General features: G+C 41.8%; 1 protein-coding gene across 1 annotated transcript; it reads right to left on the reverse strand.

Annotated features, from left to right (window-relative positions):
- Positions 1–3,506: 3,506 nt before the first annotated feature.
- Positions 3,507–99,566, reverse strand: USP31 (ubiquitin specific peptidase 31). The gene is made up of 16 exons (XM_030925555.1): positions 98,862–99,566; positions 48,830–48,967; positions 47,199–47,287; positions 47,013–47,105; positions 46,244–46,379; positions 42,819–42,963; positions 27,051–27,231; positions 24,169–24,280; positions 23,540–23,634; positions 22,009–22,086; positions 21,287–21,416; positions 18,876–18,995; positions 16,387–16,612; positions 9,526–9,684; positions 7,850–8,002; positions 3,507–5,729 (listed from the first exon to the last, which is right to left on the reverse strand). The coding sequence occupies exons 1-16, from the start codon at positions 99,483–99,485 to the stop codon at positions 4,153–4,155; spliced, it is 4,056 nt and encodes a 1,351-aa protein (XP_030781415.1). The 5' UTR covers positions 99,486–99,566; the 3' UTR covers positions 3,507–4,152.
- Between the last annotated feature and the right edge of the window lie 27,683 nt (positions 99,567–127,249).

Consider the following 127,249-nt stretch of genomic DNA (forward strand, 5'->3'; position numbering starts at 1 on the left):
ATTATAATAACCTACATAGGAAACAATCACTTCAGCTGTTCAGTAATTTGTCGGAATGAAATGTAACATCTGATGCCCCTCTATGTGAAATAAAGCAAGTTTATTTCAAATAAAAGAACTTTGTTCGCAGCTCTTCTCTACTCCATTTTCCCTAAAGGCTGCCACTCTTGGTCCCTTTACATACTGTTGCTATTTTTCTCATGATAAGTTATTTTAGAGGAATGACAATGTTACCCTCAAATCCCACATCCATCTCATACAAACATAGATGACCCAATGTTAACGTAAAGTGACTGTGTAATGGATTTGCAACCCCTAAATAGTAGAGACAGCTCAGTCTGAAAAAGTGGATGGAAGAGTAAAATGTCTCCAAAGATGAAGGGCACTTTTGGTTTCCAGACGGAACAGACTTGCTCAAGAGAACCACAAGCCTTAGGTGATTTGACCAGAATCCACGTGATCTCTTTTTCCAGGAGAACTGTCACTCCATTTAGGATACCATCACATCCCCTGCTTGATGGGCTGTGCTCCCAGGGCTCCTCAGCTACAGCAAATCCCTGAAGCTTTCAGTTTTGCCTCTGTGCTCAAAGCAGGCCCTCCATAAATGTTTGCAGAATGAATGATGAAAACAAGATTGCAAAAGGGTGTCAGGCAGCCTCACAGATAATTACAATATTTTAGCACACCACAAATACTCCCACATCCGTTTCCACTGGTCCAGCATATTATTACTTACTTTCAGTTCAGCTGCTTTCAGGATGAGAAAATACAAAATGGATGGGAAATGGTCTAAGATGACTGGAGCCTAATGGTTTGAGTTTCCACATTTTCTAAGGGATTACCAAGACAAGGTGTAGGGCTGTCTTAAGGAATGATACGGCCTCAATGCCATGGATGTTTACAAGAAATCAAGAATAAAACTTTTTTTAAAAAGCAAACAAACATTACAGATACAACGTTACTGTTGGTGATTATTTTGTGCCTACCAGGAAATGACTGCTCTAATCAGGCCCATCTAGTTGTCAACCAGAAACCCAGGCCTATCATCCTTAGCGGATAATTTTAACCCCAAAGCAAATACATGTTCATTGTGCTAAATATCACTGGGAAAATTTAAAAAAAAAAACAAAAAAACACCAAGTCTCCAACCCTACCAATGATCTAAATTGAATCAAGTAACTATTTTCCCACAAGATACTTCTCACCTCAAGGAGCACCTCCAAACTTTTGGGTCAAATAACCTTTCCTGTGGCCTAAAGTTGTACCTAGCAGTTGCAGATAATGACATTTTCAGTTTACCAACCACGAAATAAAATAGTTTCAAGATGTCTAGACATTGCCATGATACTTCCTGATTTTTTCTATTAAACCTGAAACAAGGACTAAACTCCACAGACATACAGACACTGAAATTTTATTCTAGATCCCATGGAAAACCAAAGGGATTTGTAGAAACTTTTTCCTTTTTTTAAGTCACTAGACATTGTGGAAAATCCATTCCTAGGTAACTCAAGAATAAAAATATTTACCACTGTGAACATTAAACTAGTTTCTATTAATGTTTAATTGACTACAGCAAAAAAGAAGTGTTATTAAAAACCTTTGTCTAATCAAACTATAATTGTTTCAGAGATTCAGATAGGAGACTTCAAATGAAATCTACCTATTAAACAAATATAAGAGATTTGAGTTAGACATTCAATTCCTGATATGGATGATCTCATAGTTGGTGCATCTTTTTCAGGCGATAAAAGCGATACAGAAAAACGAGAGCGGTGGCTAAACACTGATGGGGCTGTGATGTGCTGGGCTGAAAGCAATGATAGCATCGGAGGCAGCCAGTTGCCACAGTTGTACTGAGCAGAAGCGAGTGGTGCTGCTTTGAGAACCCACCAAAATCTGAACAGTAAAACGAGGACAGCGAGTGAAGAGGCGAGTACAGGGCTGTGTGCAATGGACAACAGGCTCACGGTCAATGAATCATGTGGAGCACTGTGGTAACTTTCACAAGGCTGAATATCTAAATCTTAAATACTGCCAAGGGTCTAAAATTCCAGCTACCCTCAACATAAGTGGCCTCCAGACTTGCAAGTTACCAGCTAATGCTCAAATTAGCAGCAAAATAAAGTTAAGTAACCTACTAAAAACTTTTCCCAAGAGATATTCCTGGGGGAAAAAAAGAAAAAAAAAAAAAAAAGGCAGTGCAGAATTCATAGCTATGCATGCATATGTCTTGTAGTTACTTCACACACAGCAACACTGAAAAGGGAGGTTATACATGGATCTGTGCACCAAGGGTTCAAAAAGAACTTGAAGAGTCTGACAAAAAACGCTAATACAGGCCAGGCGCGGTGGCTCAAGCCTGTAATCCCAGCACTTTGGGAGGCCGAGACGGGCGGATCACGAGGTCAGGAGATCGAGACCATCCTGGCGAACATGGTGAAACCTTGTCTCTACTAAAAAAATACAAAAAACTAGCCGGGCGAGGTGGGGGGCGCCTGTAGTCCCAGCTACTCGGGAGGCTGAGGCGGGAGAATGGCACAAACCCGGGAGACGGAGCTTGCAGTGAGCTGAGATCCGGCCACTGCACTCCAGCCCGGGCGACAGAGCAAGACTCCGTCTCAAAAAAAAAAAAAAAAAAAAAAAAAAAAAAAAAAACGCTAATACTTAAAAGCACATAAAGTTAGCATGCTGTATTTAGTGGCAAAGTGACAAATGCTATTCAGAGAGAATCAAGACCCTCACACTCTTGACATTTTTTTAAAAAAAAGAAAAGCTAAAAATTAAGCAGGAAAGTATTGCCAGAAGACCTCGAAAAAGCTCGCAAAACTACATATTTTGTTTATCTGTGAGCTTTTTGTGAGGTTCTCCTTCTTCTTAGTAAGAAATGCAATTTGCACTGACACGGCCAGATGGAACACACTCCAAAGCCTGCTTGTGAGTTCTGGGCATGAGATGAAATCTTAAGAACAAAGAAGAAATAATAAATGACTTACTGAAAAGCAGCCCTAACAGAGATTGACAGACAGGATCCGAAGTGCATATGTAATACTTGATCACACATCGCTTCAACAAACCACCATTGGCTTTTGGCAGAAGGCAACTTCTTTCCTCTCCAAGCTACAAGATGGGGGAACATGAGCCCGCAGACACAGGGCATCGTGGAGCTTCCCACCTCTAACGGAAAAAAGCAACACCTGACAAGGAACATGATGTCCAGTCTTTCACCCAGTTTAGAATCCAGAAGTTTTTTCCAGGAATCTGTCAAAGGTGTTAACTGCTCTACTACAGTGCAAAATTCCAACGGCCTTAGCTAGTAATTTTAGAAGAAAAAAAATTAAACAAGTGACTAGCTTTCTGGCTATGTGATCTGCCACCTCTTAGGACCTATCCCAAGACAGGTTTTGGTGCACACGTCGCTGCAGATATGAAGGTGGTGAAAGGCTTCATTTCTACCTCGAAAATGTCTATCTGTGGCAGTAGGAGAAATGACACAGTCACCCACATGGCACCTTCCTCTTTAATCCATTTACTGGTGTGCATCCATCCTAGACTAGCTGAGTATATACCTGAGAAACATTAGTGTTAAAATATTGCCCTTTACAAAGACTGGTAGATGGGGCGAAAGTGCAGAAAGCAACAGTTTTTCCCTCGATTTGTTTTGTTGTTAGAGTCACAGTTTTTAGAGCTCCTGGTGCCACCCACAATCCACAGCAAGGACAAGTCCTGCTCAGAAGAAACACAAGTCAGCTCCTTCGTCCTTCCACGCACTAATGGTAGCTTTACTGGTTCCCAGGTTTCAAAACCCTCATATCCAAAGAAAGTCATTAGAGTTCTCTAGAAAGAAATATGTACAATTGCTAAAGGGACCGTCCTGGGTATCGTCTACAATTATTCCAGTTAGCTTGGTGTCAATGTTTTGCCTATGGCTGTTATTTGGTTCAATGGCAGAATAAGGCGACGCTTTGAACAATTTGCAATTGAATTACACACACACACACACACACACACACATACACTCACACACACACATAGAGTTGGGCATGTGACTCAAAAAAATACAAAATAAAAGCACACGGGGCTTTGGTGGTAGAGGAGGGGTTCTAAATAAATAAACATCTTTACAGATAAAACACTTCGATTGCAGAAATATCACTGAGGTTTTTGAGAAGACCGTGCAGAGGTTTGCATGCTAGAAGACAACTTTTTTGAGGATTTCTCCACAGACTGCCTGCTACCAGGAGACGAGGGAACTCCAGAGTCCAGTTGGGACGACTTGGATTTGCGAGCGGACAGCAGGGAATGTTTGGCAGAAGCAGGGTCCTTGGAGACAAGCTGCTCTTTTCCCGTTGCATTTGCATTTGGCTGCTGGGAAGCTGAAGGCTGGTGGCCTTTCTCCCCCTTGTCGTCCCCGGTGTTCTTACAGACAGACTTAACAGAACTCCCACTAGCCTTTTTAGAGAGCAAGGCTGTCTTGCCAAGATCCGTCGAGCGCCGGGTTTCCTTCTGTCTCAAGGCTGACTTGAAGAAGGACAGCCCCTTGTCCTCAGATTTGCTGTCCCTCTTCAAACCAGACTTGATGCTTGCACTGGGGGAGCGCAGGCTGGCCATGGAGGAGCTCCGCACGTGCTTCCCGGCCCCCCTGCCCTCCCCTGCTCGGGCCTGGCTCACCCGAGGGGAGTTGGGTTTGGAGGCAGAGGTGGCGCTGGGTCTGTCGGAACCCAAGCTTTGTCTGGAGCCCTCTCTACTCAAGCTCCGGTCTGAAGTCCTGCTCTTCCCAGGCGGGAAGGGGCTCCTTGTGGCAGGGCCCGGGGCCTTTTTGGCAGAGGTGGAGGAAGCAGCGTAGGTGAGGGCCGAGGCTGACTTCTGCTTCTGTGGCGAAGGAGATGACACGGAGTCCTGAGATTTCGGAGATGACTCCTTTCTGGGTTGGGCAGGGGCAGGGGCAGGGGATGAATGCCGTCCACTGCCCCTGGAAGAAGAATCTGCTTTGCTGCGGGAGCGGGAGGGCTTTAGAGAGACTTTTACAGGAAGAGGAGAAGAAGGGGATGTACTTGAAAGGGATGACTCCTGGCTTGCCAAGGCCGGTCTCCCCTTCCGCAAGCTTTTCTCTGGCTCAGAAGTGCCTTTGGAACTGGGGGATCTCTTGGTTGTGCTCTCTGGTTTCTTCGTGAGTGAGCCTGGGTGGCTGGGGGGTTTCACCTCTTTAACTGGAGAGCTGTCTACAGAGTCGCTCTGATCCACATAAGCAATCTGATTATTGTTATCAAATGGATCAGAGACCGGGGGCAGGCGGTCCCCTTGTACTGAATGTTTGCTCTGTGTATCTATGACACTGGAGTTCAATCTGCGGGTATCCGATTCGTCTTTGAACACACCTTCCATGACAGCCAGAGGGGCCCGGCCCACAGCCTTGTGCTCACGGCGACTATGACTGTCGCTTGGTTCCTGGTAACTGTTAGAAAGGTTCCGCAAGCTACCAAAGCAAGAGATGGAGACCTTGTCATCTGCTGCCTCCCCAATCTTCTCCAAGGTGGAGGCAGAACTGTGAATTGGCGAGTCCCCTGAAAATCGGGATGGAGAATTGGAGCGCATCTGCAGCTTAGCAGACAGGGACCATGAAGGTCTCATGCAATTTTCATTGACGGCCAAGGGGCTGGTGACAGAAGATCTAGATGACAAACTCTGACGCTGGACACTTCTCACAAATGGTCGAGTTGAAAAGCCTCCTGAACACAGCAAAGATAATACTGTTAAGCTAAGCCAATGAAGATGTTCTAGCAACACTGTAAGACACGGAAGGTAAGCCTCATGGGATAAAAGGAGCATGACCTTCAGAGCCAGCCCATCTGGGATCAGTGAGTCCCAGTGTGGCTTTGACTTCTCTGAGCCCAGTTTCCTTATGTATAAAATAGGGACATTCTAACTCAGGATCATTCTAACACAGCAAACTTCTATTCGCCTCCTTGCCCTACATCAGGGCTTGCCATATCTTTTCCTTTGAAGGCCTAGACAGCAGATGTTAGGCTTTACAGGCCAAACATTCAACTCTGCCACTGCCACATGAAAGCAGCGACAGGTAACACAAAAGCAAATGTGTCAGACTGTGTTCCAAAAATCTTTACAAAGAAAGGCAATGGGCTGTATTTGGCCTATGGGGCTAGAGTTTGCTGACCTCTGGTCTAACTCACAGGGCAACTATGAGAATTAAATACAATCTTAGAAGTCCTGTGCCCAACAGAGCACCTGGCACTCCATACATGCTGTGAGCTACTGACCCAACTTCATTACCTTCCTGAAGGTGATCTAGGGCTCACAGAAATGAAGTCCTTGACCAAGATTACACAACTCATTAAAGGAAGTGCTAATATCAGAACCCAGAACCCCTTGACTCCCCCACCTGCCGCCGGCACCACTCAGTTCCACATGTAAGCTGGCCTGTAACTGTTGACTACAGATGTGTATCGATGCAAAGAACTAAAAAGACTTGGATATCATATACTCCTATTTCCAGTGACTTAAAACTTCCAAAAAAATATTCATAATCAGAACCACATATTCCTATTTGGTGTGGCTCTAAACTTCCTAAGAAAATATTCTAAATTAAATTTTATACACAATGATACTACAGTTGTGATATTTACAAAATTCTGTCTTTATAGAGCCTAAGAAATACGCTCTATTCTGTGGGTACCACCCAGCACCATTACACAGTGATGATGCTTAAAAGGATATTGATTTCACCAACTGCACTGCTTAAAAATAGATCGAGGCAAACCTTATTGAGGCTTATTGTTAAAATGCTAGTGAATTCTAAGTTTAAAGGCAGTAATGAAAATAACCTCTGCCTAAACAAGCAAAGGTTCACTAGTCCATTTTCCATGATATGTGAGAAGCCGGAAGGAGTTTAGGAATTGCAGTCCAGTGTTTTTATTTTACAAATAAAGAGGAAGAGGCAACAAGCCAGAAGAGGTGGCAGAGCTAGAGCTATGGTGCAGCTCTCTTCGCCTGGCATTCTTCTTCCAGACTCCTGCAATTTTAACTCAATTTCATTTTCTTAGAATTATCCATCACCACTAGAAGCAGATTACAGTGATCGAAATGCTGGCTGCAGACTGAGACTTGTTGGCAGATTGAGTCACTGTGCTCATTATAGAAGCTGCACTCACTCCTCCTTCCAGTTCCCGGTACTGTGGCTGCCCGGTCCTTCCCACACCACCTGGGTCCCTGTCGGAATTAAGGTCTACCCTGCCGTTACCCAAGCAGAAAGTGAAAGTTTAAAAAGAAAAAAAAAAAAGAATTCAATTTTTATCAGACTTTTTACTATCTCTACGCAAAGGCAACAACAGTTTTTGTTTTAGATGCTTCTGTACTAAAAAGAACATTCCACAGCTTCCTCCCTGGGGAGCAGCATGGTGGAAAGGTGAGGCACTCCTGGGGCCAAGACAGCAAGGGGCCACCATGCCAAGCCTGGAGCCGACTCCCCACCAGGTGGCCTGGGCAAAGCAAAACGTCTGAGCCTCTTCCAGCTATTCTGCTTTTTAAAACACTTTGAAAAAAAAAAAAGTATACATTGGTATATAAAGCTCCAGCTTCCACAAGAGACCTTGAAAGTGGAAAATAATGAAGTGGAAGGAAAAAGTACTGGGACACAGGAAAAGCAAATGACTCTGTTAATACAAAATGCTTCTTAGGATCATAACCCATAGCTACACAGCTCCACTCCCTGTAGCTGCCTTTGGGTTCTCCTACCACCTCCTTGGGACTTAGCTCCTAGGAAAAACACGAGGGACTCTGCTGTGACTATGAGTTACCATTCTGGAAATCTGTCACCAAAACCCACACCCACCATCATCTTCACTCCTTTCTCCAGTCATCTCCACAGACTCAGAGAGCGAGGCCAGGGAGGTGCGTCTGGAGGAAGCTGCAGAGGTCACGCTGGCTGGCTTGCTGCCCGGGAGCCGGCTCACCCAGTGTTCGCACAGGGAAGAACTCGTGGAGCCTGCAGAGAAGAAAACAGGCATGGAGGTCAGGTTGGGGTCCCTCGGCCAGCCTGAGCCACACACACCCTCATGAAGGTGCTACGAGCTGAGCTGGGTGGTGCTGATGTCCTCACCCCGAGGTCAGCATCAATTACCAGACCCTGTGTCATGTCGTGCCTGCCCGAATATCCCCAGTTAAGATGAAAAGATGGAAGGCAGACTTCCGGACACATGAAATTTGTAGTAATAAAATGCAAGGATAGGGATGAATACTTTATAATGTAAGTCTGAGTCTTAAGAATTGGCAAGAGAATGGAAGAGACAAGCATTCATACATTCACTCTACAAATATTTATTAAGCATCCACATGCCAGGCACTGTTCTAAGCAATTGCAGTAATATTTTTTGCACAAAGAAAAGAGAGTAAGCAGCAGTGTACTCTTTTTCTCTCAGCCTCATTGTTTTATGGAAATTTGTAACCATTTCATAATATTAATAATATACACACACACAGCTATACGTCAATCTGCGCTGTCTGTTCCAGGGATGCCCTTAAATATTTATTAGGGCAAGAGAAATCGCTCTTGAAATGGAGTACATGAAGCAGCATGACTGTCTCAAGTAGACCTCAAGAAGGTGTCATTTCTGAGCACATCTGAGACTGGTGAAAGAGCACTGGAGATCCCGCTCTGTTAAGTGAGTGAGTGGCTGTACACTGGGTGGGCTTGGCCCCCAGCAGTGGGTCACTCTGCTTGGGAGATGCCTTGTTTTCGATGCTTTGAACTCACCCCCTGCAACCTTCAAGAGAAGCAAGGATTCATAGCCCCTAACCTGACTGCACATCACCACATTCCAATCCTCTGTCACGCTCTCTTGAAGTCAAACTCAGCATTCAGGAACGTGTGTCCACTTGCTTGGATTATGTGTGGCTGCATTCATATTGTGTGTGGGTACTGGTCCCTGTGTTTATTAAACACAACAGGCTGGACGTCATCCGGCTAAACCCAAACTATCTAATATTATCACAGCCATTAATCCTTCTCCTAACAGAATAGGCCAATCTTCTCACTGGAAAAGCAGACTATTTGTAATGGTCCTTTACCCTTTACAAAATGTTTTAACACACATTTACCTAACTGGATGCTACCATGAGGTAGGCATTATTATTACACCTGTATTACAGATGACTGCTATGTGGCCCAGATGTGGGACAGGCTCCAGGATAACCCCAGGACAGAGAGGGTAGTATGCCACGCTGCTTTTTAGCTCATCCATGCATTTATCCACAAGTACACATCATGAACTTTCTTTGCACCAGGTCCAACCCACTGCCCCTGGTGAACTCCGCTGGGCCACAGCTGCTGTTACATTCCTCCCCAACTTCCTTAACTGCAATCATTTTAGTTTCCAGATTAAATGGAAATGTAAGGATTCATCTGATCAAACTAACAGAGTCATTAGACCCTCCAGAGAGGTCCTCTAGACCATTCATTACAATCTTTTGCTCTGGAAAAAACTGCCCAAGAACAAGAGTGGACCTCACCTGCCACTGAGCTGTTGGCTGACCATGACGGGATGGCTGTCCGCCTCTGGTAGAAGAGGATGTATGCTGTCTGCGTGCAGACCTCATCTTCTGATAGCTGCTGCACATCGCTGTCGTCGAAGCAGTACCAGAGGCCATCCACAGAGTTCTTACAGTACGCTGCCAAAGAGAGCCCGCCATCAGCACCAGGGGAGGCTACACCAGCCACTTCATTCGACCCACAGACACCATCTCTTTGGCTCATCTAATTAACTCAAGAACGTTTTAAGGCTGCATGTAGCAACACAGAAAGAGGTTAAAAAAAATTCTAAATTCTGTATCACACTCGAGCAAACTGCCTTGAGAAATTCCAAACTATTCCAAGTAGATGCAGTTGTAGTTCATCTTAGAAAACACACACTTATTTAAACCAATGGGTCTGAACCAGGGACCTGTGTGTGTGGTGGGGGGAGTGGGATTTGGCAATGAATGGAGACATTTTTGATTGTCACAACTCAAGGGAGAGGTGCTACTGGCATCTAGTGGGTAGAGGCCATGAATGCTGCTAAACATTCTATAATGCACAGGACAGCCCCCCGCAACACAAAATTGTCTGGTCAAAATGTTAACGATGCCAGGGTGAAGAAACCCTGAGTTCAGTGTGTTGCAACATTTTAGTGTCTATTACAAATAGAAAATAATATGAATAGAAATAACAATATAATGATATGACAGCAGATAATAATTAACACTTATGTGCCAAGCATCTCATTTAATCCTAAGATTTGTTCTCTTATTACTCCCAATTTCCAGAGGTTGAAAAAGATTAACCTGCTTGCCCAAGGTCGTGTAGCTGGTGAAAGGCAGGAGCCCAGCTCATTTCAGGTTTATCAAGTCCTTGGCTCGCACTTAAAGCCCTACCCTGCCCTGCTTCCCTCAGGGAGGAGCCCAAACCATGCTCCATCGAAGTTCCTTGGCAGACTAAGAACACACGAGCTCGTGAATGCAGGAGGACTTCTTTCCAGTCCAAATTCTAAGCCTGAGCTGGAAATAAACAACATTCAAGTAACAGCAAGAACAGACAAAAACTTAAGAGTTCACAAAGCCACTCATCCTGCAAGGAGATATCAAAGGGTTGGATCAAGCTTATATTGATATATATTGATATATAAGCTTGATCTAGAAAAGTACATTATGATCACATTTTCCAAAAATATGCATTTATTTGGGGTGAGAATAAATGAGTGCTACAGTATTTAGCTAAATGCTGGAACAGACTCAGGATGGCCCCAGGGATGGGGCAGATAAGGTCCTGAGAGGTACCAGGAGTGACTCCCTCAATAGGCCATAACAATTTCCACAAATACGGAGCCTTAAGAGCTAAAAGGGACTCAGGTGAGAAAGGGCTACACCAAACAAGTCCCCCAAAAGGAGAGCAGAGTAAGAATCTATGAATGGAGGGAGGGAAGTTATTTGCAGCTGAGAACTTGCCAGAACCGGAAGGGAGAGAAATTAAAATGTAAGCAGCAAATGGAGCTCTAAGAAAACAGCAATTGTTTGGCCAACGGTGTCTGGTCAGGCTTGATGCACACATGACCCAACGGGGGAGCAGCTGCTCTTCTGGAGTGGTGAGTGGGAGCAGAGCTGTGAGGGACATGCCCAGGAAGAGGACATAGAACAGCCTTGTACTCCTTTCAGTCTGCTCCTCTTCAGGATGGTCTCTTCTCAGTAACAGTGTGGAAACTGAGGCAGCACAGCAAACTCATTAATTACAAAATAATTCTACTTGCTTTTCTTCCTAGAACTATTTTCTGAAATATTTTCTAGGCCAGTGCTACTAGAATTATGGCTCAGGGACTGACACAAGCCCACATGAGAGAAGCACCAAAAAGGAGAAAAGCATTTAAAAACTTTTATAGCAATCTGATACTGCTGTGATGATTTTATTGTATTTTTACAAATGCACTAGTTCATAAAGGATTGGAAATTTTAAAGTAGAAAAAGACCAAGTTCTTCATCACAGATGGTGTGAGAGGCACTGTTCTAGAATCCTTATACAATCGTTTATATCATTATACCATCGATTATAGCTAGAACCAGTGCAAAATAAAGATTACATCAAAATAAACATTCCAGGCTGGGCATGGTGGCTCATGCCTATAATCCCAACGCTTTGGGAGGCTGAGGCAGAGGACTGCTTGAGATCTGGAGTTCAAGACCTGCCTTGACAACATAGTATGCCATGACTCTACAAAAAAATTTAAAAATTAGGCAGGCGTGGTGGCACACACCTGTAGTCCCAGCTACTTGGGAAGCTGAGGTGGGAGGATCTTGAGCCCAGGAGGTCGGGGCTGCAGTGAGCCATGATCACACTACTGCACTCCAGCCTGGGTGACAAAGTGAGACCCTGTCTCAAAAAATAAAATAAAATAAACATTTCAAATGGAAACTTAAAAATGGGGGTGGGGGTGGGACAGCATCAGGAAGAATAGCTTAATGGATGCTGGGCTTAATACCTAGGTGATGGGATGATCTGTGAAGCAAACCACCATGGCACACGTTTACCTAAGTAACCAACCTGCACATCCTGCACACGTACACCTGAACTTAAAAGTTGATGTTAAAAAAAAAAAGAAAAAACTGAAAAACAGAGTATCTTTAACTCAACAAAACTAAGAATATTTAAAATGTTCTCTAAACTAAGACTCTAAACATCTCATATATTAGAAAAGTGGTGGTATGGCCTCAGCATGAGAAAGGGGAAAGAATACAGAAAACATCTGAGCACATCCTGGGTAATGGGTCCCCTGAGGTCAGCATGACCACTTACTGGCTCACTAACGTGGTACCCAAGTTAGTGGACAGTTACCTGCCTCAGGACACAGAGCTAGAAAGATGTGTCTGGCTTTTAACCCAAGTTCCTTCCACCAAATTGTACTGCCTCTAAGGTAGTTGGGGGTTTCCAGGCATCTTCCCAAGGTCTGTTCTATTATATAAAGAGCAACATGATGCTAAAGTCTAGCCTGTCTTATTCTTCCCAACAATTTCTTCCTAGAAACTATGTAACAAGTCAGTCCCTATTTTCTTGAGAAACAGTGTTATAAATGGAAAATGCATTCTTTACCAAAGCTGAGCTGGGTGAATGTCAATCCAGGATGCTGGCAAAGGTGTTAAAACACCCGGTGAGTTGTGAAGTTAAATGACCTCCATGTCCCTTTCCATTCTACGAGTCCACAGGTATAGAATTCCATCACTCAGTACCAAAGAACACAGACATGACTGGTAATGCCACAAAAGCAAAAATCCAACGAGACACAGTATTTGTACACATGGCCCCCATAAAATAGAAACCTAAAATATGTAAGATGCCAAATATACTATTATCATCATTGAAATATGGCTTAAACCAAAGTACAAGGCAAAATATATCTAAACATTTAATTCATATTAACTTGTGTCTTCTATGAAGTGAGAGCATCTTTTAAACTTCTCTAGCTTCTTTCTCCCCTTGAAAGTGCTTTCTAGAGCAGGCAGAGACAATCCAAGCCATTCCATTAGGAGATGCACTCAAAGTTGGGATCATTCCTCTCACCAACAATTGCTGCCTGCAACATTTAAATATTTAAAGAACTTCTGGCAGTAAAATGAGTTTGAAAAAAAGAAAAATACCTATTTAAAGAACTTGAACTAAAAGGGTTTCAAAAATAAAAGATAATGTGTCCAGTAATCTTCCCAACCCCTGCCCTCTTGGAAGGGAACAGAGCAGACTGAAAGAGTGAGTGTGAAAGATAGCAAGGCCAATGGACTCCTCTGCCTTGGCTGATGGGGAGGGAGGTTCACGGCTAAATACTAGAGAAAAGAGTCCCAGAGATTTAATAGTACCCAGGACTGGGCAGACCCCACCCCTCCTCCACCTCTCCCTAGCTTTATAAATCAATGGTCAGCACTAGCACTCGGGGTCTTGTTGCAGAAACCACTGAATTAATAAAGAAAGTCCTTGAGCAGTATGTGTGTATAACACATTGAGTGTGAAGGATGCAGAAATCCAAATCCTAGCCACTCACATGGAAAATCAAATTAATCACATCAACCCTCACATCAACAAATAAAGCCCTGAAATCTGCCTGGCTCCCAAAAGGCTCATGCAGGCCCGTAGCCCAATGATTCCATTTCTGAGACTCAATCTCAAGGAAATCCAGAATTAAAATTCAGAAAAAGTGAAAGAGCATAAAGATATTCATCAGTGTTACATGAAAAGTTAAAAACCAGAAACAATATAGATGTTCAGCAATGGGTAAGGGTTACATAACATTAGAGGTCTATCAACAGAACATTCTGTGGTCATTAAAAAGTATTTAAGGCGGCCGGGCGCGGTGGCTCAAGCCTGTAATCCCAGCACTTTGGGAGGCCGAGACGGGCGGATCACGAGGTCAGGAGATCGAGACCATCCTGGCTAACACGGTGAAACCCCGTCTCTACTAAAAATACAAAAACTAGCCGGGCGAGGTGGCGGGCGCCTGTAGTCCCAGCTACTCGGGAGGCTGAGGCAGGAGAATGGCGTAAACCCGGGAGGCGGAGCTTGCAGTGAGCTGAGATCTGGCCACTGCACTCCAGCCCGGGCGACAGAGCGAGACTCCGCCTCAAAAAAAAAAAAAAAAAAAAAAAAAAAGTATTTAAGGCCAGGCGTGGTGGCTCACGCCTGTAATCCTAGCACTTTGGGAGGCTGAGGCGGGCGGATCACGAGGTCAGGAGATGGAGACCATACTGGCTAACATGGTGAAACCCCATCTCTGCTAAAAATACAAAAAATTAGCCGGGCGTGGTGGCAGGCGCCTGTAGTCCCAGCTACTTGGGAGGCTGAGGCAGGAGAATAGCATGAACCTGGGAGGCGGAGCTCGCAGTGAGCCGACATGGCGCCACTGCACTCCAGCCTGGGCGACAAAGCAAGACTCCGTCTTAAAAATAAAAAGTATTTATAGGCCGGGCACGGTGGCTCACGCCTGTAATCCCAGCATGTTAGGAGGCCAAGGCGGGCAGATCACCAGGTCAGGAGATCAAGACCATCCTGGCCAACATGGTGAAACTCTGTCTCTACTAAAAATACAAAAATTAGCTGGGTGTGGTGGTGGGTGCCTGTAGTCCCAGCTACTCTGGAGGCTGAGGCAGGAGAACTGCTTGAACCTGGGAGGCGGAGCTTGCAGTGAGCCGAGGTCGTGCCACTGCACTCCAGCCTGGTGAGAGAGCGACACTCTGTCGCAAAAAAAAAAAAAAAAGTATTTATAAAAAATTAAGTGTCCACATCAAGCTACTTCTGTTACAAAACTAGGCATGAAGATGAGGATGTAGAAGCACATGTGCCACTCACCCCTCACTGTGCTGCTGTGCTTCTGAATTTGTGACCTGTCTATCCACCCCGCTGGCCCATAAGGTAAGGCAGCAGGTTCCTTTCCCCAACAGCTGACCCTGCCCCTCCAGCACACTCTGACCAGTCTATCCCCTGGCTCCGACCTCTGCCCACTGCTCACACCTCCACCACAGAACCCATGATGTGGGACTCCTCTTTTTAAATCATATCTGTACCTACGTTTCCCCCTACATGATTACACTCTCGGAAAACAGAGGCTGGGGACCTACTGATTTCTGCTGTGATAGAGCCCAGGGCAAGCAGGATGTAAGGGGCTCAATAAATGTTCACTTGAACAACATTAAGAAAATGCCAGTATAATCCCAACAGTGGAAAATATGGCAAAAACGTAGAGAAAAACATGTCAAGTATATCTACATACCAAAATATTACCTACATACAGTGGAACATTATTCAGCCCTAAAAAGGCAGGAAATTCTGATACCTGCTACAACGTGGATGAACCTTACAGACATTATGCTACATGAAATAAGCCAGTCACAAAAGAACAAATATTGAATGATTCCATTTAAAAGGAGGTACCAAGAGTAGTCAAATTCATAGACACAGAAAGTATAGTGCTTGTCACGGCTGAGGGGAGAGAAAACAGGAATTAGTGTTTATTAGGTACAGAGTTTAAGTTTGGGAAGATTAAAAAACTTGTAGAGATGGATAGTGATAATGGTTACACAACAACGTGAGTGTACTTAATGTCACTGAACTGTACACTTAAAAATGTTTAAAATGGTACATTTTGTTATGTATATTTTATCTCAATTAAAAAAAAAACAGTGGTTATCTCAGTGATAAGCCCATGGATGATGGTATTCTTTCCACCTCTAGCCTCTAAATTTCATGATGAACATAGTTGCTTTTATAAATGACAAGGTCAATTTAACCTTAAAAAGAAAAACCCTTCTAAGTCACTTTAAAGACACTATAAAAGTGTCACACACTTGTATCCCAGCTACTCTGGAGAATGAGGCAGGAGAATTGCTTGAGCCCTGAAGTTCAAGGCTGTAGCGTATGATAATCACATCTGCGAATAGCTACTGTACTCCAGCCTGGGCAACACAGCAACAGCTCATCTTTAATTAAAAAAAAAAAAAAAAAGTAGTTCACAATCATTTAAAATAAGAGAGAAGCTAGAACCTCAAGGAACTCTTATCTGGCAAAACCTTAAATGGGGAGTGCAGGTTAGGTAAACAAAGAGCAAATCCTCAGTTCACCAGACTGCTATCTGCACATACCACTCCCCAGTCAGTCAGCTACCTACTGGATGACCCCACTCAGGAAGAGGAGGAAGAATGTTCATTTATTTGCTCTTGGGCAGAGAGCCGGAGGATGGAAACTGCCCTCACAGTTGGCACACTGCCTACCGGAGGGGAAATGAGGCTCTCAAGTCAAGTCACCCCGTCACAAGCAAACCCGTCTGAAGGACTCGCCAGCACAGACACGCGGCCTCTCACACTGCAGACCTGTGTAGTGCCCCCCTTGCATGGTGCCATGGTGATTGCACACAGCATACAGGTCATAGATGTAGTCCTCAGGGTCCCTCCCGAGTCCATAGGGCCGTCTCCACGGGGACCAATGGGATGGCAAACTCCAGCTGCTCTGGCTCCTCTTAACCACATGAGGTGTCATGTCCAGGCCAGTCAAAGGGAACTTGACCATGTTCTGAAGTTTCATGCGCCTGTCTCCTTCCTGTTGTAAGAAGAAAAACAAGTTCTGGTGATATTTTAATGCAAGCAGATGGCAGATCACTTTAGGGGAGCAATGTGGATCCTATCAGATAAAGCAGTGTGAGTTACCTATCTGACGTTTCCCAAGACATACAAAACAGGGAAACAGATGATAGTTTTAGCTGTCTAGAGGAACAGGTTTTAGTATCAGCTAAGGTGGAACCAGTGAGGATCCATATGGGGGGGTAAATGAGTCTTCTTCTATGAGTCTTCCTTTCCTTATCTGTTAAAGGGCTTTAAAGCGTTTGACTTAGAAAAAAATGACAATATCAGGTGGCTCTTCCTGATACCTCTGTCAAAGAGGTATGAAAACTAATGATGTGATGGCTCCGTGAAGGGCAAACCACAGTGCCTGGCGTAGAAGAGCCTCTCGATAAGCAGCACCTATTCCCCTCCACCTCCTCCAACAGGCACATCACAAGGCAACACTGACTCAGCTTAACATATTCACTCAGTGGCAATCTTTGGTAATCTGTATTTTCCATTAAACCTATAAGGAAATGCTTTGAAATCCATCCATGAGTTGAATAGATATTCACTGCGTGTTTCCTGTGTCTATGGGAACTTTAAAAAATTAATCAATAATAGATATGCCCACCCTAAGGAGCTACGTAAGGGTCTGTGAAGGGAAGAAAAATGTTCATGACAGGAAGGGATGACGGGTCCTGGGTGGTCAGGAAGGCCAGCCTGAAGAATCTGGATCGTATCCTCTCAGGCTTTTATGGAAAAGGTGATGTCACCAGAGTTGTGGGTGAAGAACTGTATGAGCAGTGCACAGAACATGTTAGAAATAGGAGTAGTGGAGGTGAAGAAATCACTTAAAAGTCATTGCAACAGTGACCAGCTGAAAAGCAACAAAATGTCTGAATCAGCACAGTGACAGCAAGAATGGGGAGGGGACACACAGGAGTCAATGAAGAGGCATGGCCATGCCTAGATGAGAGGGACAAGAAAGAAGAGTCAAAGAGGACACTGCAGGTTTACGCCTGGGTTGCTGGAAGGGTGGTGACATGCCTTCAAAAGAAAACAGAAAGCCCAGGAAATTACTCTATCTATGTCTGGGGAAGGAGACACAGCAGGCTGGGATCCAAACCCTCAGTCAGTTTTCCACCTGCAAATCCCAACAGAATACATACTGGGTGCCAAATGCCCACTCTTCACTCCCATAGGAGCTGAACCTCGAACCTCTGTGTGAAAGCCCCAGACCTGGGGACCATGTGTGTGTCGCCCGATACCTCCACCTCCTCAGACAGTCCTGAACATCTCTCCATCTGCCACAACCTATCCCAGCTACTAGCAGCCCACCCTGGATGACGGCAAGGGCCTCCTTCAGGTCTCCCCATCTTCATTCTTGTAGCCTCTAATCTGTTATCTACAAAATAGCCAGAATAATATTTTCAAAATACAGATTTGGTAAGGTTGCTTCTCTGCTTATAACCCTTCATCAGAATCCTACTCCGCCCACAAAGGGTTCCTTGGACAGCCAGCATCCACCCACGTCTTCCATAAACTCCCACCACTGCCCACCCCTCTAGAGTGCCTGCCCACCTGGCCTGCTGCAGGCTGTGCTTTCTCTACTGCTGGGCTTTGCACACACTGCTCCCTCTGCCCCCGTGTGGGAGATCCCTGCTTCCACCTCACCTAGTAAAAGCTTGCTCATCTTTCAGATACAAACTTAGAGCCAGGCCTCGTGGAGTCCGTTAATGTTCACTTCCCATTTACCTCTTATACTGAGACTGTCTAGACAATCCTAACCTCAGGGAATAGACAGCCTTTTTGGAAAAACTGACTCACAAAGCAATACAATTCAAAGCAGATTTTCTTTGTATTTATTTATGACTCATCTCCCCAGCCATACAACAGCTCCTCAGGAGCAGAACACCCATTATTATATTAGGTAGAAATAGAATTCTACCTCCCCCAGAAAGGATCTCTACTTAGTTCTTTTTAAATCCCAGAGTACACTTAACAAAATTTAAGCACAACATTTACAAGTCAAGAACAAAGTAAAATATCTGCAATATGAACTAAAATCAAATTTTGCCTTGGGAAAGAACAAAACATTACCCTAAATACAGGGGCAAAAAAAGTGTGTCTATAACATACACAGACAGGACTCACTGGATCAAACAGGTATACCAAAGAGCCCTCATAGAGCCCATCAGCAGGAGGCATAAGAAATTTGTCACAACTTGTTTGTTCCTGAGGACAGACGATTTCCGTACCTGTCGAAATCTCTTCAGATGTATAATAAGCACATCAGGCAGAGTCCAGAGGCTTAATGTAATGCTTCCCTGCTGCAGCTGCTTACAGTGTGGGCAACGCCAGGCATCATCAGGGGCAAGCTGAAAACAGAAGCATGACTCCCATTAAGCACCACTTAATGCAAGACTGTGTTACGGCTGGACTAAGGCCTTAGCCAGGGCATGGGGCAACTCAAAATCTCTCTGGAAACTGCAGATGCTGGGCATCAATGGAATAACATAATCAAAAGTGGCCAGAGCTGGCACCCAAACTCTAAACAGATTCTGGTTTGTTGAATAGATTATCCCTCAAAGAGGAACGACTAAATCAGTAAATACTGTATAAATGTTAAATATGTTACTTACTTACTTTCTTTCTGTTTTTGAAACAGAGTCTCACTCTATCACCCAGGTTGGAGTACACTGGCGTGATCTTGGCTCACTGTAACCTCCATCCCTCAGGCTCAAGTGATTCTTCCACCTCAGCCTCTTGAGTAGCTGAGACCACAGGCACGCACCACCACGTCCAGCTAATTTTTGTATTTTTGGTAGAGATCGGGTTTTGCCACGTTGCCCAGGTGCTATTGAACTCCTGGGCTCAGGCGATCCATCCACCTCAGCCTCCCAAAGTGCTGGGATTACAAGCGTGAGCCACTGCGCCCGGCCAGATGTCCCTTTCTATGTGCCATGTACTGCTCTGGATACTGGAATTATTTAGTGATCAAGACAGATGGAGTACCTGCTCTCATGGAACACATACTGTGTCAATTCTGTCCCTCACCTCCTGTCCTCCAGCCATACTGGCTTCATTTCTGTTTGACAGTCTTGCCCAAGGGCCTTTGCTTCCTATTCCAGGACCTTGGCTTCCTTTATTTACTTGTTCCAGTACACTATAAACAGCATGAAGGCACAAACGTTGTTTATGTTGGCCCCTGCTACTTCTCTAGTACCAGTATGATACCTAACATGGTATGTACTCAGCAAACACCTACTGAATGAATAAGCCCGTTAAAAGGTATCTTGCTAGCATTCTAGATCAGCGAGATGTTTCCTGGAATACCAGTGATGCCATCTAGTCGATCTGCTCATCCATTATCTTTGTGCCATTATCAAACATCTCCAAAGTCATTAAAAAAAAAAAAAAAAAGCTAAACAGGGCAAGGTGCCATAGAGAACCTATAGTCAACCAATTCCAAAGCCAACTATTTCATAATTGAGTGCAAAACTGGGAGAAACAAAAAAAAAAAAAAAAAAAGGGAAAAAAAACAAACATGTCTTATGAAAAACTACTATTAAAGGAACTAGCTAAAAACAGTGTGGGGGAGAGAAGACTCAGTGGAAATACAAAAGCTATTTTCAAATATTCAAGTAACAGACAAAAATAAAATTAGGACTTCTGAGTCATAACGAATTTAAGAGACAGAACAATTATTAGCTGTAGTAACCAGCAGACATATTTCAGGTTCATTTCAGTTACCATCAGAGCTATCCAGAGAATACACAGTTTATCTGTCTCAAGGAGGCAAACACCTCATAACAAAAGATATTTAAACTCAGGCTAAGCAATCACCTATTTGAAATTAAGTAGAAGAAGAACCCAATCACTAGAATAAAGGAGTTTTAAAGTTCCCTTCAATCCTGAAATTGCATGACTCCCTCTATTTAAGAGTGAAGAGTTACAACTAGTAGTCACAATTATGATCCTAAATATCAATGCAAGGTTAGATGAACTCCAAGTACTCTGATCAATGTTTATAAGGTGCATAAAAATCACACAGGCCTGGGCCCCACCCACAGAGGCTTATTTATCCATCTCTCTGTCCATCCATTCATTTAAATACTTACTGGGTCCCTACTACCTGCAAAGCCTTGCTGTCTACTTTCTGGTCTATATCGACACGGTTCAATATGGGAGCTACTAACCACCATGTGTCTGCTGAGCACTTGAAACATGACTAATGCAATGAAGGAACTGAATTATTTATTATTTACTTCACTTAATTTTAATTAATTTAAATTTAAATAGGTCCTGGCACCTATGTTCTTAGTATCAAAAAGTCAAGAATCACTGTTTAAGTTGCTAAGGAAAAGATCTTAAAACTTCTAAATTGAGAAAGAAAATCATCAAAACTTGATCATTAACCATGAAAAAGAACTAACTACGAAGGTTCATTTCCAGAGTATTTCAATTAATCAAGGTTTTCTAGAAACGTACGACTTTTTGTTAAAGTCCTAAAAGCAACAGCACTAAGATGCTCATTACATGTGCAGACTTACATATATGCAAAATCCTGCAGCGACTTCTGGGGCATGATTTGTTTCTCCACTGTCATCTTGCCATGCCCCACTCCCCACCGCCCTGAGCAACCAAGAAATGCTGCCCAGCCTCTTACCCGCTCCTCTTTGGTGTAGAGTTGGAAACACTGGGACAAAGTACAGGTTTGAGGCTGATGATGACGCTCCCTTTGCAGACGAACACTTTCTGCATCAGGGATATACTCATCTTCAGTATTTACAAACAAGCTGCAATTAGGGGGAGAAGCATCTATCAGATAATGTATTGCAAAACAGAAGGAAAAATACAATTATGGCTTTGTGAAGTGACTACAAACTCATAACCAAAGGGAAAAAAAAATCAATGTGTAAGAAAACAAAAGTAGTGACCGAATTTTTCTATATTCCAAAATGTTCTTGAAAAGTTCTCTGTATACAAAGTTATTTCCAGAACTAACTTGATTTTTCTGGGTCTGGCCATGAACTGTACTGGTTAAATCACATATTCCTGTCCTTTACATCTAAGAACATGCATCTAACATCGCTTCCTAGAATTAATGGGCCTGTAATAAAAAATCAAAGTAAACTGAACCTATATAGTAATGAGTATACAGTTTCTCTTTCAGCAGTGAACAAATGTTCTAAGGTTCTGGGATTGAGAAGAGAGAATGTACAGGAAAGAAATAATAAACTGCTTAAATAAAGGGTTAACAACACATCTGGATACTTAGCTAAAGAGAAGAGAGATTTAGGTTTTGGCTCACTTAACATATCAAAAGTGTGCTATAAAAATGATAATTAAAACAATGTTTCTATAAACACTAACTTTAAAAATACTCACAAATCTCTTGTCTCCTTGTCCCACTCGACTACTAATTTCACATGAGCAGTGCCACCTGGTCCACAAGATTTTAATGCCCTGTAGAACCGGGGAAGTGAAGAGGGAAGCCACATATTATTTTCTAAACAAATGATTTTACTTAATATGATTATGTTCTACCTGAAATCATAATGTGATTAATGAAAATCTTCATCATAGTTCCCCATCAGAAAAAAGTTTTTGGCAAGACCACTATAACCACTGATTTAGTAACTACATGACAACTAAACTGAAAAACGCTTAAATTAAAAAGCCCAATATAGTATTAATAATAAAGAGGTGGAAGAAATTTAGTGTCATTTATAAGGCTGCTGATGATCACACTCAGATAGTCATTATGACCTTCCCAACTTCTTGCCCAATTTTTCACCCACCCAAATAGACACTGGATGGTAGTCCCCTGGGAACAAAGTCACCCCTTGCACCTTTCCACATCTCCACCAACATGCCACGCCTGCTCTAGACTGCACCCTTCTTCCTCCTTCCTCCAAATCTACCCCCCTCCCAAGTTCACTGGCTCCTTGCCATCTCCTGGGAAACCCAGAACTCAGTTAATATTACCCATCTCATCTTGTTTATGTTGTGCAATATTTTGGATTGTTGTCTAATCTATTAACTCTCATCTCTAAACCCAAACAGTGAGCTTTCAAGCAGGACTATGTTGTATGCTTTTTTAGAATCCTGAAATACAGGCACTACAATATTTGTTGAAAAAATCATTTTATTATAATAATTTTTATTATAAAAAATGTGAGTTTTCATATGTATATTATATATTCATAGACACACAGTGTGTATAGATGTATATTATTTTATTAATACAATAGAGTATTATAAATATAACAGATTTAGCCAGCACAGAGGTAGCAGAGTAGAGTGACTAATTCTGCGGGGCAGGTTGTGGGGGGTGAGAGGAGGAAGAGTATAAAAAAGGGCTCAAAGGAAAGGGATTACAGAGAGAAGAAACCACACATGCAAAGCAGGCGTATAAAATAGTATCGCCTGTTCAAACAATCATCAGTACTTTAATGCTGCTGAAAGTTTGGGATAGTGGAGAGAGGAAGAGCAAGGCCTGACAAAAGTGAAGTAAGCAGAATTCAAACTGTGAAGAACTTCTTACATTGTGGAACATGGGGTTTATCTTTTATGCCACAAGTTGCCATATAAGGGTTTTAAGGAAGAATGTAGCCTGATTAGAACGTTACTTTACAAAACTTCATTCCTGGTGAATATGAAAGTGTCATTTATCTGCAGTCCTAGGACATACGTTAATTTGCTTTCCTAACGCAAGTCCTCCAGGGCTTTTCTTATTTCAAGAAAGATCATTAAACATATACCCAAGCACGAATCAAAAGTAAAATAAGTACTTAATTTTGAAATGAGCCTAAAGAACCTTCCACACTTATGTGGAAATTATATCAGACATCACTTGAAATCACACATGAACATGTGTGAGATTCTAAAAGGTAATTAAAAAAATTTTTTTTTTTACCTTTCTACTGTCGGGTGGCACAAGGGTTGCTCCTCCTGGGGCAGCAAGTATGTTATTCCAACAACACTGACCACACGCAAGCTGAATGGACACACCTGCATCAGATGTTAGATGAGAATTAAGCCAAATTTTTCTTCAAGGGCATCTGTTTCACAGTGGCATTTCCAAAACAGATTAGAGTTTCAGTAAACTGTTTATTCTGCAAAATGCTTCTCTATAAGATTCTATAAGGTTGTTGAGCCACTCTAATACACTTTAAATATGATTTACCCAAATGCGATTTACATATCAAATAAGTCACGCACGACAAGTAACACATCGCTTTTACTAAACATCAGCTTAATGGTCTTCCATGGATACCTTAACATAGTAATAATTTTAAAATATACAGATAGACATTCTACTAAACCCTTCCAAGCTGATCATGTATCAACGTTTTTAGATAAATATTATAAAGGAATACGCGGCAGTTCAAGGAAAACCTTGCAGTGGCTAGCTCTTTCATAAAATAAGGGATAAATTCTCAGTCCTGGAAATCCAAACACAAGAAACTCAAATTTCATTGTAATGCTTGTTTCTTCACCGAGTATACACCCATGCTATGCTGGAATATCAAAATGCTTACAAACCTGAATGCAAACCGTGGGCCTCAAGAAATACTTCATCTTCTCCAAGATTTCCTTCTGCAGAAGGTCCCAAGCTATTGTCTTCTCTAAGTGCAGCACAAAAGGCAGTCCAAATCTAACATACATCAACAATGTAATCACCTTAAAAGTACAGTAATTCCTTTAACACTGTTATCTTTTGTTCTTGATCTCTTAAAATGGAATCACAATATAATTGGCTTTAGGACAGTTCTCAAAATAAAACAAACAGGAAATTTAATGGTAACTCTTCATAAGGAGATGAACAGCTTAGATTTCTAAATTAAATTTAATAGCCAATACACCAAAATGGCTTCTAGGGGTGTATGGTACTAGGACAGCAGGTGGCAATGGGGCAGGATCAGTGAAGATGGGGAGCAGAGGGAATGGGAGTGGACATGAGCCTGGCAAACAGCACACGTCAAACCCATAAGGGGTTGGGTGCCAGAGGACTAGATAGGGCTGGAAGGTCTCACAGACAGGCAGCCACATTCTTGAGTCTCTGACAACAAGGGAGGCACTGGCAAGCAAGTGACAGTGAAAGTCAGTTCCAGAGCTGTCTATGTCCCACAGAGTCCAAGCAGTACTGTGGTTCTTGGCCTCAGCTGCATAGACCGAAGACCAAAATCACCAGAGGAGCTTTAGAAAATAATGATGCCCAAGTCCAGCCCCCAGAGATTCTGAGGAAATCAGTTCGGAATGTGATCTGAACACTGAGATGTTTTTAGGGACTCCCTGGGTGGTTCCAATATGCACCCCATGTTGAGGACCACTAGCCTACCCTCAACTCTCATCCATGCCCAGTCATTCAAACCCGAATTCCCTGAATGTGTCCTACTCTCACACATGCATGTCTTTTTGTCAGGGAACTACCTCTGCTTGGAATACCCTCCCCATCCGTCTGAGTCTAGGCTGTCGCCTGCTCACTCGTGTGAAGACCCAGTGGAGGTATTCTTTTCCAGGAGGCACCCTGTTGGCTTGTTTCCTGTGTATACTGTGCTATAAACAATGCCTGCTTATTGTTCTGCCTCCACCAATAGGCTGTGAGTTATTTGATAGCAAGCACTGTGATGTATTTATCTTAGTAGCACAGACAGACAATGTCTACAAAATAGAAGATGAATGAATGAATGAACAAATGATCTAACAGATTAACTCCGACTCAGGCCCAGAGGGAAGTAGAGGTGCTAAGATCATCAAGAAACCAGTTTCCAAGAACTATCAAACTGTTCGCTTGTTGTGGTGCTTAACAGTGAACCAATCTGCCTAAAAACTACTGTGATGTGAAATGAGTTACAAGCACATGTAAATCACCCAACCATATTTTTTTAAAATAATGACTTCACTCTTTGAGAGACTAGCATCATGAAGGGAATTTCACAGGTTCTTTACTTCATTCCTTCTGTGCCTGACACACACCAACCTACTCCTAGTCTTGTGTGCATGTACTGGGTGTTCCCTCTGCATGGGATCCTTTCTCCTCATGTTCACACAGCTCACTGGGGCTCAGCTTGGCTGCAGTCTCTACAGGGACGCCTTCCCTGACCTCCCTTCCTAATGTAGTCTTGCCAGCCTCCCATCACACTCTATCATTCTAGTCTGTTTTAATGCCTTCAGCGTGGTACAGACTGTCTGAAGTTAAAGACATCTGCTTGTTTATAGCCGGTCTGTCCTAGCTAGGATGGAAGCTCCATGAGGACACAGACCCTGCCTGTCTTGTTCCCTGCTGAATCCCCAGTGTTTAGAACCATGCCCAACACACTGTAAACACTAAAATATCTGTCAATGAATAGCATAAATATGCATATCAACACATTTTACATTTATGTTATTTACTATGCAAGGAACTTATTTCAAAGCAAAAATGTCAAAGGCTAACATAAAGGTTACCCTAACAAATGTTAAGAAACACTGAGTCATTTCTCCTTGAAACATATCTGTCTTGTTAATACTCAGGTTACATTCCTACTGTGACACAGTTACTTTAAAAGATAGTCTAAAACACCCATACACTCTTACAGAGGGCATTAGACAAATTTGAGAGAGATTTCTGACTCCCAAATTTCTGACTTACAAAGCTGAATGAATGTGTGGGTGCCATTTCCCAAGATGGGAAATACTGGAGAGCCAGTTTTAAAAGGAAAGAAAATGAGTTCAATTTGGGACATAAGACTGAGGGACATGCACCATCCAAGGAGACATGTTAAGAATTAAAAAATAAAAATGAAAAAGCTGTCAGGAAAGCACCTGGAAATGGGTCTAGAGTCCCAAGAGGAGCCTGAACTGAAAATACACATATGAAATGGACCTTTAAAAACTAGATTCCTGGCCAGATGCAGTGGCTCACGCCCATAATCCTAGCACTTTGGGAGGCCAAGGCAGGTGGATCGTCTGAGGTCAGGAGTTTGAGATCAGCCTGACCAACACGGTGAAACCTCGTTTCCACTAAAAATATAAAAAATCTGCTGGGTGTCATGGCTGGCGCCTATAATCCCAGCTACTCAGGAGGCTGAGGCAAGAGAATCGCTTGAACCTAGGAGGCGGAGGTTGCAGTGAACCGAGATCATACAACTGCGCTCCAGCCTGGGTGACAGAGCGAAACTCTGTATCAAAAAAAAAAAAAAAAAAAAAAAACCCCAAAAAAAACACACACACAAACAACAACAAAAAGAAATCCAGATTCCTAATTTTACTCTCCCCCAATCAACACCCCAAATCAGGTCAACTTGTACATGTATTTTTTCTAAATATCAGAATAAAAAATTAAGTACTAAAAGTAAGAACTTTTTGCCCATGCTTTTTAAAATGTTTGAAAATACTGAACTTTTACAGTCTAGCTACTTACTGGGAAATAATCTGGTTCTCACCTTTTCCCTTGTTGCCCAGTGCAGGCTCGGTTACACACCAACAGGACAATCTTGTCGCTGCCTGCTCTTGAGGTGGACGAATCCATTTTCCCTTGCTTTGCTGCTGTTTGTGTAGGAGAAGACAGTCTATGATAATCCAAGCCAAATTTCAAGTGGTTTAGGTTGTTGTTTAAATGAATTCCTGAAATAGAATAAAAACAACCCATTTCATCTCTTCAAAATTATTTTTATTCACTCATTATGAAGAAATTTACCCAACAGAGAAAATTTTTTAAAAAATTGTCATTATGTAAATTAAACTGCAATCAAAAAAAGAAACATCCTACTTAGATTACTCATCTAGCTGTGAGAGAATTTCTTTAGCATCCATTATTATTTCCTTTAAACTAGTCTTACCTACCCTAAAAACTGAAAACTAAAACTGCACTTCATTGAATGTTAGATAGTTTTAGAAGCGCATGTGTGCTGAGATGACTCATCAAGAAAATTTAGTGAGGTCATGCAACCAGTAATCAAATAAATTTTTAAAAAATAAAGATGAGAATATGTGGAATGCTCTTCAATATTCAATAGCAGTTTCTTCTCCCTGATTAAAGAGCCAGACTTATAAGAAATGAAAGGTAAATTACACACTACACCTACTAGACTCAGAGCCATCAGGAGAATCTTCCAACTTGGAATACAATCTACTAGACTGGATCAATCCACATTAAAGTTACCAAAAATATATGTTTGACAGGCACAGTACTGATCCTCCCAAATGCCCCAAAGCAGGGCCCTGTCAATCAAAGTACCCAGCAATTCAGCACCCAGCACAACCTCAATAAATGCCTGACTAAATACCTGTTCCTTCCTTTAATCCTTTGGAAGTACAGCCTAGGGAAATGACGCCCCAGCTGGAGAATAAAAGAAACCCCTCCTACCACCACCATAAATAATAACACCACCAGAAAGAGAATAAAATACAAATGGCCTACACAAAAGTATTTATAGCAGAATGCTGGCAATAACCTCAATACTCAGCAATCTAAGACTCACTGAACCTATTACGATACCTCAACATTGTAACAATTTAAAATGACAAGTACACAGATAATACCAATATAAATTCCAGATAGAGTTTAAAAAAACAACACACACAAACTAGAAATGAGAAAAAAGCTGACTCTTTGTCAAGCCATTAGAGGGAAGAAAACTTTTTAAGCTTAAACACCATAAAGAAATCAAAAGGAACAGGAGTAGATCTCACTTCATAACCATTTTAAACTCTGGTATGAGAAAATAAAAATAATAGATATCTGAAGTTGAGATAATAAATAAACTCGTTTCCCAGGTTCTTGGCAGAGGTAAGGGTGGGAAGACCTGTTCTCCTAGAATTGATGAGGACTCCTGAGAAGATGAGGGGATGCCACATTGTCAACTGCACAGAAATCAAGCTCTGTGTTCAAATTGTGGACCTGTTTACTGCCAGCTGTGCGAGCTGGGAGTGGTTACTTCATCTCCAAGTCTCAGCTTCCTCGCTGGTAATGTGGGGAAAGCAGTAACCTCATTATGTATTGAACAAAACATCTGTTAAGGCCTTAGGACAGAGGCTAAGGCACACTCAATAAGGCAGTCTCTGGCTAGAATACAATAACCTTTGAATTCACCAAATTCACTTATAAATAGAAGCTCAGTGTTAACCCTAAGCAACTAGGGTGGGAACAGGATTTTGAGAAATTTTCAGTTGAACAAACACTACCTGCATAGTAAGAACTATACTGCACTGCTTGGTATAGTAAGATAAAGCAAAATGTGGTCCCAGCTCCAGAGAACTTCACAGTGTGGTGGGAAGGACAGAAAGGAAAACAGATCATTTCCACATTACATGCTGGTGTGAGAGGTTAACAGAAGTTACTATAATTGAAGCCCAGAAGAGCAGGAGTTCCCCAGCCAACCTGCAGGTAAAGGGAGTGAGGAAAGGCTCTCTGGACAAGATAATTTAGGTATTTTTTACTATAATGCAATAAAATTAGGAAACAATCCAAACAAAAACACATACAGGGAAATGCAACAACTGGAAAAGAAAGAAAAACAAGCACCTGGGTCAAAGAAGAATAAGTGAAATAATAGACTATCTAGAAAATATTGTAAATATCAGTAGACCAGAGAAAACTGAATTGTAAGCTGGCATTGTAGAAAGCCGGCCAACCCAATATACAGGATCACCAAAAGAATCAGAAACTGGAGGCGCTAGAGGCCTCTGGAAGTAAAGGGTGAAGTAAAAGAGGAATTAAAATAAGGATTTTCAACAAGAGCACCAACATCATTCAAGGAGGACAGTACAATCTCTTCATCAAATGGTGCTGGGACAAGTAAATATTTACTTGCCCCAGAATGGAGTTTGGTCCCTACCTCATACAATTTATAAAAATTAACTTAAAATGTATCAACAACCTAAATGTAAGAGCTAAAACTACAAAACTCAGAAGAAAACACAAGGGTAAATCTTTATGACCTTGGATGTGGTGACGGATTCTTAGATATGACAACAAAATTATGAGCAACAAAAGAAAAAATAGACTTCATCAAAATGAAGAACTTTTGAACATCAAAAAACACTATCAAGAAAGAGAAAAAAACCCAGAGAATGGAATAAAATACTTGCAAGTCATATATCCCATAAGGGTCTAGTATTATACAACCTTACAAAGAATTCTTAAACTCAACAGAAAGTGCAATTTAAAATGGGAAAAAGTCTTGAATAGACATTTCTCCAGAATATATAAATGGCCAACAAGCACAGGACAAGATGTTCATCATCATTTACTATTAGAGAAATGCAAGCCAAAACCTTAATGAAGTAACACTTCACATCCACCAGGATGACTAAAATCAAAAAGATGAAAAATAAATGTTGGCAAAGATGTGGAGAAATTAGAACTCTCATCTATTGCTGGTGGAAATGTAAAACAATCCAGCTCCTGTGGAAAACAGTTTGGTAATTCCCAAAAAAGATAACCATAGAATTATGATATGATCCATCAACTCCATATACCCAAAAGAACTGAAAACAGGTATTCAAACAAATACTTGTACATAAATGTTCATAGTAGGACTATTCACAATAGACAAAAGGTAGGAAAAAAACAAAAGCCCATCAATGGATTAATGGATAAAGAAAATGTGGTACATGCATATGTATGTATGGAATAATGTTCAGCCATTAAAAAGGAATGAAGTGGATCCATTCCAAGATGGTCGAACAGGAACAGCTCTGGTCTGCAGCTCCCGGCATGATGGATGCAGAAGATGGGTGATTTCTGCATTTCCAACCGAGGTACCTGGTTCATCTCACTGGGACAGCTGCACAGTGGGTACAACCCACGGAGGGTGAGCTGAAGCAGGGCAGGGCGTTGCCTCACCCGGGAAGCTCAAGGGGTTGGGGGATTTCCCTTTCCTAGCCAAGGGAAGCTGTGACAGACCCTACCTGGAAAAACAGGACACTTCCACCCAAATACTGCACTTTTCCCAAGGTCTCAGCAACCAGCAGACAAGGAGATTCGGGTCCCACGCCCATGGAGCCTTGCTCGCTGCTAGCGCAGCAGTCTGACAACGAACTGTGCAGCGGCAGCCTGGCTAGGGGAGGGGCATCCACCATTGCTGAGGCTTGAGTAGGTAAACAAAGCGGCCAGGAAGCTCGAACTGGGCAGAGCTCCCCGCAGCTCAGTAAGGTCTGCTGCCTCTATAGACTCCACTTCTGTGGGTAGGGCATAGCTGAACAAAAGGCAGCAGACAGTTTCTGCAGACTTAAATGTCCTTGTCTGACAGCTCTGAAGAGAGCAGTGGTTCTCCATCCACAGCATTTGAGCTCTGAGAACGGACAGATAGCCTCCTCAAGTGGGTCCCTGACTCCCATGTAGCCTAACTGGGAGACACCTCCCAGGAGGAGGCAACAGACACCTCATGCAGGTGGGTGCCCGTCTGGGACGAAGGTTCCAGAGGAAGGATCAGGCTGCAATATCTGCTGTTCTGCAGCCTCTGCTGGTGATACCAGGCAAACAGGGTCTGGAGTGGACCTCCAGCAAACTTCAACAAACCTGCAGCTGAGGGACCTGACTGTTAGAAGGAAAACTAACAAACAGAAAGGAATAGCACAAACATCAACAAAAAGGACATCTACACCAAAACCCCATCTGTAGGTCACCAACATCAAACACCAAAGGCAGACAAAACCACAAAGAGGGGGAGAAATCAGAGCAGAAAGACTGAAAATTCTAAAAACCACAGCGCCTCTTCTCCTCCAAAGGATCACAGCTCCTCACCAGCAATGGAACAAAGCTGGATGGAGAATGACTTTGATGAGTTGACAGAAGTAGGCTTCAGAAGGTTGGTAATAACAAACTTCTCTGAGCTAAAGGAGCATGTTCGAATGCATCGCAAGGAAGCTAAAACCCTTGAGAAAAAGGTTAGACAAATGGCTAACTAGAATAAACAGTGTAGAGAAGAGCTTAAATGACCTGATGGAGCTGAAAACCATGGCATGAAAACTTTGTGATGCATGCACAAACTTCAACAGCCAATTCGATCAAATAGAAGAAAGGGTATCAGTGATTGAAGTAAAGCAAGAAGACAAGGTTAGAGAGAAAAGAGTAAAAAGAAATGAACAAAGCCTCCAAGAAATATGGGGCTATGTGAAAAGACCAAATCTACATTTGATTGGTGTACCTGAAAGCGATGGGAAGAATGGAACCAAGCTGGAAAATACTCTTAAGGATATTATCCAGGAGAACTTCCCCAACCTAGCAAGGCAGGCCAACATTCAAATTCAGGAAATACAGAGAACACCACAAAGATATTCCTCAAGAAGAGCAACCCCAAGACACATAATTGTCAGATTCAGCAAGGTTGAAATGAAGGAAAAATGTTAAGGGCAGCCAGAGAGAAAGGTCAGGTTACCCACAAAGGGAAGTCCATCAGACTAACAGCGGATCTCTCGGCAGAAACCTTACAAGCCAGAAGAGAGTGGGGGCCAATATTCAGCATTCTTAAAGAAAAGAATTTTCAGCCCAGAATTTATATCCAGCCAAACTAAGCTTCATAAGTAAAGGAGAAATAAAATCCTTTACAAACAAGCAAATGCTTGTCACCACCAGGCTGCCTTATAAGAGGTCCTGAAGGAAGCACTAAACATGGAAAGAAACAACTGGTACCAGCCACTGCAAAAACATGCCAAATTATAAAGACCATCGATGCTAGGAAGAAACTGCATCAATTAACGGGCAGAATAACCAACTAACATCATAATGACAGGATCAAATTCACACATAACAATATTAACCTTAAATGTAAATGGGTTAAATGCCCCATTTAAAAGACACAGACTGGCAAATTGGATAAAGAGCCAAGACCCATCAGTGTGCTGTATTCAGGAGACCCATTTCACGTGCAGACACACACATAGGCTCAAAATAAAGGGATGGAAGATCTACCAAGCAAATGGAAAGCAAAAAAAAGCAGGGGCTGCAATCCTAGTCTCTGATAAAACAGACTTTAAACCAACAAAGATCAAAAGAGACAAAGAAGGCCATTACACAATGGTATAGGGACCAATTCAACACGAAGAGCTAACTATCCTAAATATATATGCACCCAATACAGGAGCACCCAGATTCATAAAGCAAGTCCTTAGAGACCTACAAAGACACTTAAACTCCCACACAATAATAATGGGAGACAGTAACACCCCACTGTCAATATTAGACAGATCAACGAGACAGAAGGTTAACAAGGATATCCAGGACTTGAACTCAGCTCTGCACCAAGCAGACGTAATAGACATCTACAGAACTCTCCACCCACAATCAACAGTATATACATTCTTTTCAGCACCACATTGCACTTATTCTAAAATTGACCACATAATTCGAAGCACTCTTCAGCAAATGTAAAAGAACAGAAATCACAACAAACTGTCTCTCAGACCACAGTGCAATCAAATTAGAACTCAGGATTAAGAAACTCACTCAAAATTGCACAACTACATGGAAACTGAAGAACCTGCTCCTGAATGACTACTGGGTAAATAACGAAATGAAGGCAGAAATAAAGATGTTCTTTGAAACCAATGAGAACAAAAACACAATGTACCAGAATCTCTGGGACACATTTAAAGCAGTGTGCAGAGGGAAATTTATAGCACTAAATGCCCACAAGAGAAAGCAGGAAAGATCTAAAATTGACACCCTAACATCACAATTAAAAGAACTAGAGAAGCAAGAGCAAACAAATTCAAAAGCTAGCAGAAGGCAAGAAATAACTAAAATCAGAGCAGAACTGAAAGAGATAGAGACACAAAAAAACCTTCAAAAAAATAAAAGAATCCAGGGGCTCGTTTTTTGAAAAGATCAACAAAATTGATAGACTGCTAGCAAGACTAATGAAGAAAAGAGAGAAGAATCAAATAGATGCAATAAAAAATGATAAAGGAGATATCACCACTGATGCCACAGAAATACAAACTACCATCAGAGAATACTATAAACGCCTCTACACAAATAAACGAGAAAATCTAGAAGAAATGGATAAATTCCTAGACACATACACCTTCCCAAGACTAAATCAGGAAGAAGTTGAATCTCTGAATAGACCAATAACAGGCTCTGAAATGGAGGCAATAATTAATAGCCTACTAACCAAAAAGAGTCCAGGACCAGATGGATTCACAGTCGAATTCTAGGAGCTGGTACCATTCCTCTGAAACCATCCCAATCAATAGAAAAAGAGGGAATCCTCCCTAAGTCATTTTATGAGGCCAGCATCACCCTGATACCAAAGCCTGGCAGAGACACAACAAATAAAAGAATTTTAGACCAATATCCCTGGTGAACATCGACGTGAAAATCCTCAATAAAATACTGGCAAACCGAATCCAGCAGCACATCAAAAAGCTTATCCACCATGATCAAGTGGGCTTCATCCCTAGGATGCAAGGCTGGTTCAACATACGCAAATCAATAAACGTAATCCATCACAAAAACAGAACCAACGACAAAAACCATATGATTATCTCAATAGATGCAGAAAAGGCCTTTGACAAAATTCAACAGCCCTTCATGCTAAAACCTCTCAATAAACTAGGTAATGAAGGGACATAACTCTAAATAATAAGAGCTATTTATGACAAACCCACAGCAATATCATACTGAATGGGCAAAACATGGAAGCATTCCCTTTGAAAACCAGCACAAGACAAGGATGCCCTCTCTCACCACTCCTATTAAATATAGTGTTGGAAGTTCTGGCTAGGGCAATCAGACAAGAGAAAGAAATAAAGGGTATTCAATTAGGAAAAGAGGAAATCAAATTGACTCTGTTTGCAGATGACATGATTGTATATTTAGAAAACTCCATCATCTCAGTCCAAAATCTCCTTAAGCTGATAAGTGACTTCAGCAAAGTCTCAGGATACAAAATCAATGTGCAAAAATCACAAGCATTCCTATACACCAATAACAGACAAACAGCCAAATCATGAGTGAACTCCCATTCACAACTGCTTCAAATAGAATAAAATACCTAGGAATTCAACTTACAAGGGATGTGAAGGACCTCTTCAAGGAGAACTACAAACCATTGCTCAATGAAATAAAAGAGGACACAAACAAATGGAACATTCCATGCTCATGGATAGGAAGAATCAGTATCGTGAAAATGGCCATACTGCCCAGGGTAATTTACAGATTCAATGTTATCCCCATCAAGCTACCAATGACTTTCTTCACAGAATTGGAAAAAATGACTTTAAAGTTCAGATGGAACCAAAAAAGAGCCCACACTGCCAAGACAATCCTAAGCAAAAAGAACAAAGCTGGAGGCATCACACTACCTAACTTCAAACTATACTACAAGGCTACAGTAACCAAAACAGCATGGTACTGGTACCAAAACAGATATATAGACCAATGGAACAGAATAGAGGCCTCAGAAATAACACTAGACATCTACAACCACTGATCTTTGACAAACCTGACAAAAGCAAGAAATGGGGAAAGGATTCCCTAATTTAATAAATGGTACTGGGAAAACTGGCTAGCTATATGTAGAAAGCTGAAAGTAGATACCTTCCTTACACCTTATTCAAAAATTAATTCAAGGTGGATTAAAGACTTATATCTTAGACCTACAAACATAAAAACCCTAGAAGAAAACCTAAGCAATACCCTTAGGGACATAGGCATGAGCAAGGACTTCACGACTAAAACACCAAAAGCAAAGGCAACAAAAGCCAAAATTGACAAATGGGATCTAATTAAACTAAAGAGCTTCTGCATGGCAAAAGAAATACCATCAGAGTGAACAGCAACCTACAGAATGGGAGAAAATTTTTGCAATCTACCCACCTGACAAAGGGCTAATACCCAGAATCTACAAAGAACTCAAACAAATTTACAAGAAAAAAACAAACAACCCCATCAAAAAGTGGGCAAAGGATATGAACAGACATTTCTCAAAAGAAGACATTTATGCAGCCAACAGACACATGAAAAAATGCTCATCATCGCTGGTCATCAGAGAAATGCAAATCAAAACCACAATGAGATACCATCTCACACCAATTAGAATGGCAATCATTAAAAAGTCAGGAAACAACAGATGCTGGAGAGGCTGTGGGGAAACAGGAACACTTTTACACTGTTGGTGGGAGTGTACATTAGTTTAACCATTGTGGAAGACAGTGTAGCAATTCCTCAAGGATCTAGAACTAGAATTACCATTTGACGCAGCAATCCCATTGCTGAGTATATACCCAAAGGATTATAAATCATGCTGCTATAAAGACACATGCACATGTATGTTTATTGCGGCACTATTCACAATAGCAAAGACTTGGAACCAACCTAAATGTCCATCAATGATAGACTGGATTAAGAAAATGTGGCACATATACACCATGGAATACTATGCAGCCATAAAAAAGGATGAGTTCATAACCTTTGCAGAGACAGGGATGAAGCTGGAAACCATCATTCTCAGCAAACTATCATAAAGGCAGAAAACCAAACACCGCATGTTCTCATTCATAGGTGGGAATCAAACAATAAGAACACTTGGACACAGGGCGGGGAACATCACACACCGGGGCCTATTGGGGGATAGGGGGATGGGGGAGGGATAGCATTAGGAGAAATACCTAATCTAAATGACAAGTTGATGGGTGCAGCAAACCAACATGGCATATGTATACCTATGTATCAAACCTGCACATTGCGTGCACATTTACCCTAGAACTTAAGAGTATAATAATAAATAAAGAAAAGGAATGAAGTACTGTCTCATGCTACAACATGGATGAACATTGAAACATTATGCTAAGTGAAAGAAGCCAGACATAAAAGATCCCATATTGTATTTTATTTATATGATTTTATTTATATGAAATAGCTAGAATAGGTCAATCCAGAGACAAGAATGCAGATTAGTGGCTGTCAGGGCCTGGGGGGAGGGGAGAATGAGAAGCAATTGCTTAATGGTCATGGCGTTTTCTTCTGGTGTGATGGAACTGTTTTGGAACTACATAGAGGTAGTATTTGCCTGACACTGTTAATGTACTAATACCATGGAAGTGACCACTTAAAAGTGGTTATTATGTTAAGTAAATTTCACCGAAATTTTTTAAAAACGAGAAAATGACTACCAACACGATACGCCAAAATACCCCTCCCACTCCAGCAAAGTCAGGGATGTGTGGACAGGGGGGCAATCCAGGAGAAGGTGAGGGCACTGTATTAAAACAAAGGGGTAAGTGAACATCTCAGCTCTTCCCCGTCACTCAGCACCTAGGGTGCTGGCAACCAGGCCCCACCTTCCAACAAGGAGTGTAGAAAGGTCTCCTTCAGGAATTTAACCTGCCCCAGAAGAATATATGAGACCAGGAGTTCAAGACCAGTCTAGGCAACATAGCTAGACCCTGTCTCCACAAAAAAATTAGCCAGGCAGATGGCACACACCTGTAGTCCCAGCTACTCGGGAAATTGAGGCAGGAGAATCACCTGAGCCCAGGAGATGGAGACTGAAGTAAGTTATGATTGTGCCATTGCACTCCAGCCTGGGTGACAGAGTGAGGCCGTCTCTAAAAATCAAAAACAAAATACATAATGGGAGTGGGAAGGGGGTCACTACTCACAACAGCAATAAAACACCTAGGAATAACTTTGAAATAGGTGCAGAAAATCACAACTTTCCCAGGAATAAAAAAGGCGAGTAAATGCAGATATCACGTTCCTGAGTAAGGAAGTGCAATCCTGTAAAAATGCCACCCTCTCCCAGTTAATTCTATACATTTACCCCAATCCTAAAATTATGATTATAGGAACTTGACAAAACTATTATCAAATGTATCTTAAAAGTGTAAGTAAACAAGGGGAGCCATAAAACATCAAAAACTGAATAATGAAGAAGAGGATGGCACTGAGAGTAATGTTTTTCTGCCCTCCCCTAAACCAGTGGTTAACAGTCCTGGTAGCACATTAAAATCACCCAGGAAGGCCAGGCACAGTGGCTCACGCCTGTAATCCCAGCACTTTGGGAGGCCAAGGTGTGCCGATCACCCGAGGTCAGAAGTTCAAGACAAGCCTGGCAAACATGGTGAAACCACATCTCTACTAAAAACACAAAAAATTAGCCAGACGTGGTGGCAGGCGCCTGTAATCCCAGCTACTCGGGAGGATGAGGCAGGAGAATCGCTTGAACCCGAGAGGTGAAGGTTGCAGTGAGCTGAGATCACGCCACTACACTCCAGCCTGCACAACAAGGCGAGACTCCATTTAAAAAAAAAAGAAGTTTCAGAAAAGACAGGATATTTACCTATTGTCAAAGTATCTCACCATAAGATGCTTATTAATTACAAGGGGAAAACAGTAGCTTAGTACTAGGGGAAACATGGCAGACATTGCCTTCAACCTGGCAGATATTGCCTTAGTTATCAAAGTTACTGACAGCAATAGGACACATAGGTGTCACGTACCTCCTGCTATGATGCCATGAGAAGGACAAAACAACATTTCATGGTATTTCTGCCAGAAATACATAACCGGAATCTACCGATGACGAAATGTCAGTCAAACCCGAAATCAGGATGTTCTACAAAACAAAGGGCCCATACTCTTCAAAAATGCCAAAGTCATGAAAGGCTAAAGAACTGTTCCTGACACATGAAATCAAAGAGAAATGACAACCAAGCAAACCATGATATTCGATCCTGCATAAGAATTTTTTTTTAATTTTGCTATGAAGTACAATAGTGAGACAAATGGCAAAATTTCAATAAAGTCTGTAGGTAAAATGATTGTATTTCAAATCTGGAATACTGGAGAGAAGTCCAAGATAATATAATCAATATGCATGGTATATTTCTGATGCTCACTCCATCTGGAAGTGGATCATGCAGTAACAACTTGACAACTAGTAAAAAATTATCAGGCTAAAAAAATTGTAGTATTGTACCAGCCTTAATTTCCTGATTTTCATAACTGTACTTAGATTATGTAAGATAATATCCTTGTTTTTAGGAAATACATGATGTATTTAGGCACAAAGAGTTAATATATCTGCAATTCACTCTCAAATGGTTCAGAAAAAGATTATAAACACATACATATTACAGAGAGAGAACAAATGTGATAAAACAGTAAAATGTTAACACATTGGGGCATCTGGGTGAAGGATACATGGAAATTCTTGGTACTATTTTTGCAACTTTTCTCTAAGTCTGAAATTATTTCAAAATGAAAAGTTAACAATAGGCATGCATTTTTTTCAAGAAGCACTGTTTTTCTTCTTTGCTTCTTTAATAGGAAGAACTGTGCTTGAATTCTGTCATTCACTGATCTCTTTGCCCCAAACCATCATTCACTTAATCCAATCAACATTCATTAAGTCCCTACCATATGACAGGTATTAAGGAGGCTAATGAAAGGCAGATGAAAAATAACCCATAGCCTTCTCAGTCTAGTAGGGGACACGCACATACAAATAAATATTAGGAACTATGTGATGTCATAATATTCGTATGCACAGAAGGTCTGTGTCAGCTAATGAAGCCAAGTCTGTTACTAGAGGTCACAGAAGATTCCGGGGCTCCAGATAAGACTGAAAGGAATTCCTCAGGCCAAAAGGGATGAGGAGTACATTTCAGAAAGAGTAACCAGTATGTACCCCAAAAGTCCCACAGGTGTGAAAACACATGCATTATTGCTTTAAATCCTCCTAACACCTATGGAACAGGTACGACTCCTCCCCAGACTGTACCTGTGCCCTTAATCATGAGGGTTTGATAGCAGACACATGATGGACTGGCAGAGGGACCGAGATAAGGGCAGACAGGAGACTCTGCTCTAAGAAAGAATGATGGCCTAAAATAAGAACAACAGGGCAAGTGGAGCAGAAGGAATGAGTATAAAATATTTAGGAGGCAAAATGAACAATAAGGGTTCACGTGTGAACAGGGTGAGGTGGAAAGAGAAGTTTGATTCTCAAGCATCTGTCTTGGGAGACTAGATGGATCATGGTGTCATTCACTACAATAAGGGATGTGAGAAAGGAGCCAGTCTGAAAAGAAAAAACAGAATACTATGTTTTAAAATTTGAGGAGTCTGTGGACAATCGAGGTGAAAATAGTAAGCATCTGGATGTGAAGTGAGATTTCGCATCACATCTGGATATGAAAGTAATAAGTAATCAGGCATAAAGATAGATGGTATACAAGAACGGCAGTTCAAACCGTGAGTGCTGAACAGACAGGCCAAAGAGAGGGTCAAGACCAAGACAAAGGATGAGAGCAGGACCCTTGCGAACTCCAAACTTTAAGGGTGGCCAGAAGAAAAGCCCCAGCAAAAACACCAAGGAGGGAGGGTCAGGTGGGTCCTTGAACACAGGTTGTGTTGTGTTCAAGGTCAAGCCCAGGCTCAGCGTAGCAGCTGCACTCCCTGATCCACACGCCTCCATTCTGTTCAAGTGCCCAAACTCATCTCCACCCACTCTGTTGACCTTGCCTCCTCCTTTGCTGGGATTAAGTCTTCCTGATCCAAATCACTTTGCCTTCCCTATGCTCCACCTTGAATGTCTCCATCTTCACCCACAGTCCCCCTTCTTCCTGTCTCAGAAGAAAATGCCCCCTTCACCTTTTAAAGGTTGAGCACAATCTACAACCTGTGTTTTACACTAAGGTCAAAAGGGGAAAACACACCCTGACTCCCTCTCTGGCTTTCTGCTTATTCCTTAGCCCATCTCACTCTGGCCTCTGCCCCTCCCTCCTACTGAAACTGCAAGCCCTTTCTTCCACACTTCTTTGCCTTGGATAGCCCACCCATCCTTTACATTCAAATCTGTCCCCTCCCCTGTGGCACCACCCTGATCCAGCCCAAGCAGTCTTAGTGGCTCCCTCTAACATTTTCTAATACTTCCATTTATACTTTACTTGGAACATGGATAATACTCCTACATAAACTGACCAAGGCTAAACTATTACTAAGAGGTCACTAAATGGTGAAATTTTTGAAGGCCAGAGTTTGGTCTTAGTCTTCCTTGTGGTCATCAGTACCTCCCACATTATCTTCACTAAATAACTTCAATAAATCTCTGTTTGGATAGTACCAAAAACCTAAAATACACTTATTTGATATTTACCACTCATGCCAATTACAGCAGAAGTTATCTACAGGTGCACAAAAATATTTGTAATTGACTGATTCATTTATTGCTGGAGCAAAGACGGTCACCTCAACGTTGGCTTACCAGTAATGAACACCGGAAGCAATAACAAGAAATACAAAAGTAGCTTTCATTTACTGAAGACTTAGTATAGTCAGTCCCTGTGGAATGTCTGACATGCCTGATCTCACACAGTCTTGACATCATCACTATAGTGATTATTCCTCTGCACTTCATGTAAAGAAACTAAAATTTTAAAAAACTGGGTAAGCTAGGAAGCAGCAGTCTCCCCAGGTCTGACAAAAAGCCCAGGTGCTAGTCTCCCTTATGCTAACACAACTACTAAGGTGACCATGGTTCTGGTTTGGACCCTTACAGAAAAATCCAATGAGGCTTCTATCATTTCAATTACTCTATTCATGGAAGTTTACCCATCTGCTCGAAAAGTCTGTTAACTGGAACAACTTGACAGCCACCATGAAAGAATAATGTTGGGCCCTTACCTTACACAACACAAAAAATTAACTCAAAATAGTTCAAAAAACTATAATATAAGAGCTAAAACTATAAAACTCTTAAAAGAAATTATGGGGTAAATCTTTATGACTTTGGATTTGATAAAGTGTTAGATATGACAACAAAAGCACAAGCAACAACAACAAAAAAAGATAAACTGGACTTCAACAAAACTAAGAACTTTTGTGTTTCAAAGGACATCAGGTAGTTAAAAGATCACCCACAGAATGGGGAAAATATTTGCAAATCATATATCTGATAAGGGTCTAGTATTCAGCACATGTGAAAATTCCTAAAACTCAACAACAAAATGCAAACAATGCAATTTTAAAATGGGCAAAATATTTGAATAGACATTTTCCCAAATATGATATGCAAATGGCCAACAAGCACAAGAAAAGATGCTCAACATCATGTCAGTCACAAACACAAATCAAAACCGTAATGAGATACCACTTCATACCCACTACGATGGCTAAAACTAAAGAGTCAGACAATAATCAAGTATTGGCGGGGATGTAGAGAAACTGGACCCTCAAACACTGCTGATAAAAATGTAACACGGTGTAGCATTTTGGAAAACAGTCTGTAAGTTCCCCCAAATGATTAAACATAGAGTTACCACACGACACAGCAGTTCTATTCCCAGGTATGAAGAGAAACGAAAACATAAGTCCACACAAAAACTTGTGTGGAATGGTTCACAGGAGCATTATTCATACTAGCCAGAAGGTGGAAACAACCCAAATGTTCATGAACAATGAATAAACAAAATGTGATCTATTCAAACAATAAAATATTACTTGGCCATACAAAGGAATTAAGTGTGATATATGCTACAACATGAATGAATCTTGAAAACATCACACTAAGTAAAGCCAGTCACAAAATACCATATTATTTTATGATTCCATTTATATAGAAGTCTAGACTTGGGAAATCTGTAGAAACAGAAAGCAGAATAGTGGGCCGGGTGTGGTGGCTCATGCCTGTAATCCCAGCACTTTGGGAGGCTGAGGCAGGTGGATCACTTGAGGTCATGAGTTCAACACCAGCCTGGCCAACATGTTGAAACCCCATCTCTACTAAAAATATAAAAATTAGCCAGGCTTTATGGCATGCGCCTGTGATCCCAGCTACTCAGGAGGCTAAGGCTGCAGTGAGCCGAGATCACACCACTGCACTCCAGCCTGAGCGACAGAGCAAGACTCTGTCTCAAAAACGAAAAACAAAAAACATACAACTATGGCACAGTATATCTTCCTGAATGCTATAAGATGCCAAAAAGGCTACTTAAAGGAGGTCACAGTCAGTCCTGAATCTCAATATGAGATTTTCCCAACTAAACTATGGACATATCTTTGCCTAAAACAGTAAGAGTTGCCTTCTTCTAGGAAAATATTACTATAAGAGTTTTACCATTATACCATCAAAAAAATATGTATGTGTATTTTACCACAATTTTTTTAAAATGTGTATCATTATATAATAGACATCTAAAAAGGTAGACTATAGTTAAACCTGCAAACCCAGGTGGCATTATGGAAACAGGAGCTCACTTACCTCTTTGACTGAGAATTCCTTCAGGCCTAAATATTTCAGGAGTCTCAAAGGCAAAAATGCAGTCGCTTTCATGGACTGTTTCCAGGTCGTCTGTATCACAAAAGGAACGATGGAACCCATCATAGTACATTTCTGTTAACACAATCTAAAAATAGGAAAAATGTAAACAGTTGGGTAACTGGAAATTCAATACTAATTGATCTCCCAATTCTATGAAATTCTCCAGACCATCAGGACTGGCAGTGGTCTGAGAGAGCTCCGAAACATCTCACAGAGCCCACTTTATTTGCCTTTAATGAGAGAATTTTGGAAGCACAATATCCTCTGAAACTATATTAACAATATACAGTCACCCCTGCATATCTGTGGGTGCTACATATGTAGATTCAACCAACTGCAGATCAAAAATATTCAGAAGAAAAAAAAAAGGATGATTGAATGTATACTGAACAGTCTTTTACTTGTCATTATTCCCTAAACAATATAGCATAACAACTATTTACATAACATTTACACTACATTAAATATTATAAATTATCTGGAGATGATTTAAAGTATATTGGAGGTACAACTATTATGTATCCATAAAATAAAAAGTAAAAATAAAGTATACAGGATGATATGCTTAGATTCTCTGCAAATATTGTGCCATGTTATAAAAGGGATTAAAGCACCGTGGATTTTGGTATCATAGTGCAAGGGTTCCTGCAACCAATCCCATGGACACTGAGGGACACCTGTACTCTGATGTCAGAACTCTACGACTCTAACTCCAGAGTTCCTCTAAGTTTTGGTATAGAAGAGAACCAGGAGATCATAACGTCTAACCCCCATTTTCACTGAAAGGAGAGAAGCCAAGAGACTTCCCTCAAGTTCTACAACGATTCAGCCTCATGTCGAGGATGGAGTCCACATCTGACTCTGAGGCTTTCTCCCATATCATTTTATTTTCTATTTTTCAAGCCTAAACCATAGATATTTGTATTGAAAAAAAAAATCAACTCAAATGTCAAAAATACTAACTAGTTAAATGTAGTATAGCCTTACTGGAATTATAAAGCTACTAAAAAGAATGAACTATATATATTTGCACTAACATGCAAAGATCTAAGTAAATACAAAGCAAGGTAAAAACAGTAAGTGTAAACGATTCTACTTATATAAAATCATTAATGTATATATGCACAGAAAAAATCTAAATGAATACTATATAACATAGTATTAAAGTTAGTAACCCTTAGCATTAAGATACCTAGTATGAGATACTTCCTCTTTCTGTTATATTTCTGAAATGGTTGAGTATTTTACAATAAAACAGAAAAACAGGACAGGCATGGTAGCTCAAGCCTGTAATCCCAGCACTTTGGGAGGCCAAGACAGAAGGACTGCTTGAGGCCAGGAGTTCAAAACCAGCCTGGGCAACATACCAAAACCTCGTCTCTATGAAAAATACAAAAATCAGCTGGGCGTGGTGGCATGCGCCTGTAGTCCCCACTATTTGGGAGGCTGAGGTGGGAGGATTGCTTGAGCCCACAAGGTTGAGGGTGCAGTGAGCCATGATTACGCCAATGCACTCCAGCCTGGGCAACCGAGTGAGACCCTGTCTCAATCAATCAATACATACATACGTACATATATACATACAAACAAACAAACAAACAAAAGAAACAAAAGATGGAGAGGAGAACACTGGAGATATTTAAAGACTTTATTACATGCTCAGCTGCGCTGTCTACTGAAAAAGCATTGGACTGGGCATACAGGTTCCAGTCCAGCCTATCACCAACCAGCCCCGCAAACCTGAACAAGTCACATGTCTTCTCTGAGCCTCTTCCAAATAAGAGTTGCACTGGACCCCTGAGGTCCCCTCTACCAGCACTAACATTCTGTAGATTTACCAGGTAAAAGGGGTTGGTGGCATACTCCACAAACAGTCCAGCAAAAATGTTCCTGGCACATTTTCCTTCTAATGAATTTAATGACCATGTTGTTTTTCTGCCGGTGAGCATGCAAGTAAAATTCATTCTCTTCAGCAAACTGAGGTCAACAGCAAACTTGTAATTATTTCACCAATTTAAACCACATGCAAAAGGAGCCAGACAGTGCTGGAAGCTGTAAAGATGCAACCAGATTTGCCCTGGACACCACCAAAGCCTCGCTCCCTCTCTTTCTGCCTTTCCCTAATCCTGAAAGGAAGAAAGAGCCAATGGGCTTTTCAGAGTAGGAAAGAATATGAACATTTTATCAACATGCCAGTACTTGGCCTACAAAAATATGAGATATTTGCCATATTAGGGTAACACTGCTGGCTGTATTTGTTTTACTGTGGTAACTTCCCAAACGAGGCCACATAAGGCCAAAGTATAAAACACCTTTATTATTCCAGGAATTACATAGTAGCTTCCAGAAGCTACTATCTAGGGAAAGCAATTTAGCTACTGAGTCATCTTTCCTTAATAAATCTTAAATAAGGAATGTTTTTCCAAATAAAATAATAATAGCAAATTGAGTAAAAGCTATATGCAGAAACATGTCAAGTCCAAACAGGTCAAAAGTATTTTTGGTCAATTTCAACATAACTGCTTATCAAACATGCATCCCAAAGGGAACTGGCATGGGCACAACTTTCCTTTCTCTTCTCTAAACAAGGTAAGAGACCCTGGTCCAGCCATAATGAGAAAACAAAATGTATTGAGCATCTATTACGTATAGAACACTGTACTAGCAAGATATCCACTCTTACCACCACAAGGGGTTTTCTAGTGTCACTGCTCAAGTTTTCAAAGCCTCTTTGACTATCAAACGCTGCGAGGACGCTCCACTGCCCACATACACATCCATAGGAATGATTTAAGAAGGGTTAAGTAATTATACCTTATGAACAAAGCTACAAGAAGGACTTGGTATAAAGTCACAGCTTCTCCTTTTCTTTTTTGAGACGGAGTCTCGCTCTGTTGCCCAGGCTGGAGTGCAGTGGCATGATCTCAGCTCACACCAAGCTCCGCCTCCGGGTTCACACTATTCTCCTGCCTCAGCCTCCTGAATAGCTGGGACCATAGGCACCCGCCACCACACCGGCTAATTTTTTGTATTTTTAGTAGAGATGGGGTTTCGCCGTGTTAGCCAGGATGGTCTTGATCTCCTGACCTCGTGATCCACCTGCCTCGGCCTCTCAAAGTGGTGGGATTACAGGCGTGAGCCACCGTGCCCAAACTCCTTTTAAAATTATATATACAATTACATGAAACATGAAGTTTCTCTATATATTTTACTCTTTGGGGTCTTGATTTTTTTTTCCCTCAACTCTAAATGCAACTGGTTTTAAATCTCTAATCATATTCGGCAAAGAACTATAAAAAATTCTAAGAGAACAGAAAGCAATACTTTTGTGGCTCATGTGTAACTGGCCTTAGCAGACTTATTACCTGATCAGTGGGGATCTTTGTTTCCATAGACACTGCTTCCCGAAGTCTGGCAACAGTCCCAGACAGAGGCACAGCCACACCAATCCTCATGCAGTGAGAACATTTCCCTTGATACACTACAGTGACATATAGAGGCCTGTACAGATCAAAGTCAGATCTTCTCATTAGTCACTTATTTCAACTAAAACATAGAAATGCAAAATAAACCTGAGCTGAAATCAACAAAAATCTAAAGCTAACCCACAGTGTTACTCTGAAGCCAAATGGAAAAATTTCACTTGGCTCTAAGCAGAACTATCAAACAATCATCAAGATCTTTGGAAAAGGCAATCGTCATAAAATGAACACTCTATGAAGCAAACAAAAATATATCTACACTTCATTCTGTGCTTTGTATTTTCTTTAGAACAGCGTTTAACTCCTGGAAATGTTGAGAAATTGTTCAAAATAAAGCAACTAAGAAACAAGAAATGTAAAGTAAGGTCTCTAGAGAATCTTGAAGCCACTCAACAGCCCTCCCCCTCCCCCGATACTACGTTAGGATGACAAACCGGGTCAGACTAAATAGCCTCTGCTTGCCTCATGTGCCTGCTTACCCTGCAAACTCAGGAGGGCATTTATTCTTGTAAGGTTGTAGCAATGACTGTATTCAATCCCATTATTAATCCCATTACCTGTCTAAATAAGTAAGAAGATCTAATAGGAGCCTACAGAGGAAAAGGAATACAATAAGAAAATACAGCCTTCATTTTACTAAATCCATTCTTACCTTGTGTGGGGTAGAGGAATTGGCAAAGAAATGCAAAGGAAAGGATCAAAAGTGTTGCTCTGTTTCTGACAATGAGGACACGTCAAAGAAGATCTTTAAAACAAAAAGGTAAGACACTCAACATTAAAATCACCCAGAACTATGTCAGGTAAACAAAATAAGTGGGAACATCTGATTTGCTCATACCTGTATTGGGCTTGAAAGAGTTCTTGTACAAAAGTGCTACAGACAGGAAAAGATGGTCCCTCAGGCATCATATCAGTCTCTGACGGCGGCTAAAAAAAAAAGAAAGTACAATTTCTTGTACTACAAGACTAGGAAGACCAATTCTTGGCTGAAGATGAAGTCAGAGAATCACAAATGTCCTTGACTTCCTTTACAAGCTATGCATCAAGTGCAGATACTTCAGTGACGGGCACCTGCTAAAGGAGCCAGAACACAGCAGGCAGGATGTGGGTCACGTGGACTCATCCCCTCACACAGACTCTGCCTGCGATTGTCTCTGCATGGCACTCAGCCAGGCAGCTCCCCTTCCCCAGGATGCTCCAGTTTCCCTCCAATTCTCCAATCTCCTCCAAGAAGTAATCCTCAACCACTTTAAAAGTACTAATGGTAGCCGGGCACGGTGGGTCATGCCTATAATCCCAGCACTTTGAAAGGCCGAGGTGGGGGGGGGGGGGGGGTGGATCACTTGAGGTCGGGAGTTCGAGACCAGCCTGACCAACATGGAGAAACCCCGTCTCTACTGAAAATACAAAATTAGCCGGCTGTGGTGGTGCATGCCTGTAATCCCAGTTACTCAGGAGGCTGAGGCAGGAGAATCACTTGAACCCAGGAGGCAGAAGTTGTGGTGAGCCAAGATTGCGCCATTGCACTCCAGCCTGGGCAACAAGAGTGAAAGTCCGTCTCAAAAAAAAAAAAAGTACTAATGCTTCCCATGCCTAAATTCTCTAGTACCTATTAGCTATGCTGTGTATGTTAGTGCCTAATCACACTCTACTTCATGTTGTATTTAACTTTTCGTGTCCCTCCGCCTAACAATTAGTTACTAAGCACCATATGCAGAGAGAACTGTATAGAACATTAGGATACAAAGATAGTAAGACCCAGTGCCTGACCTTGAGGATGTCTCAATTTGGTGGGAGAGTCAGCCACATGCATATAGTCATATGACAGAATAGAGTGTTCAGGCACAAAAGGACCTTGAATCAGAATAATTTAACAACTTACCAAACCTAGAAATTTAAAATTTGAAGTACAGAGCAGAATTATCAAAAACTTTAAAAACTGCCCAAGGGAAGCAACTCTTTAGTCTTAATTTTTTCCATTATATAAGTCATTTTATCCATATTTGTAAGACTACATGTATACAATTAAAAATTAATCACTATGTTTCTCAATGAGAACATTCTGGGGCTTCTATAGTCAAATCCAATCCTAACAGCAGAGAAAATCCATACGTTTCTTTTGTGATTGTGTATTCATTCGAGTGAACTACAGAGTATGTGTGAAAAGAATAGAAAGCAAACATATTCTGCTTTAAAAACAGTTTAGTGAAATGGAATCACTTTTTTTAATCTGAAGTTCATCATACATGCAAATGTTTCCCCTCTCATTAGACTGTAACAGTTCTTGTATCTCACACTGCCAGCACAGTAGCAAACAAAATGAAATGTCCTTTAAGTAACCATTGAATCTTCTACTCACTCAGAGCTTAGTCAATTTCATTGTATGAATGCAATGCAACAAGTCCTCAGTAGAAGAATCTACACGCTCTCATGACTAGTTGACTGCCCTAGGGGAGCATGCGTCCTTACCTTCAGAGGTGGCTGGCCACTCTGCTTCACTAAATGGTTGAGGTCTTCATGAACTCGGTCCAAAAGCCACAGTAGAAACTCCTGAGCATCATGCTGGGAATTTCCCCGGTACTGCAGTGCATTCTTTGACACAATAGTCTATGCAGGTAAATAAATCAGCATGAACAGTTGTGAGTTCCTGGCTTTAAAGAAAAACTATTTATTCATAATCCCAAAAGGGATGCAAGATCTCAAGCATGTTAGAGAGTACTTCCCAGAAGGAGTGCAAAGTAAAAACAGATGCCAGTGTAAAAACCTCACCCCTAGAAACATGTACCAGAACCCTTAAAATACACTTAATCCAGCAATTCTACTTTTAGGAGTGTATCTAAGGAAATCATCAGAACAGCCTGTCAAGACTTCTAAGAAAATATTAATCAGGGTTTATGAAAGCAAATAATTGGTAATAACTTGGACATCTTAAATAAGAGAATTGGTTAAGAATAGGAGGAGATTGGCCGGGCGCGGTGGCTCAAGCCTGTAATCCCAGCACTTTGGGAGGCCGAGACGGGTGGATCACGAGGTCAGGAGATCGAGACCAACCTAGCTAACATGGCGAAACCCCGTCTCTACTAAAAAATACAAAAAACTAGCCGGGTGAGTTGGCGGGCGCCTGTAGTCCCAGCTACTTGGGAGGCTGAGACAGGAGAATGGTGTAAACCCGGGAGGCGGAGCTTGCAGTGAACTGAGATCCAGCCACTGCACTCCAGCCTGGGCAACAGAGCGAGACTCCGTCTCAAAAAAAAAAAAAAAAAAAAAAAAAAAAGAATAGGAGGAGATGAAACAGTAAAGACAGTTAAATTATGATACAACTATATGACATCCTTAAGAAATACTATATTAAGTGAAAAAAGTTATAAATAACTAGTGTGAAATGTGAATGTATTCTTGTAAAAATTGTTTGGGGGGGTGTAGACATATACATACAAAGAAAAAGTTCTAAAATAACACATACCTACGTATTAAGTATTATCTCTGGGTGATAGAATTACAGGTGCTTTTTTTCCTTCTCACTTTTCATATTTTCTACAATGAACATGTTACATAACAAAGCAGGTAAAAGTTTTGTTTCAAACTGTACGAGATTGATTTACATTGCTTTTGCTAAAATGCTGGACTTTTATTATGTAAGATACATAACAGCTTCAAGATTCATCACTCATCAACAAAGATTTAATAAGTGTCTAAGATACTAACAGCCTAGTGAGGGGGACAGGGACAAAGTCCATGCTTACAGTGTAGCATGATGGGATAGTGGTAACGGATGCCAAGTTTCTCATAGAGAGGGAAGTTACAGATAAGCAAGGAGGGAAGGCAATGAATCAGCTGAAGTCAGTATAAACTCCTATTTAGCTTAATACAAAGTGAACAGATAAATAAATACAGATATTTATATAAACTTGGGTTCATATCCATATATGTACACTGAAAGGAAAAGAAGTAGTGACACCCCAGTAACAACGTGCACATCCAGTGTCCATATCTTGGTTTCTAATACCATTTTCCAGTATAAAACTAGGGCTCCTTGGAGAAACGCCGATTCTAGGGTTGGGACAGGGGACATATCAAAGAGACACAGGAACCAACCTAAAAGAACTCCCAACAGTCAAAGCTGGAACAATCTGATTAAAAGAATAAATAATATTGGGTTATAACCCAATGTATAAAAAAGTATAAATTGATATAACGACTGAATGAATAAATGAGGGAGAAGAGGTAAATCTTCCTTACAGAGGAATTCCAAATAAGTTATATCAATAATCCCCCCTCCAGGAGGTAGAGCTTACCACCCCTACACCCTGAGTGTGGGTTGTGATAATGACTTACTTCCAAAGACAGGAGATTGGAAAGAGGAGTGGAAAGTAACTTACAGTTACTAACACAGTAACTAACACTGCTTTAGAGAGCTGGGCAAGGTTGACACCATCAGTAGTAAGTCATGTTGCTAGCATGTGCACTTGACATGTGATGAAAAGAACATTTTACCTCTGGTCTTCCTCCCAAAAACCCATGGCCTCAGTCTAATCATAAGGAAAACATCAGACAAAACCCAAACTGAGGAACATTCTGCAAAAAAAAAAAAAAAATGTGACTGGTGCTTCTCAAAACTATCAAGGACATCAAGGATAAGGAAAGTCTGAGAAATAATCACAGACCAGAAGAGACTAAGAAGACGTGACGACTAAATGTAATGTGTTATTCCATGGGAGCCTGGAACAGAAAAAAGGCACAAGAGAATAACTGGGGAAATCTGAATAAAGTGTCAAATTTAGTCAACAGTAACATACCAATGTTAGCTTCTTAGTTATAACAAATGCACTATGGTGACATAGGATATTAACAAAAGGGAAACTGAGTATGGGCTTCGTGGAAACTCTATGCTACCTTTGCCACTTTTCTGTAAATCTAAAACTATCCTAAAATTAAAAGTTTATTTAAATGCGAATATATATATTTACAAACTTTCTATAAATATAAATATGGCAGTTGTGTATAGACATATCATAGGAAAAGAATAGAGGCTAATTAAGAAGTAGGAGGATGGCGGTGTTAACTAATAGACAAGAAACCCTTTCAGGAGATGTCATTTGAGCTGGACCTTGAAGATAAAGAGGCAGGGATTCAAGGCTGAGGAAGTAACATGCACACACACACAAAGGTACAGTATGACACCTTCAAGGAAGACCAACAAGGTCAACAGGCCTGAAATTCCAGGTCTATTAGACCAAATGGAAGGAGATGAAACAGTAGACAGATTAGGCAGAGTAGCAGGAGATGAAACAGTAAAGTCAGAGGCCAGTTCAGGAAAGATATTAAAGACCACTCAAACATGGCACAGGGAGCTGTAAGTGAACTGGTAAATTAACATCATGGGCTCTGGAGCATGCAGCTTGAGATCAGATCCCCATTCCCCCACCTCCTATTTGTGAGGCCTGGGACTACTCTCCTCCAAAGCAAAATGGATAATAATGACTCAGTGTGATGATTAGATTTTGAGAATGTATGCCAAACATTTCACATGTAAATGAGATATAATCAGCACTCAAATTTTAGCCGTATTATATATGGGAGTAAAGAGAAAGCAGGGGGCCGGGTGCAGTGGCTCACGCCTGTAATCCCAGCACTTTGGGAAGCCAAGGAGGGTGGATCACGAGGTCAGGAGATTGAGACCATCCTGGCTAACACAGTGAAACCCTGTCTCTACTGAAAATACAAAAAATTAGCCAGGCGTGGTGGTGAGGACAGAATGGGAAGGCAGATTTAGGAGAGATTTAGGAATTCGAGTGGTAGAATCAATAGGATTTGTGACCTAATGAATGTGGAGAGGGAGGAAGGAGGCATTAATGTCACTCAGGGGTCTTACCTAGATGATGAGCAACTGGTAGCATCAAGACAGAAAATAAAAAAGGAAGAAGTCTGGGAAAGAGTTCCCAGAATTGGTCCCCGCTTTCGAATCCATTGTAGCTAAAGTTCTATGGAACCTCTGAATGGAAGTTATCTGGTAAACAACTGAAAACTACAGATCCGTGCGCTCACTGCAGGAGTCTGTGCTAAGGACAAAGATTTGGAATTCAACAGATGGGTGGTGGTAGAAACCTCAACTAAGGCTGAGAGTGCCCAGACATCATCTATGAGAGATCGAGTCAGAGGACAGAATGCAGAGGTAACCTATATTTAGGTGGGGGGCTCAAAGAAGACCAAGAAAAAAACCATCAAAGACGTAGTGAGAAAATCAGGAGAATGGTGTCCAAGAGTCAAATGAAGAGAGCTTCATGAAAAAAAGCATGATTGACAGTGTGAAATGTTGAAGAATGATAAGGAGGCCAGAGAACTAAAAACTATCTGCTTTATACTGCAATTAAGACAACGATAACAGAGGTGAAAAGAAGGAACAGATTTGCAATTTGCATCACAATCTGATCATCAGTTTGATGCGAATCAACAAGAAAATGTTCATTTATAGATCTTGAGATTCAGATTTGGGAGGAAAATAACAGGGATATTACAGAGAATATGGAGGTGTCACTGACACAACTTACTGAATAAAATGAGCACAGGAGAAGGATCCTGATAACAACAAAGTTTCAAATACCTGGAAGGGACCACTGGATGCCATCTCAGAAACAGGTACACAAGGAGGAACAGGCATGATAGGAAGTCTTCACCACACTACAAAACCTCCCCACTAAATCATCAAATTCAGGGGCTTTTTTCTCAGTCTTCACATCTGTCTCCCTTTAGCATTTTGTATATATATAAATGTCCTGTGCATGGTGGCTCACGCCTGTAATCCCAGCACTTTAGGAGGCTGAGACAAGTGGATCACCTGAGGTCAAGAGTTCGAAACCAGCATGACCAACATGGTGAAACCCCGTCTCTACTAACACAAAATTAATCAGGCGTGGTGGCACATGCCCGTAATTCCAGCTACTTGAAAGACTGAAGCAGGAGAAATGCTTGAAGCTGGGAGGTGGAGGCTGCAGTGAACTGAGAATGCGCCATTGCACTCCAGCTTGGGCGAAAAGAGCAAAACTCTGTCTCAATAAAAAGAATAATAATAATTAAAAAAAAAAAAAAACCTTATTCCATCTTGAAATGGTTTGGCTTGTGGCCTTATGTTCCCCTCATTTAGAAGAATCAAAACCAAAGGCATTAGTATGTATAATGGAAAAATGTGAGCCACAGAAGAGAAGATTTCCTAATTTAAAAAAAAAAAAATGAATAGCCGGGCACAGTAGCTCACACCTGTAATCCCAGCACTTTGGGAGGTTGAGGCAGATGGATCACCCGAGGTCGGGAGTTCAAGACCAGTCTGACCAACATGGAGAACCCCATCTCTACTAAAAATACAAAATTAGCCGGGCGTGGTGGTGCATGCCTGTAATCCCAGTTACTCAGGAGGCTGAGGCAGGAGAATCACTTGAACCCAGGAGGAGGAGGTTGCAGTGAGCCGAGATCATGCCATTGCACTCCAGGCTGGGCAACAAGAGCGAAACTCCACCTCAAAAAAAAAAAAAAACACAAAAGAGAATTGATAAAAAACATCATTAGCACTAACGAAACCTTGGTTGACTCGGGATGGAAGACAAACATGTAGATGTCACTATACTGACAGATTGAAAGAGGAAAGCAGATGACACCAAGGTCTCCCACTTCTGACTTAGGTAGATAATGAAACCAAGAACAGAGGAAGAGATTAGGGGACCACAGTTTTGAACAAGCTGCATTTGAGGTATAAACATGATCCCAAGTGAGGTTAAATCTGGTGCTCAGGAAAGAGATCTAAGCTGGAAATCTGAATCAGAGCAGCACACGCCTATCATATGAGACAGAACCCAGAGAACATCCGGTGAGAAAAGGAAGCAGCCGGGACAGAATCTTGAACACTGGAAAAGGTCACAGAAAAGCTGCCCGTGAAGAAGCAAAGAAGTGGCAGCCAGGAGAGAGAGAGTGGCATCATACAAGTGAGAACAGACAAACCTCCACGGAGGCAGAAGCAACAATGAAAACTACCACAGAAAAGGCAAGTCAGACAGTCTCTGAGGCAGATCCTCTGGAATAGCAAATTAAGAGGTTGCACGCTCATGTAATCTCAATGAAGCAGAATACTTATCAGAGAGGGTTAAAAGAAATAAGGCAAGGGTTTGAATGACTGCCAGAGACCATTCTTCATCACCAAGGAACTCAGTTATAAAAGGATAGAGGAAAGATGCTGTGACCATCTGGAAGGGACCTTCAGGAGCAGAGGGACCCACATGCTAAGGGAAGGAGCTAACAGAAAGGAAATATCTGAATAAAGATGATTCTTCAGGCTGTGTGCAATGGCTCACACCTGCAATCCCAGCACTTTGGGAGGCTGAGGCGGGCAGATGACCTGAGGTCAGGAGTTCAAGATCAGCCTGGCCAACATGGCAAAACCCCATCTCTACTAAAAATACAGAAATTAGCCAGGCGTGGTGGTGGGCATCTCTAATCCCAGCTACTCGGGAAACTGAGGCAGGAGAGTTGCTTGAACCTGGGAAGTGGAGACTGCAGTGAGTCAAGATCGCATCACTGCACTCCAGTCTGGGCAACAGAGCAAGACTCTTACTCAAAAAAAAAAAAAAAAAAAAAAAAAAAAAAAAAAAAAAAGCGATTCTTTGGTAAGGGGAAAAGGAGAGATTGATTTAACAGAGGCTGTAGAGGCACTGGCCTTAAACAGAAGGTAGGTAGGAGAGATGGAAGAGAAGGGGGTAAAGGTAGTCCTGGATGCAGATAAGCTAAAGACAGGAAGTCAGGGAACCTGGTTTTTTGAGTTTGTTTTGTAAAAAAAGTAGAGGACAACTGCTAAGAGGAGCTCTTAGGTGTAACGGGGTAATGACAATCTCATGGCATATGGTTGGGCCACACAAACTGTCAGAAGTACAGCAAGCTTCTGTTCTGAATCCTCTCTCTTATGGACTCCCAATGGGGAAAAAAAAGGAAAAAAAAAAAGTTTTCAATATAGACATTCCAAACAAATTAACTGAAATCAAACTCTTCATTATGTTTAAAAACAGATAATTTATACACAGCATCCATTCAGATTTCAGGGTGGAGACCACATTCAATTATCAAGACTGCATTAAATTTATTTACGCTTCTGTCCACTATCACTTCAACTCATCCACACTTATCCACCAGTTGCTGTGTTCTAATGCAGACTGCCAAGGCTGCTCAACAACATGTTTGTTGGGCATGACCAAACAGGTAACAGGACGTCCACAACCCTCGTAACTACGGCAAAAACCATTCTGGGTCAACCCCACCCTAAATCACTACATCACACCCTAAAGGAAATTTAAGGAAAAGAAAATCTCAATACACAAACACAAAAGGTCCTCTTTCTGCCTTTTTACCCCTCACAATGGTAACTTATTCCCACTGTTCCCACTGCAGATACCCAGGGGACTACTTATCTTACCTCTTCCTCAGACAAAACAAAACATAGAAGAATCTAATGGCCAATCCTTTAGTATGTGTCACAGAAAAAAGAAAAATAGCAGGAGTCAAGAATCCTAAGTTCAAGCTTCGGCTCGGCCACAAACCACTGGTTATCAGAGGCAACTCACTGAACCTGTGATTCGAATCCTTATTTATCAAATAAGCAGATGAGACCCTGATTTCCCTTTTACGATTTTTTTTCATAATTAAACCTTAGTTGATTTGATGTCCTAAATCTTTCTGTATGTTTGCAGTTTTGAAAAAGTTGATTATCAATGTCCTCTGTAAACAGAAGCATTGCTACAATCTGAGAAATCATTTAAGTATGTCATTTCTATAGAAAATAGAACGTGGGTCGGGTGTGTTGGCTTATGCCTGTAATCGCAGCACTTCCAAAGGCCAAGGCAGAAGGATGGCTTGAGCCCAGTTCAAGACCAACCTGGGAAACATATCGAGACCCCATCTCTACTTAAAATAAATAAAAATAAAATAGAAAAGAAAAGAAAAAATAGAACATGGTCTTTCTTAAAACTAGTCTTACATATTTGTGTCTATTTTACAGAATTTGGGTACAGTGCTTCTGTTTGGAAAAAATATTAAACTGAGTCTCTTGATCTCCCGGCTTAAATCCTATACATCCTACTATAAACAAGTTTGACCACTGCTCCAATTTTCCCCTCAATTGGGATGATCCTTAGCATACAGTACTAAATAATAAAGTAAAAGGCAAAACACTTACCAGGTTTTCAAGTTTCACAAAATTTCTCCTTACCTTTCAAAGAGAGAATGTTTTTATTTTTTTCCCTTAAAGAAAAAAAAAAAAAAACGAGTTGGAAACATGGGTCAGAAAAGAAAAGAGCCATAAAATTAGACATGAGGGTCTTTCTTTCTGTAGAGCCCTAGTAAAGAGGCCGAAGCATCCCAGGCTCCAGGGAAAAAGTACTGACTGTTCCAAGACATCCTTCACCTAACACCAGGAAGAAGAAGAAAAAGCAATGGTCGGTCACTGGTGATTTCCACCCATGGGAAATGGATGTGGCAATACTGGTCTGACATGAATGATGGGGAGTTGGGCTCCTCTTTTGCGAAGAAGGGTAGCTTACAAGACTCATCAAACCCAATCATTGCCCACTTTCTTTGATTATATGCCAGAAGAAACACAAAATTTGTTTCCAGTGATCAGGGACAAAACACACACATACACACACACACACACACACACACACACACACACAGAAGAACTCAGGAGGACAACAGTATTTACTATTTTAGAAAAAGAAATAGACAAAATGCAAACAGCTGGGTTTATAGATGGTATTTAAAAGTGAAATCTGGTTTCTGGGCTGCTGCTAGAAATAAAATAATAAGCAGTTGTCTTAAGAAAAGTTTCATCTTTTGAATTTTACTTTCAAGACACCTACTAAGTTGATGAAGAATAATTAGCTAAAACATGAGGGATAAAATTTGTACAAATAAATGAACACTGTAAAAACAGATACAAGCCATGAAAAAATGGTAATATAGTGTCCATGCAATAGTATGACATACTAGGACACAGAATAAATAGGGCCTTCTGTGCCCTTCATCCATTCTTCCTCCTTATCTTCTCCTCTGAGGGGAGGTCTTTTAACAGAAGGCACAAATAAGACTGAGAGACCCCTAATATTTGCTGGCTGGGGCAAAAGGCCCTTGAAAGGGACCCTAAGGCCTCTAGGTTTTCATATGTACTTCCCCTAGGGCTGGAATGCCCTCCACTACACTCCTCAAACCACTCTCCCTCCTCAGAAAGATAAGCAGGGGACCCTGGTGGGAGAGGAGAGAGAGATAAATGAGGCACAGGGAAAGGGGGGCTTCCATGCAGGATGGAAAGACAACCTGATGTGGACAGGAACAAATGCCACACACATTCTTTGGACTCTGTTCACATTTGGTCACAGAGCAAAGCATGTTATTCCTGGTACAGGTTGAGTATCCCTCATCCAAAATGCTCAGAACCAGAGGTATTTCCAAGTTCATATTTTTTTCAGATTTCTGATTATTTGCATTGTATTTACCAGCTGAGCATCCCAAATTTGAAAAGTCAAAATCCAAAATGCTCCAATGAGCATTTCTTCTGAGCATCATGTGAATGCTCAGAAAGTTTCAAATTTTGGAGCATTTCAGATTTCAGATTGTCAGATTTAGGATGCTCAACCTGTACAGAGCTCCTGATCCTTCCAGGCACAAGGGCCAAGCATAGGATAACTCAAGTATCGGTGTCCCTCATATCCAAGTTCTCAGGATCCAAACTCAGGAACCAAACAGATTTGGATAGCAAAGAATATCTGCACTGCTATAAGATTAGTGTCAGATTTTAAGCAAATTCATATGTACCAGAAAGACCCAGTGGCAAGGACTCACTGCTGAATAATGACTAGTAAAATATACATTCCTCACCTAAAAGAAAAGGCTATAATAAAGGGGTTGAGTAATGGTTACTGCATTTCAAGAAATTGTAACTGACTCGTGAAACCACAAAACTAAGGGTTGAAGTATGGTCAAGAGCCAGGATAAAAGGGAGAAAAAGTGAAGTGGATTCAGCCAGATGAACAAGAAGCAAAAGCTGTCCCAACAGATTATACAAGTAGCAAGAGAAGACCTCCAAGTAAGTATTTACACAATGGCTAAAACTTTCTGCTAGAAATGCAGCAGAAAAAGAAAGGCTGGATTATGAATACCAGGGTTCAAGTTCTCTTCCTACTAGTTCTGATTTTTCTTTCTTTTTTTTTTTTTTTTGTTATTGTTGTTGTTGAGATGGAGTCTCTCTCTGTTATTGTTGTTGTTGTTGAGATGGAGTCTCTCTCTGCCCAGGCTGGAGTACAGTAGTGCAATCTCAGCTCACTGTAACCTCCGCCTCCTGGATTCAAGCGATTCTCCTGCCTCAGCCTCCAAGCAGCTGGGACTACAGGTGCACGCCACCACGTCCTGCTAATTTTTGTATTTTTAGGAGAGATGGGGTTTCACCATGTTGTGCAGGCTGGTCTTGAACTCCTGACTTCAAGTGATCCTCCCATTTCAGCCTCCCAAAGTGTGGGATTACAGGTGTCTGTCACTGTGCCTGAACTTGCTACCATTTTTTACTTAACATGTGTTTTCTCTGAGCCTCAGTCATCTTTTCTGCAAAATGGGAATGGTGATAGTAATGCTTTTCTAAAAGGATTACTGTAAGGCTTTAATGAGATCATAAAAGCATTTTATAAAGTCTAAAACTCTGTACCGATGCTATTATGCAGTTTTGAAAAACAAAAAAAAAAGAAAAGAATCACCCTATAATACTACATGATCCTTAAAAAATGCCAAAGAGAAGGAGAAAATATCTAAAGCACTGGTTCTCAATCCTGGCTGCACATTAGAATTACCTGGGGAAAGTTAAAAATAAAAACCACATCCTGGAAGCAGCCCACTGCTAATTTTTTTCAAGTGTGACTTATTTTTAATGACTATTTCTAATGTGAAGCCAAGTCTGAGAATGAACACAGCCACACTGGAAAAGCTCTGGAGTTTCACTTCCAAAAGCACCAAAACTTACAGGAGGCTCCTTTGTCATAAGTGCATTATATGACCTCTTACATTATGTTTTATTCATATCTCCAGGACATACCATCTCACATGCATCACTAGACAGTGAACAGGAATAATGTCTTACTCAATATTACTTCCCCAATACCTGGCAAATACAATGCTTAGTGCAAAGGGTAACAATAACAGTTAATATTTACTGAGTGCTATACTGTATCAGGCATTACGCTTATTGCTTATAGATGTTGTTTTCTATAAAATTCACCCTTAAAGGCTGGGTACAGTGGCTCATGCCTGTAATCCCAGCTACTCTAGAGGCTGAGGCAGGAAGATCGCTTGAACCCAGGAGGCGGAGGTTGCAGTCAACTGAGATCGCACCACTGCACTCCAGTCTGGGTGACACTGTGAGGCTCTGTCTCAAAAAAATAATAAAATAAAATAAATAAATTCACTCTTAGGAAATTCCCTATGCTGTATTTTATTTATAGATGAAAAAACTTAGCCTCAGAGAAACAAAGTAACTGTTCTAAGTTATCACTCTTCTTTTCTTCTATTTTGAGACAGTCTCGCTTTGACCCCCAGGCTGGATCGCAGTGGCGGGATCTCGGCTCACTGCAACCTCTGCCTCCCGAGTTCAAGCGATTCTCCTGCATCAGCCACCCGAGTAGCTGGGATTACAGGCGCATATCACCATGCCCAGCTAATTTTTGTATTTTTTGTAGAGAAGGGGTTTCACCATGTTGGCCAGGCTGGTCTCAAACTCCTGACCTCAAGTGATCCATCTGCCTTGGCCTCCCAAAGTGCTGTGATTATAGGCATTAGCCCACCGTGCCCGGCCAGTTACCACTATTCTTCAACCTCATCTGATTAAAAAAGTCTTAAAATATTTTTGCCCATAATCCTTTTTCAACAAAGTCCCTTAAAATGCTTTGTCCCCATATAGGACTCAGCATCATACAGGGCTCAGGTTCTTCATTCTACATGTCAATTTTCAATTAGACATAAAGCATGACTGAACTACAGCTGTACCAACCTTGAGGCTTCAGGGAATTTATTTGCTTTTAAATAAATCCTTGTTAAGCAGTTTTTGTTTTGTTGCAATTTGTATTTCCTCCTATGACTGAAATAAGGCCCAGAAACAAAAATGCAGTTTAATTGGGATGTTATTATTTGAGGAGTAAGGAGGAATGCAGATGATGTAGAAAGATCAAGTTGCAGCATGTGAAGAACTATGTCCTGCCCAAGTGTCCCAGGATGCTAGAGAAAGCAAACACACCAGAGACAAAGATCTGGCTTTGGGGAACTCCAGCTGTCTCTCATCAGTAATGTAAAGGGGGTGTTCTTCACCTTACAATGCTCAAGCTGCTGTTCCGGTGGAGATTAATTCCACCAACAGTCCATCCTTCCCTGCACAACTTAAGTGGCCAAACATTGCTGACTCCAAGTTTAGAGTCAGCTCAGGTCACCAAAATGTATTTAACTACCCAATTAACTAACTCAAGTAACACAAGATACTTTGAAAGCATCTTCTTTTTGGACTCTTTTTGTCATTTTCCAACACAACCTACAATTCTTTTCAACTATAGTAAAACAAACCCTTTTTTTAAGGAGGAAGGGGGGAAATTTTGACTTACAATCAACACAAAAAAGCAAACGTGCAGTCCCAATGCAACTTGGTCATCATACAGAAAGAATGGTAATCTGAAAGAGTTAAAAGTTAAAACTGGGCCAGGCACGTTGGCTCACACCTGTAATCTCAGCACTTTGGGAAGCCAAAGCGGGCGGATCACGATGTCAGGAGATCGAGACCACAGTGAAACCCCGTCTCTACTAAAAATACAAAAAATTAGCCAGGCGCAGTGGCGGGCGCCTGTAGTCCCAGCTACTCAGGAGGCTGAGGCAGGAGAATGGCGTGAATCAGGAGGTGGTGTTTGCAGTGCGCCGAGATCGCGCCAGTGCACTCCAGCCTGGGCAACAGAGCGAGACTCCAGTCTCAAAAAAAAAAAAAAAGTTAAAACTGAAAAGTCATCTAAATATCTAATAATTATTATATGTTCCTATCATGAAACATTATAAATGGTTGAGGGTTTAAAAAGTACCAAGTTGTACACTTTAAATACACACAATTTTTATATGTCAATGATATCTCAGGCTGTTTAAAAACAAGAGATAGACCTATGGAGCTTTAAACGAAAGTTTTCCATTTATAGTAAGTCTCAACCCAAAGCCCAGACCAACCTCTGGATCTTAACCACTGGGGAAAGAGACAGCAGCCAGCATCAAAAAAAAAATGAGAGAAAGAGAGAAAAAGAATGTATCCCTACGGCTATATCCAGGGGCCTTTTCAGGCCATCCTGGCTTGCCAGGTGGTGGGAGATGAATGTTTAACCCTAGGAAGAGAAAAAAGGAATGGCAGTGGCAGCTTTCTGAGCAAGTAAAAGAAAGTACAGGAGGAACATACAGACATATGAACTCAGCACAATGGCCCTGCACACAGCACAAGAGCCAATCAATGTTCTTTGCTGAGTAGCGCTCCACTTCGAAGTGGAAGTAAAGTGACCTATACATCCCAGGAGGCAGAATAAGGTGGGAAAGGCAAGGAGTAGAGGAAAAATGAGATAAGGCCTTGAACTACCCCTAAGCCAAACATGCATATATTTCTTCTATAAACACAGACAGATTATATATACACACACAAGAGGCAAAATCCTCTTGATTTTGAATATATTGACATTTGATTATAACAGACCTAAAATGTTTTTGACTGAACAGCTGATTTTATAAGGGGATCCAAAATATTCTGGAAATAACCTTGCATTGACTCATTGTTCTGCTATTACATCTTTATAACTGCAACATCACTTAGTAGTAACTAAGGGAGATTATTCATAAGCAGATCCAGCAAGTTTCACTATAAATTATGCATTCACATCACCATAAACTCAGAGTACTCCCAGTAAATTTTAACTGCCTGAGATACTTGCAAGTCACAGACCTGCTGTGGTACTCTACACAGCCAACCCTATGGATACTTGACAGGCAAACCAGGCTGACTCTTAGGCCTCCAATCAATCACAGCCTCCACCCATTCTTTCAATCCTGGCCACAAGAATCAGATCTCCTAAAAACCAACAAAGACACCTCCAGCTCATCCTGGCTCCGGTCTTCTCTTAGCAAAGTAAAATTTAGAACCTTCCCAGGCTAGGCCTGGCCTGGCCCAATCTTGACCAATTCTAGTCAGTCCAGGCGTTGGTCATCTGCCTGTCTTATGTGGATGCTAAATGGATGTGTGTGTGAATATACAGACAGTAAAAAAAGACAACGGTGTGAAATCAAAATAGGGCAATTCCCTAGTATCAAAATGTTACTATCATATAGTAATTTCAAAGAATAGATCAAGCTGTTCTCCTTCACTACTAACCAAAGAAATGCAAATTAAAACAATGAAATGCTATTTTCTACTTAGCAACTTAAAGATTTCTTTTCTAATTGCAACAGTGGGGTACCATACATTCTTAGCAATGCTAGTGGTAAAATCCTTCTGTAAATAAGGTAATAATATGATTTAAGAGCCTTTGAAATAGATAACTACTGAAAGGAATTTCCTCATTTTATATAGCCTCAAGAAATAATCAAAAGTGAAAGGTTTATGTAGCAGATCCAAAAACTGAAAAGTTTTTATGACGAAAATTACTGATAAGACCATATGAAATAAAGATCACATGATGAAAATCTGGATATATGGTTTGGCATCAATTATGTTATACACACACAGGAGAGGGGAAGGCAAGTAAGTCAATTTTATTTTTTCAACTTGCATATATTTTCCATGTTTTCTACAATAATTTAGGCACTACTCTTACAGAAATAGATGTTATCTCATATCAAATTTTAGCAAAAGAACCCAGACACAAAAGAATATATACTTACTGCAAACCAAAACCACAATGAGATACCACTTCACGCCTACTCAAATGGCTATAACGAAAAAGACAGACGTTACCAAGTGTTGATGAGGATATGGAAAAACTGGAACCCTCACACAGTGCTCTTGGGAATAAAATGGTGTAGCAACATTGGAAAAGAGCCTGACAGCTCCTCAAACAATTAAACACAGTTACCATATAACCCAGCAATTACATCTCTAAAATATACCCAAGAGGAACAAAAACATATGTCCACATAAAAATCTGTATGTGAATGTTCACAGCAGCATTATTTATAATAGCCAAAGTAGAAACAACTCAAATGTCCATCAGCAGATGAATAAACAAACTGTGAAATATTCATATAACATTTTGCAGCTATAAAAAGGAATGTAGTATGATATATACTGCAACATGATTAATCTTGAAAATATGCTAAGTGAAAAAAGCCAGATGCAAAAGGCCACATATATGATTCCTTTTATCTGAAATGTCCAGACTAGATAGAGACACAATGTAGCTTAGTGTTCATGCAGAGCTGGAATGTACAATAGGGAGTGACTGCTAATGAGTATGGGTTTTTCTTTGGGGGATAATTAAAAATACTCTAAAATTGATTGTGATGATGTTTGCACAACTCCAAGAATATAACCTAACTGTACACTAAATGGGTGAATTAAATGGTAAGTGAACTGTATCTCAATAAAGCTGTTTTTAAAAAAACATATATTTATTTCATTCATAATAAAGTCCAACAACAGACAAAACTAATCGATGGTGTTAGAAGACAGTCTAACTGTATGTTTAATCAATAGCGTTAGAAGACGGTCTAATCGATGGTGTCTGGAGTGTTAGAGATGTCCTATTTCTTGATCTGGGTGACAAATTATCACTTTAAGATAATACATCAAGTTGTACACTAACGACATATATATTTTTCTGTATGTACGCCATACTTCATTTAAAAAGTTGACATCAGGCTGGGCACTGCCAGCTCACGCCTGTAATCCTAGCACTCTGGGAGGCCGAGGTGGGTGGATCACCTGAGGTCAGGAGTTTGAGACCAGCCTGGCCAACATGGTGAAACCCCGTCTCTACTAAAAATACAAAAATCAGCCAGGTGTGGTGGCACATGCCTGTAATTCCAGCTACTCATGAGGCTGAAGCAGGAGAATCACTTGAACTGTAGCAGGACGAGCCGCAGACAAAACTCCTCAGACACTGAGTTAAAGAAGGAAGGGGTTTATTTGGCCGGGGTCATCCGCAAGACTCCTGTCTCAAGAGCCGAGTTCCCCGAGTGGGCAATTCCTGTCCTTTTTAAGGGTTCACAACCCTAAGGCGGTGAGCGTGAGAGGGTCGTGATCTATTGAGCAAGCAGGGGGTACGTGACTGGGGGCTGCATGCACCAGTAATTAGATCGGAACAAAACAGGATAGGGATTTTCACAGTGCTTTTCTAATACAATGTCTGTAATTTATAGATAACATAACCGATTAGGTCAGGGGTTGATCTTTAACTACCAGGCCCAGGGTGTGGCACCGGGTTGTCTGCTTGTGGATTTCACTTCTGCCTTTTAGTTTATACTTTTTCTCTCTTTGGAGGCAGAAATGGGACATAAGACAGTATCAGGGAGGGTCTCCTCCCTTATTCCCCACCTTTGAGACTCTCACTCAATAGTGGGAGTTCTCACTTTCATTTTTACTACCCATGTCTTCTTGCAAGACAGATTGATAGTGATTCATACAGCACACTTGTGCTGAAGCATTCTGGTGAACTAAGGTAGTGATGAAGTTTTTTATCATTTGAAGAAATACAGGTAGCAAACAAGGGAGCAGTAAGTAGGTTCCTATTACTATTATAACTCTTATTATAAGAGTTTTAAATCCTCCTAGCACTGGGAACCATTTTCTAAACATGGCCCAGGATCAAATCCATGCCACACTTGCACAGGCACATGTGCCACTTCTGTCATATCTCTAACTGTCTTCAACTACTTGCCCTTGATACTCTGTGTGGAGGCAGCAATTAGTAAAGTTAAATTTCGTACAGCCCTCTCCTTCAGCTGACAGCAAGTAGTCAAGAGCTAATCTATTTTGATAGATAGCATTTCTCATCTGAGTTTCTTGCCGGGCCAGAATAGTCAAGGTTCTGCCAGTTTTATTAGTGATTATTTTTAAGACAACTTGTAACCGTATGATTCGGTTGATCATGTAAATGGGGGTCTGGTATGCCCACAAGTCGTCTTGTGCCTAAGTAGCAGGCCTATAATATTGTATGATTCTCTCAGGGGGCCATTTCTCATTTTTTAAATTTCCTATAGCTATGCTTCTCTTTTCATGGGAAGCATAGACAGGGAAGCCCAGGAGTTCGCCTGTTTTTATGGGCAGTCGGAAGAAAGACCGTTTAATAGTGTCAATAACACAACTACTTGTCTGCTGGTCAGGCAGCTTAGCATAGGCTCTATGTCCAGATATCCAGTATAGCCCAGTGGGGGGGCCATCCAGACCCGGTGGGACCCTGGGTGGGCCTGAAAGGTCTGCAACTTTGGAAATTTACTGAATGGATTTTTCTCTGTGTGGTTTGAACTCTACCATGTAGTCTTCCTACAGGAAGGGTGAAGTCCTTCTCCACTCTTGCTATACAGTATTGTCCAACGATTGAGGCTTTTAGGACCTAGAAGTGATCAGGGTGATTCTTTTGGGCCGGAAATTCATCAGGAACTGGGCCTGTAGGTACTAATTATCAGGCTTCCTATGGCCATTGATCTCCTATTACAGTTCCTCCACATATATAACACAAAGTGCCATTGAGAGACTGGACTACATGCTCGGTTAATTGCAAAAACAAATTTCTTGTTTTTCATGGAATTTCTGGTACTGGTACTTTCAGTTTATCACAGAAGGTTTGAAATACTGGCTCAGGAGAGCGTTTATAAACTTTTTCTCAAACTACGATATTTATTTGAAGATCCAGTCCAGCTCCATCAATTTTTAGGGTTACACATTCCCCTTTTTTCCAGCGAGGTTCAAGGGGATTGGTTATTACTAGCTCTAAGGGGTTACATTGTACCTTAGTACAGGAAGGGCCATTTTTTCCTTTCTGAAGGTGGACTGGATCCTTTTCATTTTTTTTTTTTAATCCAAGTGGCCTAAATGACACAAGACCAGTATTTACATTTATTTCCACACAGTCCTAATTTACGACAGATGTACTTATTTTCTGCCATATAGCCTCTTTTCTAATTAAGAGAACTACACCTTATTCCTAACTTAGTATTATTAATTTGATTACTATTAATTTGATGCGCAGGCATCAAATTTTAAGGTGACTTGTTTGGGCACCCCTTTTTTTTCTGTTTTGGCTAACACTTTACTCGTATCATTTATGAACCCCTACCAGTCTTCAGTTCTTAATCTTATTTTAAAAACTGTGGTTATGGGAGGCTCAGATGGGTCATAACACACATCAGGTTGGTCATTTCCTGGGCTACATATCTTGTATAGAAAAACATTATACAAACAAGTTCTTTTTAGAGTTCCAGTACACTTATAATAACCATAAAATAATAGAACCATAGCAACCTTTTGTCCTACCTCACTGACTTGATGTATACACTGGGAACAGCCCTCAGTTGAGGAAGGTCAGTTGAAGTCCTTACTGTACAAGTCCAAACTTTAAGGAAAATGAGTCCCACAATGAATTTCCTTATGCTTCTGCCATGCGTGGACCAGTCAGCTTCCGGGTGTGACTGGAGCAGGGCTTGTCGTCTTCTTTAGAGTCACTTTGCAGGGGTTGGTGAGGCTGCTCCCATCCACGTACTGCTGTCTACTGATGTTTAAGGATGGTCTCAGAGGTTGGGCCTGCTAGAATAAACTGAGTCCAACAGCACTACACAGTATGTTCAACCAGGCTCTCTGATACCAGGAGCAAGGTGGTGGGTTTTAGGGTGTTGCAAACTTCAGTGGTTATGTGGGGATTTTCACATAGCAAGCTTTGGTACTTGGTTAATCTAGCATTTGTTAACCAATGCTGTCTTTGGTGTTTATTAAAGTTACCACAGCATGGGTGGCCTTTATATTCCGTTTTTGCCTAAGGGTTAGTTTATCTGCTTCTTGTGCTACCAGTGCTGTTGCTGCTAGGGCCCTTAGACCTGGGGGCCAGCCTTTGGAAACCCTGTCTAGTTGTTTCAAGAGATAGGCCACCGGCCTTGGCCAGGTCCCCACAGTCTGGGTTAAAACTCCAACTGCCAATTTTTCTCTTTCTGACACATAGAGTGGAAGGAGTTTTGTCAGGTCAGGTAGCCTCAGCGCTGGGGCTGACATGAGTTTTTCTTTTAACTCATGAAAAGCTCGTTGCTGTTGGTTTAACAGATGTAGTTTATCTAATCTATATTTTTATTAACTGTCACCCACCGAAATATTGACTTAAATCCTGCAGCTATTTGATTTCAAGCTTTAAATTGATCTGGTATTCCTTGTGGGACTCCAATTACGTCTCAATAGACACGAGAGTCGAAGGACCCATAAGGGGCTTCTCTCGCTTTACGATGTCTTGTTTTTTTTCCTTCTTGTTGATGAAATGCCAAGGTGAAAGGCATAGCCAATTGGACTAAATAAAGCACAAGTGCCACTCCAGTTATTCAGCAGAGTGTCCAGTAAAGGTCCACCACGATACCACCACACATCCGCTCAGGGATGAACAAGGGCTGACTGACTGATAAGCTCTTGAACCCTTCAGGTCTCCAAGGAATGCTAAGTTTCCTCCCTGTCGTGAGAGACACAAAGTGAACTTAGTGTTGGGAGACGGAAGCTGGATGGCCCTCGGGGCCTGACCCGCACGCAGGGTGCCGGACTTCCGGATATAGGAGAGAGAGCTTGGCATGACTTATTACTCCAGGCTGTAGAATCCTGGGAAAGAGCTACCATGCAGCCTACGCCTGGTCGACGGGAGGACCACCTTAGTGGAAGGGGGACAATCAGGGCCTCTGGCCTGCCATGTGCACAAGCATAATAATCGCTTTTGTTTAACGTGCAGATGGAATATTGATCCATTTTAACCAGGCATTTGCATCTTGGTATCCTGTCTTAATTGCTAAAGTTTAAGTCTTTAACTTCTATAATCCTCTAGTAAAATGAATGTATGGTTTTAGGAAATTACAAAAACCGGTTGGAGCAGTCCATCCTTGCTCTTTAGTGGTCCACAGAACATTGGATCAACCATGGCATGAAAGCTCTACATCGGGGAGCAAGACTCCTCATTGGCACTGGGGTCTTTATCGAAATCTCCCCAGATTAAATGGTCCTAGTTTACTAATGCCCAGTCTGAGGAAGAGTCAGGAAGGACAGAGGTACTCTTCTGAAGTAGAGAGCTGTCTTTGACTTGGCAAGTCCCCACAGGGTATAAAAAGGCAAGCATTAAATGCAATAGTTTGAGGCGAAATTGACTTGGTTATGTTAATAACTAGATGGTCAGCAATAAAGCGTGGAACGAAGAAAGAGTAATAGAATAGATGAAAAGAGTTAGATTTTTCTTAGCTTTAGTTTGGTAGGATTTTCCTCTGGGACTATGGCCCACAGCTCTGGAGTGGGTGGCGCTTTCTTGACTCGGGTGTGATGAGTCCACCCTTTTTTGCTGTACGAACAGCAGTCTTGGTGGTTAGCAGCACAAGGTAGGGTCCTTCCCAGGCTGGTTCGAGTTTTTCTTCTTTCCACCTTCTGATGAGAACGTCATCTTCAGGCTGGTGCTGGTTTACCGCAAATTCTAGGGGTGGTACATATGCTAAAAGACTTTTAGTTCTGAGGGAAAGGAAAGTGGAAGATGAACCAAGTATATAATTTCTAAGAAACTGACCTTTTGTTTTAAATGTGGGAACCTTGGCAGTGGACTTTATAGTCCTTAGTGCCTTTTTACTAAGAAATTTCCTTTAGCATCTCTTTTTATTAGTTTTTAGACCAAAGAAAGCTAAACACCATTGTATATTTAATAATGCTTTTTGTATGATTTTTATACCAAAAATTCATCTTAGCTTTAGTTTCATCTAAATTTCATCTTTATGTTAGTGTGTTATTAATGTTAAACCTAATTTTAACAAAATCTTGTAGATATATTTATCTAATTTTTAATGTTTGACTATAAGGTAAGATTTTATGGACTCCTTTTAACCTTTTATAATTTTTGCTACAGAGCAGGTTGGTGCTTTAAGAAAAACCCGTTATGCTTTTACTTGAATGTCCAGTTCATAGAAAAACTGAACGATACTTCTTTAACTTTAGCTAATATGTTTACACATAGAATTTTCTTTACAATTAACATTTTAAAACTTGCTTAAACTTTCAAAACAATAATTTTTTTTAACTTTTTAATGCAGGTAAAATGTACATTCTTATGCCTCCTTATAATCCTTTTACTAAAGGTATATTTTACTTTTCTTATACGCCTTGCACATAAACTTTTTTTTTTTTCCAGTAATTTTACATTCAGGAGGCCTAGTTACTTTTAAATTATACAACATTTTTTGCATAAATGCTTTTTTTTTTTTTTTTTTTTTTGAGACTGGAGTCTCGCTCTGTCGCCCAAACTGGAGTGCAGTGGCCAGATCTCAGCTCACTGCAAGCTTCGCCTTTAGGGTTCACACCATTCTCCTGCCTCAGCCTCCCAAGTAGCTGGGACTATAGGCGCCCGCCACCTCGCCCGGCTAGTTTTTTGTATTTTTTAGTAGAGACGGGGTTTCACCGGGTTAGCCAGGATGGTCTTGATCTCCTGACCTTGTGATCCGCCCGTCTCCGCCTCCCAAAGTGCTGGGATTACAGGCTTGAGCCACCATGCCCAGCCAAATGCTTTTTTTAACACACTTTTTTTTTTTTTTTTTTTTTTTTTGAGGCGGAGTCTCGCTCTGTCGCCCGGACTGGAGTGCAGTGGCCCGATCTCAGCTCACTGCAAGCTCCGCCTCCCGGGTTTGCGCCATTCTCCCGCCTCAGCCTCCCGAGTAGCTGGGACTACAGGCGCCCGCCACCTCGCCCGGCTAGTTTTTTTTTTGTATTTTTAGTAGAGACGGGGTTTCACTGTGTTAGCCAGGATGGTCTCGATCTCCTGACCTCGTGATCCGCCCGTCTCGGCCTCCCAAAGTGCTGGGATTACAGGCTTGAGCCACCGCGCCCGGCCTTAACACACTTTTTTTTATAACCTTTTTTTTCTTTCACTACTTTTACAGGTAATTTTTCGACATGCCTTAACTTTCTGACTTATTACAAACATTTCTTTAAACAACCAGTTAATGTATTTCAGGACAAGAATTTACCGTATAACACCCTTTTTATATAAATTTCGCCCCCCCCCTTTTTTTCCTTTTTTTTTTTTCCAAAGATCATAACCATTCTTTTCCAAAGCAAACCCTTTTTTATGTCTGTGGACTAGACTGTCTAAGGCCACAAGAATAGAAGTTATTACAATACATGTTACACTGTTAAATTTTAGCCAACTTTAATTTTGTTGAAAATCTTGTTAAGTTTGGGATTTTAATTATCCTTTGCTATAAATAAGACCATGTTTTGTCCACATTAGAATTGGTATAGATGGCTTTTTTTTTTTTCAATTACCCGGGAGGAACCATTAATCTGTCCTGAAGGGAGTTCCTCCTAGGTTTGGTCAGATCTTCGTATGGTAATTAAGATTTAGATCCCCTGTTAGGAAACCTGCTGGGTTAAGGGAATTTTCAGTGGTTAATGTTAAATCAACTTTTTCTCTCTTTGACTTTGTCTCCCTCTCTGACTTTCCTTTTGTCTCTGTCTCTTTCTCCTTCTCTGCCTCTCTCCTTCTCTCTCTCTCTCTCTCTCTCCTTGACTCCCTCTTTGTCTGTCTCTTCCTCTCTCTTTTTGCCTCTTTTCCTCTCTGTCTCTTTCCTTTCTTTCTCTCTGCTGGTCTTTCCTTGCCTCTGCCAGCCGCTTATGGTGCTGTTCTCTCAACCACTGTGTGTTGGAGGCGGGGTGTCTAAAACCAGCTGTAACCAAGTGTCTATGTATGGGAGCTGGTCTGGGTGCCCTGGCTTTCAGGTTACCTTGTGCCATACCTTTGAAACAGGGGGCCTGTCTAGGCTTCCTTCTAATGGCCAACCTACCTCTGATGCTGGCCAGTCTATTTTACACAGAGTTTTAAGTTTTCCTGGTGTCATAGTACTCCATGGTCTCCCTTAAATCTTTTTCTTGAAAATTTTCAACATAGTTCCTAGTGGGGTGGGCTTACTTTGTGCCTCACCCATGTTTCCTCCAGACAAAACACCACACTCACACCACACGCACACCACAAAACAAAGAACTAGTAAAAAGGGTACATATACACTTTTGTAGTTTACATCAAACCAAAATCAAAACCAAAATCAGAGTATCCAGATATCCAAGTCAGGTCAAAATCAAAACCAAAGTATCAAGCAATCCAAGTCAAGTCAAAAACAAAAACCAAAGTGCCAGTACAGGCACACTGTGGGTGATCAGGCCACACTTCCACTCAAATGGAGTAGGCAAGTTCCCAAGACCAGTCCTGTCAAGTAATTTAAATCAAGTCAAAACCAAACCCAAAATCAAAGTGCTGATAAAGGCACGCCGTGGGTGATGAGGCCATGCTTCCACTCAAATGGAGTGGGCAAGTTCTCAAGACTAGTCTTACCAAGCTTCAGATGTCCAGACTCCAAGTACCAGTTCCTTCCCAGTGTTCATCCACTGCATTGATCCTCCACAGGGGCCTGCCACACACCGCTCTGGCAAGGCATCCCACCAGGGCAAATGCCTACCCAGGAGCGCTCTCAGGATCCGCGTTGCTCAGGCTGGTCAGAGTCCCCCGCAGGGATGTTCCACAGGGCAGGCTTAAGCCGCCTAAGGAGCTGCCTCAACAATCCACCAATCACCTCACTTTCCGGTTAGGGAACCAAGAAATGTAACAGGATATGCTGCAGACAAAACTCCTCAGACGCTGACTTAAAGAAGGAAGGGGTTTATTCGGCCGGGAGCATCAGCAAGACTCCTGTCTCAAGAGCCGAGTTCCCCGAGTGAGCAATTCCTGTCCCTTTTAAGGGCTCACAACTCTAAGAGGGTAAGCATGAGAGGGTCGTGATCCATTAAGGACGCAGTGGGTACGTGACTGGGGGCTATATGCACTGGTAATTAGATCGGAACGAAACAGGATAGGGATTTTCACAGTGTTTTTCTATACAATGTCTATAATCTATAGATAACATAACCGATTAGGTCAGGGGTCAATCTTTACCAGGCCCAGGGTGTGGCTCCGGGCTGTCTGCTTGTGGATTTCATTTCTGCCTTTTAGTTTTTCGTTTTTCTTTCTTTGGAGGCAGAAACTGGGCATAAGACAATATGAGAGGTGGTCTCCTCCCTAAGAACCTGGGAGGCAGAGGTTGCAGTGAGCCGAGATCATGCCACTGCACTCCAGCCTGGACAACAGAACAAGACTCCATCTCAAAAAAAAAAAAAAAAATGTTGATATTAAAAAGGAAAAACACTAAAGTTTCTTAATTTAGTCAGACTCTCAGGCCCTAACTCAGTTTAGTTAGTCTTATTTAGAGTCGATTCTATTTATCTAGTTACTTAACTAAAAAGCAGATTAGAAACTGCAAAAGAGTAGGGCATGGTGTCTCACGCCTATAATCCCAACACTTTGGGAGGCCAAGGCAGAAAGATCGCTTGTGGCCAAGAGTTTGAGACCAGCCCAGGCAACAAAGAGAGACCTGGTTTCTACCAAAAATTTAAAAATTAGCCAGGCATGGTGGTGCACACCTGTGGTCCCAGCTACTGGGGAGCTGAGGTGAGAAGATCACTTGAGCCTGGGAGATCAAGGCTACAGTGAGCCATGATCACACCACTGCACTCCAGCCTGGGAGACAGAGTGAGATTCTGTCTCAAAAAAAAAGAAGAAAAGTACAAGAGGAAGTAGGAGGTACAGGATCCCAGAAATAGGATAAAGCAAGAGAAAACTAGCATGAAGGAAGATGGTAGGGAGCAATGAAAGGAAATATCATAACAGAAATAAGAATTCGAACAATATAGCAATCCAGAATCACTCAATAGGGCCTACGTAGTCCCACTAGCCCCAAAAGAAACTTCCATATTACCTAAAAGGAGATCAATCAATGATGTTCACAACAACCCTTAATTGCCAAGGAACAACTGAGTATGTCTGGGATTCTCACCCTGGCAAAGAGTACAGAATAATATGATGAAGCCATTTAATCAAAAGAAAAGGTTAAAATTGTAAGGATCTGATGTTCAAATAAGTAATTACCTCAGAAGTCACTTACGTAAAAGACTCATTCTCCAAAATGCCAGGCACATGGGTTATGATTGTGTTATTCAACGCTGATACAATGGCACAGAATGTATCATACTGAGAAGTGAGTGCCCTCTCGGGGACAGACTCCTCAGTGAGTCATCTGGCACTACGACACTGGAGATACAAATAAATACCACCTCTTCAAAAACAGTCTGAAATTCAAGGGGTCATAACCTAGAGCATCATGGCCGGGCACAGTGGCTCACGCCTGTAATCCCAGCAGGAGGTTGAGGCAGGTGGATCACCTGAGGTCAGGAGTTCAAGACCAGCCTAGCCAACATGGTGAAACCCCGTCTCTGCTAAAAATACAAGTTACTTGGGAGGCTGAGGCAGGAGAATTGCTTGAACCCGGGAGGTGGAGGTTGCAGTGAGCCAAGATCATGCCACTGCACTCCAGCCTGGGTGACAGAGCAAGACTTTGTCTCACAAAAAAACAAAAAACAAAAAACAAAAAACCTACAGCATCTATGGATCAAAGGTAAGCTATAAAGTAACAATCAGACTTGCAAAGCTAGACCCAGAGAAAGTGTGGAGGTGGAACATACTTCTCTTCAGCACTTAACTACGGTGATATTTTGCAAGATCCTCTCTACACCTCTGTCCTACCAGCATCCCTTTCCTATGTCCCAGAACTGCTGTCATAGGCTGGGTTGGTGGGTGTGCTGGTTGGTTGTTCTTGCTAAAATGTTTTCACCACTCAAGTGTAAAGGAGCCAATAGTTGTTAAACACCATGATCTGTGAGGCTGGTATTACTATGTGGCAATGAAAAGGAAAATATGGAAACAGGCTCAGTGACCTGTCCAAGATCTCAGTTGCACTAGGAGTCTCACTACATTCAAAACTCACAGGCTCACAGATTTTCAACAGGAAAGGAGTAGCCTCTGACCCTGGCTGCCCTCCTCCTCCCCCAGCTCTACCCTCTGAAGCTTGAGAGAATCCGGGAAGGGGTGGGGACAGCTACAACAGCTTAACCAGCTGCCTGACATCACAATAGAGCCTGAAGGGTAACTAACCCCTTCCTCCAGCTGGATATAAAATAAAAAGCAGCCAAATACTCCTTTCTTTCCCATCTGTAGGGAAATGAAGCTACTCTCCTTTCTTCCTGTCACTATTAAAATTGTGAAATCATTAACTAGTAGATATTTTCCATGAGCTGTTGCTTTTAAAGGAGTCTGTCTTTTTCCTTAGCTACCCTAGTTTATTATAACTTCCATGACACAAAGACTCTAAAATGAGGAAGATTTACCAAGTTGTCACTGTACTGTTAAAAAGGAACTCTTATTTTAGAAGATTAAAGAACTTTCCAACTTAATGTATCTGTGTAATTACTGGGAGCAACTCTGGTCGAGGAATAAGTTCTTACTATTATTCTCTTCCAGCTACAGACAGCCATAACCTTCAAATAAAGAAAGCATTGAATTTCCTTCTCTAGAGTTTGGAAACAGCCTTTCTCTGCTCCCCATTCATTGCTCAAAGTAAAGTAAATAGAGAAGTTAATTCCCTGCTCATTCATTTGCTCATGAATATGCACACGAGGGACACCACTAGTTACTATGGGGGTTAAAGGGAATCATAACAACCACACACGGTGCCTCATGCCTATAATCTCAGCACTTTGGGAGGCCGAGACGAGAGGATCAGTTGAGGCCAGGAATTCAAGACCAGCCTAGGCAATACACCAAGAATCTGTCTCTACAAGAAAAAAAAAAAGTTTTAATTAGCTGAGAGTGGTGGCAAGCACCTGTCGTCCCAGCTACTCCAGAGGCTGAGGTGGGACGACTGCTTGAGCCCAAGTTTGAGGTGGCAGTAAGCTATGATTGCACCCCTGAACTGTAACCTGGGTGCAGAGTGACACTGTTTCTTAAAAAAAAAAAAAAAAAAGGCTGGGCATGGTGGCTCACGCCTATAATCCTAGCACTTTGGGAGGCTGAGGTGGGTGGATCACGAGGTCAGGAGATGGAGACCATCCTGGCTAACACAGTGAAACCTCGTCTCTACTTAAAAAAAAAATTAGCTGGGCATGGTGGTGGGCACCTGTAGTCCCAGCTACTTGGGAGGCTGAGGCAGGAGAATGGTGTGAACCCGGGAAATGGGGCTTGCAGTGAACCAAGATCACGCCCACTGCATTCCAGCCTGGGTAGTAGAGCGAGACTTCGTCTCAAAAAAAATAAATAAACAAATAAATAAATAAATAAGGTACTCGGAGAAGTAAACGTCTACACAGAAATACCTCTGTCTCCAACTATAAAACAGAAATTGTAACACATGCATCTACCTTACAACATTATAAGCAGCAAATAAAATAATCCACGGTGCAGGACATGTGATAAGCACTTGTACGTCAGCGATACGAAAAAAGCAAGAGGAGAAAATTATCCATAGTGTGCTACAACTTATCTAACTAAGAGAGAACATGAATACACACCCATATATGAATACACACATATATTAATATATACCTACACATACTGCCTTGTATTTAAATAATGAAAGAATAAATCATTAAATTTAGGCAGAAAGGCAACAGAGTGGAAGGATCAGAGACAGAGCTAGATTTCTGAATAGATCTTGTTTTGCAGATTTGACTTGAGGCCATATATTGCATTTTTTAAATGTAATTATGATGCAACAAAATCAAATTTTAAGAACCAATCTATCAAAAGCAAAAGCAAAAAAAGAAACAAATGGGCCAGTGTGGTGGCTCACTCCTGTAATCCCAGCATCTTGGGAGGCCAAGGCAGAAGGACTGCTTGAACCCAGGAGTTCGAGACCAGGCTGGGCAACATAGTGAAACAGTGTCTCCCCGGAAAATAAAAAATTAGCTGGGCATGGTGGTGAGCACCTGTGGTCCCAGCTACTCCAGGGACTGAGGATCACTTGAGCATGGGAGGTAGGTTGCAGTGAGCTATGATCGCATCACCGAACTCCAGCCTGGGTGACAGAGCAAAATTCTGTCTCAAAGAAAAAATAAAAAAGAAAACTTTATTTTAAAAAAAAAGATTAAAAAAGAAACAATTGAATTTTATTTTTAGATGGAGTCTCACTCTGTCGGCCAGGCTAGAGTGTAGTGGCGTGATCTCAGCTCACTGCAACCTCTACTGCCTGGGTTCAAGCGATTCTCCTGCCTCAGCCTCCCAAGTCGCTGGGATTACAGGCACTTATCACTGTGCCCAGCTAGTTTTTGTAGTTTTTTTTTTTTTCTTTTTTTTCAGTAGAGACGGGGTTTCACCATGTTGGCCAGGCTGGTCTCAAACTCCTGACCTCGTGATCCAGCCGCCTTGGCCTCCCAAAGTGCTGGGATTACAGGCGTGAGCCACCACACCTGGTCGAAACGACTGATATTAACTACATGTTCTGTTGATGACAAAACCACACAGAGAACTATTCCAAGTAACTTTAAAACACAGTAATTTGTACTATACAGTCCTAGTAGAATATATGCTATGGACAAAAAAACTACCAAATAAGTCTTAAGCCATTTTCAAATACTAACACTGCTGGTGGTAGTATTGGGATTATTATTCTGAGACTTAGGAGCATACTGTGGCATAAGGCAAACGAGAGTTTACGCTGGTGTTACAAATAGGATTTTCAGCATGTGAGGAAAGAGCCACAGATATAAGACCAATGAGGGTCAATAAAACCCCGAAACCCTGTATTGGAACAATTAGTGTGAATTCGTGATTTAGCTTTAAAAGAAATCACCCCTTTCTTAAAAACCATGTGCATCCCTCATGCCTCAACTGTGGTCTCTCAATATCACTGTACCAAATAAACCTGATTCCAGTATCTGGAAACGACTGATTCCCGATCTGGTACAAGAAATGATAAGCCTGGAACATCTTAACATCCTTGCATTCTCGTTTGACATCCCAGGCTACTAGTACAGTGTCAAAACGACTTGACGCTCGACTTGTCCCACTGGCCAAAAATGGGACAACTTTGAGCATCAATAAGGTTAAAAAGTATAACTGACTGAACACATCAAATATGCTTAAACCCATGAGTTCATAAGGTTACAAAAATTCACTAAACACAATTAGAAATCAAGTAATTATTTTGAAAACTGGAAAATAAAGGAGGGGGGAAGAAATCAAGCTTTTATCTAGCCTTTCTTCTGCAAAATTTACTTCAGGGAAACCAAATAACTGGACAAGAGTCTCTGCAGAAGTGTTCCAGCTAACAAGTAAAAAAGGAATGTTAGAATTATAATTTCACCATTTTAAACCCTTAACAAATTAATGGATCAGGGAACAATCATCAGTGACTCTTGGCACCACAAGAGATAGAACCAAACAGCGCAGGCTTTCTGATGGAAGTTTATAACACTACGCACAGAAAGTTTTGCCAAAAAGAGGAGAAAAAAACCTCAAACGTGAGTCTCTAAACCTCTGGCTCTAACCACCATTTTACAGGAAATACAGGGACAGAGGAACATCTTAATTGATGCTACTGGAATATAATACAAAAAATCAAGACTATGAAGTTTTTGTTGCCAGTCCATGATGACATTATAGAAGTTGAGAGTAAGCATTTAGAAGTATTTACAAATTAAACCATAACTTTATGTCTACTGAATTTAACAATTTTTTAATGGGGCTGGTCTTACATATGCCTTTTTTATGCCACTTTTCTATTAATTCATTTGTATTGTATCTTACAAACAGTCCACAATAGATTGGAAATTTTAAAAATTAGTCCTAAATCACAAATAATATGAAAAGTTTTCCTCTACCAGACAAACATGCATTCAACAAATAAACTGACAGAGGAAAAATAAACAAGAGACAGAACGTGAGAGACAACAGATGTATCAATCCATTGAAATTTTGGAAACTTATTTGGATTCTTATATAAAGTGTAGGAAATATATGTGCACAGTTGTACACATATATGTGTATGTACACATGTGTGTGAGAGACAGAGAAACAATATCAGAGAAATATGAACACGGGTGGATATCTGATGATATCAAGGAATATTAGTTTTCCTTAGGCAGATAATGGCATTATGATTTTTCTAAAGCATCCTTATCTTTTAGAAATATATACTTAAATATTTATGGATGAAATGCATTTGGAATTTGCTTCCAAAGTTTGGGGGGAGTACAGGCAAAGGTTATACAGATGAAATAAGATTGTCCACAAATTGGTAGTTGTTGAAGCTGGGTGACAGGGAAATGCAGGTTCATCGTACTGATCTCCCCTCTTAGTTACATATAGTTGAAATGTTCACAAAGAAAGGTTTTCTGAACATTTGGCTGTTACTACTATTAAACATAACTAAGAGGGAAGTGTACAAGTACTTTAACACGGTTCCATGTAAAATGTGATCTGCTTTCAAATGAGGGAACCATAACCTTCAACTACAGGGGTTAGGAGAACTTTAACGTAGTAAGAATAGTTTCTAAAATGAGTAAAATGGGGGTGTGCTCTGGACCCAGGAAGGAGAAAACAGAAAAAGCATGACAGGTGGGAGGGTATAGGGCACAAACAATAGCCAGCAAGGTGGTCAGGGGACTGTGAAATAATAATGCTAACAGATTTCTCTATACTAGGCACTGTATTAGGCACTTTACATACATTTCTCACCTATTCCTGGTTATCAATCCTATGAAGAATGCATCACTTGCCTCAGGTCTCAGAATCTGAACCAAAGTCTCTGATGCTACAGCTCTTTTCCTGTGTTCCTCTGCCTTTCCAGGATAGGGAGAAGATAAGGTTTCATCATGGGAAAGCTTAAATACCAAGCTAAGAAATTTACATGGTACTTTGTGTATTAAAAAGCAATGGTAATTTTTGAAAAGAAAAATACTGTAATTTCAAGTAAACTTTAATAAGATTCATCTGGCAGCAATCAAAACTAGCAATTAGGCCAGGCATGGTGGCTCAATCCCACAATCCCAGCATTTGGGGAGGCCAAGATGGGAGTATCACTTGAGGCCAGGAGTTCGAGTCTAGCCTGGTCAACAAAGTGACACCCCATCTCTAATAATTTTTAATGTAATAAATAAAATTTTAACAAAGAAAACCTACCAACCAGAGAGGACAGAATTTAGCAATAGCAGGGGGGCTAGAAGGCTACTGCAATTGTGTGACTGAGACATAATGAGGGCTGGAATTACAGGAGTTGAAATTATGTGCAAAGACAAATGCTTTCTCTCACAGTAATCCCCTCTCCCTGCTGATAGACTCCCCTAGGGAGTCTTCCACCACCAACTCTAGACACACTACAATTTGCCAGCCCAGAAATTACATGATATCCTAGGTTTCCAGAATGACACATAAACCTAAAATCCTAGGTGTGCTCTGACAGGAACAGCACTATCACCCACCACCCCAGATCAAGATACTTCTCTGAAGGCAGCATAAAAACCTTAAACATTTTTGGCAGACACATGAGCATAAGTCACATGCTAGTAACACACCCAGGTCCTTTCACATAGGTGCTATGGGGTAGTTACTTCATTTTGGGGTCCAAATGCAAGACGCAGGATTCTATTCCATGTTAGCTGTTAATTTTAATCAAAGATCTTAATGGACCTGCATTTTCTAACTTGGAGTATATGCTATACCCCTCAAGACATTTACAAAATCAGCTGGGCGCTGTGGCTCATGCGTGTAATCCCAGCACTTTAGAAGGCCAAGGTGGGATGATCACTCAAGGCCAGGAATTCGAGACCAGTCTGGGCAACATACCCCATCTCACAAAAAAATACAAAAATTATCCAGGCATGGTAGTGTGCACCTGCAGTCCTAGCTACTCAGGAGGGTGAGGCAAGAGGATCTCAAGCCCTGCAATTCAAGGCTGCAGTGAGCTGTGATCATACCACTGCACTCCAGCCTGGGCAACAGAGCAAGACTCTCTAAAAATAATAACAATTTAAAGTTGTATTTTATTTTAGTTTTGTAGACACAGGATCTTGTTATGGTGCTCTGGATGGTCTTGAACTCGTGGGCTCAAGCAATCCTCCACCCTCAGCCTCCCAAAGTGCTGGGATTACTATCATAAGCCACTATGCCCAGCCAAATTTTTTTAGAAGACATTTACAAATTCAATTAATATACCTAGGTTAGGTCCTCATCCAACTACTGGCAAAAATGTTGTTGGAGACAGGATCAAACACAGAAACCTGTTGTGTCACTAGAGTACTAAAGGACTGAAATGTGCAAGCAATAAAATGAGTGTAGCAATGAATGGGAGGGCATTTGACGCTGAAGAACTCTAATGAACCATAAAAGGCACATGGAAAGTGCCATCATCAGCTTGCTTTCCTCTCTGGGCTTGTGTACAAGAATTCACTTTGTAAATGATATGGGCCCTACACAAATAAGCGGCATTTTCATTACTGTAATTATTATTGTTTCTTAAATCTCCTGACAATCAGATGGCTCTCTGCCTTGCTCTTCAAGATTAGAAGAATACCAAGAATTAAAGCCAAAACATGTACTGAGCTAGTGATGGGTTTACAAAGAAGGGTTCTTTCCAGTAGAAGCAGATACCAACAAAGCCATTTCCTGACCAGTCCTACGAAATCTTCTAAAGCGTGAACTGTTTGTTTGTGGATACATTGTTTGCTACCATCCCAACCCAACAGCTGGAGGGAAGAAGCAACAGATGTTCAGTAACCGGCCAATTGCTCTAGGAACTGCCACAGTTCATGGTTTAAAACAATGATTTCTAAATAGAGAAAGATCACAATCAAATCAAAGACAAGAGATCCCCATGTGTTCCACTGCAAAAATGTTTGTTACACATAAAAGGTCATCTGAGGAACAGCCAATGAACAATTAATTAGCAGAGCAAACAAGAATATTTTTGAAGGAAGAAGCAACAGAGGACAGAATTTTAAATTACTGAATTTTGAATGATTTCTTTTCCCCTACTAAATATAAAAGGTTTTTTTTGTGGAAACTATGAGGTCATTGTTTTCCAGAGTCTTTACTATAGGAAACAGCTGTGGGGACTACACAAACAGAGAACACTGCCCTATTTAGTAGCCCCTCATTGTGACAAGTGTATAGATGGGGAGAGGAAAAATCCATCAAGCCACGCACAAATAAAACAAAAGTAGCAGAGTCAAACTAAAAACTTTAAGTCACACAAAGGAAGATGTAAAACAACTAACCTAGGAAAAGCATCTATATGATTACAATTGTATCTTGATTTAAGAGACAGTTCCATCTTTAGACTAGATCAGTTCCTTTCTACATGGATAACCAAAAACTTACATGATTCACATTGCACAGTACCTGAAAATGGTAATATTCAATAAACATAGCTTTGTTTTCTTGGGATTCTTATGTTCAAATACTATATGACCCAACCAAAATGAAACTTATCCACCCACATCCAGAATGGCTTTCCATTTTATTTTTCCAGTCGTCAAGAGTGCCATCCCCAAACACCCTGTTTCAAAACCTCTATGTTATTTTCATCTCCTCCTCCTTATCCACCCTTCACACACCCATAAAGCTGCCAAACACTGTCAACACTGCTTCTAACATACATTTTACATAAGCTCAAAAGTCAGAAAGGAGCAAGGGACAAAGAGAAGAAAGTAAGTGATCTCACAGAGCCAAACCATATCATTCCACCCCTGGCCCCTCCCAAATCTCATGTCCTTTTCACATTTCAAAATCAAAAAAAAAAAAGAAAATAAGTAAGGTGAATCCAGCCCAGTCCACTAGGAGGCATGTGACTGCCCTCCTACAGTATCACCCAAGACTCTGCTTAAGCTTGTGCAGTGATAGGAAAAATACTATTATGTGAGGCAGCTCATCCTATTTTCAGACAACCTGCTCATAAATCCTATATACGAGGCCCGCCATTCCCTTTTCTAATTTCTCCTCTCCCCTCTCAAAGCTTCAAGCCCAAGAGTAATCACAGTCCTCAAATGAGGTCTGACCCAAGCCCACAACAGAACTGGCTCACCACCAGCACATCTAGATTTATAACATCAGAGGCTGGGGCTGGCTGCTCTGCAAGCTGTCTTTGGTTGTGGCGTGTTCCTCTCAGATTAACCAACACGTTGTGCACCTCCTACAAACCAGGCACAGAGATTCGATGTTGAATAAGACAAAATCACTGCACATGAGGGAGTGGAGGGGAGATGGCAATGGATTTAGGAAACAGAATCCTTTTGCCTCTGAGAGTGATTTTTCTATGTTTTTAAACAGTTCATACAACATAGGGATTATCTGATCCTTGGAAGAATGTATGAATAAATCCATCCAATCCTGTTACCCTTTGAGGGAACAGGCAGTTCTTTAAGAGCCTTCCATTTCTTCCTCAGTTATCAGTCAATTCAGGCTCTCCTACTGTAACATTTTTAGTTGATATTTTGTGAAGAGTTACTGATTGTATCAGTGACAGGCAGGCATTCAGTAAACATGGTTACCTGCCCCAAATTAATGCACATATTTAACATTAAAATTCACACAGATTGGCCAGGCGCAGTGGCTCATGCCTATAATCTCAGCACTTTAGGAGGAACAGATGGGCAAATCACTCAAGCCCAGAAGTTCAAGGCCAGCCTGGGCAACATGGCAAAACTCATCTCTACAAAAAAATACAAAAGTTAGCCAGGCATGGTGGTATGCACCCACAGTCCAAGCTACTCAGGAGGCTGACGTGGGAGGACCACTTGAGCCCCGGAGGTCGAGGCTGCACTGAGCCAAGATCATGCCACTGCACTCCGGCCTGGCCAACACAGTGAAACCCTGTCTCACAAAAAAAAAAAAAAAAAAAAATCGAACAGATGACTGTTTTTGAAACTTGACAAAACGATCTAAAATTTGGAGAAACTTTAAATAGCATGAGAAAGAAGACTAAGCAACAATAACACTATACAGCACCAGTAAAAGAATTGATGAAACAGAATACAAAATTCAGAAATAAACTAAAACTCTAAATATACAGAGAAACCTTTGGTAAATAAGCAGGATGATCATAAGGTTGGAGTAACAATGGTAACAACATCAGTTAGCTCTCAGTGAGCCCTGGCGGAATGCCAGACCCCCTGCCAAGTTTTTCTCTCATTTGTTTTCAAAACAGCCTTATGAAATAGATATACTCTTATCTCAACTTTACAGATGAGGAAATCAAGCCCAAAGAGTTAAGTGCCAAACGTCCCGAAGCTAGCAAGTGGTGCAGCCAGGATTTGAACACAGGCAGTCTGGCCCCCCAGTCAAGCTCTTAACCACTCACTATACTACACAAGAACACAAGATGGAAAATACCAAACCTTAAAATAAATCCTCACTGTATGCATGCACCAAAGTAAACTCCATATTCTGAAGAGATAAATATTTTAGAATACAGTAGAAAAAAAGCTAAAAAAAAAAAAAAGAAAAGAAAAATTATCCTATATGCAAGAATACCATTTTCAGCTATATAATAACAAAAGCAATAAGGGAAAAGGTCAGGTTAAAAAAATATAAATTAAAACTTTCTGTAATATACAAAAGTACCAAACTAAAAGAGCAAGAAAATGAAGGAAATATTTTTATCAAATATACCAAATGTTTAAAGTTGTTACCTTATATAAACATATACACACACACACACACATATTCTATAGAAAGCTCTTACAAAGTTTAAAAATCAAAAACAGTCTTCAGAATCTAAATAGACACCATAACCAAATGGGATTTATTTCTGGAATGAAAGGAGGTTCAACATATGAAAATTGATCACAGCATTAACAAAATAATGAGAAAAAAGCAAACCATGATCATCTCAGTTGATGCAGAAGAAAGCATTTGACAAAATTCAACACTCTTTCATGATAAAAAACACTCAACAAATTGGGAATAGAAGGAAACTTCCTCAACATGATAGACGCACCATATTAAAAAGCCCCCAGCTAACATCATACTCAATGGTCAAAGACTAAAAGCTTTTCCTCTAAGTTCAAGAAACAAGACAAAGATGCCTACTTTTACGACTTCTATTCAACATAGTATGAGAAGTTCTAGGCAGAGCAATTAGGCAAGAAAAAGAAACAAAAGCCGTTGAAAATGAAAAGGAAGAAGAAAAATGATCTCTCTTCACAAATGACATGATCTTACATGTAGAAACACCTAAAGATTCCATAACAAAATCTGTTAGCACTAATAAATAAATTCAGCAAAGTTGCAGGATACAAAATCAACATGCAAAAATCAATTGCATTTTTATATACTAGTAATGAACAATACAAAAATAAAATAATTCCATTTACAATAGCATCAATAAGAAAAAAATACTTAGGAATAAATTTAACCAAGGAAGGAAAAAAACGGTACACTGAAAACCACAAAACATAGTTGAAAGGAATTAAAGACATAAATACATGGAAAGACATCCCATCTTCAAGGCTTAGAAGACTTAATATTGTTAAGATGACAATATTACCCAAATCGATCTACATATTCAAGGCAATCTCTGTCAAAATCCTAACAGTGTCTTTTTAAAGAAATAGAAAAGTCCGTCCTAAAATTAATATGGAATAATCTCAAGACACTGAAGCAAAACAATCCCGAAAAAGACAAAATTGATGGACTCACACTTCCTGATTTCAAAACTTACTACTGTACACAGCTACAGTAATGAGAACAGTGAGGTAAAGATACATAAAGATAAAGCCTAATAAAAACAGACATATAAATCAATAGAATAGAACAGAGAGTCAAGAAATAAACCCTCACATATATGATCAATTGATTTTCAACAAGGGTACCAAGATCATTCAATAGGGAAAGGATAATTTTGTTAACCATGGTATGGTTCTGGGAAAACTAGACAGCCACATGCAAAAGAATAAAGTTGGACCCTTACCTAAAAAATTATTTCAAAATGGATGAAAAACCTAAACATAAGAACTAAAACTATAAAACTTTCAGAAGAAAACAGAGACTTTATGACACTGGATTTGGAAATGATTTCTTGAATATGACCAAAAGCACAGGCAACAAAAGAAAAACTAGAAAAAGTGGACGTCATCAAAATTAAAAACTTGGCTGGGCACGGCGACTCACACCTGTAATCCCAGCACTCTGGGAGGCCGAGGTGGGCAGATCACTTGAGGTCAGGAGTTCAAGACCAGTCTGGCCAACACGGTGAAACCCCGTCTCTACTAAAAATACAAAACACTAGTCAGGCGTGGTGGCGGATGCCTGTAATCCCAGTTACCCAGGAGGCTGAAGCACGAAAATTGCTTGAGCCTGGGAGCTGGAAGCTGCAGTGAGCCAAGATCGTGCCACTGCAATCCAGCCTGGGCAACAACAAAGCAAAACTCCATCTCAAAAAAAAAAAAAAAAAAAACCACTTTTGTGCCTGTAAAGGCACTACCAAGGGATTGAATGACAGAATGGAAGGTAATAGCTGCTATTCATATATCTGATAAGAAACTAACATCTAAAATATATAAAGAACTCTCACAATTCATCACCACCACTAACAAAAAACTAATTCAAAAATTAGCAAAGACCTGAATAGACATTTCTCCAAAGATATACAAATGACCAATATGCACTTGAAAGGGTGCTCACCATTAGTCATTAGGAGAATGTAAAACAAAACCACAACGAGGCCTGGTGTGGTGGCTCATGCCTATAATCCCAGCACTTTTGGAGGCCAAGGCAGGTGGATCAGTTGAGCCTAGGAGTTCAAGACCAGCCTAGGAAACATGGTAAAACCCCATCTCTACAAAAACACAAAAATTAGCCAGGCATAGTGGCACGCACCTGTAGTCTGAGCTACTCAGGGGAACTGAGGCAGGAGGATCCCTTGATCCCAGGAGGTTGAGGCTGCAGTGAGCCATGACTGAACCACTGCACTCCAACCTGAGTGACAGAGCAAGACCCTGTCTCAAAAAGAAAAAAAACACACACACACACACACACACACAATGAGATACCACTTTACACCCACTAGGATGGCTATAATCAAAAGCAAATGGAAACTAACAAATGTTGGTGAAGATGCAGAAAAATCAGAACCCTCATCCAGTATCAGTGAGAATGTAAAATGGTGCAGTTAGTGGAAGACAGTTTGACAGTCCCTCAAAAAGTTAAACATAGAATTACATGATCTGAAAAAACTGAAAACAAGAACTCAAACAGATACTAGTACATCAATATTCACAGGATCATTATTCACAATAACCTAAAGGGGGAAACGATCCAAGTGTCTACTGACAGATAAAAGAATAAAAACCTGTTACATACAAATGATGGAACAGTATTCAGCCATAAAAAGAAATGAAATTCTGACACATGCTATAACATGCATGAACCTTGAAAACATTATGTTAAGTGAAATAAGCCAGACAAAAAATTTTTGCGTATTACATTATAGAATTTCCTTTTTATACAGTACCTAGAATAGGCAAATTCATAGAGACAGAAGAAAAATAGAGGTTACTGAGGACTAGAGAAGAGTTAATGTATACAAAGTTTAATGTATACAAAGTTTCTGTTTGGGATGATGAAAAAGTTTTTGAAACGGAAAGATGGTTGTACCACACTGTCTGCACCTAACACCACTGGATTGTGGTTTTTCTCGTTTTTTGTTTTTGTTTTTGTTTTGAGACAGTTTCATTCTTGCTGCCCAGGCTGGAGTGTAATGGCTCAATCTTAGCTCACCGCAACCTCCGCCCCCCACGTTCAAGAGATTCTCCTGCTTTAGCCTCCCTAGTAGCTGGGATTACAGGCATGTGCCACCACGCCTAGCTGATTTTGTATTTTTACTAGAGACGGGGTTTCTCCATGTTGGTCAGGAGGCTGGTCTCAAACTCCCAACCTCAGGTGATCCGCCCTCCTCAGTCTCCCAAAGTGCTGGGATTACAGGCATGAACCACTGCACCCAGTCCAATTATATACATAAAATGGTACATTTTATGTTGTGTATATTTTACTATAATAAAAAAAGTTTTCAAATGCTAAGAGATAAATGAGCAAAGAAAGGATATGACAAATTTAAATTACAAAACCAAACTCATTCTACAAACGGCTTCTGGGTACCCAACATGTACCATTTACTATGCTGGGTGAAGTTTATTATCAACTAGCAGCACTGTAATTTTTGTAGTTTCTTTTCTTTGCAATGTAATATAATACATGAGAAATCAAAAAGATGTCCATACGTTTTTGATGTTCTAAGGATATGTCTGGAAATGTATCCTAAAGAAATAACCCAACAAAGCAAAAAGCTATTAACACAATTCATGTTCATTATAGTTAAAAAAAAAAGAGTAGGGAAGAAAATGTACAAAGGAAGAGGACAGGATAAGTAAATTATCACTTAGCAATGTGATAATACCACATAAATCATTAAACACTAAACAGTATTACAAATGTTCTTTAGAAACATTAAAAAATGTTTTACAAGTTGCATTTAAAACTCATAATCCGAAGTGGTCTGACCAGAATAACAACTATATAAAATATTGTAAGTGGACAAGAAGTACAAAAATGTAAATCAATGGCACCTTAGGGCAGTGCGTTCCACAGAGTAAGAGCATGTATGTCACACTGCCCTAAGTTCAAGTTGAAGCTCTGCCCCTGCAAATGTGTAAAGAACCAAACTAGGTCAAATCAGAATGACAGATTCAGTGCTAGTTTACATCGTTGGTTGGGAAGACATTTTTCAAAAACCTCAGAATTGGAGTTTTATAACAAATAGAAATATCTAGCCAAAACTATCCTAAACTACCAAATATTTCCCCTCATGAATTACCATGGGACCACAAATATAACATGTCTAAAATAGAATTTATCATCTTTGAAAAGTTCTAAATTGCTTCAGTTTCCCAAATGTTACCAGTTTCAAAGAGGCTAAGGTGTATATATATATTATATATATCTATATAATATACATACACTATTTGTCCTGAATCAGTTTCTGTCCTTTCCCCTCTTTCATCATCACTCAACCCATCCTCAATGTACCTAGCCTCTGAGTGAACATTCTTTTAAAAATAAAAGAAAAAAGACAATCATACCACAAGCTTGTCTAAAATTATTTGGTTCCTGCCTTTGCAGAATGCCATTCTGCAACATGGCACCCAAGGACTTCCAGATCCAGCCCTGCTCCAATCATCACTCAGTGGGCCTCCTCCCATCCTACCTTGTCAACCACTACCCTTCTGCTACAACCACCCTAGACCTTGACATTTTCTGAAGAAGCCATGTTGTTTGAGGTTCCAAACCTTTGCACTTACAGGCTTTGCTACCCTGCAAAGGACTTTCCCACCTTTCCCCTATCTACCTAGAAAATTCCTACCAAATCCTTCAAGACACGGAGCAGGTATTGTTTCTTCAGTCACCCCGCAGGCCCCATTCCTCCCTCAGGTGACCTCACCCCTAGGTTTGCACAGCACTTTTGTATATAACTCTGTCCCAGCACTCGTCCTATCCTATTGCAATTATTTTTATACCCATTTGTCTTCCCTTCTAAACACTGAATTCCTTGAGGACATGGGCCACTTCACTCATTGCCATATCCCCAGTGCCTTCTAATGCAGGACCAGCACAGTATATGTGCTCAATAAATCTGTGGACTTAATAAATGTATACCCTGTCTGCAAAATACCAACCTGATTTGTTTCTTAATGGGCATAACTTGATATTTCAGGCTAGGCGCAGTGGCTCACGCCTGTTAATCCCAGCACTTCGGGAGGCTGAAGCGGGTGGACCACCTGAGGTCAGGAGTTCGAGACCAGCCTGGCCAACATGGTGAAACCCCATCTCTACTAAAATATAAAAATTAGCTGGGCACAGTGATGCGCACCTGTAATCCCAGTTACTTGGGAGGCTGAGGCAGGAGAATCGCTTGAACCCGGGAGGCAGAGGCTGCAGTGAGCTGAGATCACGCTGATCATGCCACTGCACTGCAGCCTGGGCGACAGAGCAAGACTCCGTCTCGAAATAAAAAATAAAATAAAATAAATTGATATTTCTGCAGCTCTACACTGTATTCAGCACTAAGAGCAGGTCGTCAAACTGTAAAGCAAATCAGGTGTCACGACTCTGCCTTCCTGGTTTTGCTGCTACCTCTCTGACTGCCCCTTAAGAGGTCCTCTTTCTCCTCCTGTCCTCTCAGTTTTAGTTTCCTTCAAAGGCTTTGTCATGGGCCTCAGACCTTCTAAATATGCTCCTGGCTTCAATTATCACCTCTATGCAGCTGAATCCAAGTCTATACAGCTAGTCCTAAATTGCACCTGATTTCCAACTGTCTATTAAGACTTCATCTCTTAAGTGGGAAGGTCATATCCTATGACTCCCAACCCCACATATTCAAATTAAATGTACAATCTTTCTGCTCCTCATGCTCCACAAACCACTTCCCTTTCTAAGTGCTCAATTTTTATCAGCTATTAAATTTGTATCAAATATCCCTATTATTTCTTTATCACCTTGGCCTGAAATCTCAGTATTCCCTTTACCACTCCACGTCTTGTAGTTTCCTTAATAGTGTCCAATGTCCTCCAAAATGTCTCTTGGATTCACCTTTCCTCCCCCTTTTCCTCACTTCATTCCTGTGATTGTTTTCTCCCTGTATTTATTTTCTCCTCCATTTGATTCATTTTCGCTCACCATCAGACCCATTTTTCTAAAATCGTTTTCATCAAATCAATCTCTCTGCACAACTCAAGAAGCCTCAATTGAATCACTACTGATTGCAGCCTCAAGGCTAAACTGTTGTGACAGACTCTCAAAGTCACCCATAACGTGCCCCCTCTCCTCTCCCCAGTCATCTAAATTTATCTCCCCTTCATTCCAAATTAGTGGTTCTCAATTTTGCTGCCCAGGGACACTTGGCAGGATCTGGAGACATTTTTAATTGCCATGCCTTGGAGTAGGGGGGAGTACAATCACATCTAGTGGGTGAAGGCCAGGGATTCTGCTAAACATCCTACAGTGCCAGGACAGCCCCCAACAACAAAGAATTGTCCAGCCCAAAATAGCAACAGTGCCAAGGCCGAGAATCTGCTCCAAATCAAGGCTCTCTGTCCCCAGACCATGCTATATCTATATCTCTGCTCAGAATATTTCCTTAGCAACCTAGAATGTCATCTCTCTTCCCCTTAACTATCAATGTTTTATTTATCTTCAAATCCCATTCTAAGTCTATAGCCCATGGCTTTAAATACGTCATCTACTGGGGACGACTCCAAAATGTTTATCTTATGAGTTCCTTACTGCCTACTAGACATCTCATGAGTGTACTATTTAACATATCTGAACCTGAATTCCTGACTCCCCCAAAACTGCTTCTCCTCAAATAGGTATACAGCCCCAGTTGCTCAGGAAAACAGGTGGGAGTTATTCTGGATGCTCTCCTCGATGTCCTCTGCTCCAGGGTCTGGCCACAAATCAATCCATTAGCAAGTTCTGTCAAAAGTCTACCTCCAGACACATCTTAAATCCATCCACTTCTCCACCTCCCTCCATCATCCCTTTTACCTAGTTCATCACAAAAGCCTCCTGACTGGTCTCTGCCTCCATTCTACTCACTATTCAGTGCCCGGAATGGCCACTTCACATTTTCCCAAAATCATACCAGGACTCTGTTTAAAGCCTACAACAGCCTCCATGTGTCTTGGAATAAAATCTAAAACCCCTTACCTTGGTCTATAAGGCACTATAGCTACACAAGGCAGACTCGGCCTCTGCCTACCTGGCCCCTGCCTCTCTTTCCACCTCCTCCACCCCACTCTCCTCCTGGCTCTCTAGCTGCAAATAAGATCTGTCAGACTTTTAAGTGTACCCTCAGCTCTTTCCAACTATAGCGCATTCTGCATTTTATTCCTCCTGCCTGGTCACACCCACTACTCCCTCTCATACATCTATTTCTCTTTAGCACTTATACAATATATATATATATATATATTATTTATTTATTTTTGGACACAGGGTCTCACTCTGTAGCCCAAGCCAGAGGGCAGTGGGGCAATCTCAGCTCACTACAGCCTTGACCTCCCAGGCTCAGGTGATCTTCCCACCTCAGCCTCCAAAGTAACTGGAACCACAGGTGTGTGCCACCACACCCAGCTAATTTTTGTACTTTTTGGAGAGACAGGGTTTCGCCTGTTGCCCAGGCTGGTCTCAAACTCCTGGGCTCAAGCTATCTGCCTGCCTCAGCCTCCCAAAGTGCTGGGATTACAGGCGCATGCTACCATGTCTGGCCTACTGTAATTCTTAATTTCATATTTACCAGTGTTTATTGAATAATATCTGCCTCCTCTGTAGCAATAAAAGTTCCATGAAGGAAGGGACCACATGGTCTTTTACAACTTTTTTACCATTATCATATCACCTTGTTTTCCACTATATAACAAATGACCTGTACAATATGTGGCATGGAGTTAGAAACTCAAATTTGTAGATGCTTAATGGCTGACAACAAATAAAAGGATGAATAAATCAATCGTTCTACTTACACTTTCGTACACAATGATCTCACCTCTCTCTGAGCTCCCAGTGAACTTTCTTCATCAGTACAACTTCAAACAGCTTCTCTATAAGCAGCTAAGTTCTCTGAGGGCATGAACCTAGTCCTATAACCTTTGTACTTAATCCTCTATTCCCAGCCCAACACCTAAACTAACAATAACTGTGCAGCAAATGTGATTCAGGTCCACAAATATGGAGTTCATAATTATCACATGTATTTTTATTCCTCAATTAGTCCTCTTGGAAAATTTATTGTAATTCTTAACACTTTACTTTTACCAAACTTGGTAAGATGTGGCAAACATCAGCTTAAAGCTTACTGGAGAGAGACCCACACGTATTGATACATGTGTTGAAACAGTCTGAAAGGAATGTGTTTTAAGAAAGACTTCCAAAAACACTTAAGCCTGAGGAGCAATGGCACAAATGTGAAGCCAGCTGCAGATGACCTTATTTTCACTCCAATTCAGCACCACAGTCGCAGAGGAAAAAATGTTACACATTTCAGCATGTCCCCTCTGCGCGTGTATGTGTTATGTTGAGACCTGTGGTTTCATTGCTTGTACTGATAAGGTCACCCCAGGCCCAGGACCATTTGTGCACCAGCAGCGCAGAGATACACAGAGTTGACAGTCAGTGGAAGTCAGAACTCTGCTTCTGCTCCCTCAACATCTAGCCAGCAGGTGAACTGAGTTCCCTCATCCTGAAAGGCTACGGACTACTCACACCACATCTGAGTCTCCTTCCAAGTCTAAAATGTCATGATTCTATCAACTTTCTCCCTCAGAGATTTGGAGCTTTGCTAAAACTCAAGTGATGGCATTTGATGGACCAGAGAACTGACCAGGAAGGGATGTACTTTCTATTTTATACTCTGTCACAAAACTAAATGTGACCTACACAATTTCATTTTTTCCCCCAAGTGACACCCTGAAGTCAGTGTGCTTTGTGGAAAACACTGAAATAACAGTATACTAAAGAGCTTGACACAAACCAGAAAAAAACTATGTACCATGGGTTTGTAGCATAGCACCAGAACCCCCAGCATGGGTGCATGGAAAAGCAGGCTGGGAAACTCAGCAAGTGTTAGCCTCCAATTGCCAGGTTGTTCCCCACTAGTCTCTTATGCATGTTTATTCCTTTAGTGACTTGAGAATTCTCACTAATAAATAAGCACTACAAGGCACCAAAGTTCAAGGAAAAAAAAATATGTGAGAGAGAATTCTATTCATCAATTACTATTTGTTTCACTGCAAATTTGGAAGGAGTCCCCACAATTCTTTTATCAATAGATCACTCTGTTCTAGCTGTTCTTCGCCAGCACAATTTAAAAACTGCTGCCATAAAATTTATCTCTCTTGCTTGAAAGATGATCATCCATCTTTTTACTTGTTGCAAAACGGCTCTGAGCACTAAAACTCAGAAAGCATTTGTAAGAATCTGGGGCACGCAGGCTCCTATGAAAGCAATAAGCTGATTTCCCTTTAAAACAGCATATTATGTATTCAAAGTGATTTATTTACTCTCACTATTTTACTAAGAAAGTGATGCAAGGGTCCTGCCAGTGAAGTCTAAGTTTTACCCTAGTGCTGCTGCAAACACATATACACACTCAGAGACAGGGGAGACAGAGAAGGAGAAAGAGAGAGGGAGAGGTTGAGGGGAAGACAGTGAGACAGAGCAAGAGACAGCGAGAGAGAAAGAGAACACAGAGCGAGAGCGAGAGCGAGAGAGAGAGAGAGAAGGTAACCATTTTAAAGGTTGGGGAAGTAAGGGGAAACTTGTGCTGAGTCTCCAAACATTCCTCCAAAGTTTCTCAGCTTCAGCAATATTGACACTTGGGGGCGAAAATCCTTTATTAAGGGGGGCTGTCCTGCACATTGTGTGACATTTAGCAGCATCCCTGGAATCTACCCACCACATGCCAGTAGCATCCTGATCCCAGCTGTGACAACCAAGTAGGGTTCCAGACATTGACAAATGTCCCAGGGGGTAGCAGCAGGGTGGGGTGAGGACAGACAAAAGTGCCTGTGTTGAAAACCAGTGGTCTAAGAGTAGTAAACAAACAAACAAACAAACAAAAGTGTAAAAAGAGAAAGGATAAAGGTAATGGCTAGAGACGTTTTTTAAAGCGTATCAAGATTGAGCTAGTCAACTCATTTCATCCTGGGAAACGAAAACCCAACTTTAACAACCATCTAGCCCATCCAAAACCAAAAACCATCTACTTGGCAAGCTCCTAAAACTCAACTCAATGTGGTTAGAAAGGAAGAAAGAATTCTAATTGAAAAACTTACAAAGAAAAACATTAGTAACTTAAAGTTTTAAGATAATAAAAGCACAAAGATGTAGTAAGTGCTTTTCTAACCTCAAGGCAAACTATCTCAAGATGGCAAATTGGTTTTATCTCCTCTGCCAACTTCAACCAACTGGTGGTAGCTGCCTAGAGCCCTTCTAGAACTGAGCAGGATTCTACGGCTGAATATGAGCGATCTGAGAGTGAACGATATCTGAATGAAATAACAATGTCCACCCCAAGCAGGCGAAGCAAGAGTGAGCCCTCAGGTCCATCTTCTGGTGTTTAACTTTGTTTTGTTTTGGCGGGGGCGGGGGGAACAGAGCCTTGCTCTGTCACCCAGACTGAAGCGCAGTGGCGTGGTCTCTGCTCACTGCAACCTCCACCTCCTGGGTTCAAGAGATTCTCGTGCCTCAAACTTCCAAGTAGCTAGGATTACAGGTGTGTGCCACCATGCTCGGCTACTTTTTGTATTTTTTTAGCAGGGATGAGATTTCACCATATTGTCCAGGCTGGTCTGGAACTCTTGGTCTCAAGTGATCCCCAAAGGGATTACACCTCCCACCTGGGATGACAGACATGAGCCACTATGTCCTGCCTTAGCATTCAACTTTCTTTATACTCAAAATAATATCCATCAAATTTAGCTAAAATAAAACATTTTTTAAAAAAGTAATCAATTTGCCAGAGTTACCTAACTGGGGGAATAAAAAGGGGGAAAGAATCTAATTATACCACTTCCTTGCTTAAAAATCAGCTCTGGATTCTCAACTTGCAGAGGATGAAATCCAAACCAGCATAGCTCACGAAGCCCTTCACAGTGCGTTTCCAACACGCTTCTCCCAGGCTTCCTGCACCCCCACTGCTCTCAATAGTGCAGCCAGCCACTAAATGTCTATTCCCCAAAACCACACGCCCTTTCATGCCACTTATGCCACTCCGCTACTTCCTCGCCCTGCAAATTTCTATTCATCTTTCAGAACACTGCTCAGGAGCCACCTTTTCGGTAATGCTTTCCTTGTTCCTTGGTGCCTGCTATACACAGGATGGTCCTTGAGCCAAAAGCACCAGCATCACCAGGGAGCTTGTCAGAAATGCAGAATCTGGGGCACCACTCCAGCTCTACCGTATCTCAATTTGCTTTGTAGCAAGATCCCCCAGGTGAATTATGTGCACACTGACCCGTGAGAAGCGCTGTCTCAGAGAACTTCCTAGATCCCACTAGACTCAGCACTTCTTGCTGCCTGGGAGGTAAACCCCTCCTTTACTCATCTCCTCTATGAAGACAAGAAAACCCAAATACCCACCCTCCAGCCTCCATGACAGCCAACTGACATGGTTATAGCCAATGAGATGTCAGCAGAAGCCTGCTGAGGGGGCTTCTGGAAGAATTTTTATTTCCCTAATGACTTCCTGCCCTCCTGCGTAGAATGCTAGGTGCTGTGGCTGCCATCATTGGACAACCATGAGGTGACAAACATAAGAACAAAAAGTCAATGATAGCTAAAAAGACAACAGGGTGGAAATACAGAAATGGTCTGGATTCTTGTTGGGCCCAACAAGCCACTGAACCATAGAACCATCCAACTCCGGAATCACTGTGTGTGCCAATTGCAACGTTTTTATTGCTTAAGGCACTATCATTAAGGCTTTTCCTTTCTTGGGCTGAAGGCATTCCTAACTGATTAAGTAAGCCTTCGATAAATGGGAGGTGAATGAATGAATGTAGAGTGAAACCTACTAAAGGTTCAGGAGATTACATTTTTTAAAAAGTCAGGCCTCTAAGAATCTTTCATGTCTGCCAAAGCATGCCTATAAATCAGTCTCTGTACTTCTAGAATTATTGACCCATTTCTGTTCACAGCTTGATGGATAAAAAAGTGAACACAAACTCATAAAAAGCAATGGAAATGTTCACATACAAAGATGCTGTAGAAATTGATTTTCACATTTTGGAAAAGAGGAGAAAACCAAACTTAAATACTAGGCTCTGACCTTGAAAAGTTTACAAATGCTGTGGCTACTTACAGGCAATTGTAAGCAGAGGGGCAGGATGGGGGGCGGGGGGTGGACCTACAGTAGCCAGTTCTCCTGATCATTCTCCCTTTCTAATTTTGAGATCTCAGCTGGGCACACTGGCTCACACCTGTAATCTCAGCACTTGGGGAGGCCGAGGCAAGTGGATCAAAAATTAACTGGGCATGTGGCGGGCCTGTAGTGCCAGCAACTCGGGAGGCTGAGACAGGAGAATTGCTTGACTGAACACAAGAAGCAGAGGCTGCAGTGGGCCGAGATTAGGCCACTGCCCTCCAGCCTGGGCGACAGAGCGAGACTCCATCTCAATAATAATAATAATTATTATTATTATTATTATTATTTTGAGATCTCTGACATAGATCTCATTTTTTTCCAGTCCCTATCTCAGTCAAGTACTTCCATTCAAGTCAAGATCAAACAGCAACGATTTTTTTCCAAGAAAAACAGCACTGAGCGGCATAAAATATAAGGAAAAGGTATTAAACGGGGAGAGATGCACACTGGCCATGTAGTTCGTCAGCAAGAAAGCAGGACCTTAACCAAGGGCAGATCCTCGGATAGTTCACCTTTTTATATTTTAACAAAATCATCTCCTTTTACTTAAATAAATGTATGTTATAAAGAAGTTTTATAGCACCAATGGGAAACCAGTACCTTTTGCCAAGAATTGAAGACAAATGGAAACCCAATAAAAGCATAACCTTATTAAATTCTAGCTACTGTTGCCTGCCAACGCTTCTAGACTTGAAGCTTGTTCTCTCTGTTTAAAAAAAAATGAGTGGGGGGTGAACAAAAGGTGTTAAAAACAGGCTAACATCAAGCTGAGACTTTGTCCTGGGCAAGATCAGGATAGGAAAAAAAAAAAGGAATTAACTTTCTCCCTGTGTGATTTCACGCTGTTTTTTGTTTTGTTTTGTTTTGTTTTATTTTGTTTTTAGAGACAGAGTTTCTTGTTGCCCAGGATGGAGAGCAATGGCACGATCTCAGCTCACCGCAACCTCCGCCTCCAGGGTTCAAGCGATTCTCCTGCCTCAGCCTCCCGAGTAGCCAGGATAACAGGCATGCACCACCACGCCCGTCTAATTTTGTATTTTTAGTAAAGATGGAGTTTCTCCATGTTGGTCAGGCTGGTCTCGAACCCCCGACCTCAGGTGATCCACCCGCCTTGGCCTCCCAAAGTGCTAGGATTACAGGCATGAGCCACTGCGCCCAGCCCGATTTCATGCTATTTAATACCATATTCACGTCCTACCTAAAAGTATCCCTTATACAATCTCACATCATGTTCCCCCTCTGCTGAGAGTAACAGCCCAATTTCTTAGTGCATCCTAAATGGTCCCATATCATCCGGCCCCAGCCCACCACTCGGCTCTCAAATCTCACCCTCTCATTACACTTGCAGCCCCACCAGCAAACAGCAAAGGAGGGCTTGGCCAAGGGCCATACATATGGATGTAGAGCTCACCCTTGTAATCTCAGCACTTTGGGAGGCCAAAGCTGGGAGAGTGGCTTGAGGACAAGAGTTCAAGACCAGCGTGGGCAACAGAGCAAAACCTTGGTCTCTACAAAAGTGTTTTAAAAATAAAAAATAGCCAGGTATGGTGGTGTGTGTCTGTAGTCCCAGCTATTAAATACTCAGGCGGCTGAGGCAGGAGGATCGCTTGAGCCCAGGAGTTTGAGGCTATGTGAGCACTGCACTCCAGCCTGGGCAACAAAGCAAGACCCTGTCTCTACAAATAAAATAAAAATAAAAAGTAGCCTGTCAGCACATCAATCACATCAGCAGGTTTTTCTTTCTTCAAACCACTATCTGATATTATCTTGTTAACTTCTTCAAGTGTTTAATAACAAAAATAATAACAACAAATATACATGATATTGAAGTATTTTACTTAGCAGGTCGAACCCTATAAAAGTGCCAATCTGTAAATAAAAAACAGTGAAATATGGGTAATTCCACAGTGTTCGACCTAATATATCAACTTGTTTGCAACTCACAACCACCTTATGAAGTAGGTCCCAGATGAAGAAATGGTAAGCACAGACAGGCTGCTTAACTTGCCCGCGGTCACACTGCTAGTAAGTGGCAGAACCAAGATTTGAACCCATGCTCAATACTCCCGTCCCACAAAAATGCAAGTTCCATGAAGGCAGTCTTGTTCATTGCAACGTCACTCCCATTGCCTATTAACACAGAGCACAGGCACGTATGCAGCAAGCTCTCAATAAATACATGTTGAGTGAGTGAGTGAGTGCATGCATGCATGCATGAATGAATGAATGAATGAATGAATGAATCTCCTTACAATCACTGGTAGATTGCACAGACCACTCAGAGCAACCCTGCCGGGCCAAGAGGAACCGAGGGAAGGAAGACCTGAGCAGGCAGGTGCCCCAGGGACTCGGGGTGCAGTCGGGGCGTGGCGGCGCGCGGGCTCACCTTAAAGTCGCGGCTATGCTGCGGGGTGTACTCCAGGGTCCAGAGGGCCCGCACCAGGTGCGCCAGCTGCTCGGTGACCTCGCCCTGGCCCTGCGCGCCGCGGCCCGCAGGCTGCTCGTGGTCAGGCGAGGGCTCGGGTCGCCCCGCCCGGTACTGGCCCAGCGCCAGGTACTCGGCGAAGAGCTCGGTGTTGCTGAGGCACTGCAGCGTGGCGTTCATGAAGCACGTGTTGCCGTGGTTGCGGAGTCCCGCCACGCCGGGCACTGGCTCGGCGGCGCAAGCTGGCGGCGCGGGAGAGGCGGGCGGCGGCGGGCACGGCGGCGGCGTGGGCGCGGCGGCCGGCCCGGGCGGGAAGCAGCTGCGGAGGCCGCCGCGGTCTGGGGCAGCGCCCTCAGAGCTAAGGTGCGAGAGCGTGGACAGCGTCTTGAGAACGCGGCTCATGAAGCTGCCCACCGAGCGTGCCGAGGAGGGCGAGGAGGGAGCGGCTGGCCCAGGCGCCCCGGGGCCCCCGGCGCCGCCGCCAGCGCGGCCGCTCCGGAATAGCCGCTTGCTGAAGGAGCGCTTCTCCTTCCCGCCCGCCGCCGCCGCCGGCGGCCCGGACCCGGGCGCCGTTACCTTGGACATGGCGGCGGCCGCAGACACTCATCACCGCGCCCGCCCGCCCGGCCCGCGGCCCCGCCACGGCCGCCGCCGCATCCCGCAGCGCCGCGCCTCACCGGGCCCGGGGGCTCGACGCCCCACACACCTCACAGCGCCGCCGAGCCAGCGAGCCAGCGGCGGCCGGCGGGGCGAGCGGGCGCGCGCGCGCGGTCCGCCCAGCTGGGCCGCTCACGTGACGCGCCTCCCGGCGCCGCCCGCCCCGCGCTGAAGCCGCCTCGGCCGCCATGTTCACTGTGGGAAGGTAGTTGCCTCCCCAGCTGGACGGGATGCCTGCCGGCTGCGGGCGCGGTCCTGCTGCGTGAAGCCCGAGGGAGGCCATGTCTAGTGTGGGCGCGGTCCAGGCTTGGAGGAAAAGGCTGGGCTCGCGCTGGAAGGTGGATCCCAGGGGTGGGTCTCTATCTTTGCTGATCAGATGGCAGAGACGGGAACGTGCAGGAATCAGGATGCTGTCAGTTACCAGACCGTGCAAGAGCTAGTGGACATGGCCCTGACAGGTCCCGGGCAAGTCAGCCCCGCCTGGCTCCCAAGGGACGTTGCAGATACCTACCGTCTGTGTGCCACCGGAGCGCAGTCACAGAGCCTGGCAGTTCCCAGCGGGCTTTTCTTCCTGGCTGCACCTTGGAGTCCCAGCGAAACGATGTTATCATAACTACTTTCCTTTTCATTCCAGCCTTTAAAACCCCGCCGGGCTCTCCCATCATTCATCCATCCATTCATTCATTCATTCACTCATTCATTCAACAATTACTGGGGATATTACAAAGAATTAAATCTATAGCAGATCAAACTAACACGGTTTCTACCTGCCCTCTTGCAGCTTACATTCCTAGTGGATATTTACAATAGCTGTTGTGTTCCACACATTATGCCAAGCATGCAATATTTTCTTTAATCTTTAACCATCTTTGAGAGTGGTACAGTTCTTATCTGATTCAAATCCAAGTTTTATTCACAACCCTGTACTTGACCTCTAAACCAAAGGTCACGAATCCACAAATATCACAGGTTACAAACCCACAAATGAGTGAAGAATTCTGGTGTTTGAATCATCATATTGACTTTCAAGTGATTTGGCTCTCAGGGTTGGGGGAAATATAGGGAATGATGGGGACTATAGCAAACTTCAAATTAACATCTTTCTAAAATGGTGGCTGCCACTCAGCTACAGCCGGTTGTTCCCATGTGAGAACAGGAGCTCAGCGTTACCAGATCATCTGATGTTTTAAGAGAAGGCAGAAATCCTATTTTTAAACGTTGGTTCCATTAAAAAAAAAATAGTGCAGGGAGCAAAAAATAGTACATCTTTGGGATGTCTTTAGTCCAAAATCAACTAGTATATGACCTCCTCTCTGTAGGCTCCCCTCTGCTAAAAGGGCTAGTCTGAGTCCTGAGGCAGAAGAGAGAAATCAGGGAAGGGAAAGCGCTTCCTCCTTTTTAAAACATGAAGGCCACCTTACACCACGTTTCAAAGTAAATGGTTTTTACCTCTGACCTCCCTCCCCATTGTAAGTCGGGCTCTACGATGACATCTCCAGGGTGCTCTGCACTGTCCCTAATCGCCTCCACTCTCCTCTTAGTCAAAATTCTTATCTGGACACCAGCAAGAAAGCCATCTGATTATTCACACTAAAATGTGAAGGCAATGGCTCTCAACTTTTTTGATCCAGACTCAAGTTTGATCCAGACTCAAGGGCCTTTGCCAGAGCTCTTCCCTCTCCTTTGAACCTTTCCTTAGCTAACTTAGAATCTTTCTACTTAGCTAACTTCCCTTCATCCTTAAAGTCTCACCTTAGATATCACCCCCTTCAGGAGATGTTCCTTCCACAGGCTCTCTTGGCACCTCTCATTCATGACACTGACTTGACGATACTGCAATTCAGTTTACAATCATCACTTTCACTAATATGTGGGCTTCAACCCAGCAGAGACCCATCTTACTCATTATTGGGTACGCAGTAAGGTAGCCATCATATAACAGGTTATTTGGCAACTTTATACCTAAACAATGTCATGTGTGTGCGTGTGCCTATGTGTGTGTATGTGTGATGGAGTCTCACTCTATCACCCAGGCTGGAGTGCAGTGACCGGATCTCGGCTCACTGCAACCTCCATCTCCTGGGTTCAAGCAATTCTCCTGCCTCAGACTCCTGAGTAGCTGGGATTACAGGCGTGAGGCACCACGCCTGGCTTCTAAACAATATCTGAACTTTCTGGTGAGATACCTAAGAACTGCCTTTCTAATCTGGGCCCCTCCCACTATTCTAAGCTTACAGGTCTCCACCGAGCCTCAAAGCTTGACGCAGACTTGAAAAAATTTCTCGTTGGAATGTTCAGATGATCATTCTTAAAGACTCACCTTGAACATTCTGTAGTGAATCTTTCATTGCCCCTCTCTGTACCACCCCTTACCCCCAAGCTCAGGAAACATAAATTAGAAACAACAGTGCAGTGAATATCATCATGACCTATACCTTGTCCATCCTGCAGCTATCTCCTTAGGCTGAAACCTTGGATCAAAGGGTATGCGTATTCCATATTTGACACCTATTGTCAAGCTGACGCCCAGAAAGGTTTTATCCTGCCAGCAATGAATGGGAAACACACATTTCCCAATCCCAAGATACTGTTGAGTTTTCCAGTCTTTTTCACATTGACAAGTTTGATGAACAAAATATGGCATATCAATGCACTTTTTGTTTGTATGAGTGAGCTTGAACATCATGTGCCAGTCTCTCTGCTATCCAACACCTAAACCCACTTCCTTTCTGCAGGGGATACCAAATTAGGCAGGACAACTCAAGTTCCCATTATGAAAACTGGGTAAGGTGGTGGGGAGCAGGTATTCCCCTTCCTACCCCTGGAAGCTAGAGCCCAGGAAAATGACCTAAAAAAGACCACCTCTGGGTGCAGTGGCTCACGTCTGTAATCTCAGCACAGGCAGACAGAGACAGGAAGAGTTTGAGACCAGGCTGGGCAACATCGCGAGATCCTGTCTCTAAAAAAAATAAATAAATAAGCCTGCTGTGGTGGTGCACTTCTGTAGTCCCAGCTACTCAGGAGGCTGAGGCGGGAGGATTACTTGAGCCTAGGAGGTGGAGGCTGCAATGAGCTATGATCGTGCCACTGCCCTCCAGCCTGGGTAACAGAGCAAGACCAACTATATGTTCCTACCTAGACTTTGGCTTTAGAAGTATTGATACAAGATTCGTTGGAGATAATGCAGTGAATTAATGAATCTAGCAGCTATATATTTAGCAGTGTGACAGTACGGTGGTGTACAGTGTGGGGGTGATATCAGCAAGTGTCCAGCTGCTACTCTAGTGGCAAGTTCTTACTGGTGTCTGCCTCCCTGGGTTTCTGCCCAAGCCTGTTTCTCTGGCTCTGTTCTTTCTGTGAGCTAACCTGATAGGTCTCCTGTAAATTCCTTTATTGGTGAAACAGCCAGTGTCAGTTTCTGCTGTTTGCAATCAAGAAAACAACTAGGAATACCTTTTAATTAACGATTTTATTTTTACTGGTGTGATTTACCTGCACACACCATTTGCCCATTATCCTTTTTGTTGTATTCCTTTATAGATGTTATCTCATAAAAGTTTTTTGTTTCTTTGTTTTGTTTTGTTTTGTTTTGTTTTTGAGACAGCGTCTCACTCCATTGCCCAGGCTAGAGTGCAGTGGTGCGATCTCAGTTTACTGTAACCTCTACCTCTCGGGTTCAGGCCATTCTCATGCCTCAGCCTCCCAAGTAGCTGGGATTACAGGCATGTACCACCACGCCAGGCTAATTTTGTATTATTATTATTATCATCATCATTATTATTATTTTGAGACAAAGTCTTGCTCTGTTGCCAGGCTAGAGTGCGGTGGTATGATCTCAGCTCACTGCAACCTCTGCCTCCCGTGTTCAAGCGATTCTCCTGCCTCAGCCTCCCGAGTAGCTGGGACTACAGGTACATGCCACCACGCCCAGCTAATTTTTGTATTTTTACTAGAGACAGAGCTTCACCATGTTGGCCAGGATGGTCTTGATCTCTTGACCTTGTGATCTGCCCACCTCGGCCTCCCAAAGTGCTGGGATTACAGTTGTGAGCCACTGCGCCTGGCCAAATTTTTGTATTTTTAATGGACACAGGGTTTCACCATTTTGACCAGGCTGGTCTCAAGCTCCTGCCTTGGCCTCCGAAAGTGCTGGGATTATAGGCATGAGCCACCACACCAGGTCCATAACGTTATTTTCTATACAAATTATTTATCAGTCTGTACCATTCCCTGCTTTCAACCATGTTTAGAGTGTTTTCATATCACATAGAGAACCTGAATTACTATTATTTTTATTTTATTATTATTTTTGAGACAGGGTCTCACTTCCTCATCCAGACTGGAGTGCAATGGTGCGATCATGGCTCACTGCAGCCTTGACTTCCCGGGCTCAAGCAATCCTCCCACCTCAACCTCCTCAGTAGCTGGGCTTACAGGTGCATGCCACCATGCCCAGCTAACTTTTTGTATTTTTAGCAGAGATGGGGTTTCACCACGTACCCTAGGCTGGTTGCAAACTCCTAGGCTCAAGCCATCCACCCGCCTCAGCCTCCCAAAGTGCTAGGATTACAGGTGTAAGCCACTAAGCCCAGCCTAAATTATTTTATATAGTGAAATAGATGAGTCTTTTTCATAAAGATTTACAATCTTTTTGACATACTTAGTCTTCTCCCACTCCGAGATCATAAGAATATTCATCTGTGTTTTAGTTCAGTGCAGTTCTTGTTTTTTTTTTTTTCTTATTAATATGCTCTCCATCTGGAATTTATTTTTGCTTGAGAAATGAGATAGGGATCTTGCCTTTTCCCCACCCTACATGGCTAGCCAATTGTCTCCGCATTATTTTTAAATATAATTTTCCCACTACTTTAAAATGTTGCTTTTATCACCTATTAAATGCCCCATCCGTTTAAGATTTTTAAAAATTCTGTTGTATTCCATTGATAAGTCTCTGTATTCCAGGATAACATAGGTTTAGAATATGCTGAAATGTTTGATAGAGCATTATCTCCTAGTATTTTATTATCTATCTGTTTGCTTATTCTCTCAAATGAATTTAATCTTTTAGGGGTGTTAATTTGTATAGCTTAAGTTAGGGAAAACTGGCATCACCACAATATTTATCTTCTTATCTGAGAAAAAAGTATGTCTTCAAAAAATTATACAAGGGCTTTTAGTGCCCCTCCGAGTACTACAGTTTCCTCCCGTAGGTCTTGCATAATACTAATAAGCTTATTCCTATTGGTTGCTATTATGAATGGGATATTTTATGTCATTATATTTTCTGTTGTTTGTTTGTCTACAGGAAAAAAAGTTATTTTTGTAACCAGTCACCTTGATGTACTTTAGTTCTTTCTCATAATTTTCAGTTGATTCTGTTGAGTTTTTCAGGAATTTATATCAACATATGAGATTAAAACCTTGTCACTTTGTTTATAATACTTGTACCTCACTCTTTTTTTCTCTTGTTTAATTGCCCTTCCAGAATTTTGTCTGTAATAATAAGGAGAGTAGGAAAGCCTGCATTGTTTCTGCCATTAATCACATTTCATTCAGTGCTTTACCATTAAGCATGCTTGCTTTTGGCTTGAGATATATATTATTTATTGCATCAAAGTGGTATCCATTTATTCCTACTTCAGGAAGGGTTATTATCAGGAATTGGTCTTGAATTTTATCAGGTGCCTTCTGGACATCAACAGAAATGAGCCTTTGCATTTTTCTCCTTTGACTTTTATACCCATCATAATTTCTTAGTTGCAAACAACACAAATGACTTTTGCTAACTTAAGCAGAAAAGGAGATCATTAGAAGGGTATCAACAGCTCACATAACTGTTAGAAAAGCTTCAGAATCAGACTTAGGAAACCAGGGAAGACAGTACATAGCCAGACCTCTGCTCCAGAAAATGCTGCTTAAGATGTCACCATTGGCGCCATCGGTGAAGCTGGCACCACCTTCAGACAGTGGTAGCCGCACCACTTGCCTCTTAGTTCTGCTGTAGCCACTCTGCAACCTTGAAGAACTTCCAAATGTCTCTGAACTTTTGCTTTCCTACCTAATATAGTTTAGATATTTTTCCCCTCCAAATCTTATGTCGAAATGTGATCCCTGGCCAGGTGCGGTGGCAGACACCTGTAATCCCAACACTTTAGAGGCCAAAGGTGGGAAGATTGCTTGAGCCCAGGAATTCAAGACCGGCCTGGGCAACATAGAGGGACCCTATCTGTACAAAAAAATTAAAAAACTAGCCAGGCATGGTGGTGCACACCTGTAGTTCCAGCTACTTGAGAGGCTGAGGTGGGAGAATCACCTGAGCTCAGGTAGTCAAGGCTGCAGTGAACCGTGATCATGCTGCTGTACTCCAGCCTGGGTGACAGAGCAAGACCCTGTCTCAAAAAAGAAGAGAATAGAAGAGATGAGAAGGGAAGGGAAGATGGGAAGGGAAAGGAAGGAAAAGGAAAGGGAGGGGAGAGGGGAGGGGAGGAGGAGGGGAGGGGAGTGGAGGGGGAGGGGGAGGGGAAGCCGGAGGGAAGGGGAGGAAAGGGAAAAGAGAAAAGAGAAGAGAAGAGAAGAGAAGAGAAGAGAAGAGATGAGATGAGATGAGATCCAGGAAAGGAAAGGAGAGGAGTGGGGAGGTGAGGGGAGGGGAGGGTCCCTGATGTTGAAGGTGGGTCCTAGTGGGAGGTGTTTGGATCATGGGAGCAGATCCCTCATGAATGGCTTGGTGCAGTCCTTGAAGTCATAAGTGAGTTCTCACTCTGTTGGTTCACAGGAGATCCAGTTGTAAAAAGAGGCTGGCACCTCCTCCCTTCCTTCTTGCTCCCTCTCTCGCCATGTGACACGGCTGAGTCCCTTTCACCTTCAGCCATAAGTGGAAGCACCAGACTGGCGTGGTGTTTCTTGTACAGCCTGCAGAACCATGAGCCAAAAGAAACTCTTTTCTTTGTAAATTACCCAGTTTTGGGTATTCCTTTATAACAATGTAAAATGGACCAATATAATACCTTCAGCATTCTAAGTTCAAAATGAAGCAACCATTTGGTTGGGCTAGGTCCTAGGTCTGTCACCGGCAGCTGGAAAGTAGGGAAGGAACTACCATCTTCCTCCAGCTTCCATAGTGGGAGACAAAGCTGCCTCTCATCTATCTTGAGGTTCCCCCAACACGGGAGATTACTCAATACAGGACAGTCAAAATGGACAAACGTCCACTACATCTCATTAATGTGGTATGTCATATTGATAACATTAAATTGTTGCTTTATCTATTTACTAAATTTATGTTTTGAAACAGGGTCTTGTTCTATTGCCCAAGCTGGAGTGCAGTGGCACAATCATAGCTCATAGTAACCTCAAACTCCCCCTGGGCTCAAGTGATCCTGCCATCTCAGCCTCTCAAATAGCTGGGACTACAGGTGTGTACCACCTGCCCCACTAATTTCATTATTTTTCTGTAGAGATGGGATCCTGCTGTGTTGTTCAGGCTGTTCTCAGACTCCTAGCCTCAAGTGATCCTCTCACCTCAGCCTCCCAGAACGCTGGGATTACAGGTGTAAGCTGCTGAGCCCAGCCCTACTTATATTTCATACAGAATTTCATATCTATGTAAGAAAACCAGCTTGCAGTGTGTGTGTGTGTGTGTGTGTGTGTGTGTGTGTACGCACGCTATCCTTATCAGATTTCGGTTTTACTAGCTTAAAAACAAAACCTGAAGTGTGCCCATTTTCTTTAGGCTCCAGAACAATTTAAATGATGTGTTTTCAGTAGTTACAAAAATTCACTGAATTTACTCTCTGGATCTGGGGGTAGGGAGGTCAATTCTATCTCAAAAGAAGAAAAAAAACCGCATTTAAGTTTTTAAAAAGGCATGAATAAATTCAAAAAACAACATTTAGAAAGCACAAAGTTTTGAAAGGATGACATCAGAATGGCTGAGGAAACATTGATTCCTTTGAGGGAGAGGTCACATCTGGGCACCCTGAGATGCAAGTGCTACATTTGTTTGGTACAAAGAGCACACAGTAAGGCTCTTAGCTTCCAGGTCTCTGCAATCAAGCAGGCCAGAAGAGAGGGACTCTGGTGACCCTTACTCATATGACAAAGGGCAGAGGGCAGATTGCTCCTGGGAATCCTACAATCATCTCAGAAGGAGTCACGAGCAATAGAACAGAGAGCCTGGTCCTGCCCAAGAAGTCTTCCAAAGACCTAGGGGAATTCCAGACATCTAAGTTACACCAGCACACAATGGAAAGAAGAAATAAAACCTTTACATTTTTTTTCCAAAAAATATGAGAATCATGAGATTCATTCCAGTGTACATATTTGACAAATATTTAGAGTGCTTACTATGTGATAGATACCTGTTCAAGATTCTGGGGACAGGCTGGATGCAATGGCTCAGGCCTGTAATCCCAGCACTTTGGGAGGCAGAGGCGGGAGGATCTGCTTGAGGCCAGGAGTTACAGGTTGCAGTGAGCTGTGATTGTGCGGCTGCACTCCAGCCTGGGCAACACAGCAAGATCCTGTCTCAAAAAAAAAAAAAAGATTTTGGGGGTGTCACGGTGAAAGCACAAAGTATTGTGCATGCTAGGGGAAGACAACAGAAAATAAGCAGACACGCAAATACTGTGTGTAATATAATTTCAGCTACTGTGAATTGCTTGGAAGAAAAACAAAACCAAGAAAAGAGACAGGAAGCGGTGGGCAGAGAATATGTTATGTAGAACGTTGAAGATAGCCTCAGCTGAGGAAGGATATTTGAGCAGGGAACTGAATGAGGTGTGGCAACAGGCACCTATGGAAATCTGGGGACCATCTAGACAGAGGCAAGAAAGAGGAAATGCAAAAGGCCCATGTTGGAAATAAGTCGGGCCTGTTCCAAGAAGAACCAGCACATCCGAGTGGCTGCCCTGAACTGAGCAAAGCAGGAAATGGCCAAAGATGAGGTGCAGGAGACAAGCAAGGGATCAGAAAATGTGAGACCTCATTCCAGGAGTTTGAGACCACACTGGGCAACATGGTAAAACCTCCATTTCTAATTTTTTTTTTTTTTTTTTTTTTTGAGACAGGGTCTCACTCTTTCACCCAGGCTGGAGTGCAGTGGCACAATCACAGCTCACTGCAGCCTCGACCTCCTAGTCTCAAGCAGTCCTCCCACCTTAGCTTCCTGAGTAGCTGGAACTATAGGTGCATGTCACTACATCCTGCTAATTTTTTGCATTCTTTTGTAGAGACAGGATTTTGCCATGGTGCCAGGCTGTTCTCGAACTCCTGAGCTCAAGTGATCCTCCCACCTTGGCCTCCCAAAGTGCTGGGATTACAGGCATGAGCCACTGTGTCTGACAAGGCAAAAAAAAAAAAAAAAAAAAAGAAGAGATTTGAAAAAATTAGTCAGGTGTTGTGGCTAATTTTAAAAATATAACTATAGTCCAAACTACTTGGGAGGCTGAGGCAGGAAGACTTCTTGAGCCCAGGAATCTGAGGCTTCAGTGAGCTATGATTGCACTGCACTCCAGCCTGCGGACAGAGAAGACTCTGTCTTTAAAAAAATTAAAAATAAATAGGCAAGTGCGGTGGCTCACGCCTGTAATCCCAGCACTTTGGGAGGCCAAGGCAGGCAGACCACGAGGTCAGGAGTTCGAGACCAGTCTGGCCAACATGGTGAAACCCCATCTCTACTGAAAATACAAAAATTAGCCCGGTGCAGTGGTGGGTACCTGTAATCCCAGCTACTCGCCAGGCTGTGCCTGGCTGTGGGCTATTATCTTTAACAGTGAAGTACTAAAAGGCTGTGCTTGTGAGGTGGGGCTTTTCAACTCAGAGGACCAAATGTAAGATATTCAGAAGGAAGCCAGCCGTTTGTGTCAGATCCTCAAATGTCACCACATGCAGACCTTTTCAGAGCCTTGTCTATTTCTCCTGAAAAGAATGCCCAATTTCCTGCTGACTGTCACCTACACCAGTCTGGGACCAAAAGGCAGAAGTAGATTAGGTCAGGGCTAATGTCTCTATCTTTAGGTTGCAATCTTCTACTTGGTTCCCCAGTTTTCAGAATTATTTTTCTTTCCAGCCCTTTATTAGGTAAAGGACTTGCTTGTTGAACTTGGAGCCTTGCTTCTTTGAACTTGGAGCCTCTCTAGTTTAATGTCTTTGTTGACCGCACTTCATGCTGGAGGGCAGGGGCTAGAAGTATAATTGCCTGGATATGTGTGATGAGTGAGGTTCCCTAAGGATCTAAACATATAGACTTTCAACTAGGATCCCTCTGTTAAGCCCATGCTTAAGCTTCCCCAGCTTTTGCTGCATCTGATGCCTCCAATTCCTGACTATGTTAGTTAAGCCTGTGTGATGGTTAATACTGAGTGTCAACTTGATTGGATTGAAGGATGCAAAGTATTGTTCCTGGGTGTGTCTGTGAGGGTGTTGCCAAAAGAGATTAATATTTGAGTCAGTGGACTGGGAGAGGCAGACCCACCCTCAACCTGGGTGGGCACCAGCTAATCAGCTGCCAGTGTGGCTAGAATAAAAGCAGGCCGCTTTTATAAAAATGGACTTGACTTGCTGAGTCTTCCGGCCTTCTTCTTTCTCCCATGCTGGATGCTTCCTGCTCTTGAACATCAGACTCCAAGTTTTTCGGCTTTTGGGCTCTTGGACTTATACCAGTGGTTTGCCAGGGGCTCTCGGGCCTTCGGCCACAGACTGAAAGCTGCACTATCAGCTTCCCTACTTTTGAGGTTTTGGAACTTGGACTGGCTTCCTGGCTCCTTGGCTTGCAGATGGCCTATTGTGGGACTTCACCTTGTGATCGTGTGAGTCAATTCTTAATAACTCCCTTTAATATATATACATCTCTCCTATTAGTTCTGTCCCTCTCAAGAACCCTGACTAATGCAGTCTCCCATAACCAAATATCATAGATTGGGTGGCTTAAACAACAGACATTTATTTTTTTCACAATTTAGGAGGTTGAAAGTCTGAGATTGAGGTGTTGGCAGGGTTGATTTCTTCTGAGGCCTCTCTCCCTAGCTTGTAGATGGCCACCTTCTCATCTCTTTGTCTTCACATGGTCTTCCCTCTGCGTGTCTGTGTCCCAGTCCCTCTTCTTATAAGGACACCAGTCATATTGTATTACAGCTCACCCAGATGACTTCATTTAACATTAATTTCCTCTTTAAAAACTATCTCCGGGGCCGGGCGCGGTGGCTCAAGCCTGTAATCCCAGCACTTTGGGAGGCCGAGACGGGCGGATCACGAGGTCAGGAGATCGAAACTATCTCCAAGTACAATCATATTCTGAGTTACTAGGGGTTAAGACTTCAACATAGAAATTTTGGAGGAGTCCAGGTGCGGCGGCTCATGCCTGCAATCCCAGCACTTTGGGAGGCCAAGGCAGGTGGATCACTTGAGGCCAGGAGTTTCAGACCAGCCTGGGCAACATGGCCAAACCCTGCCTCTATTAAAAATACAAAAAAAAAAAAAAAAAAAATTAGCTAGGTGTAGTGGCACATGCCCGTAATCCTAGGTACTCAGGAGGCTGAGGCATGAAAATTGCCTGAACCTGGGAGGTGAAGCTTACAGTGGGCCAAGATCGTGTCACCATACTCCAGCCTGGGCAGCAGAGTGAGATTCCGTCTCAAAATATATAAATAAATAAAAATAAATGAATAAATTTTGGAGGAACACAATTCAGTCTGTAACACTGACATGTTAGAGACTCTGTGAAAATGTGTGTAAGAGTTAAAGAAAGAGGAAAGAAACACGAAAACTGGCTCAACAAAGACAGGTTTATTTTGGAGAATAAATCTAAGAGGGGCTTCTAGTTGATTTCTGTCAGGAGCGCTCTCTCTTACAGACTAAGAGCATTTTTCGGTTTTAGAGTGAGAGAGCTTATTATAGGTTTGCAGGGCAGAAGTTTATGGTGGGGTTGGAATGTCTCTGGTCAGGGGGGAGGTTATCTTGGGGCTAACATCTCTCCGGTCAGAGGGGAGGTTATCTTGGGGCTGGCGTATCTCCAGTCGAGGAGGGGTTTGGAATGTTTCTGATCAGAGATGTCATTTGTGGTTTATGTTCATGCTGACCTTAGCCATTAGGTTGATGCCCTTTAGAATTAGGCAGTTTTTGATCAAGGGGAACTTTAGAATGGCAGTACTTATCCAAGATGGCGATGTTCCTCTTCTGTCAATGTGCATGCTGTTGGCTTCCTCTCTGCAAGTATTTGAGAGCTACAGTTCTCAATACTGCTAATATCTTCACCTGATTTCCAGCTTTTTGAAACCTCTTGACATCTCTCTGCTGGATTGTCTGTTATTAACCTGACAGCATTCCCTCCCTCTTCTACAGTGTTCTCTGCATCACAGAATTACATTTTCAAAAATCTCTTTCTTAGAGATTGCCAATGAGAGGTACTTGCAAAGATTTGGAAGACAAAACAAAAAGCTGTTCTTTGGCAGCAGCTGTGGGCAGACTGGATGAATAGAACTGCAGACCCGAGGTCTTATTGGCTTCCAGGTACGCTGTTGCAAATGACCCATCTCAGGGCTGTGGGTCGCTAAGAAGACAGTAACTTAGTCCTCACAGAGCTCTTGAGCAGAGATGAGATGAGGGAGACGTGAGTGAGAGAGGGTTGTGCAAGTGCAGGATTGGATGTTGTTTTTATTAAAAATTCGGACATTTTGTTGATCATGGGGTTTTTTTTCACATTGTTTGTTTTTAAAAAATATTGCATTGAAATGTTAATTAGCTGGATTGATTCTTTCTGCAATGCATGCATAGATCAAAACATCACATGGTACTCCATAAACACGTAATTATTCCTTGTCAATGAAAAAAATTTTGTTTGATGGGCATGGTGGCTTGAGCCTACAGTCCCAGCTACTTGGGAGGCTAAAGTGGGAGGATTGCTTAAGGCCAGGAGTTGGAGACCAGCCTGGGCAACATAGCAAGACCCCTCACCTCTATAAATAAATAAATAATGCTTAAAAATATACTCCATGGCTGGATGCAGTGGTTCACACCTGTAATCCTAGCACTTTGGGAGGTCGAGGTGGGTGGATCACTTGAGGTGAGGAGTTCGAGACCAGCCTGGCCAACATGGTGAAACCCTGACTCTACTAAAAATGCAAAAATTAGCTAGGTGTGGTGGTGGGTGCCTGTAATTCCAGCTACTTGGGAGACTTAGGCAGGAGAATCACTTGAATCCGAGAGGCGGAGGTTGCAGTGAGCCAAGATCATGCCACTGCACTCCAACCTGGGGGACAGAGTGAGACTCTGTCTCCAAAAAACATACACATATATATATTTTACATATATATGTATGTGTATATATATTGCACTAAAATATTCTTTTCTTTTTTTTTTTTTTTTGAGACTGGAGTCTCGCTCTGTCGCCCAGGCTGGAGTGCAGTGGCCGGATCTCAGCTCACTGCAAGCTCCGCCTCAACCTCCCGAGTAGCTGGGACTACAGGCGCCCGCCACCGCGCCCGGCTAGTTTTTTGTATTTTTTAGGTAGAGATGGGGTTTCAGCGTGTTAGCCAGGATGGTCTCAATCTCCTGACCTCGTGATCTGTCCGTCTCAGCTTCCCAAAGTGCTGGGATTACAGGATTGAGCCACCGCGCCCGGCTGCACTAAAATATTCTTTGATGCCCCCTTAAAACTTGTACCTGAGAAGACTGCCTCACTAGTCCTACTCCAGTCCCAGTCTAGCCCTTAAAAGATGCACAGAGTTTCCATGGGAGGTGGTGAGATTCACTCACTTCAGTGCTATCGTCTAAGACTGGTGGCAATGACTTGCCTGCCCTTCATTTCCCCAGCCTTCCAATGGTGGGGTAAGCCTGAAATTCCCCATATTCAAACCTTTCCTACTTGAAATATACAAGTTGTTTTCTGCTTTTCCAATGGAACCTTGACTTACACAATCCCTCCTTGACTGGGTTCTCCTCTTCTGAGCTCTCTGTTGTAGATCTACATCTTTTTTACTCTTTTACTCTGATTTTAGTAAACTTCTGGTGTGGGGCAGAAGAAAACTGATATGTTTAACTGACACCAGCTTTCTAAAAATCCCTCCTCTACCCTCAAATTTCATTTCTAAAGTTTTGAATTCAATTGCACATTATCCATTGCATTATAAACATGATCACTGACAGCATCTTCTAAATTTTTGTTTTTGTCCAGGTAATCTTCAGCACTCTATACCAAGTCCCCATGAGGTCCTTTTATTTATTTATTTATTTTTATTTTTATTTTTTTTAAAGACAGAGTCTCACCCTGTCGACCAGGCTGGAGTGCAATGGAACAATCTCGGCTCACTGAAACTTCTACCTCCCAGGTTCAAGCTATTCTTCTGTCTCAGTCTCCCAAGTAACTGGGATTACAGGCGTGTGCCACCATGCCTGGCTAATTTTTTGTATTGTTAGTAGAGACGGGGTTTTGCCATGTTGACCAGACTGGTCTTGAACTCCTGAGCTCAGGCTCAGGTTATCTGCCTGTCTTGGCCTCCCCAAGTGCTGGGATTACAGGCATGAGCCACCGTGCCCAGACTAAAGATTTGGTAGAAGAAGTTTAAATTGAAAAGAAGAGTTGGAAAATAAATTTGTAGAAATCTCCTAAAAAGTAGAATAAAAAAGCAAACAGATGCAAAGAAAAGAGAAAATCATAATAAAATCAGATAATTAATTCATTGAACATTAATAATCACCTGACAGGAGTTATACAAGAAGAGTGGTAATCTCTATCAGAAAATAATAGAAGAAAATGTTCAGAACTGAAGAACAGGAGTGTCCAGATTAAAAGCATCCAGCGCAATGTGTTTTTGAAAGACCCATGCTGAAGCATGTCATTATTAGGTTGGTGCTATAGTAATGGCAAAACCGCAATTCATTTTGCACCAACATAATAGGAAATTTTAGATCACCAAAAACAGATATATCTTTGAAATGTCTATAATGAAAAAGCACAGGCCACAGAGTTACATTAAAAAGTAACATTGGGAGGCTGAGGTAGGTGGATCACTTGAGGCCAGGAGTTTGAGACCAGCCTAGCCAACGTGGTGAAACCCTGTCTTTACAAAAATAAACAAAAAATCAGTCGGGCATGGTGGCGCGCCTGTAGTCCCAGCTGCTTAGGAAACTGAAGCATGAGAATGGCTTGAACCCAGAAAGCAGAGGTTGCTGTGAGCCGAGATGGCGCCACTGCACTGTAACCCAGAGTAAGACTGTCTCAAAATAAATAAATAAGTAAATAAATAAATAAATGTGACAATCAGAAAAAAGACAATCAGAATGTCCTCAGACTTTTAAAAGCAACGCAAGAAGCAAAACACAATGAAGTAATGCTTTCAAAATAAGAAGGAAATATTTCCAATACGGAATTCTATTCCCAAACTATCAATCAAGTGTGAGGGTGGAATAAAGGCATTTTCATGCATTGTCTCAAAAAAATGTACTTCTTATGACTTCTTTGTCAGGAAGCTATTGGAAAATATGGTCAACCAAAATGAAAGATTAAGCCATAAAGATTGGCAGGAGAGCCAGGATACAGAAAACATAACACAGAGAGAGGCCACAGAAAATTCCAGAATGCTTGGAGAACAAGCAGTTCAGACGGAGTAAACTTATAGGAGGCCCTAGGAAAGATACGTCTAGGGAGGGAATTAAAAGACAAATTTGATGTGCCTGACCACATGAAAAAAATATTTTTAGCAGAATTTTGCAATTCTGTTGGAGAGTTTAGAAAGAATTAGAGACAGCAGCCAGGCACGGTGGCTCACGCCTGTAATCCCAGTACTCTGGGAGGCTGAGATGGGCAGATCACCTGAGGTCAGGAGTTCGAGACCAGCCTGACCAACATGGAGAAACCCCATCTCCACTAAAAATACAAAATTAGTCGGGCTTGGTGGCACATGCCTGTAATCCCAGCTACTTGAGGTGGAGGCAGAATTGCTTGAACCTGGGAGGTGAAGGTTGCGGTGAGCCGAGATCGTGCCATTGCACTCCAGCCTGTACAACAAGAGCAAAATTTCATCTCAAAAAAAAAAAAGAAAGAAAGAAAGAAAAAGAAAAGAAAAGAAAGAATTAGAGATAGTGACAGAGAAAACTGAGCAAACAAAAACAAGAAGCCATAATTCCAAGGAAAATACAGAAGTTGACCAAAAGAGAAAATGTAATCATAGTACTTGGCACGGATCAGTAGGGAATAATATTTGCATAGTCATAATAACGTAGAACATTAAATAAAAACTGTGCCTTAACCATATCGAGAGAATGGTAGGAGTACATGGTGCCATGAAACTGCTAAATCCTTTTCTATGTTGTGACTGACATTGCTGGTTTCCCACCTAATATCTTTTCTCCTCTTATGATTTACCAATAGAACATTGATTCTATTTGGAGCAGCAATGTACCTAATTTTAAAATCTCATTTTCAGCCAGGCACAGTGGCTCACACCTGTAATTCCAGTACTCTGGGAACCCAGGGCAGGAAGATGACTGGAGGCCAGGAATTCAGGACCAGCCTAGGCAACATAGTGAGACCCTGTCTCTATTTAAAAAAAGAAAAAAAGAAAAAAAAAGCTGGGAAGCTGGGTGTGGTGGCACATGCCTGTAGTTCCAGCTACTTAGGAAGCTGAGGCAAGAGGATCACTTGAACCCCAGAGTTAGAGGCTGTAGTGAGCCAGTCACTCAAACCCAGTGATTGCACCATTGCACTCCAGCCTGAATGACAGAGTGAGACCCTGTCTAAAAATAAAATAAAATTAAATTAAAAATTTAAAAATCCCAGTTTGCCTTCTAAGGACTAAAATAGAACAGAAATCTGTAGTGACTTCTGAGAAAGTTTTTCTTTCTTGATCTCAGTGCTATCTTTTCCACCTTGTCACTTGCTGCTTCTTCCTCTTGGGAAAGGGTATTCCAGGCTTGAGGATGCAGTAGTCATTTTGTGACCCTGACGATGAAAACCACATGCTAAGGATGGAGAAGCCACGGAAAACAGGAGGCTGATTCTTGACGACATCCTTAAACAGTTGCACTAATTCCAATGTATTAGTAACACACAAGTAGAAAATAAAATTAAAGACTGGGTGTGATAAGTCACACCTGAAATTTCAATAATTTGGGAGTCCAGAGAGGGAGGACTGCTTGAGGCCAGGAGTTCGAGACCAACCTGGGCAACATAGCGAGACTCCTATCTCAACAACAACAACAACAAAAATTAAAAATCAGTGAGGCGTGGTGGCTGGTGCCTGTAATCCCAGCTACTTGAGAGGCTGAGATGGGAGGATCACCTGAGCCCAGGAATTCAAGGCTGCAATGAGCCATGATTGTGCCACCACACTCCAGCATGGGTGACAGGGCAAGATCCCATCTCTAAAAGAAAAAGGAAAAGAAAAAGAAAAGGAAATGGAAAACACAATCATTTGTAACAATAGCAAAACTCATCAAATACCTAGAAATAAATCTGACAGGAAACATGTAAGACTCCTGCACTGAAAACTACAAAACATTGCTGATAGAAATTAAGAAGCCCTAAATAAATGGAAAGATATACCATGTTCATGGTTAAATGACTCAATATTGTAAAAATGTCAGTTCTCACAAAATTGATCTGTAGATTCAGCACATTCTCTATCAAAATAGCAGCAAGCTCATTTTTTATGTATAGAATTTGACAAGCTAATTCTAAATTTTATGAAGACATGCAAGATACCTAGAATAGACAAAATAGTCTTGAAGAATGAGAACTTACACTACCAGAGATCAAAACTTTATATTGAAAAACTTATCTTCATTACTTTGTTGATCTCTACTCTTTATTATTTTCTTCATTCCAACTGATTTGGGTTTAATTTACTGTTCTTGTTCTAGCTTGAGATGGAAGCTTAGATCATTGGTTTTCAATTTTTTAAAATGTACCTTTTTATTTTGAAATAATTATAAGAAGTTATAAAATTAGTACATAGAGTTTCTTTTCTTGGTGTGTTTCTGTTTTGTTTTGTTTGTTTGTTTGTTTGTTTGTTTGTTTGAGACAGGGTCTCACTCTGTCACCCAGGCTGGAGTTCAGTGGCCCCAATCTTGGTTCACTGCAGCCTCAACCTCTCTAGATCAAACAACCCTCTTGCCTCAGACCACTGAGTTGATGGAACTACAGGTGCACATCACCATGCCTGGCTAGCTTTTCTACTGTTTTGTAGAGATGGATCTCCCTATGTTGCCCAGGCTGGTCTTGAACTGCTAGGTTCAAACTATTCACCCACCTTGGCCTCCCAAAGTGCTGGAATTACAGGTATGAGCCACTGTGCCTGGCCCTCGTAGAGTTCCTTGAGCCCTTCACTCAGCTTCTACTTATGGTGACATCTTACATAACTAAAGCAAAATGTCAAAACTAGGAAATTGACATTAGTACACAATTGTTGACTAGACTACAGATTTTATTTCACCAATTTTAACATGCATTCATTTATGTGTGGGGTGGGGAGGGGTGTCTGTGCAATCCAAACTCATGTATAGATTAATGTAGCCATGCCACAATCAAGATACAGAACTGGTCTATCATCATAAAGGAACTCCCTCCTGCTGCCCCTCTATATTTCCATCCATATGCTTTTATCCCAGTCCCTGTCCCTTAGCCACCACCAGTCTGTTCTCCATCTCTATAGTTTTGTCAGTTTGAGAATGTTATGTAAAGGGAGATGTGGTACATAACCTCTTAACATTGACGTTTTTTCACTAAGCACAATGAAAAAGTTCGTCCAAGCCATTGCATGTATCAATATTTCATTCTTTTTTATTGCTGAGTAGTATTCCATTGTATGAATGAACCAGAGTTTGTTTAATCATTCACCCACTGAAGGACATTCCTTTTATTCCCAGTTTGTGTCTATTAAAATAAAGCTGTTATGAACATTGATGTACAGGTATTTAACATGCACTTATTTGTGTATGTGTTAAATAGACAGGTATTTGTCTGAACATAAGTTTCTATTTTTCTGGGGAAAATGCCCAAGAATGCAATTGCTAGGTTTTGTGGTAAGTGTATGTTTAGTTTTACAAGAAACTCCCAAACTATTTTCCAGAGTGGCCATGCCATATGACGCTCCCACCAATCTCTCAATATATGAGAGATGTAGTTTCCCTACATCCTTGCCAGGAAATATTCTTTTAAAATATATCCATTAAGGCCGAGTGCGATGGCTCACGCTTGTAATCCCCCACTTTGGGAAGCCAAGGTGGGAGGATCACCTGAGGTCAGTAGTTCAAGACCAGCCTGGCCAACATGGCGAAACCCCATCTCTACTAAAAATACAAAATTAGCCAGGTGTGGTGGCACATGCCTGTAATCCCAGCTACTTGGGAGGCTGAGGCAGGAGAATCACTTGAACCTGGGAAATAGAGGTTCCAGGGAGCCAAGATTGCACCTTTTTATTATGAAGTTTTTTAAGTATACGAAAAAGCTGTCAGGGTGTGCTAGCTCACGTCTGAAATCCTAGCACTTTGGGAGGCCAAGGCAGGCAACTGCTTGATCCCAGGAGTTCTAGAGCAGCCTGGGCAACATGGAGAAAACTTCCCTCTACAAAATATACTTCAGATTGCCTGGGCAACAAAAGTGAAACTCCATCTAAAAAACAAACAAATAAACAAACAAAAAAATAAATATATGCATTAGAGTTATAAATTTCCACCTCAGCTTACTTAGTTGTTTAAGTCACGATTAATCTGGGCTCCTAATACTCAGAGCTGACTGTAATCTTAATTGATTGCACCCTGTCCAACCCCAGAGGGTCACCAATAACATCATGATCTAGTGCTTTAGAAAACAAAATTTGAAGGCTTCTATTAAATATCTTGAATTAAATTGCAGGGGTAAACCTGATTAGCATGGTCTGGAGAAAACCTGGAATCTCTTCAAAGATGCTCTTTTCACTTTAAACTTTAAACATTTGTTTTTGCAAAATTATATCATATTTTCATGAAAACTTGCCATCTAAATGGGATAAGGAAGAATATCTATAGGCCAAAAAGTATTGGAAATATTGTGAGACCATTAAAAAGTATAAGATACCTCTTTATGGATTTATAGGGAAAGATTGCCATAATTTATAGTTACATGAAAAAAATTACAGAAAAATATAAGCCCACTTAGGTCATATATGTAGTTTTCTATATTTATATAACAATTTTTAAACCTAAAAGAATACACAAAATTGTTAACAATGAGGTGAGATGTTTGTGTCTGAGGTGAGTGATTATTGAGCAAAATTTTAATATTTAAATATTGCTTACTATGTTATTAAACAAAATTTAAGTACATTTCAAAGTTTTGAAAAAGAGACAGTCCTTAAACCATTAACACCTTTTCAAATAGCAAAATTCCCTCCTGCTAGTTTAAGTTGATTGTTTACCAAAAGATGCTTAAAAACATTGAAAAAGGTCAATCAATCATTGGGTAAGCTATTGATCAGACCTTGGAGCAACAGATTATCTTCATCTGTAAATGAATAAAAAACCTAGAAATGTACATATTATGTCATTGATACTGCCACATGGCATATTTTACACAGTATAGATATTTATATTACACATATTACCATAGATGTTATTCTACTTCTTACTTTCTAAACTTTTTATTATGAAGTTTTTTAAGTATACGAAAAAGCTGTCAGGGTGTGCTAGCTCACGTCTGAAATCCTAGCACTTTGGGAGGCCAAGGCAGGCAACTGCTTGATCCCAGGAGTTCTAGAGCAGCCTGGGCAACATGGAGAAAACTTCCCTCTACAAAATATACAAAAATTAACTGGGCATGATGGCATGCACCTGTAGTCCCAGCTACTCAGGAGGCTGAGGCAGGAGGATCACTTGAGCTTGGGAGGCAGAGGTTGTAGTGAGCTGTGATCATGCCACTGCACTCCAGACTGGGCAACAGTGCACAACTCTGTCTCCAAAAAAAAAAAGGAAGGAAGGAAGGAAGAAAAGAAAGAAAAAGAAAGAGGGAGAGAAAGAAAGAGGGAAAGAGAGAGAGAGAGAGAGAGAGAGAGAGAGAAAGAAAGAAGAAAGAAAGAAAGAAAGAAAGAAAGAAAGAAAGAAAGAAAGAAAGAAAGAAAAAAACTGAAAGAATCGTATGTTGAACATCCATTCTTCTTTTTTTAATCCAATACAAACAGACAAAATCTCTGCTCTCGTAGAGCTTAAATTTAGTGAATGTTAGCTTACAGCTTACTTTTTTTTCCTCCAGAGCCTAAACTGACTAGCCCATGTTTTCAACCTGAGTACTGGCTCTCTTCCTGCTAGAAAAGCTCCAAGTTCAATTGGATTCTATTAAGGTTTGGTGTAGCAATTATCCACCTTTATCAATGTTTTTCAGTGTTTTTGTTTTTGTTTTGTTTTGTTTGTTTTTTGTTTTTGAGATGGGGTCGCACTCTGTTGCCCAGGCTGGAGTGCAGGAGTGCAACCTTTATCAATGTTTTTCAGTGTTTTTGTTTTTGTGTTGTTTTGTTTGTTTGCTGTTTTTGAGATAGGGTCGCACTCTGTTGCCCAGGCTGGAGTGCAGGGGTGCAATCACAGCTCATTGCAATCTCCACCTCTCAGCCTCCCAAAGTGCTAAGACAACAGTGCCTGGCCTGTCAGTGTTCTTAAATGCAAGGGATCTGCATACCCAGGACCCAGTAAAAATGAAATAAAATGAAGGAGCCGAGCCCCTTGTTCAAAAATTTCTAAAAATTTCAAGACAGTAAAGCATCAAACCAAGCCCAAGCTCCTTCTAAGCATGGGGCCTTGCACAACTGCGCAAGTTACATAGCCATGAAGCTGGTCCTGTGCCTATCATTCATAACCAAATTCTAGCCCACGTAGAATATACAAATTGTAATATAACTGTCTCTGACTGGCCCATTCAACCCTCCAGCCTGCATTTCCATTGTCTGAGACAACCTCTTTCTCAAGCATAGTCTTCTGGAGACAGAGGAGACAACCGTAACCCAAATCAGAACTGGTTCTGTTATTTTACTCACTTGTTCACTCACAAAATGTATGTTGAGGTCCCATTGTGTGCCAGGCACTGTTCTTCACATTGAGGATACAGCAGTGAACAAAAGACAGAAATGCCTGCTCTGGAGGAGCCTGCATTCTAATGCAAAAAGACAGACAACAAACAAGTAATAGACACAGTGTATCAGACAGAAATTGATGCTATGCGGAAAGACAAACATCACATGTTCTCGCTTACTTGTGGAATCTAAAAATTAGAACAATTGAACTCATGGACATAGAGAGTAGAAGGATGGTTACCAGAGACTGGGAAGTGTGGTGGGGTGGGACGGTTAATGGGTAAAAAAAAAAAAATAGAAAGAATGAATAAGACCTATTATTTGATTGCACAACAGGGTGGCTAAAGTCAAGAATAATTTTTTTTTGTTGGGACAGGGTCTCACTCTTGCCCAGGCCAGAGTGCAATGGCACAATCTCGACTCACTGCAACCTCTGCCTCCCAGGCTCAAGTGGTCCTCCTGCTTCAGCCTCCTAAGTAGGTGGGATGACAGGTGTGTGTCACCACACCTGGCTAATTTTTGTATTTTTAGTAGAGACAGGATTTTGCCATGTTGCCCAGGCTGGTCTTGTACTCCTGAGCTCAAGCGATCCACCTCCCTCTGCCTCCCAAAGTGCTGGGATTAGAGGCATGAGCCACTGCACCCGGCCTAAAGTCAATAATAATTTAACTGTACATTTAAAAATAAAGAGTGTCATTGGATTGTTTGTAACTCAAATGATAAATGCTTGAAGGGATGGATACTCCATTCTCCATGATGTATTTATCTCACATTTCATGCCTGTATCAAAACATCTCATGTACCCCATAAATATATGCACCTACTATGTACCAACAAAATTAAAAATTACATAAAAATAAAAAGAAGTGCTAGAAAATAAAGAAACCTATCCCATAGATTAGAAATATATATATATATATACTTAAAAGCAAAAAAAATTTTTAAAGAAAGAAAATTGGCATTATGGAGAAAATAAAGCTGAAAAGGGGAACAAAAGACAATGTACATGGGGTTGAAATTTTAAATAGCGTGGTCATGAATAAATAGCAATGGTCCCTTGCTGGGAGGGTGACTCTTGAGCAAAGATCTGAGGGAGGTGAAATAGGGAGCCAGGCAAAAATCAGGAGGGACAGCATTACAGTCAGAGCAGAGCCAACGCCAAAGGTTTTGAGAAAGGAACATACCTGGATGAGTGTGTAAGACACCAAGGAGACCAGAATGGCTAGAGGGGAATAAACATGGGGTGAATAGTGGGATGCAAGGTTTGAATGGCAACGGGTTTAGTGGTACCAAGATAGGAACAGCACTGGGTGGTCACAGGAGGATGGAAAAACCCAAACAACAGCTCAAACAAGAACTAGGCAAAGAAACCCCAGGATAAACGAAAACCCAAAAGAAGGGAGAGAAAATGGCCAAAACCCCGGTCAGGATGACGTGTCCATGACTCTTCCAGGCAAACACATAGGCAGTAATTGGGGTCCCTGAAATTCCCTCCTTTTGCAGAATACCTACTGATTATTCCAGCCCCTAATTGAAGAGATACGCATAGAATTAGAAACCCAAACTCCATCGTCTGAGATTCATTCTCCCAAGTACGCCCGCCTTTCTCTCTTAAGTGTGTGTTCCCACTTCGGAATAAAAGCTTCTTGCTTCATTCTGACTCGTCCCTGAATTTTTTCTCCTGACAGTGTAAAGAATCTGGCCAGTGGCTGGGACTGAGGCCTCACTGGCGTCAGGAGACCTTCCTGAGCCTTCTGGCAACATTGCTAAATCATGCAAGGCTCCAGGATAGACCATATGACAGGCCACAAAACAAGCCCAACCAAGTACATTTAAAAGATTGAAGTCATGCAATGCTGGAGGTCTGTAATGGGATGCTCATCTCCCATGAAATGCCATTCACAATTTTGGAATGAATACGGTGAGAAGGATGAAGGAGTGAAAGGGACACTCTCCAGCCAGCCTATTCAGTCTGTATGGATGAGAGATATCATGGTCACATTACCTTTAGAACTGGACATGTACAGTTTTTTTCTTTTTGTTTTGTTTTTTTTTTTTTTTTTTTTTTGAGATAGAGTCTAGCTCTGTCACCCAGGCTGGAGTTCAGTGGCACCATCTCGGCTCACAGCAACCTCTGCATCCTGGGTTCAAGTGATTCTCCTGCCTCAGCCTCGCAAGTAGCTGAGACTACAGGCACTCACCACCACGCCAGGTTAATTTTTGTAGTTTTGGTAGAGGTGGGGTTTCACCATATTGGTCAAACTGGTCTCGAACTCCTGACCTCAGGTGATCTGCCTGTCTCAGCTTCTCAAAGTGCTGGGATTACTGGCATGAGCCACCGGACCCAGCCAATTCTTGCTGTTATGGATAGCTATGTTCTATAAAGTTGCCACAAACACTGACTTAGTGAATACAGAACCATTCCTCCTCCTCCTCCTCCTCCTCCTCCTCCTCCTTCTTCTTCTTCTTCTTTTTTTTTTTTTTTTTTTTTTTTTGGCCAGGTTTCAAAAACTCGCTTTATTCCAATGTGAAATGAAGATGCAATGGTATAAAACCAAGAAAAGTTATTGATCAACTGTGAGGATGCTTTGCTTGCTAGCTCACGCCCAACGCTTTTGAAACAACATGTCTGGACAGACCACGTCCATAAGCTGCTCTCCGCAGAAACCCAGGCAGATGCCCCAGCCCCCCAAGCTCACAAGGCAGCCATCTACTCCCCCAATCAGAGCTCCAACAACAGGCTTGGAGAAGCAGCACGGGCAGTGGGGAGGGGAAGCAGTGGGGCATGTGGGGGTCCCCGCCACCCACAGAGCTAGTCTCTGTAGAAGGTGCTGTATGACAAGAACCAGGAAGGGAACTGCGCTACAGAAAGCTGACACCTTCTGCATCTTTAACTTTCCCCAGGATCCAAGATTCAGCCCTGCTCCCCAGCGCCCCCCCCAGCCCCACTGTGCATTAGGCAGCTCAGATTAAAATGGGGAGAAGGTCAACCATTGCTTCTAGACAAAATACAGAGTTAGGTTTCCGAGAGCCTCTGGTCACATTTTCATCAACTGATCAATATGTAACTTTGCTTTATGTGTGTTTCCATTTAAGGTCACCTTATTTAATATGTAGTTGATGCAATAATGTTGACATCATGGCCAACAGCACTATAATTCATGCCTTAATAAAGTCTATCTAACACATGCCTTTCTCAGTAAGGCACATACAGCCTTCCTGTGCTTAGGAATACTAGATAGCACTTCACACTTCACTTGGGAGCCATTGTACTCTGAGCACAATTGAGTGGAATTGTAAATCAGTGACAGAAAGAAATTTGGGAAATTCACAAATATGTGACAATTAAGACTCTCCCAAATAAATATTGGATCAAAAAAGAAACTACCGTCTGGGCACGGTGGCTCATGCCTGTAATCCCAGCACTTTGGGAAGCTGAAGAGGGTGGATTATGAGGTTAGGAGTTCAAGACCAGCGTGGTCAACATAGTGAAATCCCATCTCTACTAAAAATACAAAAAATAGTAGAACGTGGTGGCGGGAGCCTGTAATCCCAGCTACTTGGGAGGCTGAGGCAGAATTGCTTGAACTCGGGAGGTGGAGGTTGCAGTGAACAGAGATTACATCATGGCATTCCAGCCTGGTGACAGTGCAAGACTCCATCTCAAAAAAAATAAAGAAATAAAAAATAAAAACACCCAACAGGGAAATTAGAAAATATTTTGAGATGAGTAAAAATGACACAACATATGAAAATGATGGGATGTAGCTTAAGCAGTTATTAGGGGGAAATTTACACCTGTGGACACCTACATTAAAAAAGAAGAAAGATCTCAAATCAATAACCTAACTCTATGCTCTCAGACTCAAGAAAAGGGAGAATGAATGAAATCATGTAGGGCCTTATGGGCCATTGTAAGGACATCAGCTTCCATAACCTCTGAGTATCTTTTGTATTCTGAGACCTGGAGAAAAATCCAAAAGATGAAGAACCAACCCACAGGTTTAAAGAAAACTAAAAAACAACAACAACAAAAACAATCAATTCTCATTATTCATGAATTTCATATTTGCAAATTTGCCTACTTACTAGAATTTATTTGTAACCCTAAAATCAATACTTGCAATGCCTTTAGGGACATGTGCCAAGCAGCAGAAAATTTTAATCACCCACTGTGCTTGTTCTCAGTTGAGGTCAAATAAGGCAACACTCTACCCTCTTGTTTCAGCTCTTATACTGTAAACACATGTCCTTTTTTGCAGTCTATTTAGTGCCACAATTTTCACATTTTTGTTTTGTTGGTGAGTTTGCTCCCTAGTGCTGAAGTGCTATTTAATATTCATAAGCACAGGAAGGCTGTATGTGCCTTACTGAAAAAATTTATGTGTTAGATAAGCTTTATTCAGGCATGAGTTATATAGTGCTGTTGGCCATTATTTCAGTGTTATTGAATCAACTATATATTAAATAAGGTGACTTTAAACAGGAACACACATAAAACAAAGTTATGTATCGATCAGTTGATGAAAATGTTGTGACCAGAGGCTCTCAGGAACCGAACTCTATATTTCGTCTAGAAGCAATGGTTCAGTATTCACTAGTTCAGTGTTTGTGGCAGCTTTATAGAACATAGTTACCCCAAATAGCAAGAATTGATTGTACATGTCCAGTTCTAAAGGTAATCTGACCGTGATATCTCTTATCCACACAGACTGAATAGGCTGGTTGGAGAATGTCCCTTTTACTCCTTCATCTATTCATTCTAAAATTGTGAATTGCATGTCATGGGAGATGAGCCTTCTACTGGAGACTTCCTGCGTAAAAGGAGAAACTATGGCTGCTGTCCGCAGTACTGATATCTAAAGCCAGCTTCTCTCAAGAGAAGCAGCATCAAAAAAATCATTGAAATCCACACAACTGAATCTGAGAACCCTGGTTCCTACTCCCCAAAGGTCAAAGACAGTAGGTTGCTCCAAAAGACTAAGTCAGTAAGAATGCATGAAGAGACAGCATTGATCCCATCTTGGTGGAGCAAGATAACATCCACAAGAACTGAGGGACATCATTCTAGATTTGTAGGAATCCTGGAAACAGTCAAACTTGGGAGCAAGATTACTTATCTCCTCTGGGTCCCACATTTAGCCAACCCTGTGCCACAGATGCCTAAGCCTTAGTAGCAGCTTAATCAAGTTTTCTAAGCCACTTTATATGTCTTTATATCTCCTCTGACTCTATGGAAGATTTAAGATCTCCTGCTATCTCTTGTGACTAGCCTCCTGAGACCCTGGACCCCAGCACTGATCCTCTAAGGACCAGAAACTCGACAGAGGTATTGTAAAAACGTTCCAAGGCTGGGTGCGGTGGCTTACGCAGCTCTTTGGGAGCAGCACTTTGGGAGGCCAAAGCGGGTGGATCACGAGGCCAGGAGTTCGAGACCAGCCTGACCAACATGGTAAAACCCCGTCTCTACTAAAAACAAACAAACAAACAAACAAAAATTAGCCGGGCGTGGCGGCACATGCTTGTAATCCCAGCTACTCAGGAGGCTGAAGCAGGAGAATCACTTGAACCTGGGAAATGGAGGTTGCAGTGAGCCAAGATCACACCACTGCACTCCACCTTGGGTGACAGAGTGAGACTCTGTCTCAAAACAAAAACAAA

This window comes from Rhinopithecus roxellana, chromosome 20, assembly GCF_007565055.1.
Source record: "Rhinopithecus roxellana isolate Shanxi Qingling chromosome 20, ASM756505v1, whole genome shotgun sequence".
Classification (NCBI taxonomy): Eukaryota; Metazoa; Chordata; class Mammalia; order Primates; family Cercopithecidae; genus Rhinopithecus; species Rhinopithecus roxellana.

Bases quoted from the DNA above. Each gene is read 5' to 3' on its own strand.
- USP31 (XM_030925555.1), bottom strand. From the start codon at position 99,485: ATGTCCAAGGTAACGGCGCCCGGGTCCGGGCCGCCGGCGGCGGCGGCG. The intron at 46,380-47,012 runs GTAAGAATGGAT...TGATCTGTACAG, and splicing joins ATTCCTCTACCCCACACAAG to GCCTCTATATGTCACTGTAG. The intron at 24,281-27,050 runs GTGAGAACCAGA...GATGTATGTTAG, and splicing joins ACTGGGCAACAAGGGAAAAG to ATTTGGACTGCCTTTTGTGC.